Here is a 121,896-nt window from a genome sequence, read left to right on the forward strand (position 1 = left end):
TTAGTACCAGATCTAAATTGTTTGAGGTACCGTGGGCTACATGTGTTCGCTGGGACACTAACTGGTGCAGGTTAAAGCATGAGCAAACGTCCAAAACTTCTTTAGATTCGGAAGCACTCGTCAGAGGCGTTTCGTTTTCCCAGCAGATACCGGGTATTTTAAATCTCCGAAGAAAGGAATTTTGCGCATTGACGCGTTTAGACTTGAGGTGAATCAATATGACATTAAGTTCGCTAGGAAAATGGATTACTTTTGGGAGGTCTGCACCAATCGCCTAGCACGGCGTTTATCGCTACGGTGCAACACATAAGCCATAGCATTTCCAGCCCTGAATTGATGTTAATACGGGAGCATAACTGTTGACCAACCGCAACAAGGACGCCTCCGCCTTGTGTACCTGTATGGTCATTGCGAAAAACTAAAATTTGGTAGGTCCAACAAAACTTCAGTGTCAGCAACGTCATCTGTAAGCAGCGTTTCGATTAGGGCAAGTACATTACTCCGGGATGATACTACGAGAATTGACAAAGGGGCCCGTTTCGGAAGGAAGCTTCGCATGTTAGAATAGATTACTGAAAAAAAAAGGTTTGATCGGTCGGCAGTGCACGGCGGTTTGCGGACAGTTGTCTGGTTTCGAGATTGCTACGTGATTTTCTTTACAGTACCTGGTGATTCATGATACACGCACCGTTTTGAATCCATGTTCAAAGTCTTGTAGAGTAGTTTATAACATCCAGACTTGTTTTTAGCAAATGCAAGATGCTTGCGGGCATTTCTGACTGTACGAGAAAAATCCTCGCCAACGTTGTAGCCTGTGGTCTTAAACTCCTTCCCATTCGAGAGAATGGCGTCTTTAGTTTTTGGAGAATTAAAATTTCCCAATTATTGGGCGAGGTCGTTCTTCAGTGTGCTGGCCGCGGTGGTGCGCGCGCACAGTGTGGTGAGGGTCAACTGTTACATGCAGTTTATCAGAACATGCAGCGACGGATAACGGCTTGTTCCGATTCAGCAAAAGTTTCAGAGGGGCTGGTGTCCGGGAGGTCATAGAATATCAAATTATTACTTCATGCGCGGTTTTCGGAATCGTTCATACGGGCTTCCATATCCCGAAAAATGCGAGATGTTTGGACGGTGCTAGTCTGTAATGCTTCTATTTCTGTTTTCAGGGTTAAAAGATCTTTGTGTTGGATTTCGAGGTCCGCCTCAGAAATGGTATTGTTGATAACTTTAATTAGCTTTCGAGAGATTTCGCAACCACCAGTATTTCTGCCTATCCAGCGGACAGTTTTTGCAACTCAGCAAGGATAGAGTCGGGTCCTGGATTTGTTTCAATATCACCTAATAACAATATCAGCGCACGAATAACACTAGCAAATTCGGAAACCAGGCAAATGCAGCACTGTGGGCTCGGCAGCTGCACCAAGAAATATTTATCGGATCTCTTTGCAAATAAGTTGGGGTAACTGACCTGCATTGTGAAGGCAAACTGGTTCGCGAACGATGTGATGGCTCAGCCGCAGAGCCCACCGCAGATTCCAATTTAAGGCGGAGCTTAAGTTTCCCCTCCAGTTTTTTGTTATTCCTCTTTAAAGTGGAGCATCAATGCATGATGCTATGCTCCAGCCATTGATGACATGAAAATTTATAGTTGTGCGTGGGAAGACCACGGTTTCACTGTGTAATCAGTATGAGTTCCATTAAGTGAAAATTCCTGCGTGTGTCTGTGCGAGCACGCCCAGTGAAGCTTCTAGCGCCTGCAGCGAGCCGAGCTTGAGAACCGCCCCTACGAGAGGCGAGAGGCAGAATCTGTATCGGAGGAGGCGGAGAGGCGGGCGCAGCGATGGCCCCCCAAGCGAGCGGCGTGTGAAGAAACAGGAAAAGGGGCGCTGAAAACAAGCGCTCGTCATTGGCTAATCCAACGTGGCACGCCAAGGCGAAGTGTGCATAATGCAAAAACTGTAAAAGCATAAAAAATCGTTAACGAGCCATATAAGCCAGCCAGAGTAAAGCGAAAATATCCTCGGTTGGTTTGGTTTGGTTTGGTTTATGGGGTTTAACGTCCCAAAGCGACTAAGGCTATGAGAGACGCCGTAGTGAAGGGCTCCGGAAATTTCGACCACCTGGGGTTCTTTAACGTGCACTGGCATCGCACAGTACACGGGCCTCTAATTTCTCCTCCAAAGAAATTCAACCGCCGCGGCCGGGATCGAACCCGCGTCTTTCGGGTCAGCAGCCGAGCACCGTAACCACTGAGCCACCGCGGCGGCCCTCTATAAGAAAATACCATTTATTTAGTCATTATGCGTTGGCTGTCTGCAATATGAGAAGAAAGTTTAATGAACAAAAAATGATCTAGGGGTCTTTCTCCGAGGCCCAAATGTACAGACTGGAGGTGATGACGGCAGGCAAGTGCACCGGCTCATCGAACAGACGAACAGACTGGCGAGACATTCACTGTTTAGTCAGGAACATACATATACCCACAAATAAAAACTCTTCAGCGGCCATACTTCGCGCTGCGTTGAGCTTTCACTGAACGCAAACAAACCAGTGCTTCACTCAAAAAATGACCGGGAAATTTTCGGACAGGAAGCCTATAGTTTAGACCAAAAACTGCCCGAAGGAGATGAAAGGAAAAGGCACGTGTAACAACACAGATAAAGCGCAGTGTCTGTCATTACATGCACCTTCTCGTCTCCTTCGCGCTGTTTCACTCCAAGCTTGAATGAACAAACTTTCATTGTAACCACGCTCCTCTGGAGCATTCTGCTCGAGTCGAGCGAGCTTGAAAATTACAACCCGTCCTATGTGGTTACAGGGAGTATGAAGGCTACGTGCCAGACGGCACGTCCAAAAGCCAAGCACAGCAATCTCGCTGCTATTACTATCTGTCTAATCGGGACAAAGCAAGAAGCGCACGCTTCACCATTGCCCAACCCCCACCGAACTCCACGCATGGCGTAGTGAATAAAGAATCCGACACCTAGCGCCAAGCGCTGCATGTAATCAGCTCGTACGCTGCGGGCTAGAAAAGACACGGCTGCGAGCATGAAAGGACGCACATGCGCACTGCGATATCGCCACAACAGAAGTGCAACGTCAGGCGGCGTGGCGATGCAGCTATACCTAATTTTGACCTACCATCGTGTGTCCCCATTTATTCTGCCGCCGGTGTTATACATGCGGCAGGTTTCCCACAACCCGGTGGGCAGATGGACCACATGCCACAAAAAAAGGCTTCAGACACGTACTCGATCCTTTGCCCAGAGTAACATAGCAACAAATTTTTGCTTATCAACAGTATAACGGAGCTTTTAGGCACCCTTAAAGACCTAAAGGTGTCAAAACATGAGGACAAGGGTCCACCTTACTTTACACAGATTCAGATCTTAAGGGCTGTCATAACAGCTGCGCGACGCGGCTAAGAAACAACCCACCGTTGCCGGGTCACTTTTCGCAAAAACGGTGCGTACGTATGCCCGAAATCAGAAAATGCGCCTAGTAGAGCTGCGCACTAAAGTGTCATCCTAAATGCACATTTCATTGCAGCGGATCATCTCAGCGTCTTTGAATTTTTCTTTTTTGAGTGGAGACATTGTTCAGAGTAACAAAACAACGCTGTGTCAGTGCTTGTACAATCAACCTTCCATATGGCAGTTGGCGAGGCCTCTTCCACTTTGTGCACGCAGATTAGGCTAGACAGAGACCTGGGCCTGTCAGCTCATAAATTCTGATGCACAGGGTCTTTTCTTGCTACACGCAGTCGGTGCCACAACCTTGTGGGAGATAACACAAGCAACGCTCCCTTTCCTGTCCGGCAAGCTCTTCGTATACGCCCTCGTCTGCGGCCTGATCCTCCTGTGCGCCACGGTGGTCCCGTTCGTGGTCGTACTTCTGACAAGGCGCGCTCCCGAAATATACATAGAGGAATGCTCCAGCAACGCCTGCGTCAGGGCGATGTCTTCGCTCTCGGCCTGGATTGATGAAGCCGTCGATCCGTGCCATGATTTCCACGGACATGTGTGTCGCAAATGGGACGCCATGACAGGCGGCCGTGTCAGCTACGTGGAGCACACCGTGCAGCAGATGGCACGGCATGTTAACGAAAGCCTGCACGACGTGGACGACTTTGGCACCACGTCTACTCAGGCCCACACAGTTGCTAAGTTCTACCGGCTCTGCATGAATTTTGTAGCAGCTACGGATCACTCACTTAATACCTCTCAAATTATGCGGTCTGTCGGCGACAGGTACGACGACGTCCTGAGCCTGAGAAGCTACGCGGACGTTGTAACACTCCTCATTCACCTGTCTTTTTCTCGGGGCTTCCATACCGTGTTTGGCCTGAAGTTGGTGCGTCGTGAAAGAGTAACCAATCTCTGCGTGTTTCCTTGGAAGACGCTGGCCGAGAAGGTGAGTCCCTACTCGGCGGCAGCGTGGCAGGCCTACCTCAGGAAGTTTGTGGCGGAAGCCAACGAACTGCATCCTTCCGGACGGTTTGGATTCGACCGCTTAAAACAGATTGATGAAAAGATGCATCAGCTGCTGATGCCAGCAGAGAAACACGCCATATCGGAGGAGCAGAGCAACCTCGCCGGTCTAGAGCTTTTTGGCGATGTCGCAGGGTCGGACACGTGGCTCACTGCGCTAAATTCCTACTTGCCTGTAGATGAACGACTTAGCAACCAATCGAAGGTCTGGATCACAGATTACGGGTCGGTGAGGAACGTGCTTGAGTTTCTGCGTAGTCTAGCAGACTACGGGGTCACATACCTCTACCTGAGCTTGTTGCTAGATATCCTCCGTTTTGACTACCTCCGCGCGCTTAAAGACCCAAGCGCCGTTGACCTGGTCAGGGAGTGTCTTCAGGCAAGCCAGGATGCCATGTGGTATACCAGAAACGTCGTCACAACTAACTTATTTCGAGGGGGCCACGGAGCAGACAAAACGGACAACTCAGGCAACGTTTTCCGCTGGGTCATCGAAGCCGCTTCCAGCGCGACTGCCCGGCTGAACTGGATGTCTGCCGAGATGCACACCAAAGCAGACAGAGCACTTTCAACGGCTGCAGTGCGCGCTTACGACTGGCACACATCAAACACCACATACGCCGTCACGAGCAGCACCGCAGAAAATCTCACGTTTGGCGCGCGCCTTATCGATTTTCCATTGATCTACATCCGCCTGAGGGAGGAACAACATAGGGCTTTCCTCGGCAGCCAAGGCGCTGACAGTGATGCCGACGGCAGGCTTCATGTCTTCGAGGTAGTCCCCGAATACGATGCCAGAGGCAACTTTCTCATCCTGCCTACTTCATTGCGCGTCGAACCAGTTACCTACGCAAAGGAAGTCCCTTTCGAGCTTACCGCCGGCACGCTTGGAGCTCTTATCGCGAGGGAGTTGCACAGATCTGTCTTGCTAAACCAAAAGTCAGCTGAGTGGGGTCTTGTGCAGCTAGCTGTTTTGACTAAGTTCCAAGAATGCGCACGGAGCCTAGCCCGGTCTTCGCTGAACATTTCACTTCCGGTGCCCAAGAACCCGGCCGAAAAGCTTGCCCCGAAGACACTGGTGCACATCTACTGGATGCTGGCTGCAAACACAGCACACGAGGCCCTCCGCTTAGCATTGGAGGACTTCACACATGCAGTTAACTGGGCAAAGTATTGGAAGCAGGTGCAAAAAAGCTTCTTCAGGCGCTTTTGCCTCATTATGTGCGGCTCGATAGAAGAAACGGACGTCACCGAGAAGCACGATGATCTGCCAAGACTTCTGTGTGGTTTGCCCATGGCGAACATGCCACAGTTTTCAGAGGCTTTTGACTGCCGGGATAGAAATGCTGCTCAGACAAAGCCGGCTTGCATCATTGGGTGAAGGAAACTCTTCACCGTCATCTACTCATCTCATCGAAGAGTATTGACTGTTCCCTGCCTTCTGAGTTGCGGCTATCACACTTTTTCCCTATTAAGCCAACGGAATTCACTGGGCACTTATTTTTTGACACAATTGACACTGATAGCGCGGACATCGTTTTTATCATGTATGTGCAATGTTTAACCAGTTTCATACCAGATTTGGATAAAGCAATAGTTGAGCACTTAATGAAGTGCGGCATATAAGCCGTATATGTACCACATTGTGCGGGTTTGTGCCTTCCGAGACAGCAGGTGCTGATAAAAGTGCCCCTCTGAAATCTGCAGCGATGATCCTAACGGCGTATCTTGCACAGTGTAGCGAATACCGCTGGAAGGACGCAGATGTTATGTGCTGCACAAACCGAATGATCGGCTGTTGTTCAACGGACCGGCATCTTTGAATTCTGCAGTGAAGTGTGTGTTCTTTCGTGCTCATCTCTTTGCGCTGCAGCCTAGTATTAAATCTTTACGTTTGCTTCTGCACTGCGGCCCGTGTGTCTGTACACCGGAATTAAACCTACTACAGTGTTCTTTTATCGCGATGACGAGACCGCCAGAGACATTTCCTCTGGCATGCTATATTTTAAAAAACCCCGCTATAACTGTGCGTGGGCGTGGGCGTGGGCGTGCGTGTGTGTGTGTGTGTGTGTGTGTGTGTGTGTGTGTGTGTGTGTGTGTGTGTGTGTGTGTGTGTGTGTGTGTGTGTGTGTGTGTGTGTGTGTGTGTGTGCGTGTGCGTGTGCGTGTGCATGCGTGTGCGTGCGTGTGCGTGCGTGTGCGTGTGCGTGTGCGTGTGTGTGTGAGAGAGAGAGAGAAAGATAGGCAGGAAGCTAGTTCGACCTTTCTCTCTTCGTTAAGTGAGCTGGCTGTGTTCCCTCACATGGACGATTTGTTGGAAATATATTTGTTTATTCAAGCAAACATTTCGTTCGGAGCTCATTGTTCTCTCTGTGTGTTCCACCTACCTTTTCTGGGTGTGTGTGCGCTACGTCATCCACCGTAAACCCCACCATCTCGGCCAGCCAGCCCTCCTTGCAATAAGCATTGTGCGTTAAATACAGCACATGAGTGCATGAGACGCAAGGAAAAACTTAACCTGGAGGCAAATCCAGACTAACTCGCCCAAAATCATAAGCATTTTTCATCGCACATTCCTGGCAAAATTTAGTCAATGCCGCCATTCGGGAGCGGATCTGTAGCACTACTTATGAGCTTGCGCAGTACCAACGCCAGTTCCTCCTCCCCCCCACTGCACGCCCAATTCCTCTCATACCTCATCCTCTTGTGAGAGGTCCTGCGAGCCGCAGAACTAGAGAGCCAGATCGTCCTGCTTTTCCACAGCGGCCTCCAGAAGGCTTCTAGACTAGGACGCCCTTCTGCAGGTGACATCATTTTGTCTTTCTACCGCTAAAATTTCTCACTGCTTCCCGACTATCAACTATGCGACACCATTGATGTCTTGCTGTACAAGCATTACCGCCTTTCGTTATCCATTCAAAGGTAAGTGTACGAGTGGCACGTATCCTGCTGTATTATTTATTGTGTTGCTCTAAAGTTGACTCAAGTTTTTTGAATGCGCAGTTGATGAGCGTGGTTCCTCCGGGTTAATTTACTGTTGTATCTAAAGTTGCATACATCATACTCCAACACATATTAGTAATGTCTCAGAAATGCTAGAAGAAAGGACATTAAAACCATGTATGGACGTTTGACAAAAATGAAAAAAATTTTCACAGGCACTTAAGACTGCTTACGTGTGGGAATACGAAAACAATATTGTCCCTGGGTGCATTGTCACCCACCCTAACATGCGCACGGGTGTGTATGACACCGCCCGGAACGCTGTACGATTAATGGTTTCATCAAAATTTTGATATGAAAATTGGTCTCTGATGAAAGAAAATGGCGCAGTAATTGTCTCGCATCTCGGTGGACACCTCAACCGCGCCTTAAGGGAGGGGTAAAGAGTCTGTAAAGGCATAGAAATGAAGGTGCATATGCCGTCGATTTTAATCCCTGTCGTAAGCTAGCCTTCAACTTGACTAGCGCATGTAAGCTATATGGGGGGGGGGTGTTGGACTATTCGGTTAAAAAAATGATAAAAGTACGCCGAATGCACTTTTCAACATTCGGTCTTAACCAAAAAAAGTTCTGTATTTTTAGCTTGCAGGGCACAGCTAGCTTACTTCTGAATGCGAGTGAAACTAACTTAAAGTTGAAAATTAGGGGCGTGGTGAGATGATGGTATTGCAGGATAAGCAGAGCAGTTTATGCTATTTGAGGTATTGCCCCGCTAGTTTTCACTCCTCTGCTGACCGGCAAGTACCTTTTCGCTGTCATCTAGTTTAGCACTCTTTCTCCACTACCAGCTGCATGTAAGACACTGACACGATTCCGCGCATGGGCGTCACGAAAAAGTAGTTCTGGCTACCGTGACGGCCCATCAGCCATTCCAACGCGGCCATCACCACGAAGTCCACTCGACGTCTCGCCCTCGCTCTGAACCCAGTGCGACAACGTACGGAAAACATGTCGGCCTTGTTCTTAGAAGTAAACTTTCACTTCAGTTTGTCTGCCCGCGATCCTATTTAACCTTAGTTCCTCTCTTAATGACGATAGAAATTTTTTCTACTAGCACAACTCCAAGTACTATCAATTGCACATTAATTATTTGTAAACAAATTGTTGAGGATGGCAAAAATACCGAGATAAACTCTAAATTACCTTTTACCACATAGAACTGCTACATTAAGTAACCGAAAAAATCAGTATTTCATTCGTAGAAAATAATATTCGCTGAACTAAGACCGAAAGTAGCCACCTGAAATGTGTACCGAAAAAAAGTCCGCCAGTTTTCAAAAAATAAAAACCGAATAGTCCAAACCCAAGTCTAAGCACGCGCCTTCCCACCCGCCGCTGCAGCTCAGGGGTTATAGCGCCCGGCTACTGAGCAGGAGTACCGGGGTTCGAACCCGGCCAAGAAACGCAAAACGCACCTGCGTGCTTTGCGATGTCAGTGTACGTTAAAGATCCTGCTCTAAATTATTCCAATTGCATTGGATTGTAAAACATTAATTATTGCGTCGAGATCAGGTTGCAGGAGACACGTACCAGATGGCCGCTAGCCCATGGCTGGCGGCGACCTCATTGGCCCGCTCGATTGCCCGTACTTGAACCTTGGGGCCCGAGCTGACCATCATGGCCTCGCACCGCTCGGGAGAAAGGAACTGTATCAACTCCGCCGGGGGCGGATCAATTCCGCAGTTCCACAGAATGTGGTTGTATGTGGCCCTCTCGCCACATTTATGGCAGTTTGGGTCGTACTGGCCAAGGTACAGTCGGGGACAAAAGTCTCCGGACCACGTGTTCCTCAAACGAAGCTTATAGTGCTACTATCAGACAGCGGCTGGAGACCGCACTTGTTGAGATGAATGAACAAAAATTTAACTTTTACCTCCACAACTGTGGTCTCCAGCCGCCGACTAATAGCAAAGCTATCGGCTTCGTTAGAGGGACACGTGGTCCGGAGACTTTTGTCCCCGACTGTACATGAGGGCAAGCACTGCCGGATTCAGAAGGGAGCGTGTTTGCAGTCGGTGCCAGGTAACTTCCTGCGATTTCGTCAACGATTTGTGGGGAGGGGGCTCCGTGCGCCTCTCCGGCCTAAAGTGATGGGTGATGTCATGAAATGAGATTAACCCGTCATCCTTCGTGAAATTCGGGTCGGAGGGCGCGCTCACTGCCCGGTCGACGAAACGTCGGGCCTGCGCGTGAGCCGCCTCGTTCCCCGGATTAGACGAGTGGGCCGGGACCCAGATCAATTCAACTTCTCTAATCGGAAGGGGGGTGTTTTGAAGGATGCGGAGTGAGGTAGATGTGATACGGCCCCTCGCGAAATTGCGAATGGCTGTTTTGGAGTCGCTGAATATAATATCAGCAGGCGTGTTCGCTATAGCTAAGGCTATTGCGAAGCCCTCCACTTCTTTCTTCTCTCACTCCCGCTTTCCTCCCTCCCCTCACAACGCGGTTGAGGTGTCCACCGAGAAGTGAGTTACTGCGTGATCTCCTCTCCTTAAAAATTTCCTCTCCCGATTTCTTCTCCTTAAAAAGCGCCACAAAAAACTTATTCGAGCTAAGCTTACCGGGCGCATTATTCAGCGAAAGCTAGTTGGAATTAGCGGTACTTCCGGCAGGTAAGGTCGGTCTGGCGCAGGCATGCAGCGAGGACGGTAGCACAGGCACAAGCATATTTACAGACATTTTATGCGCGCGACGAGATAACCCGACACACAAATAGAAGGCGGGAGTGGAAGAGGAAAGAGGTGCCTTAATGGAGGCTCTGGAATAATTTCGACCGCCTGGAGATCTTTAACGTGCAGGGGCCCGGCACACGGGCGCCCTTTGCGTCTCTCCGAACTGGGCAGTCGCCTGTGAAACGTCGAAGTGAGCTTGCCACTCCAGACCTCTCGGCCGCTAATGTGAATAAACTTTCGCTGATTAATGCGTTGATTTCGTAAGCTTAGATCCAATTTTTTTATGGAGGGAAGTGCGCCACTAGAGCACTCTACACGACGCTGGCACACGCCCTACATTGTTCTTTGGAGTGTTTTCGGCAACGTGTTGCCGCGTTGCAGGAAATTTTAATGCTGGAGTGCATTTAACGTCTTCCGGCTACTGTTTCGCCTGTCCTTGTCCGCAATTTTTTTTTTCGTCCATCCGTCCGTATACGTCCACACCACAAGGAAACTTGTGATGTGGACCATGCAAATGCAATGCAATATGGACCACTGACCATGCAATTCTTCAGCAGGATCTTGAATGCGTAACTAACTGGTGCACATCATGGCAAATCACACTTAATACTGACAACTGTCAAATCATTACAGTTAGCCAGAAGCATTCAAACTCCCTATTCACTTATTTCCTTAACAGTGTCACGCTATCCCGCACGTCTTCCTATAAATACCTCGGCGTTTATCTGACTTCAAATCTATCTTGGGCGGAGCATATTCAAAACATAACTCCCAAAGCATCGCGCACGCTTGGCTACCTGAAGAGAAATCTTCATAGCGCACCTGTTTCTACCCGCAAGCTACCATACTTAACATTTGTCCGTCCCCAACTTGAATATGCATCAGCTATCTGGTCACATCAGGCTTACTTAATTCATTCCCTCGAAGCAATTCAGAACCGTGCAGCGCGTTTTATTTCTCCACGACTGCAACCATCATTCCAGCGTAACAAGCATCAAGTTATCTTTATCGCTAATAAGTTTACAGACGCGCAGGGATATCGCACTTCTTTGCTTACTACAGAAACTAATATACAGTCGTCACACGTCCACACTGCCACTTACACGCCCAATGCGCACTTCACGTTGCCTACATAATAATCTTAGCATCCAACGTCTATTCGGCCGAACACTCGCGTCTAATTCTTCTGCTTTGCCACGTGCTATCAGGTGTTGGCATGGTCTTCCGGATTGCATTGCTACCATACGTGACCCACTAATGTTCAAAAACGGATTGACTATCTTTATGCATCCATGATATAGTACATAAATTGTCTTCGTATGTGTAGTTGAATCCATGCAGTGCCGCTATTCGTTTGCCGTTTTTTTCTTCTGTGGTAGTATAATACGGTTTTCTTTCAAGTTCGTTTTAATAGTTGTTTGCAGTCCAATGTATTTAATATTGTTTACTTTTATGCTTTTCCACTTTGTACCATCTTTTGTCTGCTAAATATTGTAACCCCTCCCCTCACACAATTTTCCAAGTGTGGAACCTGTGAGGTATATGTATAAATACAAAAATAAATAAATAAAATAAAAAGGGTAATCCCTCTTTGCCCTAAAAATGGAGAGGGGGATATTACTGTTCACCTAATACCTGTGAACCATGGCAGGTGGAAGGAGGGAGGGAAATCCCCCTACAAGCAGCCTGTCACTGCTTGGACACTCTCAGAACAATTTCCCTCACGATGTTCTTGGGCAAGCTTTACGAACCAGTGATCCAGACATCGCTTCAGTAGGAGGATCCAGGGCCTGCCTTCGGAGGTTGGAACATTAGAGAGCGGCCTCATGACGACAGCCGCTCCTCCTCCTCTACAAACCGCCGCTGCCGCGCCATCTCACTATACCTTGTAGACTCCGCGGATTCCCAAGACGTTCCGTGGGGAACTTTTTGAGGATGTGGAGGACTGGTTCCTTCACTTTGAACGCGTAGCTGCGTTTAACCAATGGGACGACGCAGCCAAACTCCGGAACGTTTACTTCAGCCTCGAAGATGGTTCCCGCACCTGGTTTGAAAACCGAGAGGACGTTTTAATCTCTTGGCATGAATTCTGTCGTCGGGTGTTGGAGGCCTACACCAGTGTAGATCGTCGAGAACGAACTGAGCGTGCACTACAATCTCGCATCCAGCTGCCGAACGAAAGTGTTCAGATGTACGTCGAGGACATGACGCGCCTCTTCAGGAGAGCTGTTCCGGCCATGTCCGAAGAAATGAAACCCCGGCATTTGATGCGTGGCGTCAAAGAACAGCTTTTCGCAGGCCTCGTGCGCAGCCCACCATCGACCGTTGCTGCATTCCTTACAGAGGCCACAACGATGGAAAAGGTGTTGCAACAACGTTCTGCGACTTACAACCGGCCCGTGCATGCTGCTGCTTTCACCGCATTGTTTGCTACCTCCGGAAGCCACCCTGACGACCTGCGCGAACTGATTCGCACCATCGTGTGTGACAAGGTCCTGAAATTTTGCAGCCCTTCGCAGCCAGCGCTAGGTTCGATTTCTGCTCTTGTTCGCGAGGAGGTGCAACCCCAGGCAGCACGCCAAGATTGTACCAACAATGGCTCATTATTGGAATACAGTGGCATCAATATTGGACTGGCATTGGCATAGGAGCACATTACTACATTTTCCAACCTTGGCCCATACTTCATACCAAGATTGTCCCATTGTTCAGCCATTGTGGCACTGCCAGCATGGGCATATCACTGGCCTTTCCACTCAAACTTCATTGGTCCTGCAAGTATCAGTCCAATGTTCAACCATGCTGGTACTACCACTATGTACTGAACATCAGCTATTCCATTGATGTCCCATTGTTGATGCCAATATTAGTCCCATGGATAGCCATTCTGGCCCTACCAATATGTACTGAAATAACCCACTGTTGATGCCAAGATTGTTACGTTCAGCCATTTGGCACTGTCAATGCAGACTAAGCACAGGCTTTTCCATTCATGACAGTGCATACAACCTGTCACATCAGTGGCTTAAAGATTGGCATGCCACTGCCCTTTTCTGTTTATGACTCGCCAGTAAAGCCTATGTTAATTTTTATCTTCAGTGGCCAACATTAATGCAAATGTTCACTCGTAAGCAACCATGCAAATATTCATAAAATGAGACAAGCAAAGTATTCATGAAAACATTTATTTTATGAAAAAGTCCAAATAGAATTAATCGTTAGGGGCCGGGAAGGGTGGTGCCAGGGGCTGTGGGATGGGTGGTGGCAGGGGCTGTAGGGAGGGAGGGCCCTCAGGAAGTGGAAGAGGCCAGGGGATTGGGAGGCACACATGCGAGCACAGTGCAGGGGGCTGTCCCCGCAATCGCAGGTGGCGTGCTTGGTTGGAGGGGGGAGAAGACTTCGGCAAGGCGTCTCTTCCTTCCATCACATGAACCGGGCAGCCAGCTGCAAATAAAACCTTGTGCCTCTGATGCGTCAAATGCAGTTTGTCGCAAATGGCATCTGCACAGGAAAAGTGAACAAAGAAAATAGACATTATTTCCAAGCACACAAAAATCATGGCCATCATTTTAGAAAATTGTAAGAAAATAAATTCCAGGATATGGCCAATGAGAAAGGCTGTACTGAAGGGCTCCTGATTAATTTTGGCCGCCTAGAGTTCTTAATTTAAGATGCACCGACATCGCTTAGCACACGTGCTTCTTTGCATTTAGCCTCCAGAGCAATGCAGCTACTATGGATGGTGTTTGACCCCTCACTTGGAATCAGTAGCTGAGCACCTGAGTCAGGAAGGACATCAGGTAAAAAATATAGTAAACAGATATATTATTACGTGCCTCATAATCAAGGCAACATACAAAACGTGGACACAACTAAACAATGAAGTAAAGAATCACTAGAGGGGCCTCAATCCATTGACACTGACTTGTCGTTGCGATTGACCACCTTGCACCTGCTAAGTGGCATCATAGATGCCCATAAATAGAAGGCAAGTGACTGCAGCTTCTATTACACACCGCAGGTTCGAAGGGCATTTTCAGCTCCAATAAGCTTTCCAAACAATTAAAATAAAACTGTGAAAGCATGTTGAATAAAGGGAACATGAAAAACTATTTACTAAAGCTAGAATTTGTTGCCATCATTAAATACTTGTAAATGAAATCAAAACATAGTTCTCTTTTCTATAAAAGGGAGATAACGCATCTGTCCAACTTCCATTTATGAACTGTGTTGCGCTTCAACTGTCATGCACAACAATGAATTTTAACCTGACTAACTCTTTAATGTCGCTTGCAAGGCATGGGCTTTGTCAAGTTGCGACGACAGTCCACCGCTGTGATATATCGCACCTTGCGGAAAAATTTTACACTTTAGTTCAAAAGGTGTACTGTCTTGTTCCCTTATTGCATCAGGCTTGTAGAAGAAATAGGGCTAGGGGTGGGACAAAGGGAGGGTCAAGGATAGGCAGAAGAACGAGGAAATGTTTGCCCTCGGGTGTAAAAGACACGACCAAATACGCGAGAAAGAGTAGAAAGATTTGGAAGGAAAAGAGAAAATAAGGAGAAAAGGACTAGTGTTGAAGTAAGTGAGTTAGGAAAGCTCAAGGGACAGGTGAGTCCCACTTGGGTGGGCGAGAAAAGGCTTAGGACACGAGGGAGGTGGTCAGGGAACACGAGTAAAAAACAAGTGAACACGAGAAGAAGAGTAGAAAGACTTGGAAGGAAGAGTGGAAATAAATAGAAAAGACTGGTGTTGAAGTAAATGACTTAAGAAAGTTTAAGTGACGTGGTGAGTCCCACGCGGAACGGCAAGGAAAAAAAGGCTTAGGACACGAGGGTGGAAGGAATAGGGCTACTGGTCGGACAAAGGGATAGTGGAAAAGAGAAGAACGATGAGAAGAAATGCGAGCGCTAGAAAACACAGTGAGCACGCGAAGAGTAGGAAGATTTGGAAGGAAAAGAGAAAATAGTGAGGGAAGACTAGATTTAAAGTGAGTGAGATCGGAAAAGGGCGAAATCAGGAGACGCGAATCACGTGGGCGGGCGGCGAAAGGCCTAAGAAAAGTGGCAAAAACTTACTTATGCGGCCGTCGGTCCAGGCTCCTGAACAGGCACGAGGATAACCACACCAGGTAGTTGGTATGGTGGAAGGGCCGAGGAACACTTGGTTAGGAGCGGTAATCCAAAACACAGGGCTACAGCGCACGGGGCACACACGATACAGGTAGGCACAGGATGGCGGAGGGCCGCAAGGGCCAGCGGCACACGCCGCGGCCTCGAGGCGCGCACGAACTCGACGGAGCGAGCGCCGCGCGCGACCGACCGCGTTGACTGCTAGGGCGAGACTGGCAGCGAAAACGAGGCAGCAAGGAACAGAGAAGCGAGCGACGCAGGTCCACTCCGTTCGAAGGCTCCGGGGAGACTGGAAAATCGCACGCGCAGTCCGTGCGGCGCCAAACGCGACCGCATCGCGATAGGTCATCGGTCGTATGACGTTTACGAAGAAGAGCTAATCAGAAGGCCGAAAATTTTGTTTATTTTTTTTGTGCTCCTCGTTGCTCTGCCCTCTCCCCCTGATTCACGCCGAAGGAACAGTCTTTTCGGAATACACCGAGGACCCGTCGAAATTGACCAAAGGGTGACCGTCAAAGTGACGGCTAGTTTTTACAGTGCAACTGTAAGAAAAGCGCATAAAACTAGGACGGCTGATAAGCTCCGTTTACATAAACGCGAGAGCAGCGCATCATGTCAACTTTCTCGTGCATCCCACTCACGTAAACAGGGAAAATGCGCCAGGAAAATGCATTAATCCCACAGGCAGGGCGCAGATCGGCAAGTGCAAGTCCTGTGCTGGGGTGAATAGAAACAGGTGCTCGTAGGGCGCCTAGATGTGCGTGCGCTTCTCTCGGCTCTCCCCTCCCACACATCGAGACACCCTAGTTTCGGGGCCCCCTCTTCCGCCCTGGGCGCCTACACAATACCCTCTCGGAAGGAAAACAAAGCAGACCACGCTCAAGTTGTGACCGGCTGCCCCCCCCCTACTTCCGCGTGGCGTATTCTCACATGCGAGCATGGCGTCTCCCCTCCGCGAGGAAATTTCGGGAAAAGAAAATCACCAACTAGCCCCGCCACTGGGAATTACGATGCGCTACTGCGGTATTTATGTAAACGCGGAGCTCTTCTTAGAGAGCCTTCGTTCTCGCCCAACTAATTCTTCAAGCTACAGGAGGGATAATGCCCGATTAATCTCCATATTTCAGAAAAAGCTTTCCAACATAGCTTCGCGACTTGGGAACGGGGATCAAGACTTTTCATTTTTGTTTATCTAACCCACCCTTTTTTTCCGCTCCTAGACTGCTCTCAATGTCGTAGGCAGCGTCGCGCTGCCTACGACACGAGGTCGAGCTGCCTATTGCAGGAAGCGATTGTAGAACTGGTGAGATACTGCCAGCTTCGAAATATGGCTGAGCCAACGCAGGGAAATACTGCCAACTTCTAGAAATGGCTTAGCCAAGGCGGGGAAAACGCCCGAGAAACTGGACCAATACTGCCAACTTATAAAAATGGCTGAGCCAAGAGAGGGAAAACGCCCGAGAAACTGGTCCAATACTGCCAACTTCTAAAAATGGCTGAGCCAAGGCGGGGAAAACGCCGGAGAAACTGGTCCAATACTGCCAACTTTTGAAAATGGCTGAGCCAAGGCGGGGAGAACATTGGCAACGCGGGGCCTTCATAGGACCGTTGTTTGCCAACTCAATTCCTACATTGGACCACTGTCATGTGCTGCTTGGGACAGGCGTTCAGAGCTCCTGCTGTCGAAACACCTCCTCTACCACGAGACTGCCACCGCCCCACCTATGCTGACATTGCGAGGCGCCCGGCTGCCGTTTTGCCAACACCGTTTGCGGTAACCTTTCCTGAGCCGCGGTCTTCCGTGCCACCAGTGCAGTATTTCGACGATCGCCGAGCGCGCTTGCGGAAGGCCGATGTCTGGCGCACACCTGACAACCGGCCACTCTGCTTTCACTGCGGAGAACCAAGACATCTCTACCGTCACTGCTCTTATCGGCGCCTCGGTCTGCAGGGCTTTCGAGCCGATTCGCCAGACCCCGGTTTGGCCATCGGCCCCCTGCCATTGAAGACTTCCTAGCGGAACAGCGAATTTCAGCCCGCGCGCCTCATCAGCCGCGCTCGTCGTCTCCGAGGCGCACTTCCCCGAACCCCACAGCTCCTCGCGAGCAGCACAGGGTCGCTCGCCCAGCCCTCGCCGGGAAAACTTAAACCAGCGACCTTCGGGGGCGAGGTCGCTGGGAGTCGCTGCGCTGAAGACCTCCCGTCGCCGCCGCTACGCTCCGACCGTGAACACACGGCGCCGTCATCCGCCTTAGACAGCCCCGTTTCTTTGGACATACGTGTTCTTCTCGACGGTCACAGAGTCGGTGCATTAGTGGACACAGGGGCCGACTATTCAATTATGATTGATAAATTGGCGGCTCTTCTGAAAAAAAGTTCTTACGCCTTGTTCTGTGGTGCATCTCCGTACAGCCGGCGGTCATCTCGTTACCCCAAAGAGTATTTGCACGGCTCGCGTCCAGATTCACGGATCTACGTTCGTCGTCAGTTGTGTAGTTCTGTGCAGTTGTTCCCAAAGGGGGAAAGGGCAAAGGCAAAGGGGGAAAGCGGCTGGTGAGGATCAGGTAACAGCAGATTTGTTGAAGGTCGGAGGAGAGATTGTGCTAGAAAAACTAGCCACCCTGTATACGCAATGCCTTGTGACCTCGAGAGTACCAGAAGCTTGGAAGAACACTAACATTATCTTAATTCATAAGAAAGGAGACGTCAAGGACTTGAAGAATTACAGACCGATCAGCTTACTGTCCGTTGCCTACAAGGTATTTACTAAGCTAATCGCTAATAGAGTCAGGACAACCTTGGGCTTCAGTCAACCAAATGATCAGGCAGGCTTTGGTAAAGGATACTCGACAATAGAGCACATCCACACTATCAATCAGGTGATAGAGGAATGCGCAGAATATAACCAACCCCTATATATAGCCTTCATTGATTACGAGAAGGCATTTGACTTAGAGGAAACCTCAGCTGTCATGCAGGCATTGCGGAATCAGGGTGTGGAAGGGTGTTATGTAAAAATATTGGAAGATATTTATAACGATTGCACAGCTACAATAGCTCTCCGTAAAGTCAGCAATAAAATTCCAATACGGAAAAGTGTCAGGCATGGAGACACGATCTCGCCAATGCTATTCACCGCCTGCTTGCAGAAGGGAATCGCTCATCTTGAATCACTAAATTACTTTTACCCGCACCAACATGGCTTTCGAAAGCTACTATCATGCGAAACACAGCTCGCCGAATTCACTCACGACATCCTTCAGTACATGGACAATCGCCTACAAATTGATGCCATATTTCTCGACTTTTCTAAGGCTTTCGACCGTGTTCCACATAACCATCTACTAGCTTTAACTTGCTTTACTTGAAATCCCGCAAACATTACTTATCTGGCTCGAGCACTTTCTGAAAGGGCGCGTGCAATTTACATTCGCCAACTGTTGCAGCTCATCGCATACTGACGTCACATCAGGTGTCCCGCAGGGCGCAGGATTATCACCGTTGTTATTCTTAATCTACATAAATGATGTCCCACCTAACACAAGAACCCAACTTCGACTTTTTGCGGATGTCTGCGTCGTTTATAACATCATCCATGCCCCTGAAGACACCATTAAGCTACAAAATGATATAGACACAATTGCATCATGGTCTGAAAAATGGCACATGCCACTTAACCTAGACAAATGCCAACTCGTGTTCTTTTCTCGTAAACGCCGCCGCGGTGGCTCAGTGGTTATGGTGCTCGGCTGCTGACCCGAAAGACGCGGGTTCGATCCCGGCCGCGGCGGTTGAATTTCTTTGGAGGAGAAATTCTAGAGGCCCGTGTACTGTGCGATGTCAGTGCACGTTAAAGAACCCCAGGTGGTCTAAATTTCCGGAGCCCTCCACTACGGCGTCTCTCATAGCCTTAGTCGCTTTGGGACGTTAAACCCCATAAACCAAACCAACCTTTTCTCGTAAACAAACCTCTATTAACTGCACATACCATATTAATTCAACTCCCGTTGCCCGAACTTCATCCTACAAATACCTTGGCGTTCACCTGACATCATCCTTATCATGGGTCACTCATATTAATTCAATATGCTCCCAGGCCTCACGCACCCTTGGTTATCTGCGACGGAACCTAACACAGCACCACCTGAAATCAGACAACTAGCTTATCAGACATACGTACGCCCAAAGCTTGAATACGCCTCATCCATCTGGCACCCTTTACAAGCATACCTTACAAATGAATTAGAAGCCGTTCAAAATCGAGCTGCGCGGTTTATCATGTCACAGTACTCCCGTGATAGTAATGTCACTGCACTAAAACGAGCCCTTTCTCTCCCAAGTCTCCAATCACGTCGCATTGTATTACGTCTATGCCTGCTTAATTCCTTTTTCTACCGCCCTATTAACAGGCATCCTTTGCTACAGCCGCCATCAAGAGTATCCCCTCGCCTAAATCACAGTCATCCCATAGCTCCCATGAAAGGCCGTACGTATATATGAATGATTCATTCTTTACAGATGCAATAGCCCGGTGGAATGCCCTGCCTGATAATATTGCTTCTTGCACAGATCGAGCAATTTTCCGCACTGAATTAGCGAGTCACCTGTGTCGTACGTGATGTATTCGGCTTTATCAAATAATCTGATCCTGTGTTAATGTCTCCTTTCATGTTTTTTTTGCTTTGTTTCGTTTCTTTGCTTTTTTGTTTTTGTTTTTGTTGAGCTGGTATCATATGTTGTTACACACTGTTCTTGCCCCCGCCTTATGTAATACCCACTGGCCCTTAAGGCTTCAATAAATGAAATGAAATGAAAGGTATTCCGGGGCCTGAAATGGGAACAGTTGGGGATAAGAATTAATGGAGAATACCTGAGTAATTTGCGATGCGCTGTTGACATTGCCTTACTAAGCCACTCAGGACATGAACTGCAAAAGAATGATCAATGAGTTAGACAGGCAGAGCAGAACGGTGGGGCTAAAAATTAACATGCAGAAAACCAAAGTAATGTTCAACAGTCTAGCAAGGAAACAGCAGTTCGCAATTGGTAGCGAGGTGCTTTAAGTAGTAAGAGAATATGTCTACTTAGGGTAGGTAGTGACCCCTGATCCGGATCATGAGAGGGAAATAACTAGAAGAATAAGAATGGGGTGGAGCACATATGGCAGGTTCTCTCAGATCATGAATGGCAGTTTACCAATATCCCTCAAGAGAAAAGTATACAACGGCTGTATTTTACCGGTACTCACCTATAGGGCAGAAACGTGGAAGCTAACAAAGAGGGTTCAGCATAAGTTAAAGACAACGCAGCGAGCTATGGAAAGAAAAATGATAGGTGTAACGTTAAGAGATCGGAAGAGGGCGGAGTGGGTGAGGGAACAAACGCGGGTAAATGACATCCTAGTTGGAATCCAGCGGAAGAAATGGGCTTGGGCAGGGCATGCAATGCGAAGGCACGATAACCGCTGGTCCTTAACAGTAACGGAGTGGATTTCAAGAGAAGGCAAACGTAGCAGGGGACGGCAGAAGGTTAGGTGGGCGGATGGAATTAAGTTTGCGGGGATACAGTGGCCGCAACTGGCAAAGGACAGGGTTAATTGGAGAGACATTTGAGAGGCCTTTGCCCTGCAGTGGTTGTAGTCAGGCTGATGATGATGATTTCAAGGAGAGGGCTGAGTCGGGCTGGTTGGTTCATGTTGAATGGTACGGCAAAACAGCGCTGACGGACGGGACGGAAGAAGATGAGACAAACACATGCGCTGACGCATACAACAGATGAGCGGAGGCAATAGGCGGAAAGGAAAGTGCCCGATGTACAAGAAATGAATTCAAGGAGAGGGCTGAGTCGGGCTGGTTGGTTCATGTTGAATGGTACGGTGCCGTACCATTCAACATGAACCAACCAGCCCGACTCAGCCCTCTCCTTGAATTCATTTCTTGTACATGGGGCACTTTCCTTTCCGCCTATTGCCTCCGCTCATCTGTTGTATGTGTCAGCGCATGTGTTTGTCTCATCTTCTTCCGTCCCGTCCGTCAGCGCTGTTTTGCCGTACCATTCAACATGAACCAACCAGCCCGACTCAGCCCTCTCCTTGAATTCATTTCTTGTACATCGGGCACTTTCCTTTCCGCCTATTGCCTCCGCTCATCTGTTGTATGTGTCAGCGCATGTGTTTGTCTCATCTTCTTCCGTCCCGTCCGTCAGCGCTGTTTTGCCGTACCATTCAACATGATGATGATCCAGACATGACACCGAAACTATACCGTGCACACGCGCCTGTTCCACCACACCATGATCGGCTTCTGCCCCGAACTGTCGGCCCAGGACACGTTCCTACATCTAAAGGAAGAAGTCCTGATCTAAATTCCGCGTGGAGGAGAGCACCTCATTGTGACCCTCGACCTAAAAGCAGCATTTGATAACATCGCTCACGAGGTCATTCGTTCTGTACTCAGTACCATAATTTGCTGGGAACGAACATTTCAGTACGTCAAAGGTTTCCTATCGGACAGGACCGCCACCATCGTAATCTGGACTACCCGCTCAGACCAGGTCAGCATCCACAACAAGAGCACCCCGCAGGTAGCCATTACTTCCCCTTGATATTCAACGTTACCACGCTCTCCGTGGCCGGGAAACTCAATATTCCCTCTGACATCGGTTTACACTGTATGCTGATTATATAACACTCTGGACAACCAAGGACTCCCTCACTGAGAAAGAAACCAAGGTACAGCTAGGCAGCCGCGACGGGTGGTTGAACATTTCACCCAACGTAACAGTGTGCGTTGTGCTCCAGCCGAATCCAAAATCATCCGAGTCCATGGACGACGTTACAAGCCCGAAAACTCGGTGGACATCTATATAGTCGGTCACAGAATCAGATGTGAGAGAGAGAATGTAATTTAAACAAAGGAAAGGTGGAGAGGCTGGCCGACGGTAAGATGAGCCTGACCTTCTACTCCACACTGAGGAATGGAAAAGGGAAAGTAAAAGAAGAGTTAGGGTGCGATTGGAGGGCCATGATGTTATAACTGCTATGAATTGCTTGGGGTTGTCTGGGTTATAGAGGAGACCACGCACACACCGGGTGGAACTCACCTCGTGTAGAGGACGTGCAGCACATGTCTTCCGCGTGTAGCATATGTCTTGGACACACACACTAGTTCTCGTTGCACACACACCGTGCACGGTTGCAGAGAAGAGCTTTTCACACTCTCATATCCCGGCGGAAACGCGTATGCACTCACACCACGCGCAATGCTGTAGAATAAGCAGAAAGTACACAAACACACGTCCGGGCACAAACGCGTATGCACATATGTGTGGTCTGCACTGTACACAGTGTAGGCGCGCACAGCACACGCAAGTGTCACAGACGGTAACCTAGGCCTATTGACATATAAACCTGAGGACAGCCTTCATTGCACACCAGCCGTCATTTAGTTTCGCCCTGGCGCCTAGGGTAGTTTCCTCAGGGAGAGGGCGACTGTCCGAGAGATTTCCAAGGCCCTCCTCACATCATTGTGATGAAATAATATGAATTGTCTCCGGTTGGTTGCAGCTCAAGCAATTCGGGCTAGCTTGAACTCCGATCTTGTGGAGGTAACTTTTGGTGTACGCAACGGCAAGCCGTAACCGACCGAACAAAGCTCCTTGACGTCCCATAACATTTGATGTTAGTTGACGTCCCGAACCAGCATCAAGCCCAGAGGACGGTTCTGCTGATGGCTCACATCGTTCCAGTGCATTTGGATCAGAACCTACATTCAGTGAGCCAGTAAGGCTGCTACGTCACTTCCTGAGAACGAGACTTGGATGGAAGCCCGATGAACATGAGCCAGCTTATCTTCCGCACCAACGCTCTCATTTCCCGCTTTACCGCAGAGGCTGGGTATTGTTGCGTTTGGGATGCCCCCCCCCCCCCCCTGCCTGGGTGGATTAAGGCAGCTCGCGCTCCCATCCTGCCTAAGTGGATTAAGGCAGCGAACTTCCAGGACCGAGAGACCACGGTGGCAGCGGCGAAAGTCAAAGACCGCCGAAGGCCGAAGATGCGGCGACGACGGCGGCGTCCCGTGGCCGAGTCGACCCTCGGGTCAACGGACAGAGTGGTGGTGTACTGAGTGAAAGACAGCAGTGCTTAATTACTGAGCCTCTACCCTCTCCCATCAACCGAGCTGCGAGAGAGCCCCATGGCCCAGCGCCGCCCCTGCCGTGGGCGGTATCAACAGTGTCCACAACTGTCCATCTGATTGGATGTCATTGTTCGTAGTTTATTCCCCAGTCAGGGGCACCCCCGCCACCAGACAATGCGTCCGGAAGATGAGCCGCTCCTACGCAGTTCGGCTGACAGGAGGTGCAAGAGGGGGCTCTCGTTCCACTCTTCTCCAGGCCTCTCTTCATCGGCTGTCGATGTCCCGCTCTCGGAATTTCTCTGGAAGGCGAGCCAAACGGAACCACAAACGCCAAGCCCCACGCAGCAAAAGCAAGTGCCGTCTGTAGCCCACTCGCCCCGCCAGACCAAAACCAAAGAAAACTGATTACTCGGACTTCCCTCTAAGTAAAAGCTTAAAGAAACAAAATTTTCCTGAACGAACACGAAGTGCGTAGCCGATGCACGGTTCAGGTGTTGGGACCTCTTCAAAGTGTTGTCATAATGCATGACACTTCTAAAAAACGGAGGGAAAATTAGAATTGGTCCAGAATCGGTCGGACAAATTGAAACGATTCTCGATGTCACCCGGGCAGGGAGGAACCAACCGAGAGTTCAGACCGAGGCTTTCAATTTTGCCCCAAAGCTACTTCCTATTCGCAACTACTACAGCTGCCAGTGTCGTCTTCCTTGCGTTCTGCATGGCAGCAGATAAGACGTAAATGTGCAAAACTTGCACAACAAACACTGCTAGAGTAATAACGTTGTGCAAAAGTAAATGCGGCAGAAAATTTGAGCATCTCTGGGAGCTCACGCCAGTTACCTAAGCTATGATGGCCAAAAATGGCCTCGCTCGTGCTTGAGTGTCAGCGGACACTAGCACGCAATAATCGGAGCAGTTTAAGTTCACGAGCCAAACCACGAAACGAGCCTAACAAAATTACGGCTCGAAGTAATCTCGCAGCACCCACGCCAGGGACTACGCCACATTCGCCCATGAGTTACTTCGCTGTACCTTCGTGCCTCAGCGGGCACTCTCACAATTCGCAGCGCAGCTAAACCTATATACAAGTGCCTGCTGCACGGCCATTCGCATCAAATCTCAACGAAATGATGCCGTCAAAGAACAAACGTCACAGGATAATCGCGGGTGCGACCAAACCTCACAGATGAAATCGTTCGCGCTACAAAGAACTGCGCCAAACAAAAGTTACTTAAAAGTAATAGTCGTGAAGGCTACATTACAACAATGAAAGCTAACGAAAAGTACAAAATTCACTCAGGCAAAGCTAAAACTTGGTTTGCCTCGACCTTTCTTTTTACAGTTGAGTAAATGGATACAAGGAAAAACAAACATTAAATACAAAAAGTGCTCAGTGCTGAAATGCACCTGGAAACAGTCTTGTGATTCAAAGAATTCACTGCTTCCTGTTCTTCAGCCGCGCCCTGCGCGGTCGCGGCCGGACGGACGCTCTACCAGCCGATGCTTCACAGAAGCTGAGGAGCTGATTAGTTCCGCCTGTGCTAGAGCGGCGCTTCCCCCTCTCTTGGTTCCCTGCATGGTGCGTCCCCCTCCGACTCGCGAGTCCTCTGTGGCGCTCTTTTGTGCGGCGACAGTGCATCCTTCTCCCTAGCTCGCCGCCCGTGTCACATGCCTTATAATCCCTTCTGCGGTCTCTCGATGGGGCAGGTGGTTTACGTCCAGACTGCGCATGATTAGTCGGCCGGGTTTTTCTGCAAAGCCTGCGAACTATTGAGCGCCGCGGGGGCAATTTCGAGAAATTACGCGGCCTCTTCAAATGCAGAAGCTTGACCCGCGCTTTTTGCTTTCTCGCAGAGGTGTTCCGATCAGCTGTCTTCACGCGTGGCCGTCTTCCGGAAACCTCGCCTGTTAACCTTCGCTGCCTGTCAAAAGCTCGCGTGCGGCCAACAGATGCTAAGCTGCCGGCCCTCGCCTTAGTCGACCCATCAGTTTTCAAAGGCTCATCGGTTTCGCCATTTTTCTCTCGCAGCAAAGCCACTTGAGCCTCGCACACAGTGCCAGGCGACGGCTCACCTGCACAACCGCTCGCTCCCGTGACCTCTGCTGAACACGATGGCTCGCTCTCCTGCGGTCCATATTTCGGCGCTGCACCTTCACTTTTCTGGGTTGCAGCAACCATCTGTGTGGCATCGCTTTTTAAAGCTAACGCTGCGCTCTTTCCTGGCGCTTCAAAGTTGCTGACAGATGACGCACACTTACGCCCATTCCCGAGAAATTTCCCCTCTGCGCCCTGGAAGTTATCGCTCACCCAGCGGCCGGCAGACGGAGCTTTTCTTACTTCGGTGTGGTTGCATACGGGCTCACTGCTTTGCGCTCGAGCTGCTTCTTCTGCTTCTACCAGCTTCTTCTGCAACAATGGCAACTACCTTTGGGCTAGAAGCGACCGTGTCTTTGTTTCTCGCGTTTCTGGCCAAACCATCCCTTGCGCCTGTTTTATGGCTGGCGGTGCTACCATCCCTTTCCTCTGCATTTAGACCTACACGTTCGGTCCCTGTTCCTGCGGAACTGGCAGTTATTTCTGAGCTCGCAGCTGCCCTGTCACTGCTCTCCTGAGCGACTGTTGTGTCCATAACTGACCAAGCGCGGTTTTCTGGCTGGCAGCTGACACTCTGATGGGAGCTGCCATCACTTCGACCTTTGGAGTCGACCTCTAAATTGATGCCGAAGAAGCGAAATAGGGCCCTTTTCGCTATTGCATAACTGTCGACCTCCTCGTCGGACAGGCGCGCTAATACACCGCCGACGTCACCAGGGAGAATGGCCACCAACATCATCTACCATTCACCCTGGTCAAACTCCTCCTCTGTGCAGATTAGTTCAAAATTCTCGAGGAAAGTTTTGAAGTTTTCACCTCTCCGGAAACGCCTCAAACGACCTCGAGCTCTACGCCAGTGAACTTAACGCGTGAGCTCCTGCAGCTCTCGTCTGCGCTGTTCCTCTAGCTGGGCCGCTAGCTGCGCCCGTCGCTCACACCTTGCCTCTCATTCTCTTTCTTTCTCCTCACGGAGCCTTCTTCTTTCCTGTTGACTCCTGAAGAAGTTCTCTTTCACTGAGAGCCCCTCTCAGTTACCATTTTTGTAAATAATGTAAATATTCTTGTATATTCTGGTATGCTAGTATGGGGTACGACCACCAAAGGGAATTATGAGAGAATATTAGTTCTGCAGAAGCGCGTACTTCGGATATTAGAGAATTACAAAGGTCAAGTAAGAAACTTGCCTACGCAACCACTTTTCTTCAAACATAATATCCTTCCAGTTAAAAAAGTGTACAATTTCCGGATAATGCAACTAATATACAAAAAACAGCTATATGCCGATAACGTCCAGCATGCCTCCATGAGATATGCAATCAGGAATCGTAAGAGAAAGGTACAGAAATACAGAACGAACTATGGCAAACAGGCTATGGACTATCAAATAGTTAGACTGCTTAACATACACGAATCTTATGTTGACTTCAGCCAACCATTCAGAGCCTTCAAACGAAATTATCGAGCATTCCTATTTTCCTCAAATACAATTTTAGAACCATAAACGCATTAAAAATACAGTAAACATCTTCTACATGGTTATCATGCATTTGCAACTATTATTCTAATTTTGTTCTTTTGTTTCCCTTTCGTACTGCTCTTTATTAGACTGTGATATACGCTAATACTCACTTCTGTTCAATTGTGTTATTAGAAACTTGCAGTTTGTACGCAACGTACGCAAGTTATGGCTTAGTTTCTTTTCATGTGTACATTGATGCCTATGTACCGTCATTCCTGCTCAAAACTTTTGAACTGCACTTTAGTTATATTGCTGCATTGTACTCTGTATTTCTAGTATTCATTGTGTTGTAATTGAAAAGCGTGAACATGTTATCCTATTGCAACCGCGTACATGCTTAAATTCAGAAAATGTGTGTCTGCTGCTGCAGGCTGTAACTGATGTGAGGGGGCTAAGGCCTCGTCAGGCTTCCAAGCCTTTAGCCTTACGCCACCCGCAGGGATTCATCTGTATTGTTTCCTACAAATAAAAAGCCAATTCAATTCAATAAAGTTCTTCTTTCCCTTGTTTTCTCTTCGTAACCCCGTCTCCCGCCTTCCTCGTCCCTTCTCCGGTCCGAGTGAGCGTGGTCGAGCCGGAGAAGGGACGAGGAAGGCGGGAGACGGGGTTACGAGGGTAAAATAAGGGAAAGAAGAACTTTATACAGAAATATTTACAATATTTACAAAAAGAGAGCAACTGAGAATGAATCTCAGTGGATGAGGACTTCGTTAACGGGAGTGCACACGAGTCTCAAAACAACTTCCCGTTAAATAGCCTTCGTATTCCCCAGATCCCTGACTGGGGAATAAACTACGAACAATGACATCCAATCAGATGGACAGTTGTGGACACTGTTGATACCGCCCACGGCAGGGGCGGCGCTGGGCCGTGGGGCTCTCTCGCAGCTCGGTTGATGGGAGAGGGTAGAGGCTCAGTAATTAAACACTGCTGTTTTTCACTCAGCACACCACCACTCTGTCCGTTGACTCGAGGGTCAACTCGGCCACGGGACGCCGCCATCGTCGCCGCATCTTCGGCCGTCGGCAGTCTTTGACCTTCGCCGCTGCCACCGTGGTCTCTCGGTCCTGGAAGTTCGCTGCCTTAATCCACTTAGGCAGGAGGGGAGCGCGAGCTGCCTTAATCCACCCAGGCAGGGGGGGCATCCCAAACCCAACAGTATCCACTGAAGGCTGATTGTATGGCCGCTGAGGCTCTGAGGGATAGTGAGGCGCCGGAACGCCTCAGCTAGTAAAAGTACAATTTGCCCGATTATCTACTCGCATGTGCGTGGTTTCATGTATGTTTTAGGATATGCAATGCGGGTCTTGAGTCGCCAAATATAGTGTAGTGGTTTGCGGCCTGCTGACCAGGGTAGCGGATGGCCCTTCGTACCAGGCAGGCATAGGTATGCCTTCTAGTTTGGTTGCCGTGGATGATGTTTTATGCATGAGCCTGAAGCGTTGGCTGAAGGCGCTGCCAGGCACTATAACCGCTGCTGCTGAAGAGGTGTTGTCACTGCTCCGTCGAGAAAATATTTTCTGAGTCACCATACTTGAAGGAGATATATGATAAGGCCAATTGCTTTAGTGCAACTGTCGCAATGTGCGACTTTTTTGGTACTCCTGGGATAGTGACATGCACGTCTGGATTTGAAGTTATTCATAAAGGCACCTCTGTAATCTGGTGGTGCATGTAGTTTGCATGCATCAAATTGCGCTGCGTCCTGATGGCTACGAATAGGTCGCAACAGGGCGCGCACTACTAACGCTGGCCAGGGTGCGGTGGTGATGCCTGCCTGGTCAGGTGTTGCAAACGCACCCGTAATGGCTCTGGTTGGAAATAAATACGGGCTGTGCAGACGCGAGCCTCACAAAATGTGCCGCATGTGGACGCCTTGAAGGGTAACCCAACCACACCTTTAAAGCACGAACCTGAGCTCTTTCCACTGTTCTCAGGGCAGGGCATATTATTATTTCCTTTTCGGTTGCCCCAACCTATTTTTTGTTCTCAGGGTAATCCCAAGTACACCTTTAAAGCACGAGCCTGAGAGCTTTCCACTGTTCTGAGGACAGTCCGTCTTACAGGGTAACCCCAAGCAAACCTTTAAAGCACGAGCCTGAGCGCTTTCCACTGTTGTCAGGAGAGTCCGTTTTACAGCATAATCCCAAGCACATCTTTAAGGCACGAGCCTGGGCGTTTTCCACTGTTCTCAGGACAGCCCATCTTACACGATAAACTTAAGCACGAGCCTGAGCGCTTTACACTGTTTTCAGGACAGTCCGCCTTACAAGATAATCCCAAGCACACCTTTAAAGCACGAGCCTGAGCGCTTTTCACTGTTCTCAGGACAGTCCGCCTTATAAGATAATCCCAAGCACACCTCTAAAGCATGAGCCTGGGCGCTTTACACTGTTCTCAGGACAGTCCGCCTTACATAAACTAATTGCATACAACGCTTTCGTACGATCGGTACTCGAATATGCGAACGTTGCATGGTTTCCGCATACTAAATATCTCATAGGAAAATTAGAAGCAATCCAAAGAAAGGCAGTAAGATTTATGTTTAATAAATACAGGCCTACTGACTCACCCACCGAACTACTCAAGACAGCCGGCATTCTCACTCTGGAAAATAGAGCTAAACTTGCACGACTAAAAATACTTTACCAGTTACTCCATAATCAGCTTAACCTTGATAAAACTAGGTACCTTATGGCCCCAGAGACAAGACCTACACGTCACAGACACTCAGAAACATTAAAAGAGCACACATTTCGTACTGACTGCCTGAAATACTCCTTTTTTCCACTCACAATACGAGAATGGAACACCCTTGACCACTCTATTACCCGCAGCACATCACTAGATATCTTCACTCAGTCAGTAGAAAATTATCTTCACTCGTAAACACACTTGAATTCTGAACCTTTGTTGACAACTTCCTTTTTTGCCTTGCTATTTTTCTTACCAGTGCTTGTTCGTTTCTAATGTCATATATATCCCATGTATTGTTTATGTTATCTTGTCTTGAACTAACTGTACAATCCGGCGATCCTATTGCTGTACCCGTGACTTTTATGTATTGAACCTTAATTAAGTGTGACACTGTAGTCGTTTATATTGCCCTTCAATCCTTCTTCTTGTTCACTCTTTGTGTCCATTATTCATGACGTTGTTGTAGTTTTTACTTTGATGTGCCTTGTTCCAGCGCCCTTCCTGTTAAAATCCCCAGTGGATTGACAGTATCTTTAAATAAAAAAAAAATAAGATAATCCCAAGCACACCTTTAAAGCACGAGCCTGAGCGCTTTACACTGTTCTCGGGACAGTCCGTCTTACACGATAATCCCAAGCACACCTTTAAATCACGAGCCTGGGCGCTTTCCACTGTTCTCAGGACAGACGGGCCCCAGGATTTGCCAGCTGTAAACTCTGTAATACTTGCGGAATTCTCCGTTTTTTCGGAGCAAAGAGACTTGCTTCGTCCAGGACAGGCGCGGTCCGTAGTGACACCTAAGCATGTATAGCGTTCCACGTATGGAATGGCTTGACCGTCAACTGTGACAGGGTACCACACCATCAACTTTCGTGTAATAGCTAAAATAACACTTTTAGTTGGCTGTAAGTCAAGCCTCTGTCTACGCAAGTATGCAGACAGAATTGCTACTGAACGCTGTAATCTCGCTTGCACTTGGGGACGCGTGACACTTCATGCAGATGTCTTCTGCGCACGCGGATATCGAAACTCTCTATGGTAGTTCTTTGAATAGGTCGAATAGTATACAAGATTAAATAATGTTGCACTAAGCACTCCTCCCTGAAGGGCGGCACGCGGGACACGATGATTTGTCGGGTCACCGATGTCACCATGTAGACTGCCCAGTTTCTCAGATAACTTGCAATCCATTGATGCAGACGTACGCTAATTACACATTTCTCGGGTGCGCCTAAAACTGCGTCGTGCTGAACACTGTCGAATGCGCCCTTGAAGTCGAGGAAGAGAGCAGCGGTTAGCCTGTGGCGACGTTTTTCGTGTTCTGCCGTCGACACCAGACCAATTACACTGTCGATAGAAGAGCGGCCTTTGCGAAATCCTCTCATTGCGTCTGGGTTTTTCCAGAAACCATTCTGGATGGGTTAATATCATGCGGTCCATTGTTTCGCCAATGCAACTTGTGAGGGCTACAGATCTGTAGAATGTCATGTCACGTGGCGATTTTCCTGCTTTGAGTAGAGCCACAATGCGGCTGCATTTCCATCGACGTGGAACACTGGCAGTGACCCTAAAGTAGTTAAACCAGGTTAAAAGAGTTTCCTCTTCCTTCGGCCCCATGTGGCGAAGCACACTGTAGGTAATTCCATCGGGTCCTGGGGAAGAACGATGTCTACGGGCAGAAAGCACTGCTTTGAGTTCGTGGAGCGCGAATGCAATGCCTAGACGGTCATCTACGGTCGTAGGAAGAGCACACCGATGCTGCGGGACTGCATCGATGTACTTCCAGCAGTCCGCAAGCAGAAATCCACCGGAACTTCGAGAGCTTCCCAGCGCTGAAAGAGTTGAAATACGCGGAAAGGGTGCTGCCGCTGGGAAAGGGACGGAAGTGCTCGGATGACACCCTAGATTAGTGAATTGGTAAATTGGTTTTGAGGAAAGGAAATGGCGCAGTATCTGTCTCACATACCTCGGCGGTCACCTGAACCGCGCCGTAAGGGAAGGGAGGAAGGAGGGAGTGAATGAAGAAAGAGAGGAAGGGGTGCCGTAGTGGATGTCTCCGGAATAACTTCGACAACCTGGGGATCTTTAGCACAGCACACGGGCGCCTTTTACGTTCCGCCTCCATAGAAACGCGGTCGCCGTGGTCGGGTTCGAACCCAGGTACTCCGGCTCGGTAGACGAGCGCCTTAACCACTGTGCCACCGCTGCGGGGGACGCGCCAGATTCATGAGAGTGGTTTGCGGGGGTCAAGCCCGCTGTAAAATGACCGCCATCGCTGTCTGCCGAGTTTTGCCAAATAGTGCTGACTTTTGTTCACGCCGCGATGTCCGGATGTCCGAGAGATCTTTCGTCCTGCGGTATTTTCTTTCTTTCTGCACGTGGCCGAATCGCACGTAGCTGTGCATAGAGCAAATTTACTGATGCTGCGGGATTTGGTGCAGAGGTGCTACGCGATGACTCTTGCATGCTGTAATCATGCGCTGCTCCACATCTGCAGCGGTAGTGAGGCACTTTCTTCTAAAACGCTACGGAAAGAGTTCCAGTCAGTTCAGCGTGCCTTGGCACATGGGAGGCGGTCAAACCAGTAAAGCTGTACGTTTCAATATCAACACACCATGCAAGTTGCGGATGATGAGAGACGCCTTGATACCAATGTCATGTCCAGGCAGCTGCTGCCAACAGTTCCGCAGAGAATGGTCGGCGTCCCGTCGTTGAGACCAAGGGCTGCATTATCCAAGAATGTGGGAATATCCCGACTACAAGCGTTCGTTACGGCGCTTCGCAACAATGGTGTTGCGCATTGAAATCTCTGGCTATAATATGGGCTGTGAAGTGCTGTCCAGAAGTGACTGCAGTCGTGTTGCGTCAAATCTACTTCCAGGTGGGATGTAGCCACCGAGAATGAATAAACAGCGCTAAAGACGAGGACGAAGAGCAAGCAAGAAGACAGCGCTTGTCTGCTATTCGTCCTCGTCTTTAGCGCTGTTTATTCATTATGGCATAGTATAACCTTGGGCTTGGATGTCCAGCCGCTTCGGATAGAAATTGCGCATATCCGAACAGGCGGAAAGGAGAGGCAATTTATTCGGCTCACATACCACGACCACCGGAAACCGGTAGTGGAATATCCTCTGCCTGAAGTCCGCTAGGCGGCTTCGCAGACCTCGAGCATTCCATTGAAATATTGCCGCTCGAAAAATTCTCTGAGTCATGGTGGTGATGACAGTAGAGCCATAATTGCTGCCTTCTATGGAGGGGTGGCAAGGACCGGCTGCACAGCGTCTAAAATTTGGACAGATGCTCTAGCTACGGGCGTGCCTGCAATGGTTAGTCGTAGTGCGCCTATCAGTTGTTTAAGCATAATCCTGATTTGGTTTTCGGTGGTAGACACAACCGGCGGACGCATTGGCGAACGCGCCTCAGAGATTACAGTGTGCGTTGGCAGAAGTTGCCGTACTGCAGAATCCTCCTGAGTGGTCGGAATATTTGGCAGTTGTGCAGGTGGAGCCGATGGCTTCTTTACAGCAAAGTGGCCTTGTTCGTCAAATAATTTTGAGAACCCCCAAGGTGGAGTAGGTTTGTAATAAGGGAGTAATTACTCATTTACATCCACCCAGGCGCAGCCATACGGCTTTCCTTTGTAGCTTTCCTTTGTAGCCGTACGGCTGCGTTTGGGTGGATGTCAGTGAGTAATTACTCCCTTATTACAAATCTATAGACTCCACCTTGGGGGATTCCTCTAAACATTTCACCAACACAGTTCCCACTTCAAGTTATTAATCAATTCGCTCTCACCCTACCATAAGCTTACCGTCCCGGTTAGCTCAGAGCATCGTTCCGTCTACTTTGGGCTCATGGGTCATGATGTTTTAAAGCGAGTGCGTAAAATGCCAATTTCTCCTTGCACCAAAACATTTTTCTATAAATTACACACTGAAACTCTACCTGTCAAGACGTGGCTCGATAGGAAAAACATTTTTGTGTCTTCTGTAAACTGTCGCTTGTGCAATGTGCCTGAAACAATTGAACATTGTTTTATAGACTGCAAAGACGCGATTTTGTTTTGGGATGTGTTGCAAAGGACGCTACAGAAAGATTTTCTCCTAAATTCCTACAGTGTGCGCTACCTTGTTCTTTCCCAACCTGACTCGAATCCCTGTGATATGATTCTTCTGATTGGACTTCATAGTCTTTGGAAAACGCGCATGCAAGATCGCAACGTTGAACCTGTTGTTTCGCCCAGAATTCACTTTAGCCGAATGTTGCTGCAGGTAACGGACATTTACAAAAAATTGGACTTTGTACCGGATTGGTTTCCTCTCCTGATGCGCATTATATCCTTACCGGCCTTTTAGTGATAATATGTTACTATTATGTTTCTGCCACGTAGCGCCAACCTAGGTGCTCTGTAAATAGTTGTTTGTGTTTTTGTGTATACACACCCACATATGTATATATATGCTTTGTATACAAAACCATGTAAATAAATACCATGAAAGGAAAGGCCTAGGTTGCCACGAAGAAGACAGAAACACAAAATTTATTTATTGATTTATTTATTTGCTTGTTTGTTTGTCTGTCTGTCTGTCTGTCTGTCTGTCTGTCTGTCTGTCTGTTTGTTTGTTTGTTTGTTTGTTTGTTTGTTTGTTTGTTTGTTTGTTTGTTTGTTTGTTTTAGAAATACTGCCAAACCCAATCGGGATCATCGCAGGAAAGGCAAAAACAGAATTCAACAAAGAAAGGACATAAAGCACAGCGTTACAACTGTATGTGAACAGAGGCTATGTGAACCGAGGCTAATAACAATAATAATCGGTGACGAATAACATGGGAGTAGCAATTAAAGAAAAAAATAAGAACAGCATGATGCATTACACACTAGAAAGAACAATTTTCGTTACTTAAGATGGAGCACTGGAGCTGATGACATGGTGTTTATTACGCACATTGTAGAGCTAGTAGGTACGCTTCATATGTCAAAAATTTTTCTAAACATGAGCTGGTTACTGTTGATGGTAGGTTATTCCATTCTCTAACGGAGAAAACGAATGTCTAAAACTGTCTGTGTTGAATCGCTATTCTTCCAGTGTTTGTGAGTGCTTATGTCTCATTGCTCTTGTTTCTGATTTTGAAATATACCTTGTACTATCTATGTTCACCATGTTGTGCATTAGTTGATAAAGTAGCTTCTGTCGTGCAAGCCTGGCGCGGTTATGTAACGTGAGTATTCCAGCGTTGTTTATCAATTTTGTGGGTGATTCAGTGTGTCTGTATTTGTTATAGATAAATCTTACAGCTTTTCTTTGAACTCCCTATAGTTTCTTTATTAGTTGACCTGTGAACGGAAACCAGGCTATATTCGCGTATTCAAGTGCAGGTCTCACAAAAGTATTGTAGGAAAAGTCATTTAATGTCTTATGGTTCGTCTCGGAGGCGCCTCTTGAGAAAGAAAAGTCCTTTCAGTGCAGATGACGCAATGAAGAAAACAAGCCGGAGCTCAAGAAAAGCTGGCACGCTGGCTGGCCTCAAATAGAGATGGGCCATACGCACTATAGGGAAGTGACCAAGACACAGGCGGTGAAATGGTGGAAACAGAAGAGTTTAGCAGGAGAGAGACAAAAGGAGTAATAAAAGATATATGGTGACAGATTGGACGATCGAAGACGGGACAATGGATTTGTGCAAATTCGAATATAATGCATATATTGTTTCAAGTTCGCACTGACTGAACGGGGAGAAAAAAAGAAACTCGGAATGGGAGTTTTGCGAAATTTCTGGAAGAAAACTGCGAACGGCAGAGCGCACATTTCTGTCGCTTCGACCACGCTGCCCTTTGCAGGGTTCCTCTTCTTCTTCCTCCCAAAGAGGTGAGTGCCGGCCGCGTCCTGGGCTTTTGTATTCAGAGTAACATGTGGGCTTCTTACACTATGAAGAACCCTCAAAGCAATGGTGAACCCAACCAGCAGCGTGATCAGACTCATCACCAGGCACCGCGAAAGGATGAGAGAAGAGGATACACTTAGCCTGGTGAATGCCCTCATAATCAGCAGGATCACCTACGGTCTCCCCTATCAAACCCTACACAAAAGCGAAAGGAAGCAGATTGATCCAATCATTCGGACTGCGTACCAGACGGCACTATAACTGTTGTCTGGGGTCTCGTTCCTTTTCTTAAGCATCTCACCCTAGAAGAGCCGAGAACTAGGCCAAGTGGCCATTACAGAAACCGGTGGGTACCCGGCGGCACTGAGGATCGAACCCAGCACCTCCAGACGGTGCTGCACCTTCCGGCACCCAGCACCTCCAGGCCTACACATCAATACATCTACTGAAAGGCTCTTAGCCCTCGAACTGCATAATACTTTTGATGGAATTACGTGGCGAAGTCCTCAGATCACAGACGACCATGTTCCAGACCACTATCGCTGGCAGAGAGATCCTCGAACGTTTAGGCCCCATTTAGCCATGTTCGTGCAGAATTGCAGAACCTTTGTCAAGAATATTTCATTTAGGTTTAAATGTTTCTTTATTGTAAGGTGAAAGTTATTCTAACGTTCATCTGTAGCATTGCAAAAACGGTAGAAAAAAAAATGACATTAAGAACACTGAAATAACGTTTGACCAAAGCAAAAATGTAGCATTATTGTTTCCGTTCTATCTGGGCACGCAAGACGACACACACACGCACACACACGCGCGCGCGAACGCGCACGCACACTTACACACTCAAAAATGCTAACTGACAACTGGTTTTAATGTTCTCATTCTCGCTTACCTCGCTTACACGGAGAAAAGAAACAACTTCCTGCTCGCTTTTGACGTCGCAACCATTGTCCAGTAACTAAAACCGGAACTAAAACTTAGGAGGAAAAAATATAAATTACAAATTAGGTATTGAGCTGTAACAAATTCCACGTGCTCATCAATGTTTACTGAAGACTGACTCATAATTCCAGAGCAGAAACAAGCTTCGAAAAATTTGGTGTCTCCACTCTCATAATTTGGTGCCGTTCCTTTGTTACATTTATGCGTGACAGCTTGCTTGAAAATGTCGCATTCCAACGGGCTTACCTGAGACTGTGTATCCCGAGGAGAACATGTTAGTGTGCCGCAACTAAGCATTGCGGCAAGCTTCAACACGCACAAAGAGCGCCCACGCCATGCCGGAGGTACAGCAACCGAATATGTCTCAGCCTTGCCAACGCGCGCCCGCGTGAGATTCAGCGCCAAGAATGCGGTTCTTGGAGGAATAAAGGTCTAGAGGACATGGATAGCCTTGTTCGAAATAGTTAGCTGCCTTTTACAGCTAGATGCTGAAGCCGATACGGGCCTTTTAAAAGAGGGAGCGCGAGAACGATTTCGTTAAGAGCACTCGTTTGGGTTGGCTTTGTGGCAAAGCTCACGGGCACGAAGGCCACAGCACTTGTCCGCAAGACAGGAGTGTCCTGTGGAGAAGCATACGCCAGACCGAAGGCTCAGGTGACGGCCGCATTCTCGATTTGTTTCACACCTCCGTTTTAGCGCGAAAGCGCTACTTCACAAGCAAAGGTGAAAAACCCGAGGTAACTGGGAAGCCTCAACCTTCGACATTTGAATGAAGCGGCGAAGGCCTCGATCAGCAGCTCCATCATTGCGCAAAACCGCCCCGCCCCCCCACCCCATCCACACTTCCCGCGCGCTGATAGCGTGACTGTGGCAGCACCCGCTACCAGCTATGAGAGGGCTTTGAAAGTGTGCTTTTTATACCCTTTCAGTGGCGCCAGTTATTTTCATTCAAATGTAGGTATTTTCACACCTATGTATCCAGGTCTAAAGAGTGCCTTTCGCAAGTTTTTTTTTTTTTTTTTTCCAAAGCAAAACACTAAAAATAAATTTTATAGACGTCTGCAAAATATGTGATGCGTGTTAAACCTGATGAAGCTAGATCTGAATTTAGAGCCGAGATAAGGTGGCAGAAATATTGAAAATTGGGCTTTGGTTGAGATTCTTTGCTAAACTATGTTCTTTTACGTACGGGTGGCTGTTGCATGTAATTTTGAAACAGAGTTCCTATTTAAGCATAGCAGCTAAAATGGCATTTCACCTCGTATTGATAAGAAACGCTAGTGAAACAAAAAAAAACTACAACAGGGATAGTCCCTAGCCATGACTGCCTCCTATATCTTGCCCCTCAGCATGGGTGGCATAATTTTTACTCTGCAACTAAATTCGCCTTCGACTAGTCTCTGTGTTTGGTCAAAAGAGAACGCAAAAGAGTAATAAGAGGACAGATTGGAACCGCCGTTGTTTTGAACGGCCGGCAGCGATCGTTGTTACAGGAACGCTGAACTTGACCGTACAGCATCCGCTAAAACAGAAGAGCTCGAAATACCAAATTCGGATTACGGGCCGTGGCTTTCTCTCGTTTACCTTGAGACATTAAACCAGGTCTGCTGCACAGCTATACCTTCTGGTACCTGCTTACTCTTAAAGATTTTCTCTGTCACTTTGAGTATTGCTTCTCTACTTTGTAACCCTTATTAATGCGCCTTGTAGGCACGTAAAATTACGCAGAACTTCAAATACTTAGTAAAACTTCATGCTACGCTTGGTGGTTCAGATTCTTCGAAGGTTGTTTGGTAGTGCAATGGCACGACAAAGAGCAGATCCGTACGCGTCTACGTACGTATAATGTGTATCATGCTGCAAAGTATCAGCTAGTATCATGCTGAAAAGGACCCTTCTTTCTGAGGCGCCTTTCTCGAAGTCTCTTCTGGTCATCTAGAGCAGTTTATGGCCCAAAAAGTGGGCATGGAGCTGGAAAAAGACTAAAATGACGAAGAGGCAAAATGGAATTGAAGCGAAACTAAAGCTTAAAACCGTGCTGATATCAAAATTTTTGCACTTCCAAAGCTTGACTTCCAGTTTACGGCCGCTTACATTCGGTGGCTTCACGCTCTGGCGCTCGATCATTAACTGTATGCGCCCGATGAACATTCAACCCGTTTTAAAGAAAATAGCAAAGGTCAGTGGTTAAAACCAAAACCGAAACGAGTGAGTTTTAACGTTCGTAGGTCAATAACATGTGGTAATGCATGTATAGCGATATCTCAGGCATGATTGAAAAGAACAAGACATTCAACCGAAATCCAGTGTCCGCGCTCCACTAAGGTACAAGACTTCTGCATTGTCGTATTTTTAATAGAGTTTTTAAATAGTGGTCTGTGTCACTGTCGTCTGCTACGGTCTGCTATGGTCTGCTAGCTGTCTGAAGTAGTTTTGCAGAACTATTTGTTCTTAAACTCACTGCTTACATTATTAATAATTTTAGGCCTTTTAATGCTTACTTTTTGGCAACGACTGTCGATAGCTGTTTGTAGTCTTAATCACGTATCGTAGCCCATTCTCGACACGCGTCGGACAACACTGTAACAGGCAGGTCACCGTGTCCTCCTCCTCGTGCAGACTTCTGCCGGCGCAGCTGCGATTCCGACCTCGGTGTTCAGGTTCGTTGGGAGCCCGTGAAATCGCGGACACACACACACCATGGATAAGGTCAAGCCCGTGGTGAAGGCCGCCGATGAGGAAGAGGACCTGGTGGACCCCCTGGACACAATCAAGGAGAAGTGTCGAGCGGAAGGCAAGTGCTCCGCGTACGGCGACAAGCTGCAGGAATGCAACGACCGCGTCAACAGTCGAACACAGACCCTCGAGACGTGCACGGAGGAGCTGTTCGACTTCCTCCACTGCGTCGACCACTGCGCCGCCAAGGAAATCTTCAAGCACCTCAAGTAGAGCACCTCTGGCCTCCTCTCCCGAGGTCCGTTTCATTGGGGGTAGGTATTGCGCCTAGGCCTACGCTCTTTCCTCCCTGCTGCCCTCTCTGGTCGCCCTTGCATGCGGTTCATTCATTCAGGATCACCCTACGCAGTGCGGCGTGTGCGACTGTGTACTACTTGCCGTTGACTGCTGCGAAACCAAGGTGGAAACGTTGGTGCGTGAAATCCGGAGGCCTGCCGCTGACGGATAGACGCGTTTAGGAAATGAGGATGTGATGGTAGATCGCCGACATGTTTGTAAAAAAATTTAATCGTCCTCACGCTCGCCTTTCAGGTTCTGTTGGGTGCCTCAGAGAGAAAGTAAAACATTTATTTAGAGACCCCATGCCTCGACTGCCGGGTGCTCCGCAACAATGCATCGGAGAGTCGAGATAGTTCACCACGCCGTTAGGGAGGTTGATACGGAAGAGTATACATCAGAGGGAATTGGTATGTGGTTTGTATTGAATGCCGGACAGCGTGTACAACTGGCGAAGCTAAAACTATGGTTTCATTCAGCAAAGCAGTACCCAGCGAAAAGTACTGAGCATGTGTAAATGACTCTGAAAAAACATGAGAAGCGTGTGCTCCCAGTTACAATTCTTTTGTACTGTCATTTGCACATGTTTTGTAATGTTTTCTGGGTAGTTTTGTCTTGAACTGAACCACAGTTGCAAGTCTAGCATTGGTCCTGTGCTGTTTTTCCATCTTCCTTTTTTTTTTTTTTTGGCTAGTGCTCAGTTTCAGTCAGTTGAATAATGGTTAGTCGTATTGAATCCCTCAGTGTCCGTTGACTGTGGTTTCATCCATAGACCATAACCAGAATCATGACATAGTTTTGTGGCAGAGTTTACCACGGCAAATAGCACATATGTTTCTCAGTTTCCATAATGCTACCAAGTTGGCAGCTCAGCCTGAATTGGTGGCTATCATGGACAGCACATATGGATATAGAAGATCCAACAGGAAAACAACACAGTGGATCTCATGTCTCCCCACCACCTTCTTCATATAGTGGGTGACTGTGCATGTAGACGTCCACTTGCTTCATATAGATGGGCAGCAGAGACGAGTCAGGAAACGGCCCTTTGTTCCCATTGCTTGAGGAGTGGCCCCCTCAGCACTAGCAACCTCACGCCGTTCCCCCTACTTCTGCTAATTACTACCATTCACCGCTCCGCACCCCATGCCTGAACAATGGCACGGGGACAAAGGACCGTCTCCCCTCTCCTGCCTAGCCTTTGCTCCATTACCATAAAGTAACCGATTGCCGATAAGTGAATTAGGAAAACAACCTGGCTTTAACTACAACCCAAAGATGGTGGACGCTATGACGTCGATGCAAACTGTGCATCTCACTTTCATGGGCCCCAGCTCAGTCTTCTAGGGCATGCATTCTCTGACTTTTTTGTGGAGCATCTTAGCCATTGCTGCTGGTGATACCCGTGAGGAGAAACCATCTGAAAGTAGCCTTGCTTATTTATTTTTGAAAGCATCATGCACAGCACGAGGGCACGACAGCTGACTGGGGAAGGGCTTGCCGTTGCTTGTCTGCCTATCATAGATGAGGGAAAATGTCAGCAGTACAAATCGAAGACACGGATGTAGTGAGAAGGCAGGATCGGCGCTAACTTTCAACACAGCTTTGTTCAACAGGAATCATTTTATGTGTGTGCACCTGTACCCATGTGCAGCCTCTGATCAGAAGACTCGTCATAACAATCTCTTAGTTACTGAGACAGTTCTGATATAAAATACGTCACTCTCACTTAGGACCACGGGCATATAACTAATGCAGTCATTTCCTCTCTTCTCAGTGTGAATCGCTACAAGAAGTTCACATGTGTTTTTATTACGACATTTCGGAAATACTTTGCATTCAGATAGACAAGGCTTTTGTATGCAGGCTCGACAGTAGGCTGGTCAATGTGTACCTTCCTTGCTTTTTAATGAAAGTTTGTGCTTGCACATGCACTCATGGAAGAAGTAGAGACCAGAAATTTTGGATGTGTGTTCTTTGGAACGTTACCCATGATGTCAGTAAACATAGATTGCCGCTTGGAATTTGCCAAAGCCTAGAAGATAATTTTGACATTGGTGTAGTGGTGATCATTGATGTGGAAATAGTTGCCCCATGTGCCATAAAAATGGCCAGGTTGTGTGCAGGAACATTGTCTGTCGCAAATATATGCATGCTACACCCTCACAGCAGTCACAGCTATAGCTCTGGCAAAGAGAAATGAAGTTCTTCCGTGGGTATAGAAGAGGTCTTCCAGTGTGAGTCACAGGGCACCGTGCTGACACCTAGTGTTGAGCACGCTTGGCAGGTATTCATGTAGAACTTCATGCTTGGTTAGTTTGTTAATGTTAAAGAAAAAAAGTGGTGCCAGCATATACAAATGCAAGGGATTGACGCGGACAAGCACTTACTGATGGCAGTAAAAGTTAATTCGTCAGTGTTTGTCCATGTCACTCTCTTGCATTAATTTGTGTTGTTGCTTCTTTCTGCAACGCTGAAAGTGTCATAGAGAGCTGAGTTTGCATCTCTGATAAGCACATTATCAATGACAAACACGCTATCATAGCTCATTGCTCCATGGTGGCCTCCGACAGCATTTGAAGTAACCACTACACCAACTTTGAATCCCTTCCCAATCAGGCTTGGACTGTATCAGAGATTCATGTTTCTTCGATACTATCTTTTGATGCATTTTGTGTATCGGTGTTAGGTATCAGTTACCAAAAATGGAAGTGTTATAGTATCGGTATCGAAAACGCATTTTTAGAGTACCATGTACTTTAAAGGGACAGTGAGGAGAGCACTATTAATATTTTTTTTGTACCAAAATCCGATAGTTCGGCATGTCATGGCTTTGTTGCCACTTGGCCGGCAGCGAAAAATGCATTTATTTCTAAGAAATTTGGATTCGAAGTTGAAAAAGTTTTTCCCGCTGCTCTGATTCAAACTTGGGATTCTCCTATGACGACAGAGGACTAAGTGACGTGAAATATGACGTGAACATGACGTGACGCAGACTCCGTGATTTCTGGCGGCCAGCAGTGCGGCCTAGCAGCAGCCGAAAAGAAAGCTACCGCCGGCCGCACGTTGAAGGCATCTATCGGCTATTGCGGCCGTCGCTACAGTCGCTTCGCTTACGTTAGCACCGGCGTTTTTCCAGCGTTACGATGGATCTCGCTCTCGAAATCGCCAACGAAGTTCTCGCAAATAAACACCTTTAGCATACCGTGTACCTTGTTACCGTTAGCGGAATACCGGGAGCCAGTCTACAGCCGGTGAGCAGGCGCTGATTGGTCCCGATGCTGCAGGCGCGCGCGTAGCTGCCGGGCACGTGGCGCCATCTGGCGACGTCAAAGAGATTTGCGCATGCATTGGCTGCGCCTCAGTGATTTGTGCTTCTCGTGTCCTAGCGTTGCTAGGAACACTATTTTGTCCTATGACGTCATCACGCTTGTACTTGCGAGTTTGGCCTGTGGCGGCGATACCTGTATTTTGGTTCTTGCTCTTTTCTACATTACAAGAGCTTTGTTGTCAGTATGAGTGGCGTTTTTGTAATCAGGAGCTGGTATTCTGTCGATACAAGCCAACTTCAATTTCTCCTCAGTGTCCCTTTAATGATACTTCATATTTTTTTTAAAATGTGCTGCAGATGTTGAGGGTGCTATAAGTCAATTTGGCTTGCTCGCGTGGTGCTCACACTGAAAAAAGAAAAAAGGGGGATGGAGCACTATAGAAAGACGCAATACCAGTGCCGTTGGTGCTGCCAGTCGCCAGTCTTCGTTCTTCCTATGTTCATTGTTTGGCCGTTAGACGACATATGCCTTGTACTTGTGCACACTCAGTGATAGAAGGAATGAGGAGACAGGCTTACTCATCATCATCATCAGCCTGACTACGCCCACTGCAGGGCAAAGGCCTCTCCCATGTCTCTCCAATTAACCCTGTCCTGCGCCAGCCGTGGCCACCATATTCCCGCAAATTTCTTAATCTCATCCGCCCACCTAATTTTCTGCCGCCCCCTGCTACGTTTGCCTTCTCTTGGAATCCACTCCGTTACCCTTAAGGACCAGTGGTTATCTTGCCTTCGCATTACATGCCCTGCCCAAGCCCACTTCTTCCTCTTGATTTCAACTAGGATATCATTAATGCGCGTCTGTTCTCTCATCCACTCCGCCCACATCCGATCTCTTAACGTTACACCTATCATTTTTCTTTCCATAGCTCACTGCATTGTCCTTAACTTAAGCTGAACCCTCTTTGTTAGCCTCCACGTGTCTGCCCCATAGGTGAGTACAGCTACACCTGTTGTATACTTTTCTCTCGAGGGATATATGTAAACTGCCATTCATGATCTGAGAGAACCTGCCATATGTGCTCCACCCCATTCTTATTCTTCTAGTTATTTCCCTCTCATGATCTAGATCAGGCTTACTGTTCTGGTAGAAACAATTCCCCTTTGCCCCTATTTCAGGTTGCAGTGGTCGCCAACAGAAATAGGTGCCTTTTGCCATCATGCTCAGGTGCTTAAGAACATCCGTAGTTTACTTTGTCAGTTCGATAAAGGCCATGCACTTTCCACACGCACTTCAATGGGGTCATCAGCATCAGATGCGTTCCTTTCGTTTGGAGAACAAGGACTCGAACAAGCCATAGTTCTCAAAAGGCGTTCGTGAAAATTTAGTTTAACTGTACTGCCAGGATCCTCGAGTTGACATGGCTATAAGCTTACCTCTTATCTGTTGAGAAAAGGCACCTTCATGAGATACAACACTTCGACTGCTCCTGTAGAGAGGCTTTTTTTTCCTTTGCTTGCTTATACCATGGTGGCACTATGGGGGTCTTTCAGACTGGCACATTGAGCGAATGCTGCTACTTAATACCGTTAAGTAAAAGTAGCATCTAAATAATAAAGCTTAGGAAGATTTGTTGTGCCTAATAAAATCTTTCGCCCTTTTTATTTTGTTTTTTTCCTTCTACATTTAAACGTTGAATTTTCAATCCCAAATGTCTCCTAAACCTAGTGCTGGGGAAAAAACCGTTCGGTTCTTGCACCCTTTAGCATGGGGCAAATACAGCGGCAATCCATTAAATACTGCAGTAACAAACGAAGAGCACCAGAAAAGTTTCAAGGCTGCTCAGGGGAGCGATTGTTTCAATGTAACCATGGCTTCAGTCTAATGTTAAAAGTTCTAAAGAAACCAGCTGCGCTGACAGTGGAGCTTAAAGAAATCTGTGCAGCCAGATTAGTTTAAACCCTTTCAAAAACAGTGCACTATACTAGATGCATTAGTTTCTGAAATCATGAAAATTTTCTAAACTTAGTTATTAATATTACCAGCTTTATTAATACTGGCTATTTTACTGCTGTATCAAAATATATACGATACAGTACCGACTTTCTGCATCGGAAGCCATTTTTGGTTCTGTATCGTGTATCAATATTGGAAATACAATTTTTGAGGGTATCTGTATCGAAAATACTTTGTTGAACTATCATGCCCAGCCCTGTTCCCAGTGCAGTGCACACGTAGTCTGTTTCATCAGAAAATGGAAGCATGCAGCAAGCTGTCTGCTCTCTTAGTCTGTTTCTGTTTTCATTACCTTATCATCCAGCCTATGTGCCCAGCCACAGCGGTGGGGGGGGGGGGGGGGGGGGGGGGGGGCGCGGGCGGGACTGTTCTTTCGACTTGAACAACTTCTGGAAGCAGCATCTGTCAGTTCATTCACTCACATCGTTACCTCTAAAGGCTTGACATATACAGTCACTTGATTTGATAGTTGTCAAACACACCTCAAAGTTGTGCAGCACACAACCCTGAAACAGGCTGTTTCCACAGTAGTTCCATTTCACTTTGCCGCTACTCAAGCTATGTGGTTTTCAGCACAGACGTATTTTTCCTGGACAGAGTTCATACTAACACCCCAGCCACTTTTTCTGCAGCTAAGGCAGTTGTTAGCGTATCGGTGCTCATTTTTTCCAACACAACTTAAAAGGCATGAAATTTCTTGCTTACCGTAGAATTTAATTATTTCTTTCATGCTATTTCAGTTTCAGTGTCAGCAGGCAAATGGGGGCTATGATATCAAAGACTGGTTGAGAGGCTGTTGAGATGACTTAAGGCATACAAAAATTGCAGTGTAACAGCTGTTCATTTTTATCAGCAGCGTAAAGTGGGAAAACAAACTGACAGTGGGCAGTGGACACGATATGTTACCCGGAGAACACTCTGCTCATAGAGAATGCCAGTGCCTGTTTACTTGCTGTGCGAGTAAACAGTGGCTTTGGCGGTTCACAGATAGCACATAAGTCTCCTCTGGAAGAACTTGATTGCTAATCTTTCGTTGAGCGAAATGTGGCACTAAAGCAGCAGTGACTGGGTAGCTTTGGAAACAGCCATACTGGTGAGTGGAAACTGCACATCTGTAATTGATCTCAAGGCTTGTGCAGTATTGTGCATTCTTATCGTGAAGATTTTTAAAATTTTCCCGCTGTAACTGCTCTCTCATTTGCAGTGGAACGGCTAACAGAGCTTCTGTGTTGTGGTAGCATTTGCAGTGATGGGAATGCTGCGCCAATTGCGCCAATCTGCGCCATTTCGATAAAGCTGCTACATGCTGCTCCAAAAAGGGGCCTTTGTGCAAAATTGCGCCAAAGCTGCGCCAAAACGAGCCGTCGCCAACGTCAGGTACTGCCCTGTGAGGGAACTATGCTTGCGACTGTTGTCCGCCATTGAAGTCTGAGAGTAGCCGGTAAAATCCAATACGATCCAGTTCTCAGTCTTCGTCTAGAGTGCTCCGCATGGTGCTCCGTCTACTTCGTCTCTGATGGGAGAGTGTGACTGAGTGAGGGTGTCGTGAACGCGTCACGCTTTCCACCGCGTCCGAGCTCCGAGCGTTTCCGGTGGGCCGGCACCGGAGGCGAGTAGTTGGTGGAGTGGGCCGTGGCTAGGCCTTGGCGCGTCGGTGCGCGCTCTTGCACTTTCCCGCCGCTCGTTCGCCTCGACTGCGTGGTTTCAGCGGTTTCAGCGGCGTCGTGGCGGCGTCACGATGGCGCTCTCGAAACTGAAAGGTAAGCTTTTTCTCTTTTTTGCGCCTTTTAGTTTATTCAAATGAGTCTTTCTGGACATAAGAGCTGATGAGTCAGTGTGGCGGGGTTCAAATGTAGAAACTGAACATGACTTAACAGTAGCAAATTGAGCGAATGGCGGTGGATGCATGTTTCAGGACCGTGGTAGTTTGAGCCTGCAAGAGAGGGTGCTGTTAATTCCCGGTTTGTTTACTTTTTATGAAAGAGTACTTGTAGTTTTGTGGCGTTCGTCTTACGCTAGTATCAGCTTCGAAAGCCCTGGAGCACGTGGCGTGCTGGGCAGCCGTGTAACGTCGCTCAGTAATTTCATATTGCCATCCGCAGTTCTACGAATTCCGTGGTTGAAATAAAGCTACAGTGACGTCCGGGCTGCCCATAACAACCTTGCGGCACGAAATGCATAAAACTCGCCGGCGACCGGGCCATTCACGCGCTCCTTTATTCACTCGGCATGCGAGGTCGCTTGGTAGTTTCGGATTGTCCGGCTGCGGAGCCTACGGAATGCGTTTTCCTGACATCACTTGGCTGATTGAAAGACGTCCTTAAAGCAGTGCCTTTGCAGCTTGAGCTGAAAGTGTTATATGGATATGAGCACTGAACTCATGCTAAGGAGTTTTATGTAGCGGCTTCTGAAATAAAGTGTATACCGCGGACGTATATGACGCCGTACATTTCTCACGGAGTTGGTGGGCCTTCTGGCCTTCGTGCTCGTGTTGCTGCCGTAATTAAAAAAACTTCCGAGGCGAAAATGAAAGAAAGTTCCACGGAATGCGGTATTTTGCGGTCTTCCGGCTATACGATGAAGCAACAAGCGTCTTCTGGCGCGCCCGCTACGTTCGTACGATTTTGGCGCTGCGCTGACGGCCCTGTCTGTTGTCGAAGCTTGGCAGGCTTCGCGAATTTACGGCGGAAGCTTTCAAAAAGTAAGGGGAAACAAGGTCGTTTTTCAGGGCAGCAATTAACGGGCGGGTAAGGGATACGTGGGAGAAAGCCTCCACCCTTCCTCGGCGGTCGAGGACTGCATGATAGCGCGATCGCGCGCTCAAAGCAGGTGCGCTCTTTGTCGGCGAAAGTGGTACTGCTTTTATAATTACACGTGTCCGGTTTTTAGAATGGAGCTTGCTCTGCCAAACATCTAGACAGAAGCCTTCAATACTTTGCAATTAGTGAGCTGCAAATTTTTGGCACTTTGCTTATTCTGGATTTATCACAAACTGCTCTTTTGTTTTTACGTGTTCAAATTAACGTTTATCCAAATTAACGTTTATTCATCAAATTAGTGCAGGAAAGATTGCCGGTATGTGCAGCTCAGGTGCTCTGAAAGCCCTGAAAAAGCTACTTTTGCAGCTATTAGTGCAACAGCTACAACCTAAGGACGCTGCAGTGAAGGGCTCTGGAAATTTCGACCACCTAGGTATCTTTAACGTGCACTGACATCGCACGGCCCTCTGGAATTTTGCCTCCATTGAAATTTTGTTAAAGTTAATTTTTAATATTCAGTTCTGTATCGAGGAACGTGTTTCTATAACTTGTACTGCCACGTTTGAATGAAGTGTATAATTGTTAACCATGACTGTTGTGGGAAAAGAACCGTAGTGTTTCCTGGGTCTTTATTTTTTTTTTAGAATATGTTTAAGCACTCTACAATTATTCTCTAATTTACAGGATCATATTGCTTGCATAACAGCTTTTTATTTCATCAAACTAACATTATTATTTATCGTTTGCAGGACGCAACAGCAAATTTAACTCTGGCATATTGAAAGATGTCGACTGCAATGGAGATTGCTTCGAGGTGTGGTGCAGACCAGGAAAAAGGGAAGAAAATGCTTATTGCATTATTTGTAACCAGACAATCAACTGCTCACAGCATGGTGTCACAGCAGTGAAACGGCATTCACAGAGTAAAAAGCACTTGGAGCTGACCAGCAAGCTTCGGGGCCCTGACGGGAGGCTGAAGAGGCCATCTGCTGTTCAAGCATCGTTGGATTTTTCATCGACAGGCACGATGACCCATGCAGACCGTGTCACAGCTAGCGAAGCCCTTTTTGTTTTGGCATTGACGATAAAAGGTCTCCCATACTCATGGGCGGATACGGCTACACCCCTTCATCGCTTGATGTTTCCCGACTCAAAGGTGGCTAAAGACTTCTCCTGTAGTAGGAAAAAAGTGTCTTACGTTGTGTCAGATGGGCTTGGGCCTTATTTCAAGGGACTTGTGCATGAGGAACTGAATCGTCCTGGTGTGTTTTCAGTATCAGTGTAGATGAAACACCACTGCCAGAACAGCGGTGCCAGCAGTTTGATGTTCTCGTGCGCTACTTTTCTGGTGCTGAAAAAGGAGTAGTGGTCGAGCACCTGCAGTCGTTTCGTTTGGGGAGGGCAACGGCTGATATCCTTTTGAAATGTGTAAATGAAGCCACTGAAAATATTCCTCGAGCAGGGTTTTTTTCATTTTTCAGTGATGGTCCAAATGTAATGAAGTGTTTAAAGAAAAAATTGACCCAGGAAAACGGCCCCTTAATGGAAATCGGAGAGTGCTCGCTGCACAAGGTGCACAACGCGTTTTCATGTGCTCTTGATTCATTTGGTAGTGAAGTTGAAACTGTAGTCAGTGACGTGTATTACTTTTTCAAGACATCTTCGGTGCAAAGTGCCCAGCTCCAAGAAAAACAAGAGGCTCTTGGATTGCCTGAAACTGTGTTTTTGCGTCATGTCAACTGTCGCTGGTTGTCTCTTGTACCAGCTGTGGAAAGACTAGTCGAGCAGTTTTCTGCCCTAAAGAGCATCCTAGACTCCCAGAAACCAGTGCGTGGTGCAGGTAGCATGAGGGCGAGACTAAACAGAAACCTGAATGACAAAAGTTTCTACGCAAAGGCTCTGTTTGTGAAGAATGCAGGTGACCTAGTTGTGGGATTTCTGACGCTGTTTCAAAAGAGTGAACCTTTGCTGCATGTTCTTTATGATGAAATGGTGATGATGTTGAAGAAAATTTTGGGCAGATTTCTGAGGCCTCAGGTGTTCATGTTGAAACAGGGACATGAGCTCGCTTCCATTGATGTCGAAAGTTCGCAGAATTGGAAGGAAAGCATAGTAGTTGGGGCAGATACTGAGGAAGCTATGAAATCTTGGTCTGCTTCAGAGAAAGCTGAATTTCGACTAGGAGCTAGGTCATTTTACATAGCGTGCTCAAAGTACCTTCTGACAAGGCTTCCTCTTCAGAATTTGACACTTCAGCACCTCAGGTGCTTGCACCCAAACACCCACTCCCAGGAGTCTTCAGCAGAATCCTTCAGATATCTTGCAAAATGTGCGCCTCAAGTGATACAACCTAGCCAAGTTTCATCTCTCCTTGATGAGGTGACACTCTTAAGCTCTGAAGCGCTGAATGTGGGCACTGATGGGCCACTTGACAAATACTGGCATAATATATTTATCATCAAGGGCGCTCAAGGTGAGAGAAAATATCCGCTTTTGACTAAGCTTGTCAAGGCCCTTCTTTCGCTTCCGCATGGGAACGCTGATGTTGAGCGAGGCTTCAGCCAGAATACAAGGGTTTTGAATGAGAGGTCGAACCTTTGTCTGGCAAGCGTGAATGGTATTCGCCAGATTATGTCATTTGCCAGAAGGTACAACAGTGACCCATGCCAGCTTTCAATTTGTCCAAATGTCATTAGGGCCGTTCGAGGCGCGTCGAAACGGTATGCAGAGCGCATTGCCTGCGAACAAGAGAAGTCGAAAAGGCCACGTGCAGGTGCGGATCCAGTGCTAGCAAGTGCCAGCTTGTCTAAAGCACAAGCGAAACAGAAGGTAGATGAAGCGCAGCACATGTTCAGAAATGCTGAATTGCTGATTGAGCGGGGCATGAAGCTGAAGAACTTCAGTGACATTGCGAGTGGCCAGGCAATATTGAGCCAAGCTAGGGAAAAAATGAATGATAGTGTCTCTCATCTGGCTGCCTTTAATAAGGGCTCAAAGAAAGGAACATAGGCCTGTCCATCTGATATCAGTATTTTTAAAGCACATGCCTAATTCCCTTTCATTTCTCTTGATTCTTGTGCGAAGGGTTGTCATACATGCTTACTGCAATCCAAGATGGTCAGTTCCTTTTTTTCTCGAAAGCAGGTTTAGTTCAGTGGCTGCTCCTGTTTACACTCATAATTTATTTTAATATTTTGAGTACTTCGGTCTCAGTTCTTTGTTGCTGGTGAAGACAATATTTCTTTGTCTTGCGGTACAATTACCATGGTAATGATTACCAGTGCTAGTCAATATACACTTTGTGTGTTTCTGTATTGCATTGCATTGATGTATGCTGTTACAAATAAACTATAAATTTGTCTTCTAAGCTTTTTTTTTCGGAAATGCCGGCTCTTGCTACAAAACAAGTGACGCTTGCTACAAAGCAAATATTTTCCTGCTACAAGGCCTGCTACAAAATGGTTTTGGCCATTCCCATCACTGCATTTGCCTCACAGCAAGTTTGACAGTAGTACTTGCTTGAATCAGCCACGCTTTATGCAAACACGTGATCATTTGCACCGAAATCGACCAGCTGAAAGCCGCCAGCACCGGGTTGCCACCAACAAAGGACCCATGCACGTCGCAACGCTCGCCTCGTTGCCTTTTGCATTGTGGCGCTTTCTTCTGCAGACGACAGATAGCACCACCACTGCCCATTGGCGAAAAAACCTGACGTTGGCGTCTTTCGGTTCCCCAACCTCAGTGCAGATGCTTACATCTTTGCATCATGCGTGGCTGGACCATGTGAGTACTGTTGTCAAACTTACCACGAGGCAAAAGTTACCATAATACCCAAGCTCTGTGCGCAGTTTGTTCGCAAACAAGCTGGTGGTTGAGGCGGGAGAAATTTAAAACTCTTCACGATAAAGATGCACAATACTGTCGGTACATGGCAGCAAAGATTATAGCTATAGGCATACTTGGTGTTCTGAGGCTTCAAGAGACACTGAGGAGAAATTGAAGCTGGCTGGTATCGACAGAATACCAGCTCCTGATTACAAAAACGCCACTCATACTGACAACAAAGCCTTTGTAACGTAGAAAAGAGCAAGAACCAAAGTACAGGTATTGCCGCCACAGGCCAAACTGGCAAGTACAACGTGTTGACAAAACACCACAAATCTCCGAGGCTGACAAACGTTCATGAAGGTTGTGCGTTTAATCCATATTGAAGTATATGAGTTTTGTTTTTACACTGCTAGTGCACTTTTATCACACGAAGACGGAAAAAAAGCAACCTGAATGTTGGAAGCCAAGGAAAGCCTGTAATTGGCAGCAGAACAGGCGGCCAGCTGAGTTTCAGTATGTTTTGGGGCACCTTGCGGCTATGCGCTTTGCGCGCATAGGTGGTTTCGTTAGGATGCGTCTCAATTTAAAGGGCGGAGCAGCAGACAAAGTTCATGCAGAGGCAAGCACCTTCGACAAGGAAAACAGGAGTGGATAGGTAATGTTTGACGCGCGTCCATGTTAGCAGATGCGCCAGTAAGTGTGTTCACTTCGGCAATGCACCAGGACACTGGGCTGCATAACCATCCATTTGAAGACTATTATAACAGCATTTAAATATGCCTGCACGTACCAGACTCTACACATCAGTTGTGGCGGTGGCTCGGCAGTGACAGCGACACCGCTGACTCCTCGGCATTAGGACTTCTTTGCCAGACCGGCCGCCTCAGCCCGCAAAAGCATCACACGCTGTGTGCGGTTGTGGTCGCTAAAGTGAAGGCAGCGATTCTTTGCAAGAACTTCATTGCCAGAATCGGGAACAGGATCCATCGTAACGTTGGTGCAAATGTAAACGAAGTGACGACGGCTGACAAGAGACCTTCAACGTCTGGCTGGCGGTAATTGCTGCTAGGCGGCAGTGCAGTGCTCGCTGCCAGCAGTCACGGAGTTCGGGTTTCTGCGAATTTGCATCATTTTTCTCATATTTCGTCACAAGAGAGCCTCAAGTTTGAATCAGAGGGGCAGGAAAAGTTTTGCAACTTCTAATCTAAATATCTTAGCAATAAATGCACCTTTCGCTGCCGGACAAGCGGTAACAAAGCCATGAAATGCTGAACTATCGGATTTTACGGGCGGGGGTGCTGGTTTAGCATTTTCAGTGTAGGCAGTACAGGAAGAAGCCTTGTTTTTACATAATTAGCTGATGGTAGTAGGCTAGCTTATACCAACCACAGTTATGTGACCAGCTGTGTGTTGCATGCTCGAACAGATGACGACAAAGATCTGTATGGGAAGGTGGACAACAGAACAAAGTTGGGACACCCTTTAAGATGCCTCAATAACAGCTGTGCTGACATGATGAGTAGACTGATCTTTAATGGCCTATCCTAAACCCATGTTGAATGAAGAACTTTGTGGCAGTCATCATGACCAGTGTTAGTCAGTGCAGGCATTGGCAGTGAGGAGAACTTGAGGTATGTGTCATGGAGTAGGTCACAAGCAGCAGCCTAAATGTATCCACCAGCATGGTAAAAGGCGACACCTTAGGTGTTCAGTTAAGGAACGCACATGCGGAAGTTTTTATTCACATACTGCTGAAATCAGTTAATTATGCCTGCCACGGAGGCAGCCTCACTGCTACTAGTGCAACCGCGAAGGCACTTAAACTCGAGTCCCAACTGCTTTATGAGCCCCCTATTTTGGATAGCAGGCAGAGCACGTCTAGCACACATGCAGTTTCTCCACCAGTAGGGCCTAGGCTGTCTTCAGCTTTCATGTTGGTGTCGCTCGCTTGCATTGAGTAACATTTCACCAGTGAAAGGGGCTTCAATGTTACTATTGGACCACACTGGAGAAGTCTGAACTGTACTTTCTCGGTGCATAACTTCTGTGAAGAGCCCTTCACAGGTGTCACCATCGGTGGTGGTCACCACTTGGAGCTTGGAGCTTCGCCCCATCCAGAGACTTGCTGCGGCTTGACAGTGACCGCTGGAGAGTAATGTCCCTAGGAAACACTAGACATGAGAAGCGCGAAATCCAAGAGAATGCCAACAACGCGACAGTGCAACAACATGAGGCCGATTCACAGCCATGCAGTGACGCCAGTCATCAGCAAATCTGCGCGATTGCATTTTCTGTTCTTCTGCGGATGAATTTTGTTCATTTTAGAAGATATGAATATTTTTCGCGGTCACGTGAGATTCGTATCATTGAGCTTCTACTGTATGACTTGAGCACATGCAATGGCTAGCATTTTGTTTTATGCCTTACAATGTTTTTGTTGTACCCGTCATCGAGGTCTTGAGATCGGCGTACTAATTGTGCTTCTTCTGCTTCGTAGCACGGTAATATTGAAACAGAGAATAGCTCGAAGCAACAATTAGGCGGGAGGGTGGGTTGCGTAGTGTCAGGGTCCATTCTTTAGGAAACATTCAGCTGTACAGTGGTAACTTGACTGCCACTCCACAACTGATAAACATTCCTTTTCGATCCTTGACCTGCTGGTTTGTTGTTGTCATGCATATTTTTGTTCATGGGTATGAGTATGTCTTCAGTGGAGAAAAGTGTGGCTAGCACATACAATGTTCATTGAATATTGCTGCTTGTAGTTGGCTCTGGAGCTCTTGAAAGGCTTAGCTTCCGGCCGTACAAGCATGTCATTTTCTGTAAACCTGTTCGAGAGTCAAGTTTGCTTGCAAAATCAGTCTCTACATAGTGCTTTCAATAAGTGCACTGCCCTTAAAACTGGCCAGCTCATTTGTCAGAGCTCAGAACATGGTAGCAGCCATTGTTTTGTCAGGGTCAGACGTTAAAAATTCTTTGGAAAGGGTCAGTTGTTAAGCTCAGATAAGCTCAGATGAAAGAAATGTAGGAGCGATCAGTTGGATTGATGTGGCGGAAAATATGATAGAACTCATCTTTCACTCGCCAGTCTATTCTAATTCTAATTCTGTTCCAGTTCCGTTCAGTCTTGGTTCTCTTCTTATTCTATTGCTCTTCGCAATCACTTCTTGCAATGTGGAGAAGTGATCGCAGCGATGGAATAGCTCCCCACAAGCCTCATGTTTGCACAGATAGCCCTTCGGTAGGCGGTCTGTATTGCGTGTAGACCTGCTATTGTCTGAGAAATTCGTCTTTCCCTCTAGTGGTTCCTTTTACGGTCCTAGTTTTGTCATCTCCGGTTGTTTAACTGCTGCTATGGTAACTCCGCAACGCATGTCACATTGATAAATTGCGTCGAGTCCTCAAACCACTACCTCCGCAGTGGTTCAGCGGTTAAGAGACGTGCCACTGCACCCGCAGGTTGCTGTCAAACAGCCACCGATGGGACTTGTGCAACCCAGGTTGCTCGTCCTGAGCAATGCGGAGATGGAATAGCCCTCGCAAGCCTCATTTTTTGCGCAGAAAGTTCTTCGGGAGGCTGTCTATTTTGCACATAGGCCTGCTGTTGTGCGAGTGGTATTACTCTTAGCCAACCTCATTTTTGCACAGTCATTCTTAGTCCAGCACCTTCCGCCTCTCTCCCCTGGGCGTCAGTTGGCAAATGGCCGGTGGAGGGAGGGGAATATCCCTAAACACCATCTGTCACAGTTTTGGCTGGTGGAGACTTCGCGCAGGCGCTGCTGTCACACAGTTTTCGCCTTCATGGCCTTCCTAATGCTGTTGCATTAAAAAACACATTAAACTGATGTGCATTGCCACGAGTGGTGAAAACATTTTTTTTGTCATATTCGTCAGCCTCAGTCTGCTGGTGGTCGCTTGATGACTTGCCCCTCAGGCTATTATTCTGAAGTACCTTTCTTGTACAATAGGCCCTTTTATGTGTTCAAGTCCTTATACAGTTGGTAGTGTGCACATGTGGTGTCCCTTTCTTGTTAGTGTGTTTGTTGTGCCGCCGTTCATTTCATTGTGCACTAACTCGCCCCTCAGGGCGTTATTATGGACCGTAAAAAAACCATTGACGACAAATATCTGGCATGCCCGGAATGATACAAGGATTTATTTCTTCAGTGAAGACCAGGAATAAGCCTCTTTCTATGTTTTGGCTTCTTGGTTAACCACGCAAAGCTTTGGAGCGCCATCCAAGTCGTTCACTAACGCCCACGCTCTGGTACAGTGCTGAATTAGTTTTGTGAGCATTTAGTCTAACTTGGTTTGCAAGTGGCTCCGTCTGGGCATATAGCAGGTGCACTGTTCTACAGTTCTTTGGAGCAGACCAATCACAGTTCAGTTTTGCCCCTCATCTTTGATGTCAGAGCAGACACTGTATAAAAATTCGCAAAACATCAAAGTGCTGCCTCTCTGCTTAGCTCACAGCTCGGAATCCTCAAACTGGACTGCGTAGTTGTTGGTATATCATGTTGCAGAATTCACTACTATTGAGGAGGCATTGGTGTTGTCAAATTTCTAGGTAGTCGTTGCAGGGGGCCATGCTAGGTGTCAGGTTTGGCGTTAAGGTTAGTCTTGAGAATGTATTTTTTACTATTATTATTATTCAGAAAGCCACCCCTTCAGCTCTTACCAGCTCCCACAAATAGACCAACTTCAAATAGTTGTAGCCCTCTGCAACTCCGCGGGTTCAGCAGCTCGCTTTACTTTGCACTTTAAATAACACCAGATCCACTCACAGTAGCTTTCTGGTGCAAAATTTGTTGCATTCATCTAAAGGAATCAAAATCATCACTATGGGATTGTAGGGGATGTGGATCGCCACAGCACTCAGGGGGGGAGTAGCTGTAGCTGGCTGTTATAGGTAAGTGTCCCCAGTTTTGCATCGAGCGTCCGCAATCACATGACTACCCCGTGCACATAGCCTATGCCTCATGCCATCTTCATCTTCGGGCAGGAGTGCACGGTCACAGCAAGAGGTCACCAAAACGCCTTGAAATGCCTCTCAAGAGAACATCCTGAAATGACTGGATGGCATGGCATCCTGCATGCTTGTGCAGTAGCCATGGGAGAGCCATGGATGCAGCCGAGGTGGAGCGTCATGCTCTGAACACTGCTCTGAGGCCAGAGCCACAAGCACACTATGCGTTGAACAGGGGACAAACGTTCTCAAGGCGCCGCTTACTGATGTGCTGCACGGCAAGATGCTAAAGTCTGTGCCAACACATTTCTTACACCTCAAAGCACTCATTTTAGCTCTCCCAAAACAAACACAATCATCGCATACCCATGAGCGATATGGCATGCTGCTGTGGTGAGGCTGTACGAAATACATTGCCTCTACCGCGGAAACATACATGTAACAGCAGCTTTCAAAGCAAGTGCAACAATTTCAAAAGCATGAGGTGGACCAGCTAGCGCTGATCATGCGTATTGATTTGGATGCGGTCACAGCTGCATTTTTTTTTTTCCATTACATACTGCGATTCTATAAATTTGTTTTGAAGCTTTTTGTAAGCATCAAAGTTCCAGCCCCATAGGCCACCATAGTGGTAGGATATAACTGCTAAATGCTTTTCTTCTGAGTGATATTGGTAAGCTCATGCTTATAACTTGAGTACATCTTCTTGGTGCATTTCTGCCCATTCTTATCCTTTTGATAATTTCTTCTTTATTTTTAGTCACTGCTTTTCCTGTCTAGATGCGCCCTTACTACTTCCACCATCCGTGCAACCTATCGTAAACTTGCTACTTTGCCAGACTGTTGAACATTAGTTTTCTTCATATTGCTTTTTAAGCCTACTGTTACAATTTGTTTTTTAGGTCATCATGCATGTACTTCAATTCTTCACCGGGCAATAAAAGGGGACAATATCGTCAGCAAGTCGCAGGTTACAGTTTTCTCCATCAATTCTTGTAGCTAGTTGTTGCCAGTGCAACCCTCAGAATGCCTATTTTAGTTAAGCACACAGTGAATAGTAACAGAGATTGTGTCCCCCTGCCTGAAACTTTGTGATCGGCAATCTGTCACTCCTGGGGAAGACTATTTTATTTCATTTACCCTCAATCGCGTAAAAGCATTAGAAGGGAGTGGTGGCTAGAAATGCAGCACAAAAAGCACGAAACCTAGCTAATGGTGCAGTTCCTGTATGCCAGAACTCTTAGCATAGCCTTTCTTTGCAATCTGGTTAGTTAATTTCATCAAGAATGCAGGTGTTACTAGTGAATGAATTGCTTCTTCAATACCCCTGAATATTGGGTATTGGGAGTTGTTCTGTTGTGCACATTTGTTTACATGACTGATGGCATGAATTTAGCCTATTGTCAGAACACACTTTCTAGACACCAGCCAGTTTCCTTGGCTAATTGAAGTGTAACGTTTCTGCGATTGTATTACTAATCACGTTGTAATGTAAAGTCCTTGTCAAATATATGCAGTCCATGTTCCTAAATAGTGCAGTCAGGCTCTTGTCACATTCGTAGAAGTCCTGAGCCATGGAGGGCTGAGGACCAAAGGTCCACTCACTTGCGAGAGATTTCAAATGCTGGCATCGCGAAATGAGCTGCACAGCACATCCCAAAAGCCGGCCTGCTGGGCTGTGTATATTTTACGGAAATTCTGGCCACTGTGTCTTTACCTTAGGTGGTCTTGGTTGTTGGGCAAGTAAAAAGATTCAGCGCACCGGTTTGCAGTCAAAGTGTTTACTTTATCCTGTTAAGGCTCCGAGCATACCTCGGCACTGTAAATAAACCCAGGGGCTAGTAAGTAACGCCTACGAATGTAGTAATTACTCATTAGCATTCAGCTGAGTGCACCCAGGCTGCGGCAACGGAAAGCTACGCCACTTTTTTTGGAAATATTGACGGTGAATAAAAATTACTTCTCACCCTAGTGCGTGAACCTGTGACCACCGCCTTTCCACGAGAGCAGCTAGCAGTTGGCAAGGCAAGGTCAAATTGATTGAGAATGTGAAGAGAGGACTTTATTCTCACTGCACTTAGGTGGATGCTAAATAAATAATTACTCCCTTAGTTGAAACCTACTCCATTTTGGGAATGCCCCTAAATACATTGTACTAGGTAATGACCCTTTTGCACGGGTGTGCTTGTGGCCAGTAAAAAAGTACATGTCATTCCTTCACCCTTCCACATTCCTGGCTAGTGTGCAAGTAGAGAAGTGCAGTGCTACGGTGGTGTAGCTTGGGGCGTATCAACAGGACCTGCTCTTTGTTGAGCATGGCTGCCTTTTCAGGTGTTCAATGAATTGCCATGGTTTACACACATACAGGTGGCAGCAACTTAATCTTTTGCTGTGTGCAGGGTCCTTAAGCGGCATCATGGTCACGGAAAGCATCACTAATGAACAGTTGGATGCAGGTGTACCTTTAATGGCCCTATTGGTGCATTTGTGCACAGATTTCTGTTTGCAATATCCTGCACCGGTCTTCATTGGCAGCAGGTGCGTTCAGAGGGTGTAGGGTGGATACTTTGAAACGGCAGTAATGCCTGGTGAGGGAGTCATCTATGGTCATAGTGTTCAGGGTGGCTGTTCAAAGTGAGTGCACATAAATTTTGTGCGCAGGTGTGCACAGGGCAGGGGACCGGATGTGGGTGTTTGTATATGGGGACTACAAATATGCAGAGTTACTGGCTGAGAGGCTCTTAGCCTTATAGCTAACTGTAGCTGCATATGGAAGCAAAATGCAAATTTGTCTGCAGTTTTCCTGTTTCCAGTAATTTCAGTCAGCAGTTCCAGTTGGGCCTCAGTCATTATACATTTAGTAGTGAGAATATATGTGCACAGTTTCATGCCAGTATCCAGTATGTATCATACTTCCATTGTCACATGCCAGCCACACTTCGTGTATCCAGAATGGAATGAACTGCTTTCTTTTTTGTGTGGTTTTGTTTACCTTATGTTTTGTGTTGGAGTTAGCTCATTGTGAGCATTTGGTTGTTTGAAGTGTCGCTCTGCAGTAATATAGTTGTAGTGCTGTAGATATCTGTATAATATAAGTTTAGCATTGGGGGCAAAGATATAAGTATGCAGATAAAGAGACTTCAACCCTTTATCATCTGCAGAGCACATTTTTTTTTATTAACAAAACATCTCTGAGCCAAAGTCATATTTGCGACAGATTTCATCCAGCACAGTCGACGACACAATGCAACCTGTTATTCTCTGCATGTACTACTTGCAACACCCTGACTAATGCAAAACTAATGTGTACAAGCAGTGTGTAGATGCTAAGGTGCGTGTAGGCTGTGTGCACTCAGCATTTTGTATTATTTTACAGCTGCTGTTAGTGGCTCCGGCACTGGATGTCACGGTGTCTATTTGCCATACTTCATACTTTACTTTTGGCCTTCATGCTCGCGCTTTCACCTACACAGGTTGAATTTGATTTTGACATCCCATGGTGACTAAACTGCCATGCTTGGAGCCTCAGGAGCATGCATTCACATGGGCCGGAGCAGGCTCTTTAAGCATTAGTGGTGGCAGGGACAAGACATGCACAAGTATGCACTGTAAAAAGAGGAGCACAAGTATTATACCATTGCATTGAAAGAAACCATTGCACTGCACTTCAGAGACCAGATGGCATTGTTCAGTGCCATGGAATGGGCAGTGATAGCATGATTTTCACACCAGTATAGTTCCATTTCTCTCTGCACTGGTCATGCTGCACAAATTTCGTGGAGTGTTGATTGAGTGTCGTCTCTTCGCGAGCTCTGCTACATGTTTAGATGCCACTGCTTTGGCCTGTACGCACTTGTTGATAATTTTACAGCACTGTCATTTGTGATGCACAATAGCATGGGTGCCGCATAAATTTTATGGTGCTCTGTTCTAACGAACTCTGTGTTTCTAACAGTCATGGAGCTTTAATGGCAAGTGGTGCATGGCAGGTTCCTGTTACAAACTGATAAGACCAATCCTTGATGTGGTTAGGCCAAAAGCAGCCAGCACATATGAAGGCACTTGAATTGACTTGTAGCTCCATGTTCAGTGCTGCACAGTCATTTGCATCATGTCGGTGAAGCATGCTTTGATAATGATGTCAAAAGGTGATTACTGATATGTACATGCATCTTTTATATTTTTTTATTGCAGTTTCCGAGTGATTGGGATGCCGACCACTTGAAGACGTGGCAGAAGCTGTACTGAACATCTGTGAAGAAAAAAAGTGTAGATAATGGGTGTTTCATTGGTGTGTAGAATAAACAAACGCTACTGCCCTGCTTCTGGACGGCAAAAAACTAGCATGCTTTGTGTGCTTTCTAATGTGCAGTACTTTCAACTTCAGTCTGCACTTTGAGAAGGGCGTACTAGAGGCACAGTGCATCTTGGCAATACAAACAAAATCTGCATCTTGTAGTTTGTAGTGGCAAAGGTTTTCTCACTTTCAACGAGAGGAAAGGGCATTCGCAGATTATTTATACTCCGTTTCATACATAACAGTCAACACTGCCAAAGCTAGCCAGCTAGCTTAGCATAGGCTAAATCTGTGCCCAAAAAGTAGTTTGCCTTACAACCAAAGTGAATACAGGCTTATTTCATTGTGACAACTGTCAAGTATCATGACTGGCAACCTTCTTAATGTTACATCTTGCCAAGTTTTTGTCCTGCGACTGATCGGCACTTTGCGAAGTAAGAATGAAATATGGCGATATGATACACGGCTGGTAAGGCAAATCACTCTATACACACCTAAAAAGTAGTTCACACTCAGTGAAAATTCTAGCCAGAGGGCCGAAACACTTCGCTCCTCACAGCTTTGACTGCGATAACCGGTGCTAAAACTATTTCATACTTCTCGGTTTTCATCCAGACGCTCACCGAGGCTTCGATAAGGACAAGTGATACGTGGAAGAGTAATGGTTTTGTGGGTGCTAGACTTCCAAAGTGTTGCCTAGTATGTATGAAATGGAGTATAGCACTATAGTGCTTATTCGGCTGGAAAATGAAAAACGTGCCATTCTGTCATTTCAGCTTCAGTACAAAGAGTCCACGCGTATTTTTATTTCCGTGGGCCTAATTTGTAGCTGTGTAGTCTCTGACTAGATCTATATATTCATAGAAACCTAAAAAACAAATTAAAAGAGAAAGCAAAGCCAGGCAAAGTGACTGCCTGAAAGGCACTCCATGCGTTGGTCGACTCCTCCCACCATCTGCAGGGAATTAAAAAAGGGCGGGAGCCGGATGTTAATCCGATTTAAATTAGGGAAATCGGCCGCACAGGCCAATAATTCAAAGTTTGTAAAAATTCTCGGAACGTGCAGATCGAGTTCCCGCGGCAAAAATACGAGTTCAGATTCCTCTTCAGTGCACCTTTAAAGCTTTCTTCAATGCGATGCAGACATGACCTATTGAGAGCATTCTTCAGGGCACTACTTGTTGCTACTGCCTTTTTTCCCTTCTTACTAGTTTTGCATGAGCTGAACTGTAAGGCTTGAGACATTTCTTTTAGTGCAGGGAGTAGCACCAACAGATGTAATCTGGGTGTACGAACAAGCGCAAGTCCAGGAGCTGTAGTTCGCTTTCTTGCAATAATTCCCTTGTCGAGTATTTCCCTTGTTGGCCACTTGAAAATGCACCGCAAAGCTTGACAAAAGCAAGGTTCTAAAGATTTAGAAGAAACGGCTTGCGCGCGAATTACTTGAAGCGCATATGTCATTCAAAAAAGAGGAGCAAAGTGCGTCAGGACATCTTCTGTCACTTTGAAAAGGAAAGAAATGAGTTTTCTTGTTTGCTGAGAACGCGGGGAACCAAGCAGCAATGCTTCGTTTTAATGTTTTTATGCTGTGGCCGTGGCCCGGGGGTATATATTGTTGCGGGAAAGAATATATTTACAGATATTTACAAATAGACAAGAACAGCTGCGAGCGGCACCGAGAACACAGTCCGAACTTCTTTGTCGTCTTCTACTCTTCGTCTTCTACTCTTCCCACTCGTGCCATCGCTGTTTGTCGTCGTCGTCGTCTACCCGCTTCAGGACCCCCGGCTGCTGAAACGCCGTCTCGGCGTTAGGGCGGCGGCGTATGAGCGTCGTGATAAGGTTTCAGGCGACAGACGTGGACGATGTCGGTGGTGGCGCCAGAGGACGATGGCGAGGTTTCAAGGGGAGCAATTTCATAGTTCACGTCGGTAACACGGCGCACGACACGGTAAGGGCCACGGTAGTGCGAAAGGAGCTTCTCGGAGAGACCGACGCTGCGAGAGGGCGTCCAGAGAAGGACGAGTGATCCTGGGGTAAATTCGACGGCCTGGTGACGGCGGTCGTAGGCTGACTTCTGGGAAACTTGAGAGGCTTGAAGCCTACTACGTGCTATTTGGCGCGCCAGCGTGGCCTGGGAGATGGCGTCCCGAGCGTAAGCAGTGGTGGGGGCTGAAGAAGGCGGCAAGAGTGTGTCCAAAGGCAAGGTGGGATGCCTACCAAACAAAAGGTAGAAAGGAGAATAGCCTGTTCTGTCATGAAGGGAAGAGTTATATGCAAATGTCACATAAGGCAAGGCTGCGTCCCAATCTCGGTGGTCTGGCGATACGTACATGGCTAACATGTCGGTGAGCGTGCGGTTGAACCTTTCCGTAAGCCCATTGGTTTGTGGGTGGTAAGCTGTCGCGAGTTGGTGCTGCGTGTCACACGAACGAAGAATGTCGTGAACTACTCTGGATAGAAAATAACGACCGCGGTCGGTGAGCAGTTGGCGAGGGGCGCCGTGGTGAAGGATGACGTCTTGCAGAAGAAAATCGGCAACATCGGTAGCGCAGCTGGACGGCAAAGCACGCGTGATGGCGTACCGAGTCGTATAATCAGTTGCGACAGCGATCCACTTGTTGCCGGAGAGGGACGTCGGAAAAGGGCCAAGAAGGTCGAGGCCAACACGGTGAAAAGGTTCCGGAGGGATGTCGATGGGTTGCAGAAGAAGGCAGGCAAAGTGGAGGGCCTTTTCCGACGTTGACACAGGACGCAAGCGGCCACGTAACGTTTGACGGAACGATAGAGACCAGGCCAAAAGAAGCGATGCCGCACCCGAGCGTACGTGCGGGACACGCCAAGGTGACCGGCTGTCGGCAGATCGTGCAGTTCTTCAAGGACAGAAGACCGTAGACGTTGGGGTATCACGAGCAGGAGCGGAGGGCCATCGGAGCGTAGGTTTCGGCGATACAAAATGCCGTTCTGGAGCACATAAAGGTTCAGAGACGGAGATCGGTTTGCAGAACGGATGCCATCAAAGATAGGACGTAAAGATGAGTCGTGGCGCTGTTCGTTGGCAATATCGGCAAGATCGGAGATAGCGAAGAGGCAGGGCAGGGTCTCAGCGTCCTCTAGGTCAGGTGGTTCTACAGGGTACCGGGATAAACAGTCAGCGTCCTGGTGATGGCGCCCTGACTTGTACACGACGGAGTATGAGTATTCTTGGAGGCGCAATGCCCAGCGACCAAGGCGACCGGTGGGATCTTTTAGTGAAGACAGCCAACAGAGAGCGTGGTGATCAGTGACAACAGCGAATGAACGGCCGAACAGGTAGGGTCTGAATTTAGCCACTGCCCAGACAAGGGCAAGACACTCACGCTCAGTAATGGTGTAATTTTGCTCTGCGGCTGAAATTAGGCGGCTGGCATAAGCGATGACTCGATCCTGACCCTGTTGACGTTGGGCTAGGACGGCGCCGATGCCATATCCGGAGGCGTCCGTGCGAACCTCTGTGGGAGACGACGGGTCAAAATGTGCTAAGATGGGCGGAGTGGTCAGCAAATGAACGAGGGTTGAAAATGAGTTTTCTTGAGCAGGGCCCCAAGTAAAGGGGGTGTCGTTCTTCAGAAGATCGGTGAGGGGACGAGCGATGCCGGCGAAATCTTTGATAAAACGGCGAAAATACGAGCACAAGCCGACAAAGCTGCGCACATCTTTCGACGACTTTGGAAGAGGAAAGTCCTTCACAGCTTGAATTTTGATGGGATCTGGGCGTACACCAGAAGCGTCAACGAGGTGTCCGAGAATAGTGAGTTGGCGACGACCGAACTTGCATTTCGATGAGTTCAGCTGAAGTCCGGCGTTACGAAATACTGTCAGAATATTGGAGAGGCGCTCGAGGTGCGTGGCAAAAGTAGGCGAGAAAACCACAACATCGTCTAGGTAACAGAGGCAAGTGGACCATTTAAAGCCACGAAGAAGGGAGTCCATCATTCGTTCGAAGGTAGCCGGGGCGTTACAGAGGCCGAACGGCATGACTTTAAACTGGTATAAGCCATCAGGCGTCATGAAGGCGGTCTTCTCGCGGTCCTTTTCATCAACGGCAATTTGCCAGTACCCCGATCGAAGATCAATTGAAGAGAAATATTTGGCGCCGTGGAGGCAGTCTAATGCATCATCGATCCTTGGGAGTGGATATACGTCTTTTTTTGTGATGCGGTTGAGGTGCCGATAATTTTATTTTATTCAATACTGCCAGCCTCCATTTGGTGGCCAAGGCAGGAGTGGTACAAGGGTACATCGTACATCGCGACAAAACAAAGCAAGTAAAAATGCGAATAAAGAAGCAAAAGCTAACACACAGGGTTTTATAGAAAGACAAAGAGCAAGGTTAAATGCACTCGGTTACCCAAACATACAAAAGAAAGCAAACAAAAGAGCATGAATGAATACACTGCGCTTAAAATGACGATATGACAGCAGATAAAAAAGACTTCTGATCTGTCAAACGGACCACGTCACACGGAAGCCCGTTCCATTCCAATATCGTTCTTGGAAAAAAAGAAAACTGATACGCTTTCGTTCGGCACCGTGGCACCATGATTGTCAAATTGTGTTTATTGCGCGTTGGTCGTGAAGTGTTGTATGCCAGCTGCCGTCCTTCTTTTTCACCAGGACGACTGGTGAAGCCCAAGGACTTGACGAGGGCTCGATGATGTCTTTTGCGAGCATCTTGTCCACCTCTTGATTTATGACGGTGCGTTCGGCGCTGGACACTCGGTACGGACGTCTGCGGAGAGGAGCGGAATCACCGGTGTTTATGTGATGCGTCACCACAGAGGTCCGAGCCAAAACACGGCTATCAAAGTCGAAGATGTCGCGGAAAGATGATAAGAGGCACCTAAGATCGCGAGCTTGCAGCGGCGGTAGGTCAGAAGCGATCATGTCGGCGTAGTCGTCCGTTGGGTTCACTGTTGATGGGGCCGCAGGCAGCCGGCATTGCTGAGTGGAAGGTAAGCAGCTGTCCACCACTGATATCACACATTCGGCAGCAGGGCACAGCGTGGCGAGTGAGATGCCTTGCGGGAGCGGTTGGATGGATGAACCAAAGTTCAGGACCGGAAGGTACGCTCGGTTGGCCGCATTGTAAATACAGTGTGTGGAAGCGCAATGCTGCGCGTCAGGGCGACGTCAAGTTCCGGAGTGACTACGTAGTGACCATCAGGTACAGGGGGAACAGATGAGAAAGAAATGTAAGTTGCGGCTTGAGGCGGTAGACGGACAAAGTCGACAGCACAAAGACGGTGTATAACTGGGGACGGCGACTCAGCAGAAAGAGGAAGGTCAAGCTGAACAACATTAGTGGCGCAGTCAATGAGGGCTGAATGCTCAGACAGGAAGTCGAGGCCAAGAATGACTTCATGAGGGCACTGGTCCAGAACAGAGAACAGAACGGATGTATGGCGGCCGGATATGGTCACACGGGCTGTGCATAGTCCAACAACATGAGGCGTTCCGCCGTCGGCAACGCGGAGAACGGCTTTGGGTGCAGGGGTCAGTACTTCTCGGAGGCGGCGTCGTAGGGCTGAACTCATGACGGATACGTGCGCGCCTGTATCGATCAGGGCTCGCTCAGGCACTCCATCGACATGAATGGCGAGCAAATTATGGTGTGCGCGAAGGGCTAATCGAGGATTTTGGGACTGGGGCTGTACTGCAGCATCACCTCCAGACACTGCAGCGTCTAGTTTTCCGCTTGCGAGCGTCCGTAGGGGCCCGGAGAGGAGCGACGGCGTTGGGGCGAACGGGACTGTCGACGCAGGGGGGACGGGGAGCGGCTGGAGCGGGGAATCTGGCCGTCGACTGGAGCACTGTGCTGGGCTGGAGGGGGCGTGTAGTGGCTGGGCTGTTCGTCGTCACGGTGGGAGCTGAGAGGACGGTATGTGCTGCGACGGGACCAATAATTTCGACAGTGGCGGGAGATGTGGCCAATGCGGTGGCAATTGAAACAAATGGGCCTGTCGTCGGTTGTCCGCCAATCGTTAGGGTTTCGGCGACGTGGAGAGGAGTACGAAGGTCGTCCAGGAGCAATCGCAGTGATTTCGGGTGGTGGTGAAGACCGTACAGGGCTGACGGGCTGGAAACCAAGGTTTGCAAGCTCTTGGCGGACGACAGCTTGTACCAGAGAGATGGTAGGCAAGCGGTTGTCGCCATCATGTCTATGCAGGGCGGCAGGGGACATAGCTTCGAGCTCGCGTCGGATGATGCGGGTCACATTTTCTGGGGGTGCTGGAGTTTCCCGGTGTCGCAGGTCTTCACATGAAGAAGTCGCAGCCGTGTTGGGGAGGCGTGTGTACGGCTGGCTAATACGCCTGCTTTTGGCTTCCTCGAAGCGTCGACATTCCTTAATAATTCCGTCGATTGTAGTGCAGTTCTTGTATACAAGCAAGTTGAAGGCATCGTCGGCGATTCCCTTCAACACGTGGCTGACTTTGTCAGACTCGGGCATGTTGGCGTCAACTTTGTGACAGAGGGCCAGCACATCTTGAATGTACGACACATAGGACTCCGTAGATGTTTGAGCTCGGGAGGCGAGGTCCTTCTTAGCGGCAAGCGTTCGGCCGAGCGGCCGTCCAAACAATTCGCGGAGTTTCTCTTTGCACACGTCCCAGCTGGTCAAATGGTCTTCGTGCGTCTCATACCAGACCCGGGCGGTGTCTTTTAGATAGAATATTACATTTGCGAGCATGAGGGTCGGATCCCAGCGGTTGTAGGTACTCACTCGCTCGTACATGCTGATCCAGTCGTCGACGTCAGTGTTGTCTGTACCAGAAAATGTCCCAGGGTCACGAGGGGGAGAAAGAACGAGTGGTGTCATGGCCGGGGCTGAGGTTTGCTGGGAGGCGTCTTGGGTCATGATGAGTGAAGGCAACTGGCGGCCGCTGCGGAGCTCCGTCGTCGGTAGACGTAGGGGAAATCCGCACCTCCACCAAATATGTTGCGGGAAAGAATATATTTACAGATATTTACAAATAGACAAGAACAGCTGCGAGCGGCACCGAGAACACAGTCCGAACTTCTTTGTCGTCTTCTACTCTTCGTCTTCTACTCTTCTCACTCGTGCCATCGCTGTTTGTCGTCGTCGTCTACCCGCTTCAATATTGTCATCGACGCAATAAAATTTGCTTCAGTTCCTAGTCAGTGCTCGTGGTTTTTGCCTCCGCCTTATTATCCCGTATGTCACGCTGTTATTTATATGCGCCATGGCCCTGCGAATTCCACTCCTGGATCTAATTTCTTCAACATCGGGCTCATCTGTTTCGTGGTCACTTTAGGATTCTGTTTGCAACAGCCTCATCGTGACAGCCACATGCAAAGCACGACTACTGTCTTTTTCCATTAGAAATGACAACCTGCCTCCGGAACTACGCAGCGTGATAGGACCACTGCCACCTTCGAGCAGACATGGCGTCAGGATACGCCGCTTGCTGCGGTCTGAAGCCTGCAGCCATCATCATCATCAGCCTGACTACGCCCATTGCAGGGCAAAGACCTCTCCCATGTCTCTCCAATTAACCCTGTCCTTCGCCAGCCGCGGCCACCGTATTCCCGCAAATTTCTTAATCTCATCCGCCCACCTAATTTTCTGCCGCCCCCTGCTACGCTTGCCTTCTCTTGGAATCCACTCCGTTACCCTTAAGGACCAGCGGTTATCTTCCCTTCGTATTACATGCCCTGCCCAAGCCCACTTCTTCCTCTTGATTTCAACTAGGATATCATTAACGCGCGTTTGTTCTCTCACCCACTCCGCCCGCTTCGGATCTCTTAACGTTACACCTATCATTTTTCTTTCCGTAGCTCGCTGTGTTGTCCTTAACTTATGCTGAACCCTCTTTGTTAGCCTCCATGTTTCTGCCCCATAGGTGAGTACCGGCAAGATACAGCTGTTGTATGCTTTTATTGGTAAACTGCTATTCATGATCTGAGAGAACCTGCCATATGCGCTCCACCCCATTCTTATTCTTCTAGTTATCTCCCTCTCATGATCCGGATCAGCTGTCACCACCTGCCCTAAATATGCATTTTCTCTTGCGACTTCCAGGTGGGATTTTTCAAGCACTGTTTGGGGATTGCCTGTTTCCGTGAAGCCCCTCGGGGGGTAGGGGGAAAACGATTCATTCAGTCCCTTCGCACCGTCTCTTAAGTGAGTGACTTAATGCGGAACAAGATTCTACCGTTTCTTTCTAAGAAAGCCCCTCATCCCTAGAATATTGAAACTGTGCATATTTTCAACAATACGGAAGTGCCTATCGACGCTAAAAAAACCTCTCAACTTATGACCAAAGTTTTGCTTTGATCCTCATCTCGATACGTTCAAACTACTATCTTTTGTGAGGAAAATCACTGCAAGAGCACACCCGGAAGGGGCTCACAGGTGTATCAGCGAGAGCGTTGACATCAAGGCAGCTATGAAGAAGCCTCTCGTAAACTGCAGCAAAGTTGCAGCAAGCCTCAGACAAGCAGAACTTCGGTTGCTGCCAGTCGCGGCTTACAGCGGCGTTCGCTCGGCGCCCTCCAAAAACAGCTTTTTGCGTTTCTTTCCGCCCTTTTGAATGTGATACTCTTTTTCAGCGGACTAAAAACTATAAAATGCCGCGAGGAACTCAATTTTTTTCGAAAAGTGCTTCAGCTTCCCTTTAAAGGTGAACTAAAGAGAACTCTTAGTCAAGGGCGTCCGCAGAACTTTATGTCCGGGGATGGGGGCGGCGGTAGGTTAGCACCAAAAAGGAACTAGTGCATAAATAATACCCGTAATTCCAGGGAGGGTCAACCCCCCCCCCCCCCCCCCCCCCCTGCCCCCCCTTCCGGACGCCGATGTTCTTAGTTCGTCTTTTTACCGCGGGAACTCGATCTACACGCTCCGATTATTGTCCTGTGCGGCCGCTTTCCTTATTAAATCGGAATAAACATCCCGGCTTTTCTTTGACTAGCCTCCGAGAGTAGAAGTCAACAAACCCGTGGAGTGATTTCCGGTACCGTGTACCGGTACCGTGTTGGCTTCGCTTTCGCTTTTATTTTGCTTTTTAGATTTCTGTGAATAAATAATTTGCGTCGAAGAGAACATACCTGGAAATTAAGCCCACGGAAATAAACATACGCTTTGACTTTTTGCTTTCGCAGATCGCTCCGCGTGTTGTGTGTCCGCCGATTGCAGAGCGGCAAGACGCCACGCGACTGGCTGAAAGGCACTCCAAGCGTTGGTTGATTCCTCCTACTCTCTGACGGCAGTTAAAAAAAAAAAAAGGTGGGAGCCGGAACATTCAATCGGACTTCATACAGGAATCTGCCACACATGACAATAATTAGACCTTCCTGAGATTGCTTGAAGCGGACAGATCTAGTTCCCGCTGTAAAAAAACGAGCTCAGAATCCTGTTTAGTGCACCTTTAAGTATCCCCTCAATTTTTTGTTGTTTGCGATAGGGGTAGAGTTATGAGGGAATTTTTTTCCTGAAAATTGTCTTAACCTGAAAATTACATAAAATTCATCCCCTCCTTTAATAAAAATTGCGTAAATTTTTGGGCTACAGTGAACCTGTAAAAGTCAGCGTCGAGATGGTTACTGAATCACTCTAATAAAATTTGCCTGTTTCATCAGACTAACCCCGAAATGTAGTCGTCGATTTAGGTATGTTTCTTTCTATATCTCCGCATTTGGCCTTTTATTTCTCTTCAGACAAGAGGGTCCTGCCTGCATGGCTATCAGCAAAACACTCAATGTTGTCAGCATTCATTCATACAAGGAGCCGCTGCTGCGTAATCGTTCCGCAGGGTTTAGAGAGAGGAGTCGTTTACTTCCTGGCAACCTTATTTCTGTTTTACTATATAAATCATGAACAACAGCGGCTATAACGGACAAGTCTGTCTTAAACCTTTGTGAATATCGACAGTCGCCCAGTTCATTACCCACTCTCATGCGGCAGTAACTCCTTTTAGCAGGCCTACAATTCAATTTCTACATCTGTCATTTTTTCCGCGGCAATCATTGTTCCACAGGAGCTTCTCGTTTGCGTTGCCGTACGTACCGGTGATATACGGAAAGGATAAAAACAAAGGCCCTATTTCTGTATATATTTCGCAAGCAGAAACAAGTTGTCGAGCGTCTCCCAAATCAGAACTTCTTCCAGTAGGTTATTATTTGCGTTCACAAGGTTAATACACCGGGTGGTTCACCTAAGATGTTCTGCAATTTAAAAAAGTACTCTTTCCCAGTTAGAAGAGCGCTTTTTTATGCATAACATTGTCAGAATACAGCTCATGCTAACTAGTAGGCTGGTTAACTGATATTGAATATTCAACTATGACGGTTGGTCTCCTTATTTATTGTGAGGCGTGTTATCAACCTAAAGTAATATCCACGTCAGTTTCTATAATTTTGATAACGCAGTTACCCTCGGCGCGGTGCTCCAACAAATTTTGCTTACGTCGCACCAAAATACGTGAGCTTTCGAGAACCTTGCAGGCGATCAAACCCTCCAGTGGACGTAACTCGTCGAAATAGCCAAAATTTGTTGAGACAGCGGCAAGGATAACTGCGTTTGCCAAATTTTAATAAGATATGGATAATAGTTTCGTTTTATGGTTGTATGGGACTTAACGTCCCAAAGTGACCCAGACTATGGGGACGCCGTAGTGGAGGGCTCCGGGGCTATCGACCAACTCAGTTTTTTAGCGTGCGCTGACATCGCACAGTGTACGGGCATCTAGCATTTCGCCTCCATCGAAATCAGACCGCCGCGGCCGGGATCGAACCCGCGTCTTTCGGGTCAGCAGCCGAGCACCATAACCACTGAGCCACCGCGAAGGCAGGCACCGCGAATATCCGCGATGGATATTACTTACGGTAGGCTACACGTCTCACAATAAATACGGGGAATAACGGTAATTTTAATAACAGTAATGTTTGTTAATCACGCTAATATAGTTAGAGCGTCTTAGCTGCATTCTGATGAGCTGCACCATTGACCATGGTATGCTGAAAAAACCGCTCTTTTGAGCCAGTAAGTCTACTTTTAAAAACTGCTGAACATCTAGCTGAAACACTCGGTGTGCTGGTTCTAACTTAAGCGAAAACAGCTGGTGCAGTCCCGCGCGCACGCCCACAACACACACCAAAAATATGACCCACAGTGGCGAGATCCGTCGCGGCGCACCTCTACAAGGTATATCACCTGACAACGCCGACCTTCCCAGTTCGCGCGCTTTTAATTCTGGCACCATACTGGAGGTTATTTCTGTAGCGATACTTTTCACGAAAAATTCTTTTGCGCTTCTGCCATTTTTCTACAATTGTCGGGCGCTGCCAGTGACGACACTGGCTGACAGCTAGCAAGCGACATCTTTCGCAGGCATCGGCGTAAAAGGCGGAACTGGCGAATGGCGAAGAGGAAAAAAAAAGAATCAGCAAAAGATTCATTACAAAATACAGCCCCAGATTGCATAGCTGAGACGTTTTCGTGCGTGAAATCAGTTGGTCATTGTCCTCTGGCTTAGTATATTCCCAACGCCTAACGCGATTGGTTAGCTCACGTACTGAATACGTTACCCTCCTCTGCTATTGTATCGACGAATAACGTTATCGATCCTCGTGCGGATCACGGCCAATCGCAAGCCTAGCTTGAGAACAGATATTTACAAACTCGTTCACATACCTTGCCCGTAAATAAGGAGAACAATAAGCACACCTATCACAGGCTGCGACAAGTTCTACAGCTGCGGGCATCATATAGATTATTTATTTATTTATTTATTCACAATACCTTACAGGGCCCAGAAGGGCATTGAGTAAGGGGGGCAAATAACGACAAATGTGCAAAAGAAACTAAATAATACAACATGAGGTACAAGAGATTAAGTAAAAAGAAACTAATGTACAAAGCAAAACGTAGGCGAAATTATACATATGATACAAGGCACTTATTAGTAGCATGAATGCCGGACATACGGCCAAAACAAAACGTAATGGCAACGAAGGAACGAAAGTCCACTGCGACAACAAAAAAAAAAATCAGATAGGAGGAAAAGCGATGTCATGTGAGATATCTACGTAGCTGATCCTGGAATGGTTGATGGTTGCCGATGGATGCGATATTGTCAGGAAGATCATTCCAAAGAACGATGGCACGTGGAAGTGCAGATGAATTAAAAGCGAGGGTTCTACCGTGAATGCGTTTTATGCTCTTCTGGTTATGTAGGCGGCGTGAAATGCGTGTAGGCGTTTCAAGAGGTAATGGAGATGGCCTTGTGCTTAACAAATATTTATGAAATAAGCACAAAAGAGCAATGGAACGGCAAATTCCTAGAAGAATCGATATAATGTTTGGAATAAGTCGGCACAGCGCTGCTGCGAGGTGACAAATATGAAATGCATTTTTGAAAACCGACAGTAACAGAGAGAGTCTATTTAGAACGAATGCCGGAGAAAGAGAGGAAAGTGTATTACTCGTCCCAGGTCCGGGTCTCTGGCTGATCTGAAAGGTTTGCTTTACTTTTGAGCCTCACAGCTGATGCCTCCAGATGACGGCGATGGAGTACTGTGAGAAATGAAGGGATGTGAGGCAGTAAGCAGAAATACCCACACACAACACACCCACCCATGGTAAATGTGGCGCTTTTCTGCCGTTTCTCGAAGATACGTGCTTGGTTTCATTGTCAGCAATAACATTTCTAGCAGTCGAAGTAGTATGAATTAAAGGTAAACTTTGGGCGTTTAATTACCTTTATTAAAATGTGTGCTGAAGAGATGTTAACCTCCTTCAGAGCCGCATGGATACTCTTTACCTTATTATGCAGTCAAGCCGCGACACCAAAGGGGGGGGGGGGGGGGGGGGAAGGAAGCCACCGAAACGATGTGATACCGCGAAAGATACAAGTCTCGTCTAGGCCTGCACAAATAATGTATGCGTGCGCTAAAGGCTTAATGTCTCCCTTCTCCTCCCGGAAAGAAAGAAAACGTCTGGCACGGGCCAGCGGAAATAGCGAGGCGTTTACGCTGTGCAGCGAGCGCTGTTTCACGCGATGGCATCATGACACGGTTCCCCCTCGCGCAGAGCCGCCTTCTTCGTTGAGCAGCCTAGCACAGGGGGAAGGGAGCGATAACGCGCTGGTGGCGCCATCCTGTTCTTCGATTCACAAAGTGCAAGTACCGATTGCACCTCGCAGGGGACATGAAAACAATCACAGAAAGACGTTGCCACGCGAGCCAAAACAACCTTGGTGCTCGCGTGCGTCGCGAAGCTCGCTCGTATATGCTGTGCCTCTGACGGGCTTTGCTTGTGGGTGGACATTCCCTTCAGGGTTTCCGCTGCGTTTGTCGTTTCCTCCGGCAGAATGACAGGATCCGACTGACCTCCAGACGTGAAGAGCCTCCTGGCTGCACCGTGGGGTGAGGAGTACTTCTTTATCTCCAATTGTTGTGCGCTGCCGGAGCGCCTCTTATCAATGCTAACACCGAGGCTGATTCCTTAATCAGATACTCCACTCGGCCTGACCTATCTCGCTACAATCACCTTACAAGGTTGAGTTTTTCTACCCTCCTCTCTACCCCGCTTTCAGTAACAGAGGACAGAGCTGCGTTGGCACTTAGAAAGTATTCCATGCATCGACCACTCATCGAGGCAGCTGAGTCGAAGCTTCCTTCGCAAACGGCGCTGTGCGAGTTTCCTTCGGGCTAATTACTACCTGCGTCCCCTCGTTTATCTTGAGCACGTGCCGGAGCGCCGCCACAGAGACGAGCTTTAGAAAGGGCGCAATATTCAGAGTTACGTCGGGCGGGATATCGAATGCACTGACCACAACCGGTGCATAGCAGTATACCGGCGACATTTCTTGCCGGCACGAGGTCAGATTGCGTCTTCTTTTTCTTCTTTCCTTCTGCTCCTAAAGAGCGCTGTCGTTTTCGACGAAGCTAAAACCATCTACCAAGACAGAGAAATTGCAAAAGCTGACCACCGTGCTTTCTGCGCGTTCGACAACTTTACCGCAGCGAAACTATTCTCTTACTTCTGCTGCCTCAAATTCGCTTCGTTGCGACGTTATTTTGAAAGGTGGAAAGATGGAGTAGGCAGAGGAAAAGTGCAGGGATGTAAACCACGCTCGTGTTCTGGCTGCTATAATCCAGGCATATGAAAGGTGGTAATGAAATAAAAGAAAGAAATAAAGAGAGAAAGTAAGAAAGAAAGAAAGAAAGAGAGAGAGAGAGAGAAGGGAAGGAAGAAAGAAAGAAAGAAAGAAAGAAGGAAGGAAAGAAAGAAAGAAAGAAAGAAAGAAAGAAAGAAAGAAAGAAAGAAAGAAAGAAAGAAAGAAAGAAAGAAAGAAAGAGAGAAAGAAAAATAAACAATATTCAGAAAAACAGCGGATTATTTATCAGTGCGAAAGACCAGAGGAGAAAGTAGCGCAAACAGAAAAGGCCGAAATCTAGAATAGGGCTGATACGGGCTGCTTGGTACAAGTTGACGGAAAGGGCGTAAGAGCGCTAAGACAGGGCAAAGAGAATGAGATGCACTCAGTAGAAACAGCGCGAACTGAGACGAAGGAAGGCACACAAGGACGAGCGGTGACTTGTCTGCCATCTTTCGTCTCAATCTCAATTCACGCTGTTTCTACTCAATAGATTATCAACATGCCCAAGCTTCGCTGTTAAACAGTGCTTGTCTCGCTGCTTTCGTCGGTTACGTCATTTCCGTTAAAAGGCTGAATGCACATGACAAGGCTGGGCGGTCCTAAGGTCAGTGAATTTTATTTACATCACCAGCAGTCAGCCGCAGTGCAGGGTGAAGAAAGGCATCGAATGAGATTCTATTGCGGGCACTTTTTAGAAAATTCCTTTTGAGTGGCTTAGACATTGGGACAAAATAGGAGAAACAAACAGGTCAGCAATACGCCCTGTATATCTCTCTATACATCCGTGTCGCTATGTCCAAGCTGGCCTCCCCAAACGGAATCCCAGAAACTAGGGAAGAAATATGCTTTTCTATTATTGATTACTTAGTGTCCTTCCTGTGTCACGATGCCTCCTTACATACAGCATATAGGCTGTTGCCATTTCTTCCCGACCTGCCTTTGGAACGCGCAAGAGCGGAGCTTACTACAGTCCATACTTTCCCTGCTGTGGCACCAAAACGGACAGGGACGGAGACGGAGTAACGAACTCAAGTGCTCACTAACAACTGACAAAATTTATTAAAAGCACAAAACATATAGACAAAACCAACGGTTACATGCACAGCCAGAACAAGGTTACAAAAGCGCCAGGCAATTACACGTGTTGCAGCACCAGGAATCTACCTGTTATCATGAGTTTAATGCTCTTTCAAGACAATCAACCTCAGCGTCAAGTAGCAGAAATGATGGCGAACTCACGCATTCATCGGCCGGCTTCATTATACGGAAGGCCTCCATAATCTCCCGGCAAGTCTTATCTTTATGTTTCCAGAGAACGCGCGTTTCTTCGAACAATGGGACACACTGTGGCTTCTGACATGCTTGGTAACCGCGCATGGTAACTGCGCATGTAACCGTTGTTTTTTTTCTATATATTTTGCGCTTTTAATAAATTTTGTCAGTTGTTAGTGAGCACTCGTGTCGTCGTCACTCCGTATTCGTCCTTGTCCTTGTGGTGCCACAGCGGAGAAAGTAGGAATTCGTACCAACTCGCCCAAGTCTCAACACTTTTGAGCTTACTGCAGGCTGTCATGCGACGACGTTGTGTCGGGCGAGGCATCCCCTGAAGAAATCCAGGTACTGCCGTATTTACTCGCATATAGGTTGACCACGAATACAGGTCGACCCCTATACATTGGGTTCGCCGAGATATAAAAAAAAATTATTCGAATATAAGTCGACCCATATGAGTTGACCCATTGAACTAGCACTTTGCCTAGACTTTAACTGACGCAAATTTTTCATTTTTATTATTTGTTTTGTGCATGACTACGGCTTCGACATGCACGCCGGAGCTTTTGTTTTGATCACAACCCCTCTATAAACTATAATACACTGGCTTTGGTACCTATTTAAACGCCAAAATATACTGCTTCCTAAGCTGTCTACCATGATAAGACCCCAGAAATGAACGAAAGAGCCATTCGGGTGCACACATCGAATTGCTGTGTGCACCCGAATGATGATGATGAAGACTGAATGATAATGAAAAAAAAGGTCGACCTATATGCGAGTGAATATGGTAGCTGTACCAGCAGAAACAGTCACCCAAGCAGCACAGCTAATCGGGCCAATATTGGAAGCCTATTGGTAAAGGCCGACCCTACAAAGGGACAGAGTGGAACCATCCTTTTGCAATATTGGGCCAACTACCTGTGCTGTTTGGGTGTGAAATATCTGAAATGCCTGTCATTACGAGGCGGCCGCGGCTTTTCAAACTCCGCAGCGTAATTGAAATCATCGCAGAGTTTTCAATTCAACCGTCACGTTAATACCGTACTCCGAGATACATGCACATTGTATTTTATTTATACAAGGTGGAATTCCACAAAGCGCATTAACCGCGCTCCGCAAAAAAAAAAACGAAAAGAGTAAATCCGAATATGAGCACGGCAGCTGTCGTGACACAACCTTATCACCACCTGGAAAGCCGATTTTTCTGGGCTGTGTGGAGAACGTGCGGGAGGTAATCCTCAGCTCTTTCCTGTGAGCCGCCGCGGTGGCTCAGTGGTCATGGCGCTCGGCTGCCCGCGGCGGTCGAAATTAGATGGAGGCGAAATTCTACAGGATCGTGTACTGTGCGATATCAGTGCACGTTAAAGAACCCCTGGTGGTCGAAATATCCGAAGTCCTCCACTGCGACGCCCGTCATAACCTGAGTCGCTTTGGGACGTTAAATAAACCATAAACGTTTTGCTTTACTACGAGCACAGCCCAGTACCCAATATGGCGGCGCCCACGTACCTCTTTTTGAAAAGGTCTTCTCTATCTAGGGGTCACTGCCTTTTCACGACCCTCGGGAAAACCGGTTTTCTGGGTTGTGGGGAGAACGTGGGGGAGCTTAGTCCTCGGCTCATTCCTGTACTATACGAGCACAGCCTAGTGCCCAAAATGGCGGCGCCCATCCTCCACGTTTTGAAAAAGGCCTATTTGAAGCCAAAACCAAATACAAACCAGGTTCAGTCAGGCCGGAAGGAAGCGCGAACGGCGCCTGTGAAGAAAACAAAAGCATTTTGTCCGCCTCCTTTGAGCTGCAGAGTACAACCCGCCTGGTTGATGTTTCTGGGCAAAGGGTCTACCGAACTGCATATTCACACCGGTTGTACAGGAATATAAGTATTTATTTATTTACACATACATACTGCAGCCTCTAGCGAGGCTATCGTAGGAGTGGGGTAAAATACAAAGAAACAATAAAAAATACAAAGAAGTAAAGAAAGAAATCATAGAACATTAACAACAGGCTTGTAACAATTCTTATAATGATAAAGAACGGATGTTCCCTGCTAAATAATTCTAAACTTCAGTGGTATGATGGAAAAAGCTGTACTTAAAGAAGTTAGTGCGGGCATAAATAGAGAGAGAGAGAGAGAGAGAAATGGAAGGAAAGGCAAGGAGGTTAACCAGGCGATGCCCAGTAGGCTACCCTACACTTGGGAAGGGCATAAAAGGGCGAAATGTTTAGGACATGGTGGCTCCTTGTAGATGATGGTTTTGAAAATGTAAGATCTAGCGAAGAAAGACGCTGCAAAGTAGAAAATACGGGACCTGCGTGTTTGATTTCATTCCGGCCTGACTACAACCGTAAACAACGCGAGGTCTTTGCTCTTCGGCTATCCTATCTGCTATGCATATAGCTTCACGATCCGCTTTTTTTTTTGTTTTTAACGGCTAGCGCAACAGAAGTTATCGCGGCCGCTCGCCGATAGCACGCGCTCTGTCGTCTTTTTCCTTTCATTCAGATCCCACTTTCAGACGCGACGCACGTGCTGAAGGACTGCAACGCACTTTCACTTTCGCGACTCCATCGAACAGACCGCGTCGTCAATGGAGCCCCCGATGGCCCTTCCTCCGCTCAAGAGGCAACGGTTCGGGTCGACCGACATCGTGGTGCCGGAGATCTCTTTCGGTGAGTGAGGAGAGATGCAGCGGGCTTTGTGCTTTTCTTAAAGGGCAGGTCAAGAATAGAGGGTAGCGCTCAGGAACGAGGAGAGGAGCATGAGTACATTGTGGGGACAGTTGTCTGCGTCTAATTGCGAGCACACAAAGAATAGTTGCGGGAGTTAAAGAACTCTTTCTCATTCAGGTTGCCTAGAAGAAACACCAAATAATATACAAGCTGACAAAGTAATCCTGAGACTAAGTGCTTTCTTGGCTTGTAGACATTAACCGTCTTCGCGTCTTGACGACTTCAAGCACTAAAACGACTCTTTCTTTTAGTGTGAAAGCACTATTTCACTAGCAAAGCTGAAAAACCAGAGCTATGTGTGAAGCCTCAACCTCTGACGGAGCGCCAGCAGCGGAGGCCTTGCTCAGCCGCTCCCTCAACGCGCGGATCTGTTCGCCAACTCCTGTGCCTGCCAAGCGGAAGCGGTGCGCTTACAACAAGCGGCACAACTGATACTTTCAGCGCGCACGTGCGTTGAACTAGTAATACTACATCTTCATTGACTGTAACTAAAGTCACCACAGGTTATGCCGGTGTGGTCCGGGGCCCCGTATAACGCGGCCTCTGCCACCGCATGCTCCGCCACCAATTACTGGCCAGTGGGCGTGGGGTCGGTGAGCTGCTCCTCTCAGGAGGTACTGGTGGGATAAGGAATGAATGGGATATCAGGAATAGCCTGCCGTTTGCAGACTATACATTAGAGGGTGGGATGTTCTCCGCAGTAAGGGCACCGCAGTGGGTTAATGTAGGAAAATCCGATGGCTAATTACGGGACAGTGGTTCGAAGCCCGGTCCTCTTGCACGCGAGGTATGCTCTACATCTACGCCATCGGTGCACCCTTGCTGCGACCTGATCTCTTTGACCAGAACTGACCACGCACTCCTTCACCAGAAACGGATTTGGTCACCCTGGTGTAGCACTTGGCCACAACTTCCTCTATAAATACACCAATTAATCCACAGCCCTCAGTCCCCAGCGCCCCCGGAGCAACTGACCAAGGCGACGGTCACACCTGTGACGCAGCGGAGGGTGCTAAGGATCTCTGCCTCCGGACAGGACCCCATTGGAAACTGAACCTGGCAACGTTTAACACTAGAACCTTATTAGTTTAGAAGTCCTGTTCAAGGAACTAGCGGGTATTAAATTGGATATCATAGGGCTTAGCGAGGTTAGAAGGGCAGATGTATGCAGTGCTAAAGGGCGGGCACGTGTTATGCTATCCTGGGCCAGCCGGCAAACGAGAAATAGGTGTGGGATTCCTCATCAGTGAAAATATTGCGGGTAATATAGAGGAATTCGATAGTTTTAACGAGACGGACGCAGTTATCGCAGTTAAGCTTAATAAAAGCTACAAACTGAAGTTGGTACAGGCCTACGCGCCTACATCCAGCCATGATGACCAGATCGTCGAAAGCTTCTGTGAAGACGTGGAATCTCCAATAAGCAAAGTAAAAACTCAGTACACTGTACTGATGGGTGTACTGATGGGCGTACAGGAAGCGGAAGTCCTCGGAAAGGTCCATTAATTGTTGCGACTACAGGATGGTAAGGTCATGAATTAGCTTAGACCTGAAGAGGGAACAGAAGAAACTAGTGAAACGGAAGCCTATTAAAGAGCTAGCGATAAGAATGTAAGTAGAGGAGTTCAGGATATTGCTGCAAAACAGATATTTTGCTTTAACGGAGGAAGACTATCTTAATGTTCAAACAATGAACAATAATCTCACAGTTATCGTCACGGAGTGCGCAGTACAAATAGGCGGTAGGATGGTTCGACAGGATACCGGCAAGCTATCTCAGGAGACGAGATATGATTCAGAAACGCCAGAGCATGAAGTCGTCTAACCCCTCAGAAAGAATAGAACTGGCAGAGCTGTCAAAGTTAATAAATTTGCGCAAAGTAGCTGACATAAGGAAGTTTAACATGGAGAAAATTTCTAAAGAATGAAGGTAGCCTAAACGCAGGGAAGCTAGGCATATAAAAAAAAACCAGATGTATGCGCTAAGAGACAAAGAGGGCAATGTCATTAGCAATATAGATAAGATAGTTAAAGCAGCCAAACAGTTCTACTCTAATCTATACAGTAGCCGATGTAATCAGAACATTAAAGAGAGAGGCAGTAGCGCACAGCAGTGGGACATCCCGCCTGCAACGAAAGAGGAAGTAAATAAATCCTTAGGAGCAATGGAAAGGGGGAAGAAGCTGATGAGGACTGGGTAACAGCAGATCTCTTGAAGGACGGAGGGGAGATTGTGCTAGAAAAACTAGCCACCCTTTGTACGCAATGCCTTGTGACCTCGTGCGTACCAGATCTAAAAAGAAGCTTGGAAGAACGCTAAGAACATCTTAACCTTTGCTAAGGTAATTGCTGATAGAGTCAGGACAACCTTAGTCTTCTTTCAACCAAATGATCAGGCAGGCTCTCATAAAGAATACTCAACACTGGACCATATTCACACTATCAATTAATTGATAGAGAAATGCGCAGAATATGACCAGCCCCTATATATAGCCTTCATTGATTAGAAGAAATTACTTGACTTAATAGAAACCTGAGCTGTCATGCAAGCATGCAGTCAGGGTGTAGAAGAGTATTGCATGAAAATACTGGATGACATCTATAACGACTGCACAGCTACCATTGTCTTCCATAAAGTCATCAGTTTTCAATGAGGAAAGATTACAGGCAGGAAGACACGATCTCGCCAATATTATTCACTGCCTGTTTATAGAAGATTTTCCGAGACCTGGATTGGGAACAGTTTGGGATAAGAGTTAATGGAGAATACTTCTGTAATCTGCAAATCACTCATGACATCGCCTTGCTAAGTCACTCAGGAGATAAACTACAAAGCATGATCATTGAGTGTTGCGTTGTGTTGGGTTTAATGGTGCATGAGCGGGTAAGGCTATCATGCGCCAAGCTCACATGATCATTGAGTTAACGAGCAGAGCAGAACGGTGAGACTAAAAATTAATATGCAGAAAAACCAAAGTAAAGTTTACAATTGGTAGCGAGGTGCTGGAAGTGGTAAGGGGGTCTACTTGGGGAAGGTAGTGGCCGCTGACCCGGATCATGAGAGGGGAATATCTAGAATAATAAGACTAGGGTGGAGTGCATATGGCAGGTTCTCTCACATCATGAATGGCAGTTTGCCAATACCCCTCAAGAGAAAAGTATATAAGAGCTGTATCTTACCGGTACTCAACCACGAGTCAAAAACGTGGAGGCTAACAAAGAGGGTTCAGCTTTAGTTAAGGACAACGCAGCGAGCTATGGAAAGAAAATTATAGGCGTAACGTTAAGAGATCGGAAGCGACCAGAGTGGGTGAAGGAACAAGTGCGGGTTGAGGCCATACTAGTCGAAATCAAGAGGAAGAAATGGGCTTGGGCAGGGCATGTAAACCGCTTGTCCTTAAAGGTAACGGAGTGGATTCCAAGAGAAAGCAAGCGTAGCAAGGGTTGGCTCAAAGTTAGGTGGGCGGATGAGATTAAAAAGTTTTTGGGGGTACGGTGGCCGCATCTTACACAGGAAAGGGTTAATTGCAGTGGGCGTGGTCACGCTCAGCTTGGTGAAGACAGTTCTAGACGCTTGGAAAAATAATTGAAAAGTCGCTTCCACAACTGTCGACGCTGTGCCTCAACGAGTTAATATACCGTCTAATGTACAATATACAGTAAATGCGCAAGTACAGACCAAGGACCCGTGCGCGCCGCTGCTGTTCTCTAAACTCGTGAGCCGGTCACGGCGCACAGCTGCGGTCGAAGCATGCAATGCAACAGTCATTGCTTCGTTTTTATAGGTGGCGGTCGACGAAATCCTTCGCCTGAGACACCAGATCGAACTTCGGCAATGGCGTTGGGCAAGCACAAGGAAAAAAAGTGAGCCTCGAGGAAAGGTCGCCCTGGAAAAATACGGCGCGTCAAATACAAAAACTATAAGAGAAGGCATACACGGCCAATGTGGGAGCATAAAATTTTGTTCTTATACTTGCCATGCTGGAACTGGCTGCCGTTTAAAAGACAGCTGCGGTAATCAAAGACGGTGTGACGTCACGTGTACGCCGATTTGCAACAGGCTTGATTTTATGGACGTCGAATTCAATGAGGAGAAAAGGGAACTCGAAAAATAAGATGCAGGGTGCCGCTGCTTGTATGTCCTTGTGTGTGTGTATGGGTACTCCCGTGCCTGTGGCGCGGGTCTTCATGCAGCAAAAAAAAAAGAGAAAATAAAATACTGCCTCTTTCAGTGTCGGACTTTTAGCTTTTCTCCTCTTACAGTACGGCTGTGAGAGCTTAAAAGCGCACAATGTAGGCATTCAAACAATAGGCATCCTGTTTAGGGCAGGTAAATAAAGAACGATAAGAAAAGCAAAGCCAAAGGTGGTCGCCAATGGCGGAAGGCCGCTGATTAGCTTGAAAAAAGGTGAAAAAGACGCCGTGAAAGGCTCACAGACAATGACCACAGAGTCGAAGCTCTATGTTTAGCGTAGCATGTAAAGTCCTCGAAAATATATTTTTATTTGAGTCTTGTTCCCATTTTCACAATGCGATGCAAAAAAAGAAAAAGCAAGGAAAAGGTGGCTTCACACGTGACTACGGTCTGCTCTTCTTAAAGAAACAAAATGCACACACGCAGTGAATGTAACTGGTCATATACAGTAGAACTCCGTGTACATCCGGTCTATGTCGGGAAAATTCGGAAACAAAAGCAACCGGCATGAAATTATTATTATGATTACAGTAGGGTGGAAAACAGGGCTAAACCACAAAGAAAGAGAAAACGAGACACAGGCGCTGACTAACAACTGAAGTTTATTGCTCTGACGCCTCGGTAAATGTACAGAAAGCAACAAAAACAATACAAAAAAGCCAGATAGACAAACGTCGCAAGCAGCAATCAAGCTGGAAAGCTAGAACCACCCAGCTTGCGATAAGAAATACGCTGTTTTCCTTCCTTGATGAACTACCAACTAGCTCGAAGTGTGGTATCCAAGGTCACAGTATAGAAGCAGTAAAGGCAAACAGTATACGTACTTGAATACTTTGAAACAAAATGAAAAACAATAAATCATGCATGTAATTCCAAAAAAAAAGTTACTTTAAACAAATATATATGAGAAACAGAGAATAAATCGGTGAAAAGAGTACTGTATTTCATCAACAAGAATGCCCAGACGTTTTTCGCTCCCTTGCAAATTCACGACTCGAAGCTTCTGCTCAATATACCGCCTTCCTTTTGAAATAGTTTATTGCTGCCTTACTGTGGAAGCACGTCTCTCTCGGTACCCGCACCCGGTGCACGTGTCACTCGTCTTTATGGCACAATAGGCAGGCATATAGGAACTCAGCCCTGAATAGAGTTTTTACGTTGGCTGATCACCACCATTTAATGAACTAATCAGCGCATTATTCGGCTGCGTTACAACCTCAGAGCATGGGGTTAGTTGACCAACGAAAAATACGATACAAGCTGGAACCCTTCTCGAGTCTCGATATGGTTACCGGCTGCAGCGCTCGACCACTAACTCAGCTTACCTCGCGCCACACTTTCGTCAAAACTCTAGGAATGGAGTATTTCCACGCCCGAAGAGGCCTTATCTAAGGACCCATTTTTGTCGCGAGTGATTTCCGAGTCGATTGATTCAACTCGCCATTTGACCGTTTCCATGTTCCTTTGGATACCATTAGTATTTTTTTCTCCACCACGCGGACTTCGAGTTCAGAATATTGAATAAGAACATTCGAACGTACATGTGAGGTTTACGCACTATAAGCTGCACATGAGTTGTGAAAGACGCAGTGCAAAGCGGCACTGCGTTGTAAGGAAACTGCAATATTACAGTTACTGTCCCACGCCATAAGCAAGTGTAAACGGAGTTCAATAAAACGTTCTTTGGGCGTGTTCGTTCATCGTGGAAAAGGAATACTCATAGCGCGAAACAACCAAGAAAAGATTAGGGCAGAACACGAGACAGGAAAGAGCGCTACTCTCAACTTATTTTTACTGGCAGAAGAAACAGTCATTTTATGCACTGATTCCATGTACAGTAACTGCGCACATGTCAAAGACTGCGTGCATGCGTACAGCTTATCTAAACGCTTGGGCTCGTTAGAGTGAAGCTTCACCGAATGGCTGCTTACACAATCAGAGCCCTTCCTCCTGATGTGTAGCGCCTCAGTCAACACCTGCGTTGACTCGTCACTGCCGCTTCCAATTACCGTGTCTGTTTTAGTAATGGTGCGCATGCCCCCGGCCTATCACAAGACCTGCAATGAACAACCAAGTTCGTTCCGGTTCCCTGCTTAATGCACCTTTCATGTAAGCGCTTGTTTAAACAGCGTCAAGATTGTCTGGCAAGCCAGAGCAAATCTATAGGGGACATTGTCGTTTGCAAGTCTGAGATGAAATCGATCGTTCATCTGATCCTACGGGCCTTTCACATGAGAGACAGGTAGTTTTGTGTGTCATTGGGCATAGCTACAAACACATGTGTGAATGTAGAGTACAAAAGCAGACAATTTCAACTCACAGCAGTGGCGGCCTAACAGCGGTAAGAAAAGCACACCGCTACCAACCTCCAGAGAAGTAGGAAGAATCTGGACGAAGGCCTTTCCCGTATGTCTACTGTTGAAGCACTATGTTTGCACAGTCTTAAACTGGAGAAAAGTTTTCGTCTCAATACCGCCTAGGACGCCACGCAGCTTCTATGCGCGAGCTAATATGGCGGCATGGGTTCGAACATCTCAGGTACATTTCCTTTTCGACGACGTCTCATTGCAGTATTACGCAGCCTCCCGTTGAATCCCAGGGTGTCTGGTGACGCAGACACGGTAGGAAAATCTAAGAATACCCTACACGGTTAAGGATGGCCACGGTACCACAGTGCTCGTACGACACACGCTCCCTTTCGAAGAACGTCCATGAACATGTTGATAGCTGCGGCTATAAGAGGGGATCCGCGAAAGCAGAAATTTATCGGTAGAGCACGTATGATAGCAGAAGACGAGTGTAATCACCCCCGCCCTCAGTCCCTGTTTAGGTAAAACGAAGCAAAACCAGTAAACAAAGCGGGGAGTACAGCTTGCTTTACAGCATACGTTATGTTATAACTTCAAAGATTTCAGACGATTTCTGCCGGAGAGTCATCGACGCACCAGGTGATAGTTGGCTTTCGGTACCCGCAGGTGCGTCCGGCCTTGGACACGTGCAAGAAGGGAGCCTCGAGGAGCAAGAAGCACTGAGAGCAGTCCGCCACGCTATTCAGTGGGGGGTGAACTACTTCGACACGGCTCCCTGGTATGGCCAAGGAAGGTCCGAGACGGTGCTGGGCAAGGTAAACGGTAGAAGAGTTTCTAACAAACGTTTGGTGGCTCATGTCGTGCCCGAGGCGAGCAGATCTGTTGCCCGAAAAATATGAAGCCGGCACGATGAAGGAAATGATTGATTTGCTGGCCGGAGTGCTAGAATGTAAGAAGGCGTGCAGCCGAAGGGCGCATCCCGCCGGCAGGAGAGGCGAATCCCATTCGGAGGAACTTCGGCGTCATCGTCTTCTGCGGCTGGCGCTGCTCCTGCTGCGTAAGGCCGCTGCTGCTGCTACAGTAGCCCCTCTCCCGCTAGTGAAGAAGTCCGGTGAAGCTGGGGGCCGGTAGCAGGGAAAGATGGCGGTGGAGGGCAGCCGGCCGGTTGGGGCAGGAAAACCACACATGTTGGCCCAGTGGGCGGGGCGTCTTCTGTGAAGGCTGGCTTCGAGCGGTCGATTGAAATGGTGTCAGTGAGCCCATGAATGTCCGCGATGAAGAATTTGGGTGTTCTTTCGAGTACACGGAATGGGCCGTCGTAGGGGCGCTGAAGCGGCTTGCAGACAGAGTATCGGCGAACAAAGACGCGTGGGGAATTCGCTAGTTCAGATGGAACGTGTTAAGATGGCCGAGACTCTGGCGTCGGAGATGTGGCGCTCGGAGATGACGGCAAAAATGGCGGAGCTGCGTCACGTAATCGGTAGGGCCGGGACTTGTGGACGAATCGGTGGATTCGAAAAAATCACCAGGAAGACGCAGGGGGAGCCGAAGACAAGTTCTGCCGGAGTGCAACGAAGGTCTTGCTTTAGTGTAGCACGGAGGCTGAGCAGAACCAGTGGTAGGGATGCAGTCCAGTGGGTAGTGTCAAGTTGGGCTTTGAGGGATGTTTTTAGCGAACGATGGAAACGTTCGATCATACCGTTGACGTTGGGATGGTAAGCAGTAGTTCTGATTCGGGAAGTGCCAAGTAAATTCATAAGGTTGTTAAAAAGGAAACATTCAAACTGGGCGCCACGGTCGGTGGTGATGGTCGAGGGAACACCGTGCCGGGAGACCCAACCGGCGACGAGTGTTCTGGCGATGATGTCACTGGTGGCGTCAGACAGAGGGAACGCTTCGGGCCAGCGAGTAAGCCGATCGATGAAAGTAAGAAGATATGAATGTCCAGTGGAAGGTGGCCAGGGACCCAATATATCGATGTGGACGTTGTAAAAACGGGCTGACGGCGGAAGGAACGAGCCGAAGGGAGCGGTCGTGTGTCGCTGAGTTTTAGACTGCTGGCAAGCCAGGCAGGCACGGGCCCAGGCGCGCACGTCCTTGTTGATGCCGGGCCAGACGTAAAGTTTTGGGAGAAGATGCTGCGTGGCGCGAATTGGGACAGGCCGAGGAGGGCGTCGAAAACAAGACGACGAAAGGCAGAGGGGACCAAAGGGCGCGAAGTGCCGGCCGAAGTGTCGCAGATGATGGGGACGGGGCACGAAGGGAGGAGAATTTCACTGAGAACCAGCGAGCCAGGGTCCTTGCGAAGGTCCATAACTTCCAAGTCATGTTTCTGCGCTTTTGCGAGGGCGGCAAAGTCGATGTTCGGTGACGGAGCAGCAGAGGCGAGGGAAGCGGTAACACGCGACAGAGCGTCCGCTGGGGCATTGTCAAAACCCGGCACATGTCTGATGTCGGTCGCGAATTCTGCCACGTACGAAAGGTGACGAATTTCTGGAGGCGAGAATTTACTGCTCCCCGATTTGATGGCAAAAATGAGCGGTTTGTGGTCGGTGACGATGTGGAACTGCCGACCTTCTAGGAGGTGCTTGAAATGCCGCACGGACATGTACATGGCAAGAAGTTCACGGCCGAGAGTACTGTAACAGCTTTCGGCAGCGGAAAACTTGCGGGAGAAAAAAAGATAGAGGACTCAAAGCACCACCCACGAGTTGGTGTAGCACGGCTCCAACACCGGAGTCGGATGCGTTGGTTACGGGACGTAGGGGTGCATCAGGGCGCGGATGGGCAAGGAAGGCGAGGTCGGATAGTTTCGCTTTGGCGGCCCGGAAAGAATCCAGAGCAGCTGAAGACCATGTGAGTTGTTCGGAGTTTGTGTTCCTGCCTTGAAGCATATCTGTCAATGGTTTGAGGAGTGCAGCAGAGTGAGGGATGAAGCGGCGATTAAAATTGATAAGGCTGAAAAATTCACGGAGCTTGCGGATTGAAGCAGGCTGCGGAAAGTCTTGAATGGCTTGGACTTGATGGGCGAGGCCGGATGCCGGAGCGGTTGACACGGTGACCAAGGAAGTCGAGCTTCGACTTGCCGAATTCACATTTTTCTCTGTTGATGATCAGGCCGTAATCAGAGAGCCGTTGAAACAGCTGCCGGAGGTGTTGCAAGTGCTGCTCCGTGTCGCGGCTCGACAAAATTTGTCTTTTTCGACTAGTTATGTGCACTGTAGGGGTTGCTTTGCCTGCATACTTTCGAAAGCCCATGTATTTTCGCACGACGAAGCCAGATTTTGTCCAATCACAGCGGCGAGTGTAATCACGTTTTGTAAATTCTAAAAACTCATATGGCTATTACTAACGACCAGATACAAATCTGAAATTGTAACTTGGCGCCTAATTCTACACTATTAAGAAGTTAATTATCAAACATTAGTTAACCACCTCACTGCTTAAAACAATACACTGCTTTTCTGGTGTACGCCAACGCCGTGCCGCAAAAGCCATATTTTTACCCCAAAAAGCCTATTTAAAGTGTTTGCTGAAACACCCGGTATACTGCTCACGTTGGCAGGTGCATTGTCGCGAGAGGTTGCTCGGGAGGAGCAGCATGGGTCGCACAAACCCCACCGGTGGCAGCACCTGCCATCGCAGGACAGTGGTGCATCGCTTAACCGCTGCACCACTGCGCCAGGAGTAGTACGAGGACTCCTTACGATATATAAATGTAAAATCGAGAACGACCAACTTTTGGGTCCTTGGTATGTGCGTGTCGCCACTCGCAGGCGCTGGACGGCGTGGCCCGCGACGCATTCCACGTGGCCACCAAGGTGGGCCGCTACGAGACCGACTGCGAGCGCATGTTCGACTTCAGCGGCCGCCGGACGCTGGACAGCGTGGCCGAGAGCCTCGACAAGATGCGCCTCGCCCACTTCGACGTCGTGCAGGTGAGCGAGGCACGGCTCGTCGTCTACGTGTTGGGAAAGTTCAGGGTGGTCCATCTTCCAAACGAATTGGTCACCACTCGAACTTGAAGCGCGAATCCCACGATACGGCGCCTGATTTTGCCGCCCACTCACAAGGGCAGGTTCACTGATAGTGTTACGAGGCGGCCAGCCGAAGAATGAGACGTGGTGATCCGTGATAACAGAGAAAGGGTGCCCAAACAAGTAAGGGCGGAATTTTGCAATAGCCCAAACCAGGGCGAGGCATTCCTGCTCGGTGATAGAATTGTTGCGCTCTGACACAGAAAGGAGACGGCTAGCGTACGCAATAATAGCTAAAGAGCCGTGTTGCTCCACCGTCAAGCGGGCAACCGGACCACTATTTTCCTGACAGCGCGTCAGGAGAGAAGTTAAGAAATAAACGAGATCTTGATATCACCAAGAGAAGGTGCGCATAAACTAAATGTTGTTTAGTTCAGCTGGCAGTTATTTTCAGGGCATCTGGGGTTACTTTTAGATTGACTGCTTGAAACATTTTCACATCTAGTAAGACGATGTAACCATCCACTGTTTATCGCTTCACGTGAAAGGTTTTTTTTTTATTCCCTGCATTACATCTCTTTGCTGCGAAAAAAGGGGAAAAAAGTGTCATGACGGAATGAGGGAGACGCCCTAGTTGCAGTCGCAAGCTATGCGGCTTAACACCCTGCCTATCAAGTCAGGCACGCTTTGCTTTCGTCACCGAAATGTTTTGTGACGTATACAGTCCTTTCAGCATAGTTAATTCAGAGAGGCGGGCTGGTAGTTGAATCCGTAGTGCAACTGCGCAAGCCGATGATGACACTAGGTAAGGCTAAATAGAGAGCGCAAGGCGCGGATTTAAACTAAGACTTGCTACTCGGCACGTGAAATACATGTAACCAAATGCAAGCCAAATATAAACGAACAGCCATCACGATAGCCTGCTATGCTGACGTGTGTCGCACTTTCTGTCATCAAGATACCGGTACACTTTACTGCACAGCGCTTGTCCTGACTCTTTCTTCTTCACTGTGTCTTAGATGGCTTGCGTGGTTTCACTATGCATTTCTTTCGAGGCATCGTGTGCGCATCAGCTAACAGCAGATCTGTTGAAGGACGGAGGGGAGATTGTGCTAGGAAAACTAGCCACACTGTACACGCAATTCCTAATGACCTCTAGCGTACCAGAAACTTGAAAAAACGCTAACATGAGCATGATCCATAAGAAAGGAGATGCCAAAAAATTGAAAAATTACAGACCGATCAGCTTACTGCCCGTTGCCTATAAGATATTTACTGAGGTAATCGCTAAGAGTCAGGACAACCTTAGATTTCAGTCAACGAAATGATCAGGCAGGCTTTCGAGAAGGATACTCGACAATAGACCATGTTCACACTGTCAGTCAGGTCATAGAGAAATGCGCATAATATAAGCGACCCCTATATATAGCATTCATTGATTACAAGAAAGCATTTGATTCAGTAGAAACGTCAGCGGTCATGTAGGCATTGTGGAATCATATTGTGTCGAAGAGTCTTATGTGAAAATATTGGAATATGTTTATAGCGACTGCATAGCTACCATAGTCCTCCATAAAGTGAGCAATAAAATTCTAATAAGGAAGGGTGTCAGGCAGAAAGACACGATCTCGTCAAGGCTATTCACCGTGTATTTAGAGGAAGTGTTCCGAGGCCTGGATTGGGATCAGTTGGGGATAACAGTTAATGGAGAATAATATCTGCGATTCGCTGACTATATTGTCTCGCTAAGTGACTCAGGGGATGAACTACAAAGCATGGTAAATGACTTAGACTGGCATAGTAGAATGGCTGGTATAACAATCATTATGGAGAAAATAAAAGTAATGTTCAATAGCCCCAGATGGAATCTGCCGTTCACAATTGGTAGCAAGGTGCTGGAAGTGGTAAGGGAATACGACTACTTAGGGCGGGTAATGGCCGCTGATCCGGATCATGAGAGGGAAATAACAATAATGATAAGAATGGGATGGAGCGTATATGGCAGGTTTCCTCAGATCATGAATGACTGTTTACCAATACCCCTCATTAAAAAGAATAGAAGATATGTATCTTACCGGTCCTCACCATGGGGCAGAAGCGTGGAGGCTAACGAAAAGGGTTCAGCTTAAGCTAAGGACAAAGCAGCGAGCTATGGAAAGAAAAATGATTGGTGTAACGTTAAGAGACCGGAAGCGGGCGGAGTGGGTGAGGGACCAAACGCGGGTTAATGACATCCTAGTCGAAATCAAGAGGAAGAGAGGTGCTTGGGCAGGGTATGTAATGCGAAGGCAGGATAACCGCTGGTCCTGAAGGATAACGGAGTGGATTCCAAGAGAAGGCAAGCAGGGGGCGGCAGAAAGTTAGGTGGGCGGATGAGATTAAGAAGTTTGCGGGAATACGTTGGCCGCAACTGGCAAAGGACAGGGTTAATTAGAGGGACATGGGAGAGGCATTTGCCCTGCAGTGGGCGTAGTCAGGCTGGTGATGATGATGATCATGTGTTCAGATTGAACCAAAAAGAGAAGTTTGCACGGAGAGATCATCCATGGCGTGAGCTTGAAGCGCACGGTGACGATCTAAAAATTATTTAGCACTAAGCGATAATGACTCGCGACCAGCAAGTTTATTTTTTGCGTTTCGTAAACAATTCACGGAAAAGAACGCTCAGATCAAGGTACAGTACATTTATGGATTGAAGCAGTTAATTGTGCAAGGACAGTAGTGTCAAGCACAAAACGCATAAATACGGCGAACGAGAGGCCCCCATAGCCGGCGTACCAGCACTAGAGCTGGCCCAGCTGTGGTGGCGGGTTTCTTATTCCGTCACGTTTCAGGCCACGGTTGAAAACACTGTGGTGCACAGAACGAAGTGAAGTTGTCCATCTGAACAAGCAGGCTTCCATGCCGTGCAGACTGTGTGGGCCCAACTAGAGCAGGGAAATGAGACGCTTAAGAGTTGACGTTATACTCCTTTTGATGCATGACGTTTTAAAGGTTTCCTCTCGACTGGTTTTCAGCGGAAATCTCAGATATCGCAGTGTTCACCCTTTGAACCCTCACAATAAACGCAAAAATTAAGTGTCCGGGGACGGCAGTTGGTAAAGATGGTCCATTTTTTAGGGCGACTTGCAAATTATTTATTAACATAGAAGATTGAACTTTAAGACAGATATCTGTCTTAAAGTTCAATCTTCTATCTTAATAAATAATTTGCAAGTCGCCCTAAAAAATGGACCATCTCTGATTTATAGCTAAGTAAGACGAGACGGCAATAGCGTTAATGTCCATATTTAGGCCCTTAAAAATTGACTCCGTCATCGCTAGAGGCTTGCCCAGCAACGTCTAACATGTCCAACAGCCGTGGCGTCTGGGCTCGCTTCTCTCCCTCCCCCGTGACCTTCTCTCCGTCTGCCCTCGCTCAGTTGTTCGCGGAGCGACCGCTAAGGGGCGCTACGGTAGCGTATCAAACAGTATCGAGCATTAGGCGGATTACCTTGGAATTTGTTAATGATTTCGCCTTGACAAACTGCATTCTACAACCGACAGATTTTGCGCAAGAGAATCAACCTGCAAGTGTTGAATTTAAACTTTCTGAAGATTTTGCCGGAGAGTACTAACTATTGTAGTGGAATGCTCACAAAGCATGCACATGCACGGTTTGCATATCTTCGCTGTGCAATGCGGCGGCGCCAGCGGCACAACGACAAATTGTATGTCCTGAAAATTCAGTGCTGGTAGTCAGTGGGAAGGAGTTAAGGCGTGAAAGCGAAAGCATGCTTTATAGTTTTGAACGTTGCCTATTCACATTCATGACGAGGATGCACTCTAGTTCATCAAGCAGGCCGAGATGTCATTCACTTTGTTAGTGCAGTCTTTCTTTGATATGGAAACTATTCTGAAAATATCTGCTTTGATTTCGGTCTCTCTGCAGGTTCACGACGTAGAGTTTGCTCCCAGTTTGGACGTGATCCTCAAAGAGACGCTGCCGGCCCTAGAGAGTCTTCGACAGGCGGGGAAAATACGCTATATTGGCGTCACCGGGTACCCGCTGCACACACTAAGGTAAGGATACCGGGCCTGCTGTTTTGAATGTAGCTTCTAACGAAAGTGAATGGATCCGAAGCTTTGGAAAGCGACGCTGACACAATTGCTAACTCCAATTTCTTTACTGCTGCGCTTATCCATGCGAGTCAACGTTTGTAGAACTGAGGAATTCTACAGCGGAGTGATATGGAAGACAGAGTTATAGCAGTAATGACCGGGGCTTCATTCGACAACAGGAGAAAGCGTTGTGAATTAGGGGTATACAAGCTAACAACAACAAAAAAAAAGCGGCAGGCGGCAAGGAGAGCTCATGGCCGCAGTCTACCTGTCTTCTGTGTTCACGAATCACAGCATTAAGGGGATAGAAATGCAGGGCAAAAAGTTATTTTGCTAAAAAAACTAGATTTTCGCTATGTATTGTTTGCAAGCTAATAGGGAGTATGTATTCCAAGTCCGGTCGTGATCTGCGCAGTAGTAATATAGAAAATGAAATGTTTTCCTGTGAAGGCTGACACGTGATTTGGTGCCACCGGCAGTGCCCAAAAACGCCGCTTCAAAGTGCGGCAAAGTAGCAAGCCAGTTCGGGCATTTGCAAAGACTAGATTGGAAACGCAATAAATAACTTGGGGGACACTTGACGCAATTTAACAGTGGAATAGGAAGAAAAAGCCTCAATTGGTAAACATTTTTTTCAGCGGAACTCAACATTCCCATGTTTATGAAATATTCAGCAAACAATACGAAATTTTATGTCTAGTAGAAAACGGAAGTGTTACGGTAAACTGTCCTGTGCTGGAAAAAATTATGCGCAAAAACCCGAACTTTCAATTTTTTTTCTTAATACTACCATTTTCACCCGAATTTGAGCTCGAAAATAATGTCTGGTTTTTACACCCCGAATAGAGAAAAAAAATTAGCTGCGGTTTGACTACTGCTAAACCTGGTTAGAGAGCGAAAGCTGTGGCGTATGGGGCAACTATACGCGGCTTGGCGTCGGTAAGGTTGAGTGCGTTCTCGACACTGGATAGACAGCGCACCCACCCTACCTCCCTGGTAGGTGGCAGCATGGTTGATCGCAAGAGTTTGTTCAGTCTAGTGGTGCAAAACTATATTGCCACCGCGGTGGCCCAGTGGTTATGGTGTTCGGCTGCTGACCCGAAAGACGCGGGTTCGATCCCGGCCGCGGCGGCTGAATTTCTTTGGAGGAGAAATTCTAGAGGCCCGTGTGCTGTGCGATGTCAGTGCACGTTAAAGAACCCCAGGTGGTCGAAATTTCCGGAGCCCTCCACTACGGCGTCTCTCATAGCCTTAGTCGCTTTGGGACGTTAAACCCCATAAACCAACCTAACCAACCAGCAAAACTATCGATAGAACTATCGATACTAGCGATAGTTGAGTCACTATCGAACTATCGATGGTAAAAAAAGACTCAATAGTACTATCGATAATTAGTTCTTTCGATAGTACTATCGATAGTACTTTCGATAGTTCTATTGATATTGCTATCGATAGCCGTATCGATACTACTTGTCATATATAGTACTATCGATTCTATAAAATCAACCATGCATGCCCACTGCATCCTAAACTTGGTTTCCCGAGTGTGTGGTATGGAGGTAATGGTACGAGTAACTGACAAGACTCGCCCGTTTTCGCGGCCTACGCGTCACCGAGCTCTGCAGACGTTCGCTACGTAAAGTTGCTGGATAAAATGTTAGCGTGCGAATGTACTAGTTGCGAAGCATGAGTGCGAAAAGCATTTATGCAGCGCTTACGTCAGCAAGGCGACGTCTGCAGTGCATGATAGTGTCATGTAAGCCAGCACAACTTGTGCTCTTTGTTCTTTCATCGGATGCAGTTCCAGGTATTTTTTCGCACTGTAGCGGTGACGTTTAAGAACCACAGCTGGTCGAAATTTGCCCGGAAACCTCCACTATAGGCATCCCTCATAGCTTGAGTCTCTTTAGGGCGTTAAGCCTCATGAGACTGTGAAAGCAATCAGGTATCGCAAATGTTTTGGTTATATATCGGTGGCCAACAAATGCATAATGCATTGTTACTATTAATAGCCTTACAATCGACAGTTTCACTATCGATAGTAATACTATCGATTCCACTATCGACAGTTATACTATCCATAGTAGAATCGATAGTAGACTATCTTTTGAGTCAGACACGCGGCACTGCTGCATTAGGCCGCAGCGTTCATTGGGTGAGCATTATAGTGATGCAGAACTATCGGAAAGTTGACCATCGATAGTATCGATAGTTTTTTTGACACTATCGATAGCGTAAAAAAACTATCGATACTATCGATAGTCAACTTTTCGATAGTTTTGCACCACTGTAATGCTCACCCAATGAACGCTGCGGCCTAATGCAGCAGTGCCGCGTGTCTGCCTCAACATTGTCAGCGCTAACTGAAGCAGCCCCTATAGCCATAAACGCGATTCAGGCGTCCACTGACCCAAAGGCGCAAGTTATGCGCACTTCCTTTCGTTAAAATCGTCGGAGTGTAAAACATTGTCATCGCCAACGCCAATGAACACAGTGAACGACGACGGCCTATAGCTTCAGTGCCGCGTTTCTGCCACAACGTTGTCAATTACAACGTATGCAGCGCACATTTGTCACTACGCCACCTAGCTTAAAGCACGGCTGAGGTGTCAAGCCCGGCTTCTTTCAGTCTCTCCGATATCTGCCGACGAATCCCACCGGGCCGCCCCTTCTATATATACGATGCAACACCGGCTCCTCCTCTGCTGTTGCAACGCGGTTTCACCGGCTCCTCCTCTGACGTCGTGCCAGATGGCGCGGCGAGCGACGCTGCCAGCTGCAGCGGTTGCTAGGCCACCAACGGCCACAGCGAAACGGCGAGAATACAGCCAATGTATAGCTCTCGCTACAAAAAAATAAAACGCGAAGGAAGGGCCCAAAATATAATGTACCACTTCTCTAGTCACATTGGTCGCCGCTTTGACGAAGCACCGACGCGCACGCTCTCAGCTCTTGTCGTGCGTTAGAGTCGGTCAGTAGCGGTGTTTACATCCCATGACAGGTAGAACATAAACGATGGGTAGAACAGCCGGCTGATATGCTAAGAAGGATGGCAAACATTCAAGGTAACGTGGAAAACATTCCAAAGAAGTGGTGTTACTTTAAACAGTTTCCATAGCGTGAGTCTTCAGCATCGCCTTCCGCGCATATTTCCTGCAAGAATATAGCAAAGAATTGAGAGTGCTTCACAATCACGTGCAATATTGACACACGTTGAAATCGGTCTCATCATACGCCGCTCACATTTTTCGACAGCTAGGGATGAATGGTGGCAACTTTTTCCCTCTAAGATATGTGTGCGTGTGTGTGTGCTGTGTGTGCGTGCGTGCGTGCGTGCGTGTGTGCGCGTGCGTGCGTGTGCGTGCGCGTGCGTGTGCGTGCGCGTGCGTGTGTGTGTGTGTGTGTGTGTGTGTGTGTGTGTGTGTGTGTGTGTGTGTGTGTGTGTGTGTGTGTGTGTGTGTGTGTGTGTGTGTGTGTGTGTGTGTGTGTGTGTGTGTGTGTGTGTGTGTGTGTCGCTGCGGCTGCCCTCTGAGCGCGTGGCTTTCGTTAGCTTCTGCCGGTGACCTCGGGCTGTCCTCTGAAGGGGCGGCCAGTTGACCAATGTTTACAAATGCTTGCCTCGTTCTGTGTTTAAACGGCCATTTCGCTCTGACGCGGACATCCAGGGAGGTGATTGAGAGGAGCCCCGTGAAAGTGGACACGGTGCTGAGCTACTGCCGCGGGACGCTCTTCGACGACTCGCTGGCCGAGCATATGCCATTCTTTCAGGTGGGTTACCCACTGCTCTGCCACCCTGGAGCTGCCACAGGTATACAGTGACAGTGCCCGTCATAGTGAGGTCTCTCAACGGCCTCTGCTGTAGCCGAACAACACAGCCGAGGTTTCGACGCAAATCCGATTCGTCAACCATCATGGAATGAAATAAGGAAGCAGTAACCACTAGTTATCGTTAAAAATAAAGAACCTCTTGAAACCGCTGCGAACTTCTTGTTCACGATGAGGGTGACGTTTCCGGTGACATATTTACACTCAAGGGCGTATAATCTTGCAGACAACCGCCGGAAAGCTGACATCCGGCAAGCGGTTTTTTACACAAGTGACGCTGGCTTCTAAGTTTGTCTGAGTGCACGTGTGCAAAGCACGAGTCACATCCTTTGTCAACACCCGAGAAAATTCCTGCAATTCATGATCACTGGATGCACAACTTGCTTCTAAATTTTGGTTTACCAACTTGTTGAGGGAACCGTTCTCGGATGTCCCTCTGTACTCTTACAGATCTCGCACAACGGCCTGCTATACACGCAGACTTATGTTGTGCGCTTTGTCGACAACGGGAGCTTTGGGCTCAGTCAGATGATCGAAGTACAGATCGTTGTTCATTGCCCTGAGATAAAATTGGCATTGCGCTGTACCTGGACATCTACAGATGTGAAGGCGGTTGCATTGTTCCAATTCAGCCGCACGTACACAAATGCCTCAGATGAGCAGAGTTCTTCCAGGTACTATGACGCCTTCTTTGCGCACGGTACGGAAGCAGTTGTCGTCCTTTTGTGCCGGAGTGAAGGCTTTTATTCTCGCATCTTCCAGTAGTGGCAACGTTCGCCGTGTGACCGGTATATGCGCGCTGAACACTGTGCCGAGCGTCTGCCTGTGTATACGCCGAAATTATGCTAAAAATACATAGTGGTATTTTTCGTACCCAGAAAGTGTGCTCAGCTTAGGAACATTAAAGAAAATGCGGCCTGCTAGTTTTCAGTCTTCCTGCAATGTTTCCACGCGGTGACGGCTAGATCGACTGAAATAATTCCTAGTGAAGAGTCCCATGACGTCTCAAAAAATCATAATGTCCTCTGCATTCAACATAGGTCTCATATTATTTCAATAAACGCTGTAGAATTCCAAAATAACTTTGTTCGTCCTCGATAAAAGGCTCAAGGCTTAGTGGGCATAGCCTGAAAGTCGGTGCAACGGCGACCTCGTATAACCAAATCAGTCGTACAGGAATCCCGGACTCGTGAATTTCAGGAACACATTGAACTGCTGGGGCTGAGCCACTTGTGCAGACGAGGCGCTAATAAAGGCTGTTTACGGGGGCACTGGTTTGAACAGACCCACCGGCTGTTCTTGCAGCTTCATCGGCAGTCTTCTTGTGAGACCGTGCGATAAAAAGGTGCAAACTTTGCCTTCTTCGATCGAACTCAACATTTTGTCACTGTGCTATTACGGTGGAGCAGTAGGGCAGGGTTATTTTTATCCGCCTTATTAAAGCAATACGTTTACAGGTTGTTTTTCGGGTATCGTATGGCTCCTTTTTTCAACCACAGCGAAATGGTTCCTGTTCCACCTTTTAGAAGGCACCCATGTCGCGCGAATGCGGCCTTCATATGGGATATTCATGGCAGTTGCCTCACCGTACTTTCTCTACTCCGCATATCACCGCCTTGTCACGTAGCTGATCTACGTTGAAATTCAGGCCTCGGCAAAAAAAAAACAAAAAAAAACATGTGCTTCGGCTGCGTTAGGCATTGAGGCGAATAGGTTAAAAAGAACCTGTTTATTGTCTTGAGATCCTCCTCGTCACCCACAGGCCTACAGAGTACAAAAGCTTCTGTCCTTTGCCGCAGTCTGATTTTCGGCGTAGATAACTCAACTGACAAAAAGCGTGCTACAAGACTTCCTATACAAAGGATTTCATAAACCATCAATTTCATAGCCCAAGCCTAAAAACAGCTTGTGCGGCTCGTTCTTTTCTAAAAACTTAAATGCGAAATGTAGCATTTCGTTTTTGTATCAAATATACTTTCGCGGCCTCTCCTTTGCGCTTGACACGACCGTGCCTCACGACACAGTATGCACTGCGACAACTCTTTCAGCCAAAGCAGAAATATGGGCTCGTTGGTTGGGATTAGCGTTCGTCCTGTCTGATTCTTTTGTATTCCACGTCTTAAGTGCTAAACTTACGTTTATAATGAACTCTTCCAGGCTTCACTGTGCTAGACCAGTTTTTGGAGCCGTTCTTGTTATCCACGTTCAGGACAAGGGTCGCTGTGACTTGTTGCCCGCTACTCTCTTTGGTTTTCCCGTTTGTTCGGCCGTCTGCTACCGCAATCAATAAACAGGCATCGCTGCATGGACGCAGAGTCGCCGCTTGGGCGTGGCGAACGCGGCGCCTCTGGGCATGGGTTTGCTGACGTCATCGCCGCCACCGGTCTGGCATCCGACCCCCGAAGACCTGAAGAAGGCCTGCGCTGAGGCTGCCGCCTTCTGCAAGGTACCCTTCTTGCACGTCTTTCTCAAGCACTGTGTCGTGGACACTCGACGATCTGGACAGGCTGCGTTTCAGCGTAACGAGTAAGCTACACATAGACTTGTACAGGCCACTGCGCTACATTTTACCAGGGATGAAAGGATGTAACGCAGAGAACAGGTGCGTACTACCAACCGGTTCATTCTTCCTTCCGACCAACGTCTATATACCAGACTAACATTTTTGGTGATCACAAGGCGAGGTCAAGTGCCCATTTTTCTAAGCACACAGCCAGAAGTTCTGGACAAGCACATTTTTCAGCAGGAAGTTGTTTAAAGGCGCCCTTTCTTCATATATCGTAAGATTCCACTAACCCGCCGCAGTGGCTCCGTGGTTACGGCGCTCGGCTACTGAGCCGGACTTTCACTCCCACCATCCTACCTTCTTTTACGGCATGGCTCGGGTGTCCACCGAAATGCGAGACAACTACTGCGCATTTCTTTTCCTCAAAAACGAGTTTTCGATTTTTTTTTTCAATTCCACAATAACAATCAATAAATCCACAGATCAGCCCTGGGCAGGCTTACATTTTTTTGCTATTAATTACCGTTTTTGCTATTGCCAAAGTCCTTCTCCATCAGTTTTCTTTACTGCATGTGAACAACAGACAAACTTTAAAAGACAGATTGCCTTCAGTACCAATACCTTCAATATTTCCTACAAGAGTACCTTACGATAATCCACAGTGGCTCCACAATCAAAACTGATCTCCAAGAATCCTGGATTTCTCCCTCCCTAGAAAAGTTGGACTCGACAGAGCCGCACGCACCGGCGGACTAGTGGTTTCAGCGTCCTCCTAGTACACAGGATATACGCAAGGTTCGATCCCCAGTGGCGCTGGACAGGGTTTCTGAATATCACCTAGATAGAAACGTAGCGCTGCGGTAGTTCATCCACCTTGGAGAGGTGCAAAAATGCCGGGAAGATGAAGGTTTCGTATTTGGCTTGGCTCTGGTTGCGGATGAAACGTGCATTCAATCGCGCCAGTACGACTCTTCTCCAGGCAGACCTGCAAGAAATGCTGCACAAGTTTCTATACGAGCCTAGCATCGAACTTTCACTAGCTGTTAAATTATTGAAGAACGGAAAAACACACTGGAAGAGGAAAGCTACGCGGCGCCACTATCGATTCCGGGGCATAATCCACGTTTTCGGCTCAGCACTAGCCAAGCCAATCACAAAACCAACGAAACGTTGCACAAAACCACATCTTCCCGGAATGCCATTGATAAATCACGCGCTCTTTAAGAAACTCGCGGGACCTCTTTGCCCTGTAGGTGAGTTTTAAAAACTGTGGCGCCGGGTGCTCACCGGTTTTCCAGTGCGTACGAGTTTCCCCTTTAGGTTTTGCTCCTCGGAAACGAAAGAGCGAAAATATGTTCCTGTAGCCAATGATCCTACCCTGAGCCGCAGTATGCATATCCCAGGAGTCCGGATACAGCATCGAGAGGCTCGGTTTGCGGTACAGCCTTTCCAAGTTTCCTGGCGTCCACACGACTATCATCGGAATGAGCAGGTAAGCCAGCCAAAGATATCTGCACTTTGTTTTAGAGGGCTTCCGGGTCATTCGTCACCGAAATTTGTAAGCTGTGGTCATCAGTAAAAGTTGAAGGGTCCCAAACAATGCTTGGACATTATAAATAAACAAGGGCTGCGCGTAGAATAGAATAACAGGCCAGATTTGCTTTTACAAGCAATGAACCAAACTCGAAAAGACACCCGAGAACATGCCTCTGGACTTAGACTTCTTAGAAAAAAACAAGCGCTTCTTAGTCATACTTGGTAGTGCTTACTGGCAGCATGCTTATGAAGTGTCTCCTCTCCGAGAGGTCCCTCTTGTACGACAAGCTGCAGTTTTAGAACGATAAAGCTCTCCACATGACCAGGGGCGATAAAGAGGATTATGTACTTGCTAAATGCGGCTGTAAATTACGTTTTAATCAACATACCTCAGAGCAGCCTAAAGGAAGTTGGCCACCTAGACCTATGAACAACCACATTGAATCGCATTATGGCAGGTGGCAATTGGTACACTGAACCGCAGTTAAAAAACAAAACATACTGCCGGTCAGAATGCCACTTTCGGTACTGGCGAGGCTCGAAGAGAGGAATATATTGAAGGGAAAAGGCAGCACCTTATGTTCTTGTGAACACATCGGTCCGTAAGTTGAACAAGGTTTGTGCACTGAGACGAATTTATAGACACGTCACATACCTTTGCGTGTAGGAGGCTATTGAAGGACGCTGGTATAGGTTGTACAAGTTTTTTTTAATTATTTGATACAGATTTTTTTTAAGTCATGAAAGGTACTTCGATGAGGTCCGTGCAGGTTAATTATGCACCAATGTGGCTTTATCTACGTGCTGGCGAAATTCTTATATTTGGCGAAATTCGCTCAAAGTCAGCGAACAAAAATTTAAGGGGCCATATCTAAAGCGCGATAAACGGTACAAGATGAGAAGAAACATGCGAAGACGAGATGAGAAGAAACGCATGTTTCTTCTCACCTTGTCCCGTTTATCGCGCTGTAGATATGGAACATCGTCACCAACTCGCACAACAACCTACCTTTGAGGGGACACTTCAGCTCCACCCTAAGGGCATAACGCGACAGCGGGTTAGTGCCCATATGTGCTGAAGCAGAATTGGTCGCTCTCTGCTTAGCATTTATAGACCCCTGGGGTCCCTATACCACGCCCGGCGCAGTGGTTCAGCGTTTAAGCGACGCTCCACTGTCCATTGCCCATCGGTGGAAGGTGCAGCTACCGGTGGAGCTGGTGCGACCCAGGTTGCTCTTTCCAAGCAACCTCTCGAGACCAATCATTTATTTAACTGCATCCTGCTAAGGTTGGCAATTTGCTCACAACCCGGTGGGGAGGCAAGGTCACGTGACCTGGGTGGGCCACCTGCCCCTTAGTTGCTTCCCTGGGGATTTTTCATGGGTTTTTAGCTTATGGTCAACGACACCGATAACGGACGTCGATGACGGCACCGGATTTTTCGCGACACGGGCTCTTGAACGTTATCGCCTATGAATCAAACACGCAAAATAAAGAGCGCGCGAACCAAGACCGATGAAGACTTCGGGACGCCGCGCGGTTCCCTCGTGTTATGCTCTGCGGCGCAGTGCCCCAGCCAGCATCTGGACTGGCGCGGTCGGGCACAAGAAAACCGAAGCAGGGAACTGGTTCCTCTGCGCACGCTGCTGTGTTCATGCGGAGTGGTTGGTCGACTGTAACGCTGCGTCGCTGCAAAGCCGCCCCTGGCCACATGCAAAGCTTTCCGCTTCGGCTTACGCAGAAGCCCCATTCCTTGGAACAAATCATCAAGGTACCTAGTTGTACTCATCGTGCCACAGAGCGGCAATGGGAACAAGGCACATATAACGCCACGCGCGAGCGAAATAACGCTGGTTACACCGGAGGCTACTGGCGCTGAATATGTCGGCGCCAGCAATTTCCTTGTTGAAAGATACCAGGTACATGCGGCTTCGGGACCTTTATCTGTGCAATGCATATGCGCTCTGCTCAAATGCGGATATGCGAAATGTGAACAAGTGCGAACGTCGTCCTGTCCACTTCTCCTGTGTCCTTGCGCTTTCTTATTACCAAACCATGCACCAACTAGCCCAGCAAGAAGTTCGAATTGAGTACCTTCCCAAAAGTGTTCATTTGAACTTTGCTTGGCTTCTTACTCCATTTCAGTACGGACGTGCTGCTGAAGAACATTTTGTGCGCCGGTCCTGTCAGCAAAGAAGAGGACGACTTCGCCCAGCTCGTCAGAGACAAGTGAGGCGACCGTCCTTTTCTTTCCTCTTCACAGTGGCCCCTGTCTACAAAGCTCCCTCCCTTCCCCATCCTCTCTTTTTCTTCCTGAGCTCTCTCACCGATCCGAAATAGGCGGAAACACGAAGCTTGCGTTGTCAGTATTCGGGCTGAAACAGTGCCAGTGGCGTCCGGCGGCTTATCCTCCGCTCTGTGGGCTGCGATTTCGGCAGGCACACTACAGCCTAACAAGAAAGGGTGCGTCGATTGAAAAGCGAAAATGGAAACGTCTCAGACGCGTTTGCCTGGAGACCGCAAGCGACGCATCGCATCCATGTAAGCTGGGATGGCGGCTATAATTGAATAATGGAATTGAGTGGGCGAGTTGGTTTTCCATCTTGACAGTGAAAGCGCTCAAAAGGACAAGGACGACAGAAAAGGAAAGACATGTCAAAGGAAAGACATGTCTTTCCTTTTCTGTCGTCCTTGTCTTTTTGAGCGCTTTCACTGTCAAGATGGGATGACGGCACAGGAATCGAGCGGGATTGAGCGACTAATGCGTGAAATGGCTTTTGGTTTAAGGGGCAGTGAAAGCAAAATTGATAGATAGCTGTAGAGACGAGCAAGGGAATACAGGGGCATTGGTGGCGTAAAAGCAGAATGGTGAAATTGCTCGAAACGGCGCAGAAATCGGATAGCCCGAGTTTAGAAGTGGATTTCGATCACTAAATATGCAGAATGCTTACTTTCGGCAATGAGGTATATTCACACCGCAAAGCGTACTAACTTGATGCAGTTAATAATGGGAGGACTAGTTTTTTCTGCCGCTTAAGTTTCAATGGGAATGGTCGAAGTACTATGGCAGTTATCTGTCGCGTGTCACCATAACGTGGCCAAGATTTAGTCCTGCCATCTCTGCAGAGACAACTGTTTTGCCGGAGAGAAGAAACCGTGCTCCCCCTTCCATCCCCTCTTCTGCCCCTTCATGGTACTGTGCAGTGATGTCAGTGGCACAGTGTAGTCAAGCCAAACAGGTGACACGATCAGACGACGTTATCAAGTACTTTTTTCTGAATAGAGGCGGTAAGATTTCAGTCCTGAGCAAACATCCTTGACCAAAAGCCGATGACGCGGCTTCTGTTGCAACGTCCGTGTGTGTTTGCGTCAGTTTCTTTGCAGTTGTCGTTTCATCACCCGCCATATTCGGACTGCTAGCTGCAGTAGCAACTATCCACTATGCTCCGACGGTGAAGACATTTCCATATATATTCCATTTTTTTTCTGACATTTGGTTGCAATTCTCTTCTAGGAGCTGTATAGAAAGTAGGCAGCTCAAAACCCGGTGGGCAGGTAGTGACGATGACACAAGGTCACGTTACCTCTCTCGTCCAATCATTAATCTAACTGCCACCTGCCACGGTGAGCCGGTCGCGATGACGTCAGAAGGCCGCATGATCTCTCTCGACAAATAAGATTGTGATGGTGTCACAAGATCACGTGAGCTGTCTGGACTAATCAACGAATTTCATGACACTGGACATCGCTGGGGTTTTGGTGTCACAACTAAACTGCTGTCGCATGAAAAAACTTACAAGTGCAGTGGCAAGTCATTCAATGCCTTCTTTATATGCAAGAACATCTTCGAGTTCCTTAGACTGTATAAATGCCAGAAAAATACCCGCATATCTTCTGTCTTTTTATCATCCCAGGTAAATGTGCACAAGGCATTTTACTGCGGTACTGCGCTTGATGGATGTATGTATGCGCCTGTCGGCATTAGGGAGCCGTTCCGCGCATTGGCTATTGACCCTTAGTGAAGATTTTCGTTTGGAGCTAAAATTATTGTTGCGGTAGAGGTCGGCTTTTATGCGTAGCCTTTAGTCACTTTTATTCAAAATGTTTTGTGAACTGGTATACATTGGCCATTTTTTTTCTTTCATGATATGCGAACATCTCTCGAAATTTTCCTATCTTCTCTAAACGTCTGCATTTTATCATTTTTCTTTTGATTGCAGTTCTGCACTTAATCTTTAAATGTTTAAATCATTCAGAAAAACATTCATGTTATTCTATGAGTTTAGGCCTTATAACGTTAAGCAAAGCCGAAAGCTGGGCAAGTTGGATAACGTTTATGATGAAAAAAATAGCGCGAAAGGACCACGAGGGACAGAAAGGGAACGACGTAGACAAGCGCTAACTCGCAACTGGGCGAGTTATTGCTTAAACGTTTATTGCTTAAACGACGTTTATTGCTTAAACGACGTGGCACGTCGAGTTAAGCACGAATACGTGCATTTCACGCAGATCGGGAGATATTACGTTTTTGAGTGTACATTCAAAAACAATGGTAAAGCGAAGTTTTCGAATCAAGCTTGTTTTGCTCTAAAACGACGTGGCACGTCGAGTTAAGCACGAATACGTGCATTTCACGCAGTTCTGGAGATATTACGTTTTTGAGTCCATTCACCAACACTGGTAAAACGAAGTGTTCAGATCTAGCTTGTTTAGCTCTAAAACGACGTGGCACGTCGAGTTAAGCTTTCGTCGAGAGAGAAAACGCTTTGAGCGGAATGGTTAGGTACAGAAGTTGGCAGCCCTGCTTTCCAGTGAAGCGTATGACGTTGTCAAGCGCCTATTCGACGACGACAAGTCACGTTCAAAAACATAAAACAAGCAGCCCCCCTACTCGGAAGCCCAAGTCAAAGGAAAAAAAAAAAGGAATTGTAAGCATCATGCGCCACTCATCGCTATAGGGAAGAATCAATTCAGCAAAAAGACTCGTTATCGAAAAGGATATATCAACGCAATGTGGAGACAAAAAAAATCAATTTCACAGTATGTCTTGGTAACAGAAGGCATGCTGACCCACAGATTTTGACATTTCCTTATACGGTATGCCTCCATAATAGAGAGGGTGTTGGGAGGGTGACTTCGAGGGTGACTTCGTTCTACGTTTATTGCACTTGGATCCCCCGAAGCTCTCATCAAGTCCAATAGAGTAAATTGCTGGGTTAGTTGGTTCACAATGCACAAATGTGGAACCAGCGAAACAGACGCAGGACAAGAACAACAAGGAGGCAAGCCCACAAGACCGCTGGACTCATGAAGTTGTAAGTCCAGCGGTGTGGTGTGTGTGTGCCTCCTTGTTGTCCTGCGTCTGTTCCGCTGGTTCCACCTTTGCTCTCACCAAGTCCTGTGGCCTGGTATAACACCACCCGGACTGCCTTCAACTTGGTGTTCATCGCTGCTCTGCGGATACATGCATGCCCCCGCGCTGCCGCCCGCAAGCCTCGGTTCCACAGTGGCCTCCATAATTGCCCCTCGGGCTTCCCCGCTGATTGGTGGCCATCTTGTGATTCCTCTTCGCGCTGCCGCTTCAGCGGAGGTCTCCCGAGAACTTATCGCTGCTGTGCGCTTCTACTTTCTTCGTGCGGCGGCCGCTACTTCCTCGATCCGTACTCCTGTGTCATTTGTCGGCCCTCAGCTTAATCTTGCCGCGCAAAGGCGGGCAGTTCCCCTCCTCGAGGTTGCCGCGGTGGCGGCTCTCTCCCGGCGGCCTTCTTGGGCGATGGTCGTGGTGGCGTCTCCGCCGGTGGGGCGCAGTTCCTGGAGTGGCTGCAGCTTCTCCCCGTGCCTCAGAGGACTGGTGTACCTCGAAGGCAGAAATCTCGGTTTCTACCTGCGGCTGTCAGCGGACTTGCCCGCTGCTGCAAACTACTCGTTCGCCTTCGCTGCTCCGCGCGGGCTACCGGGCGGATTGCCGCCTCGATGATTTTGTTCTTTTCGATGCGCGGCATCTCTTCCATCTTCCATCTTTCTTTACTTGCACTACTTCCGCTTTACTTCCACTTTACGTGGTTAAGTTCATGTAAGTTAGACCTAAACATAAATAAAACTAAATACCTGATTTTCAAACCCAAAGGCAGCAAAAGAGAAAATGACTTCAATTTAAAATTCCGAAATAGTGTCATAAACCAAGCCACGACAACTCGCTTTCTGGGTGTTACCTTTCATGAAAACCTACTCTGGGACAAGCACATAGATGCTCTCAGAATTGAACTCTCTCGCGTTGTTGGAATATTAAATAGGTTACGACACTATTTGCCAATATCGGTAAAAAACAAATTTACCACGCCCTCTTCCATTCGCGCTTAACATACTGCTTTCTTGTATGGTCAAGTACAACGCAAAGAAACTTGACTTATCTACAGTCTCTCCAAAACCGTTCAATACGTGCTATTGGAATTATTCCGAAAATAGAAAATTGCTCTCCACATTTGAAGGCTTACGGTATACTGGATGTTAGTAAGCTAATGAAATATAAAATATCCCTCGAAATAATGCGCCAGTATAAGTTGGATAGGCCAACATTTGAAGCTAAATACTGTAACAAATCTACCCCCTATGAACTTAGACAAGATACAGTGCAAATACCCAGATCACGTACGAACTATGGAGACCACAGGTTGAGTACACAAATTCCAAGACTTTTGAATCAATATCCTGCCATTTCTGAAATACTGTCTGCCAATCCATCACAACACAAAATAAAGGAAACAATGAAACTTATGTACCTTATGGAGGTATAGGTGAAATTTCCATGCATCATATGTATCCTGCTTTTTTTTTGTCGAAATGTAAGTATTATTTTTAAATGTCTAAATGTAAATACGCTATTTCCTATTTTGTCTGATTTATTTTATTTCTGATGTACGTAAGCTGGCATTTTCTTTGTTTGTATTTCAAGCTATTGTATCTTTTTTGTCTCTTGCAGATATGTTGTGCATACCTGTTTTGAATGCATTGTCTATAATTACACTGTTGTAATCTGTTTGTATGCACTTTTTACACGCGTCTTCAAGCCCTGTAAATAGTTAATTGCCTCCGCTGTCAAGGGTGGGATGGCCTCGTCAGGCGGGAAACAGCCTTTAGCCTACTCACCCAGGACAGAATGTTTTGTAAATTTTGTCCCAAATAAAAAAAACTAAAGAAACTTACTTACTTGCACTTTACTTGCACTAGTATATTGTTTTGGTCATGAAAATTTCTGTTTTTCATTGGTGAAATATGTGATGTCCTTGTGCGGTCAAAAATGACGTACACTATACATTAACCTTTTTTTAAACCATGCCCTCATGTAGCATTGTGTACCACATGAATCGGCAGCCGCCGCGGTGGCTCGGTGGTTATGGTGCTCGGCTGCTGACCCGAGAAACGCGGGTTCGATCCCGGCCGCGGCGGTTGAATTTTGATGGAGGAGAAATTCTAGAGGCCCGTGTACTGTGCGATGTCAGTGCACGTTAAAGAACCACAGGTGGTAGAAATTTCCGGACGCCTTCACTACGGCGTCCCTCATAGCCTGAGTCGCTTTGGGACGTTAAACCCCATAAACTATAAACCAAACCAAACCAAACCACATAAATGGCCATCTTAAGAGATGTCTTTGTTGAAGAAAGTCGTACAGTCGTAACACAAAGTAAAAATGTCGAAGCTAAGTTCTTTGGCCGTTAGCCAAAAGCTTAATTAGCGGAAGTTTGGTTCTAAAATTTGATTGTCACATTCTGGTTGCACTCGGGGCTAAAGGAGAGGACAGCGCACACTACGCTGCTCCGCGTGCTGAGGCAGCGATAGAACTGCTGCCTAACAGCTGCGAAGCCAGAACACGGCACCTTCGCGCCGTTTATATATGGTTTCGCTCTGACCGTTGCTTGTCATGGCTCCAAAAGCTTTCGGCGTCCTTACATGCTCTGGAAACACCTACCTAACGAAGCGACGGCCCCAAGTCGTTGATATCTCTGAGCAGAGAGCGGTACGTTAGCCAGTAGCGCTTAGCTAAGTGCTCGGGCTTTCCTATCTGCAACGGCGTGTGTGAGTTCGGGGATAAATGCCTCACAATCCACAGTCACTATGAATTCCTAAGATACCTTTGTCTCACCACGTTCCTGGTCCCAGCAATTTCCTAGCTTTCTGCTGGGACCAACTGCAACAACTAAGCCAGTTAGTTGTGACATGAATGCCAAAAATTATGACCTTTTTCGGTTAAAATCGAATTTCACGAAAATGAATTCGACGTACGTTTATCGGTGTTTTTCGGTTTAAATCGAAATGTCTAACCGCTAGCTGTAAACTAGAAGAGCGCTATTACGCGCACGAGGTATTGCGCAAGATACTTATTGGCAACATATGGCGTACCGAGTTCCTTTGTTCCGTGCATTTGGGCAGATCTCTCAGGCGGAGGGTACTCTACCTAGTCCAAGGCTTCACTGACCAGTGATGCTATTTAGCATGCACGCGGAACTCAGCGATTTCTGCACCATCACGCCCCGTGATTAAAATATACGTGAATACAACACAAACAAACACACGCACACACTGCCGCGCCATTGTTTGCAGTTTTCTCGTGGCCTATACTGTGCTTAAGCACAATAATAGGGGCGAGAAAACAACTCAGTTGATAATTTGAATAAGATTTTGGATGTTTACAACCGCTTTGGCCTGCCTCTTTGCGATACGACCTCTGTGGCCGTGTGACGAAGCGACTTTAATCGAATGCTTTTTTGCGCTCTTTTTTTGTTTTCTTCCTCAGAAGGTGAAGGTCCAGTCGAAACGAGCTGTTTCTGAGCCTGCCGCTGAACTTTTTTTTTTCTGTCTTTATATGGCGAAGAGACATCGAGACTAGTGAGCCTATTGCTTTTATTGTATGTTCTTGAGCCTTTCAAATGATATACATTCACATAATGAAATTGAAATCGCGAGAGGCGCGTGATATAAAAGGCAGCTACATGGTGTAACACGAATAGTCCATGGAAGATAATAGACGATTAAAAAAAATTATGTGAGTCCAGTATTCTTGAACAAAAATTTGATATTGGAGAACTGTAAGCTAGGTCTGGTATAGTAATATTCAAGACAGTGGTTCATTCTTCGGATATGTAGCAAATCTTTCTTTGATAGCGTTTCCATCGCTCGCCTCCAGCAGTTGCTTTTGAAGACCCTTTCCAAACGCGAAACTCTGAGGTCGTTTTGGAGTACCTTCAGAACAATAATCCTGGTGACTGTCATGTGTTCAGTGTTGACGTCGAGGATCTATATTATTCGATTCCTCATGAGTGTTTGCTGCGCTTTTTAAGAGAATGTATAAGTGAGGAAAATGATGAAGTGCGCTTCCGCAATGTTTGCGGTGTATCTGTTGATGCTTTTCTTGAAGTGCTGTGTATGTACCTCCGGTCTACCATTGTTTAATGGAATGAAGGTGTGTTTATACAGCGTTCCGGGATATGCATTGGTTCTCGCGTGGCTCCGCTGCTAAGTGACTTGTTCCTTAGCAGAATTGACAAAGCAATTGCAGGAGAGTTACCGGACGGCGTACTGAAAGTACACAGATATACGTGGACGATTACCTCGTTTTTGTAAAAAACGAAGAATGCACGCAGGATGTCATGAACACATTTGTCAGAAATGGTCATGGACTTGCTTTCACCATGGAGAACGTTAAACAAGGTAGGATTCAGTTCTTGGATGTGGGGCTGAGACTTGAGCCCGGACACGTTTGCTGGTTGTATTCGCCTCGCTCCGTAAAGCCCTTACTCAGTTTTCAGTCCGGGCATTCCAAGCTGGTAAAGGAAGGCATCGCCTTGTCTTGTGTTCGCGCCGCTCTGACCAAGTCGTGTGTCCATCGTATTGAGGAAGGAGTGCAAGGCCAAATTTCCAGGCTTAAGCACGCTGGTTTTCCTGAGGCAACTATTGGAAGGTTATGCGAAAGGTTGGTGGCCAAAATCAAATCGGACCACAAGCGTGTTCCTCAGGCGAATGAAGTCTCAAAGCGCCAGAAGATAGCTGTCATCCCATACGTCCACGCATTTTCACACCGTCTGAAGAAAGTGGGGCGAAAATTTCAAATTGATGTGGTATTTTCGTCTCGCAGAAAATTAAACAACATTTGCCGAGCTGTGCAGCGGAAGCGAGAGGCCCTACTAGGAAGGAGGATCGGTGGTGGTTGTACCACAGCACACGTAGAGAGGAGGGTTGAGTGCATCGAGGGTGTTGTTTATAAGATTCCCCTTTCCTGCGGTGGGTGGTATGTTGGCCAGACTGGGAGATGTCTAAACGAACGCCTGAGGGAGCACCATAATTCTTTGGACAAGGCAGCCGGTTCGAATTTGGCGCTTCACTGCAGGCAACCTGAGCACACGTGCGCCCCATTGCTTCATCAGACATCCGTCATCTTCAAACATAAGGATCAGATAGTAAGGGTAATAGTAGAGGCATATCACATTGACAAAGGGGGTACAGAATGCATTAGTAAGCCCTCATTATCACTGGCTAACCGCGAAATCGCCTTTTTGGAGCATACATTTGTAGATATGTAGATTTAATATTTTCAGTGATGATGCAGTTTTTTTGTTCTGTTTAGTGTTTGCCGGGAATGCTATATATGTACACATGTGCGTAATAAATCGTCAGTTGAAAGTCAGCGCTCGTGTTGTCGTGTTTGTTCCGTCCTCGTGTTTTTTTTCCGCGCTGTTTTACCATGGATAGTAATAACCAACTTGCCCACCTTTCTGTACTTCTAAGTTCAAAGCATGTGTATTCCCAACTTGACCTCATTTTTTCGTGATCGACATTTTCCATAACAGGGCTAAACAATATAAAGCTTATCATTCCGTATGATAATTCATCTGACGCCTGAAGTTCTTCTCTCCTATTGTCGTTAGTGTTCAGCAGTTGAGGGTGAAATTCAGCACAACTCTTTTTCTACATCCAGCATAAATCACAGGTAACAGTGTATGCAAATGCCAGGAGACGTATGTTCATGTAAACATTACCGCTCCGTGTCATAAAATAGGCTAATTAATCTTTGACCACTAAGATTTCTCAATATATATCTTGGGCCAAGCAGTGTCATTCACAGAAATGGGGGCTTCTTGCGAAGGGTTCTTTTGATGCAGTTCATTGATGCCTGAACATACCCTCGGAAAAGTGTCAGCAGTGTCCAAAACAGGCAATGCGGGGACGCTGAGCAACCGGCGGAGTTGGGCGTCCCGGCCTTGCAGTGACACCGAGCATGAAACCGTCGATGAGGTCAATGTGTCTGTATGTGGAACATTTGTTTCAGACACATTTATGTGGACCTTTGTGTTCCATCTGAAGCCTTCCCCGATTTAACTGGATCATTGTTCCATATATTTTCTTAGTTGTCTATCCGGAGCGTCTGTTCCACTTATATAAGCCGAATTTATTAAAAGTTCCTGTTAAGCTCAGGTTACTAACTGTAACTTAAGTGGAACCAGATTAAGAGTGTATGCGGGAAATGCGGCGACGGCACTGAATGGCGTTGTCAGCGAAAAATCACGGGCATGGCTCTGGCGGGTGGTCCCCATAGAGCAACCTAGGAAGCAGGTGACCCACATAGGTCACGTGACCTTGCGGCCACATCACAACCTGCCCTCCGGACAGGGAGCAAACTGCCCACCGTGGCAGGTGGCAATAAAATTAATAAATGTTCGTTCGGAAAGAGCAACCTGGGCCGCACAATGCCCATCGCTGGGAGCACCTGCCATCGCAGAGCAGTGGCGCTTCACTCAATAGCTGCACCACCTCGCCTTGAGAGATATGATGACTCCCGGGGACCTATCAATGTAAAGTAGAGGATGACCTTCTGCATATATGGGACTTAACCCACTACGCTTTCGCGTCATACCCTTAAAGGAGTACAGACACGTAATTTTGGTGGCGTGTTTTATTCTCTTCCATGATGCGGACGACATCACTATGCACGAATCACCATGTGGTATTCGCCTGCGATCGCTGTATAATTTATAATCGAATTTTTTCTATCATGCTGCTTCGAAAGTAATAAAATTGCGCAAAGGGATTGAAGAAGAAAAACGCAAGAGGCGTGAGGACAGGACAGAGCGCTTTGTCCTGTCCTCACGCCCCTTGCGTTTTTCTTCTTCAATCCCTTTGCGCAATTTTATTCCTTTAATTGCTGTTATACCTAAGCACTGCTATAGCGGCTATACTTCAGGTGGATTCTTTATGTCACACAGATGCTGACTTAAAAAGAATTACAGGAATCGATGCACAGGGACGGGAGTTATTCAATGAAGAAATTTCAAAATACAAGCAAACAAAATGCTGCCCTCAACTCGATTTTGGCGGGGCTTCCCACTCCTATTTCGCTCTCCCAATGACGGCACCTGGCGCAACCAACCAAAACAGCCTGCCAGAGCACGTCGCGGAAGTTTGCACTCCAAGGTTGCCTGCTCTCTGTAACTCGTTCTTGCTGAGACTGGCAGCGTCATTTCCATGTCAGAGTCCCTGGTGGTGTATTTTTATTTTACTTGCTTTGCAGGGCTTTTATTTAAGACAAACAAGTTGTTTTGTTGATCTAATATAAAACGCAGACAGGTGACAAAATGTTTCTCTATTTATTCACACAATTTGCAGTATATTTACTGTTTGTACAATCATCAAGCTCGCGCCAGGTGATGTCATATCCGCTGCTGAAACCCGCCACTGTGTGGGGACACCATCAGAGCCATGAATTTGTTTTTGGGAGGACATTAAAATATTAAAAAAACGGAATATACGCGGTGTTACCGACGCTAATAGCACCATTGTAACTTACTGTATGCGATCAACAGGCAAAACAGTCAACTGAGGTAGTGTTTCTGGGCTCCTTTAATGCTGCTTCGGTTTCGCTTTCAACAGCCGAACGATGGCCGTGACGTCAAACAGAGGTTATGGGTCACGTGAGGCATGGAAAAATGTCGATATAATCGCTGCTTCATCGTTTTAATTCACTACAGCCCTGAAGCCAGCCTTCTTCTAGAGCCAGAATGACAATGAATCTACAAGCAGCGATTATGTTGCAATTTTTTTCATGCCTCACGTCACCTATAACCTCTCTTTGAGGTCACAGTCATCGGCCTGCTGTTGAAACCGAAACAGCATGAGAAATATATTGAATTATAAATTGTCTAGCGGTCGTAGGGGAAAATCACATGGTAATCCATGTATAATAATGCCTTACGCATCAGTACAAACAAGAAAACACGCACCCAAAAGTTAGGTGTCTATACTACTTTAAGGCGGAGCGTAAGTGTCTACTTCAATTTTTTTTCCTTTGGCGGTACTCATGTTGAATCTTCTACCCTACATTTTTTTCGTGCAACCGTTGCCCGCCGCGGTGGCTCAAGGCGCTCGTCTACCGAGCCGGAGTACCCGGGTTCGAACCCTACCGCGGCGGCCGCGTTTCGATGGAGGCGAAACACAAGAGGCGCCCGTGTGCTGTGCGATGTCAGTACACGTTAAAGATCCCCAGGTGGTCGAAATTATTCCGGAGACCTCCACTGCGGCACCTCTTTCTCTCTTCCTTCTTTCACTCCTACCTTCCTCCCTTCCCTTACGGCGCGGTTCAGGTGTCCGCCGAAATATGCGAGACAGATGCTGCGCCATTTCCTTTCCTCAAAAACCAATTCAATTTATTATTACCTATTTATTGAAACAAGACACAGACATGGAAGCGCTGATTTGAAGAAGAAGAGTTTGAGAGGTCGGCTGGAACCTGCCTGTATGACCACACATCGTTATATCCCCAAAGCTCTCAGAGCACGCTGTTATGTCACCGTTGTTCTATCTGTTTTGTTTTCGGGTGAGTATTTATTTGACAATTAGCGCTTGAGATTTTTGGTGCTTGTTGTGTCTTGTCTTACTCATCTGCGTTGGTTTTGACAAAGCAAGAACAGCAGAGCCTTGTGCTTCAACTAGCTCTGCCGTTTTTGAGTCTGGCGCCCTCAATTCCCCGTCGTTTGTCCTCCATTTCGCGCAGGTGCTTCCGCAGGCCGACCAGCAGCCACTGGGAAGGCGTGGAGATCGAGAAGATCCGGCAGAAGCTGGCTCGCAGGCGCTGCCACCTCACTCGACAGGACGAAGCTCCGACTCGCTTGGTTCAGGGACAGTGACTCGGTAGTTCGCCACGCTCGTGACAGTCGCCACAAGTTCTCTGCGGCTTAACTCGGTACGCTGAGAAAAAAATAACGCGTTTGTCACCAATAAAGAGTTATTTATGTATCAAGTGAATGATTTTCTGCTCAATCATTCAACTGATCGAAATCTAGGAAAACCGTTCGATAAGAGCTGCATAATGCATACTTACTCTCTCTTCATTTCCCTCTACACCACGATTAAAAAAAGATGATGATGATGATGATGTCCTCAGGCTTAATGGCACATACAAAGCCTGGCTGATTCTGACCTTTTCTTCGTTTTCTATGCTCTTTCGTAGCCTAGGGCTAAGGCGCTGGAAGCTGGCAGGGCTAAGGCTCCATCATAGCATTTCTGGAAAAGCGGAGAGCGTGAGTGAGTGTCTTGGAGGGGCTTTAGGCAGGGCACAGAACGCGCCCCCGAAGCTAGGACGGTCATGCACAGCAACAAATCATCTGTCACTGCGTCTGCTTCAAAACGCGCTTGAGATTCACTCGTAAGCGTGTTCTCCTTTCCATTCGGAAAAGGGCGCTGTCCAATGACGGTGTACCATTTCAGTTGTGTCTACGACGCAACAGGGCTGCATGCTGATGACACGAAGACCGCCGGGAGGGCTGGGGAAGGTCTTCGTGTCATCAGCATGCAGCCCTCAGGGTTTCATCCGCTTTTCAAAACCGCACTGTGAAATCGCGAAACATGAACAGGGGGTCCTCTAAAATTTTGGCACCTCATCCACGCCATTATCTGCCCTCAGAGGTAACAAGAGGCAGACGGATTATCGGAGCAGAAATATCGATGAGAGTGAGGCAGAACAACGTGCGCGGAGTGAGGGCGAGGCAGGAAGACCGGAAGTAGCCCTCTGTGGTCGCTGAATCATCTGCTCGCCGGCGCATGTTTCAGTACTGTGGAGGTTAAATCTTGTAACCTCAATAAATAGGGAGGTATTTATTTCCTCATGAGCTCATGTTCTCGTCACTGACACTGCTTCTCTTGTACGTGCGACATTTGTAAACTCTGATCCTGCCTCCCCGTGACACCTCCATCGTTTTACATATAGTAGTTTTAGAAATGTTCGTCATGGTTGTCGGTGTGTTTATATATGCATATCCCCCAGCGCCGAACCATTGAAGCGAGGGAGTACACTAGAAAAAGAGAAAAACAGTACAACTGCACTGTGAAATTACAAATGAACAAATTAACAAAAGGTGCTATCAGTAAGCAGAACATGGCGTGCAACGAATATATCGCACCACATTTCGAAAGGAGTAACTTTCGTGCTTCCAAGTCATTGGTGAACCTTCCAAGTCACCGGTGAAAAAGCCCCTGCCAGTCGGTGCTACAAGCTAGGCATTCCGCTTGGGTACTAGGCATGGGAAAACTATCGCAATAGAGGAGCCTAAGGATCAGCTAACTGACAAGTCCAGTATAGTGCATATCCCCGGAAATAGGCTGTGTGTTTATTATTTCCAGCGCAGATCGCAATTCCCAATTGAGAGTTCCTTGAAAACTGCTACGCAGCGCACAGACAGCCTAGTGGTAGACTGCAAGCGTCTCTCTCCACGCTTACCACATTTACTGACAAGAAAGACGACGAAGTGTGACTGTTTCAGGAAACTCGGTCAGACTGAATGATGAAAGATGAGCGCCAGGATGCGTGATGTGTAGGTTGTTGTAATTTTTCAAATTTTTGTACTAATTTCATCCGGGCCTGGGCTCGAAAAAGTATGAAAATGTTCAATAGCTCTCTCTGTATCCTCGGAATGCATTTTTATACAGGGCGTTGTGCATTCAGTGCTAGGTACAGGTCCAACAGTAGACAAATGCTTTTCTTGTTCATAAATGCTGGAGAAAAATTAGTTAAAATGAATGCATATATTAGCTGAGTCTATTGATGCACCATCTGCAGAAACTAAGTGCGGGAGTTCCTTTTTTGGTGCAGGAGAAATCATTTGCCAAAACTTTTTTGGGCTTTTTTTCAAGAAGTTCGGCATGTCAGAATAAAAGAATTCATCTTTCGTTTCTTCATGTAAGGTATCGGTAGTGCATGCGGGGTCATTGGGGCCGGTCGTTCTTTCTCAGCACCCCGCCGCTGTCGTCTTCAATGGACCCCCCCCCTCCGCGACGGGACGGGACGGAGGGGTGCGCTCGAAGCGAAGAATGACATTTCTTAGAACGATGCGCGCGCAGGCGCCGGGCCGTTCGGGCGTCCATCGCCCTTTGGGGCTGATTCGCGTCGGCTAGGCAAAAGAGCGGTGGCAGCTTGGGACTGAAGAGCCGCCACACGACGACACCGCCCTTGTCTTAATCCCCTCGTCTTAACGGACACCAGCCGAGGCGCAGACTCGCGACGAACGTCTCATTCGAAAAGTCTGCAGGATTCCTGAGAGGATTAAGCACTGCCGGACGGAACGGCGTCAGGGCGCCGTTGACGAGGGGGGCAATAGAGATGAGGAATAGCCGGCGACAGCGCGGCTAGCCGGCAGCAGCAAAGACCTAGGTTGGGTGACGCTACTGACCGGGAGTCGGTGAGGCGCCGATTAAACAGCCCTGGGGAAGGCTAAGTCGCCTTGGAACGCAGGTCCAAGCTCGCAGTGGCAGTTCCGGCGGTAACTGCCCGCTTAAGCCCGATAATCCCCAATTCCGGGACGATGCCAAGGTCGGGGGGTCATTGGGGAAACGGACGGCACGTGCTCGCACGAGTGTGTTTTGTGTTTGTTTTTACTTTTATTTTGGAGGGATAGAATGTTATACCCCGCACATGCTGGCACTGGCTGGGACGGCTGTGCGTTTGTGGTTGTTTTTCTTTTATTTTGATTTGGAGAGGGTGATTTACCCTACGGAAGCTGGAGGGCTGGCCATGCTCTCGATGAACCAATCATATGAAGAGTGTAAAATGATTAGAAGCTGCCAAATGTGGGCCGTGCCTTTAGGGCTTTAAAACCGGGCCCCGGAGCCGGAAAAAGGGTTCTGAGCTAAGGTCAGGTGCTATGCATATTCGGCTATGCCGAGTAGGGGCCTCCCCTAGTGTTAGCCAGTTCCGCCTTTTTGTTGTTTTGTATCTTTTTGCCGCTTAATGTGTCTCCAGCGCCTAAACTTGTATATGCTGTAAATATCTGTATATAAATCTTCAAGTTTCCCTTTATCCCTGCGTCTCAACTCATCGTAAGACCGTCTCTGACGACGGGGCACCCATGGTGCGAAGATAAAGCTTCAGCCTTCGAGTTAAACCAACCGTCTCTGGCGGAGCACCCCTGGTGCAAGGAAGATAAAGAACTTGTGAAATTTACTCTTCAATTTCTTGCTTGCATGCCTTTGCAAAGCACAGTATACGCGGTCCAGTCGACGAGAGCTTCAGTGCGCATAGCTTTCGCATACAGGCGTTTCTTTTTGTTTAGACATCGTTTGATATCTCTCGTGAGCCATTCATTATACCCTGCCGTTGAAAGCCAACATTTGGGAACGTATTTCTCCTGTAAATTTTTCAACATATCACAGAAAAGTACCCACTTTTCAGAGACACTTCGATTAGGATATGTAGACTCAACGAAATAACAGTAGCTATCAAGTTCATTATTAATACTATTCAAGTCTACTTTAGCAAAATCGTAAATGAAATTTTTTACATATAGATGCCTTCGGAGTGGCTGTCTGGAACACACAGTGAACCACACGGTGGCCGCTGATACATTCAAGTACAGTAACAGAGGTACGCTCGAGGTTAGTTGTAAGGTCTAAATCAAGTATGGCAATAGCCCTTGTCGGAGAAGAAACAAGCTGCGTCAGTTGAAATAAATGCAGCAATTCGAGAAAATCGGCGGACCCATGGGACTGACTAGAATTGGAAATTGAAACAGAGGACCAAACGATGCATGGGAACTTAAAGTCTCCGGCCAGAATAATAGGTTAGTTCATGTACTTGTTCTGAACATGCATTACAACATCGTTTAACTCTGCAGCAAAGGCAGCGGAATAATCCGGCGGCTTGTAACATCCACCGATAACTACTGTAAAGTTTGGCAAAGAGCAAGAAACCCACAAGATTTCAAGTGCATTATCTACAGTGATAAGTGTTGTGTGTATGTCTTTTCACACAGCAATCATGACATCACCGCCTCTTTTATCTTCGGTCTTCGAGAAAGATAGAAAACGAGTTTGAAATCTGAAGTTCTGAACTGTCAACTTCTGGAGTTAACCACGTTTTTGTTCCGACGATGGCGTCAGCAGCACAAGTATAGATGACGGGGGAAAGCTGGTCTTGCTTATTGCTAATGCTTCTAAAATATGCTGCGATGAAAGAAAATGGGGTTGTTTAAGGAGCCTGTTGCCGAGCTGTAGCTTATCATGGTTGGCTGCTTTGGCTGTCGTCTGCTTCGGTTGGCGATGGTTGGTGACTTTGCGAAGCACATAAACAGGCCTTGTCACTCACCGCATTATATCGGAACTGCTTCTTCGCAAGGGCGTCCGCAGAAATTTTTTCAGGAGAGGGGTCACCCGATGTCCGGAGATGGGGGAGGCCATAGGTTAGCACCAGAAAGGAACTATTTGTGGTCTAAACTGCGCGCATGAAACAAAAATTAGGAAGAGCAAATTAGTGCTAGGCTTGGAGAACATACGTTAGATTTTATTAATGAACAAAGAATTGAACTCAATAAGCAAATTCCGATAAGTTAATATCACCTATGAGTGCTAATCAAGCTGTGTAGTTGTTTCCTACTAGTGCAAAATTAATATCCGTAGTTCCAGGGGGGGGGGGGTCATGATTGCTGTGCGCCTTTTCGCACAGCAATCATGACACCACCACTTGCAGGACTTGGGGCCCACCGCGCTGCCCCTTCACTGCTGAAAAAAAGTTCTATGATGCAATAACCTCATAGATCATTCATCATAGAATATCATACAATCTGTATGACATATGATACAATCTGTATAATATATCATACGAAGTGTATGATATATCATACAGATTGTATGATATTCTGTGATGAATGATCTATGGCGTTATTGCATCATAGAACTTTTTTTCGGCAGGGTTATGTTTGTAGAACCATCATAGCATTGGCCTAGACAACTGGCAAAAAGTCTGGTCGTTCTGGTGTCAGCAGTGTAATAAAATCCACAGAACAGCTCATGTGTTTCGAAGTTTTTTGAACAATACGAAAGCATATCGACACTTGGCGCTTGGCAGCTGATATGCCCGCTTTTTCGTCTATAATCACAGCATAGTGCCCTGCTTCACGAACCTCATTTGTGAGTGACCGGAGGACATCATGAGCCATTATTTCCAACATTTAGTTTAAAATGTCATGGGAAAGCCTGCTGTACTTTCTTCCAGAAAGCCACGATTGCAGTTCCGGAATGACAATGGCGCAAAGTTCCAGAAGCTGTCTTAGATCACTTTCTGCATCATCATGACCATGCACTGCCAGTCTTTGGCACGATAAGTGCTGCAATGAAGATAATGTCGCTATCAGAGCTTTTCCTGCGTCTTTCATTTACTTTCTTTTCCCAATTACACAAGCAGATGCTACGTTCACCCCCGCTTTGATAGCTGCGGTTGCGCTGTTGTTGTGACTGAGAGAAGGATGAAAAGGAAATTGCACGGGCCTGCTACTGGCTCGAGCCAAGCCACCACCGCTGCCACGTGCAGATAGACGAGAGTTAAAAGAGCAGAGGAAAGAGAAAAAGGAAAGAAAAGACGCGCGTCGCAGCAACAACTGCGTCCGCCGGAGCGGACGCTGCTCAAAAAACAGATAAGCGGCCGAAGCCGCGCTCGCCGAAGCCGCTCATGGCCGCACGATGCAGATTCGAGGCCTCATGACTCTGAAATATTATGAGCTTTCTTCCGGTTAGAAAAACCATTCGTCACAAACGTTAGGTGAGAGCCCTTATCCTTGGAAGTATTTGGCAGAAAGATGTTCATAGCACAAGCAGCGCGACAAGACTCACAGAATACCTTGTCCACTGACGCGTCATTAACAAGCCACCCGTACGCCTTTTTCCACGTTGGTTGGTAACGCCGCCCCTGTTGGTCTGCATCCTCACGAGCAATTTGCATGCGTGCGGAGGCAGTGGTTAGAGCGGAAGATGTCAAGCATGGGCCGCTAAGTGAAACCTCGATCGGCATCTTGAGAGGAGCTCGTTGAAGGTCCCGCGCCGGTGAACTGGGCGTCTTTTCGTCACTCTCTTTGGGAAGTTTGTCCTTCTTGATGAGATATCTATCCATTGTTCACTGTTTTTCACGGCTTCCTGAAAATGCAATACCAGGAAGGTAAGGCGACCCAGAAATTGAGCGCCGAAAGCGAGAGCAAAAAATAAAAACAACAAATCACCGATCGCTTATTCTGCGGGGTCTGTAGGGACATCG

The 121,896-nt window shown here is 47.5% G+C and overlaps 2 protein-coding genes and 2 long non-coding RNA genes across 6 annotated transcripts; 3 read left to right on the plus strand and 1 right to left on the minus strand.

Annotated features, from left to right (window-relative positions):
- Window positions 1-13,333: 13,333 nt before the first annotated feature.
- Window positions 13,334-15,847, minus strand: LOC149344663 (uncharacterized). Its single transcript, XR_016282778.1, has 2 exons — window positions 15,243-15,847; window positions 13,334-13,665 (listed from the first exon to the last, which is right to left on the minus strand). It is a non-coding gene; the product is annotated as an uncharacterized LOC149344663 (long non-coding RNA).
- Window positions 15,848-39,144: 23,297 nt separating this feature from the next.
- LOC149344664 (cytochrome b-c1 complex subunit 6, mitochondrial-like) lies at window positions 39,145-60,764 on the plus strand. 2 transcript variants are annotated; one of them, XM_089546324.1, is made up of 2 exons: window positions 39,145-39,556; window positions 60,617-60,764. In XM_089546324.1, exon 1 carries the CDS (start codon window positions 39,267-39,269, stop codon window positions 39,513-39,515), a length of 249 nt encoding a protein of 82 aa, XP_089402450.1. In that variant the 5' UTR covers window positions 39,145-39,266; the 3' UTR covers window positions 39,516-39,556; window positions 60,617-60,764. The 2 variants fall into 2 exon arrangements, with proteins under 2 accessions (XP_089402450.1, XP_089402451.1); XM_089546325.1 differs by having other exon boundaries at window positions 39,145-39,540.
- LOC149344665 (uncharacterized) lies at window positions 45,340-50,986 on the plus strand. Its single transcript, XR_016283213.1, has 2 exons — window positions 45,340-46,626; window positions 48,375-50,986. It is a non-coding gene; the product is annotated as an uncharacterized LOC149344665 (long non-coding RNA).
- A 13,163-nt stretch (window positions 60,765-73,927) lies between the features above and the next one.
- On the plus strand, window positions 73,928-116,095 carry LOC149344666 (uncharacterized). Of its 2 annotated transcripts, none has more exons than XR_016283214.1 (10): window positions 73,928-74,144; window positions 78,664-78,830; window positions 86,061-86,209; window positions 89,171-89,332; window positions 93,303-93,433; window positions 97,138-97,240; window positions 99,612-99,823; window positions 101,207-101,295; window positions 103,485-103,568; window positions 115,378-115,430. XR_016283214.1 is itself a non-coding variant. In XM_089546326.1 (10 exons), the coding sequence occupies exons 2-10, from the start codon at window positions 78,749-78,751 to the stop codon at window positions 115,508-115,510; spliced, it is 1,065 nt and encodes a 354-aa protein (XP_089402452.1). In that variant the 5' UTR covers window positions 73,929-74,144; window positions 78,664-78,748; the 3' UTR covers window positions 115,511-116,095. The 2 variants fall into 2 exon arrangements, 1 of the variants encoding a protein (XP_089402452.1); XM_089546326.1 differs by having other exon boundaries at window positions 73,929-74,144; window positions 99,612-99,743; window positions 115,378-116,095.
- The last annotated feature ends 5,801 nt before the right edge of the window (window positions 116,096-121,896 follow it).

Source organism: Amblyomma mixtum, chromosome 5, assembly GCF_055824585.1.
Source record: "Amblyomma mixtum isolate Tamu chromosome 5, ASM5582458v1, whole genome shotgun sequence".
Lineage (NCBI taxonomy): Eukaryota > Metazoa > Arthropoda > Arachnida > Ixodida > Ixodidae > Amblyomma > Amblyomma mixtum.

Excerpts from the sequence above, each read along its gene's own strand:
- LOC149344666 (XM_089546326.1), top strand. The coding sequence starts at position 78,749 with ATGGAGCCCCCGATGGCCCTTCCTCCGCTCAAGAGGCAACGGTTCGGG. Across the intron at positions 86,210-89,170 it reads CCGAGACGGTGCTGGGCAAG|GCGCTGGACGGCGTGGCCCG; the intron begins GTAAACGGTAGA and ends CGCCACTCGCAG. Across the intron at positions 89,333-93,302 it reads CCCACTTCGACGTCGTGCAG|GTTCACGACGTAGAGTTTGC; the intron begins GTGAGCGAGGCA and ends GTCTCTCTGCAG.
- LOC149344664 (XM_089546324.1), top strand. The coding sequence starts at position 39,267 with ATGGATAAGGTCAAGCCCGTGGTGAAGGCCGCCGATGAGGAAGAGGAC.